Source organism: Misgurnus anguillicaudatus, chromosome 15 (genome assembly GCF_027580225.2).
Source record: "Misgurnus anguillicaudatus chromosome 15, ASM2758022v2, whole genome shotgun sequence".
Classification (NCBI taxonomy): Eukaryota; Metazoa; Chordata; class Actinopteri; order Cypriniformes; family Cobitidae; genus Misgurnus; species Misgurnus anguillicaudatus.
Genome location: NC_073351.2, coordinates 3593437 through 3715332, shown reverse-complemented (window position 1 = coordinate 3715332; position 121896 = coordinate 3593437). Strand labels below are relative to the sequence as shown.

General features: G+C 38.2%; 3 protein-coding genes across 6 annotated transcripts; 2 read left to right on the top strand and 1 right to left on the bottom strand.

Moving 5' to 3' along the window:
• The first annotated feature begins 7480 nt into the window (after window positions 1-7480).
• On the top strand, window positions 7481-20731 carry LOC141348939 (G2/M phase-specific E3 ubiquitin-protein ligase-like). Of its 2 annotated transcripts, XM_073853296.1 has the most exons (17): window positions 7481-8304; window positions 8415-8529; window positions 12852-13050; window positions 14360-14435; window positions 14559-14827; window positions 14913-14969; window positions 15463-15513; window positions 15618-15668; window positions 17475-17548; window positions 17684-17767; window positions 17880-18085; window positions 18162-18258; window positions 18588-18750; window positions 18894-18997; window positions 19082-19226; window positions 19752-19878; window positions 19954-20731. In XM_073853296.1, the coding sequence occupies exons 2-17, from the start codon at window positions 8420-8422 to the stop codon at window positions 20265-20267; spliced, it is 2127 nt and encodes a 708-aa protein (XP_073709397.1). In that variant the 5' UTR covers window positions 7481-8304; window positions 8415-8419; the 3' UTR covers window positions 20268-20731. The 2 variants fall into 2 exon arrangements, with proteins under 2 accessions (XP_073709397.1, XP_055033734.1); XM_055177759.2 differs by lacking the exon at window positions 8415-8529.
• A 79-nt stretch (window positions 20732-20810) lies between these two features.
• Window positions 20811-27219, bottom strand: LOC141349670 (uncharacterized). The gene is made up of 6 exons (XM_073853297.1): window positions 25755-27219; window positions 24713-24758; window positions 24535-24626; window positions 22055-22165; window positions 21325-21601; window positions 20811-21232 (listed from the first exon to the last, which is right to left on the bottom strand). Exons 1-6 carry the CDS (start codon window positions 26312-26314, stop codon window positions 21017-21019), a joined length of 1302 nt encoding a protein of 433 aa, XP_073709398.1. The 5' UTR covers window positions 26315-27219; the 3' UTR covers window positions 20811-21016.
• Window positions 27220-30078: 2859 nt separating this feature from the next.
• On the top strand, window positions 30079-77265 carry syt9a (synaptotagmin IXa). 3 transcript variants are annotated; one of them, XR_008636499.2, is made up of 7 exons: window positions 30079-30459; window positions 41111-41561; window positions 49720-50275; window positions 63988-64108; window positions 68958-69129; window positions 69933-70057; window positions 76358-76381. XR_008636499.2 is itself a non-coding variant. In XM_055174533.2 (7 exons), the coding sequence occupies exons 1-7, from the start codon at window positions 30312-30314 to the stop codon at window positions 76424-76426; spliced, it is 1644 nt and encodes a 547-aa protein (XP_055030508.2). In that variant the 5' UTR covers window positions 30079-30311; the 3' UTR covers window positions 76427-77265. The 3 variants fall into 3 exon arrangements, 2 of the variants coding, with proteins under 2 accessions (XP_055030508.2, XP_055030507.2); XM_055174533.2 differs by having other exon boundaries at window positions 49723-50275; window positions 69928-70057; window positions 76358-77265; XM_055174532.2 differs by having other exon boundaries at window positions 69928-70057; window positions 76358-77265.
• Window positions 77266-121896: the final 44631 nt, after the last annotated feature.

Here is a 121896-nt window from a genome sequence, read left to right as displayed (position 1 = left end):
ATCTTACCCTAAACCGAAGCGACAATGGTAAGAAAATCGGACAAAACAGTTGAGTAACAAATACGTGACATGTTCACGCAAAAAGGAGGAAAAACGTGTCAGTGTCACGAAAAACACTCACAAAATTACGTGACTATAGGTACGTAAATTTGTGATACTGGGTTGGTATGTTACATTTAAACAAGTGATGGTAAAGTCATTGGCTCTCTATGTTTGTAATTGTCAAACCGAACAGAACATAAAAGGCGATTTTAATATTTAGGAGGAGATAAGATATATTTTTCATCAGAACAAACCTTTCTCAAACTCAGAAGGGCTTTTCACACTTGAAATATAGTATTGCAACTAGCCGCTTTAAAAAACTGAATGCCTTGCATTTCCACATCAGAGAAAAACGGGTTGGCAAGCAAATCCTCTATTTTATACATTTTTAGTCCAATTTAACAATTTTCTGTCACAATTAAACATTATTTACCCTCAAACGCCAAAATGACCCACCATGCAGATTTTTGTTTAACCCTTCAAAAGTGGTGCTAACACTGCTTTATTGGAGGGTTTCATAACCCCGGGTAAAATGTGAAGATAATCCCACTTCTGTATTACAAGTGTGAAAGGTTTCTCTACCTGAGGCTAAAAGCAGAGCTTAGCTTAGAACAAAGATAACCTGGGGTTTAATTAATGTTGCTGTGTCAGTATACAGTAATACTGAGAGATGGTCAGTAAAATATATTATCCTGGGGTTCAGTAGTAACTGGGAGTCTCCGGTTAACCATTCTTCATATAGATTCTGCCAAGGCTTCTGAGGAGAGGGTCTTTTTACTGTTGAAAAGCTACATAAAGATGCCATTGCGTAAGTACAGCAGATCTCTGTTTTTGTATTGTTGTTTGTTTTTTGTTAACATAATGCTGCATTTTGTGAGTTCAAGAGCTACGTCCATATAAGGCAGCACTGCACATATTATGTGTATTGAGCAATAACTCAAGGCTAATGCTATCAGTTGGAAGTCAAGTCGTTTATCAGGGCTACAATGACTGTTGCTATGAAACAAGTTGTCAAAGCAAGTAGCACTATACAGTAGCTGCCACACACACACACACACACACACACACGCACACACACATAACATTCTGGTTTCCATGTTTTGTGGGGACATTCCATAGACGTAATGCATTTTATACTGTACAAACTGTATATTCTATTCTCCTAACCTACCCCAAACCCTATCCCCAACCATCACAAAAAACCCTTTTCCTACTTCACATTTTCAAGAAACATCATTCTGTTTGATTTATAAGCTTGTTTCCTCATGGGGACATCAAAATGTCCCCACAAGGGCACAAAAACACTGGTATTCCTATCTTTGTGGGGACAATTGGTATAATTATAATTACCAGGTACACACACACACACACACACATGCACACACACATACACATAGGCAGATGTGTGAACATTTCCCCCTGAAGAACGAGCAGCAATGTTAACAAGTGCAGTAACCTACAACACTCAGGAGGCTCCACCTTACTGATAGGAATGACAACTACACTGCTCTCAGCACCCAGCTGGGAGTCTGGTGATGAAAGGCTTTTAGAAAGAAGAATGCTATATAATGTCTTGCTAAATAGATACAAAAAATGAAAGAGATTGCCTAATATATACTTGCTTAATTTATCATTTTTCACAATTTGGCCTTTTAACAGAAAATAGTGTGTTTAAAAGTTAGCTGTATGCAGTGGCGGCTGGTGTAAAAAAATTGTGGAGGGCAGCAAACAAACTCAAATTTTTACTGTAGTAATGCGGGACGGTAAATAGCAAATTATCAGGGGATAAATATGATTACTGCTTAGCTAAAATGTTAAAAAAATTACTGTTAAAGTCAACTGTTTAGGAATTAAATATATGTTTAATGAATCTGTAAATTCGAGTATGTGGGTTTATCAGTAATGAACTAATCAAGGTAATCATTCACACACACACACACACACACACACACACACACACACACACACACACAGACACACACACACACCAGAGGTTGCATTAGACTTGTTCACTTTCTTTTATTTTTTTACGAGCAGCGTTGTAAAGTCAATTATTATCCCTCATTTCATGTTTTAAAGATAAAAATGTTTTCGTTAACCTGTTCATTTCTAATCATGAACTTACAAGACGAGCATACAAGTCAAAATGCGTTTATTTATTTGTGAAGAGTGCAGATAAACAGAGGTCACATCACTTTACATGTTTAACAAAATAAAGCAGATGAATAAATTACTTTTTCTCACAGTGACAGCGCAGGCAATAAAACATGCAAACTTTGTGTTGAACAGGCAAATATAAACAAATTATATCACAAAATACAATTGTGTTTACAATATCAACAAACGTGTAAAAATCTCAATTGATCTAAACTCATGACACTGTGTATCTAAAAACCATCTTGTGTAATAAATGGATGAAGGCAGATTAATGCAGACTCTATTGTCATTAGATTTTGTGTCTTTCCTCAGACAGACAACATCTTGTTACAGTTTTACCTTTGTTCTGGAGATCACAAAACCACATAAAAAGAATGACAAGTATTTAAAATAGGTATCTACAGCATATGGTAAATGGCTTAAAAGAACCTTGAAGGCAGTTTACTCACAGAGATCCTTCATTTTTCATCTTGAATTCTGTCTTATCATAAACCCAAAACTAAATGCTCTGACTAATTACACCCCTTCATATATTGGAATTTAATAGTGACCTTCATTATATGCAAAGGATTTAAAGAAGTTAAGTAGTTAAATTGTGGACATTGGGACAAATCATTTTAAACTTGAATTAGCCTCTCTGTCCAGTTCATTTTATCTATAAGAAACATTAACTTAGTGGTAAAGGAAATAGATTTGTCCATTAGAGATGACACACAATTTCATGTTCATTGTCTGTGGCATCTGTTACCTACACTCACACTTACTGGATCACAGTTTTACATTTACAAGAATTTCCAAACTACAGTCAATCCTTTATAGATAAGCTACCTCATGGGTCAACATCTCCCAACAACATAAACTTAATCATTTTCTTTCTGTTGAAATGTCTTTTGTTCAACTGATATATGTCAAGATGATTTCAGTATAATAGGTGGCATATTCTCCTCTGAGAATGAACCAGGTGCATGCATTTTCATTAGTGATTATTGACAAGGTCTGTGCACTTACATTGTCATTGGGTATTGTCACTCTATCACTTTGAGACAATCAATCACTGACTGAGAGCAACAAAAAGGCAAATAACTTTGACTTGTGGACTAATTACTGTTTAATTAGGTAGCCTAAATCAATGTTATGTATAGAGTTGTACTTTTTATTCTTTACATAAAACTTGAAAATACACATGAATTCATAACTGTATCAAGGCTATAAAAAGAGTTCATTTGTTTGAAAGAGCTTTTAGTAATTAAAGATAGTTAACATTTCACATTATGTGTGCGATTCACTAATAAACTAATAATTAATCCTGGTAATTAAGTGCGCATCTGCACCAGTTATCTCTCTTGTTAATTTTTACAATAAGAATATTATTAAATAAGATTATTTTAAGATTATTGTGATGATAAACTGTTTACCTTATTGAGCACATTAAGAGTAAGCTGGACAAGGGTAATGTTGTGGGAGCTGTGTTTATAGACCTAAAAAGGCCTTTGACACCGTGAACCACATGATACTCTTGAATAAACTCACCACTTTTAACTTTTCTGCACATGCTATTGGCTGGTTTGCATCATACTTGGAGCATAGAGAGCAACGTGTTAAAATAAACACAGAAATCTCAACACCACTATACTCCAAAATGGGTATTCCACAGGGATCCATTTTGGGGCCTCTGCTCTTTAGTTTATATATAAATGATTTACCAACATGCTGTCAGTCAGCAAACTGTCAAATGTATGCTGACGATACAGTCATTTATGCATCAGCCAAAACACCACTTGCAGTAGCAGAGACACTGACTAAGGAAATGGAGGGTATATCCCAGTGGCTTAAAGATAATCATTTGACGCTTAACATCAAAAAGACTGTATCTATGTTCCTATCTAGCTAAATGTACTATCAAAATAGATCAAGCAGCAATAGAGGAAGTTGAGGAATATAAATTTTTAGGTATTATTTTGGATTCACAACTTAAATTTAATAAACACATTAACAAACTCTGCAAGACTATTCTGATAAATTTGAACTGTTTTAAACAGATAAGATCTCATATTCCTGTTAAGGCATCGTTGCTTTTTTCATGCCATGATTCTCTCTCACTTATCTTACTGTGTTACTGTATGGGGCCAAGCCTCCCAGACAACAGTCAAACCCATTATATCACTACAGTATATAAACATGCACTGAAAATAATGGATCAGAAACCAATTATGTGGCACCACTGTCTGATTGTACAGAAATACAAGCTTTTAAATGTTGATAGTTTTATCAAGTTTTCTTTTCTTAAACTGATTTTTAAATGCGTTAATAATTTAGCTCCATCCGTACTCTGTCCTTTTGTGACAAAAATAAGCACAAGGAGAGTGGCCACTAGAGGAGCAGTGGATGGCAACTGAATAGCAGAGGGGCGCAAAACCACTTTCGGCCAGTCATGTTTTTCAGTGATAGGAACCCATTTTTTGGAATGATTTACCAACTGAAATAAAAACACAAACCGAGCAAAAAACATTTAAAGGAACAGTATGTAAGAAATTGATATCAATTAATCATAAAATGGCCCTGATATGTCTCTAGACATTAAGAAATCATTTTCATTTCAAATACTTATATCAATGACAACAGTGGTCCGGCCAGGATATTGTCATTTAAAAAGTGGAGTTGCAGCCCTCAACTGATGTTTATGTTGTCATTTTGTGTATTGGCCACCAGTTGTCTGATTGCAGTACCAGTTTCAGCCACAAGTTTTGTGATTGCAATACCAGTTTTGGCCACAATCCTACATACTGTTCCTTTAACAGACAGGTAAAATACTGGCTGAAAGAAAATCAAACATGTGACCATTGACTACGGCTGGGTACTTGGGGCTTGTTATGTGATGTGCTGTATTGTGTAATATGATCATGACTTTGTGAAATGTTTATGTTATAATGCATTTATTGTATGATTGTGTAATTGACTGTGTAGTTCTTTTAAAAACAAAATATCTGGATTATTTTTTAGAAAGGTCTGACCGGGGACTAGGGTTGCAAATTAGCCTGTTGGCTAGAAACCTTGCAACACATTTACCCATATTATTATAGGTCTGACTGTAATAATGTGCGCTGCATTGTCCTTGACAATGACAAATAAACTAAAATCATCTGTGTGGTCAGATGTACAGTATTAAGAGTGAATATATCAGAACATCAACAACAGCTGTAAAGTCTCAATCTATTGATGCAAAAACAATAAAATTGTTGTTAAAATCCACCTTACCTAATTCAAATATACAAGAGATATGCTTCAATGCTAATATCATGTCTTGCTTTATTTGCACGCGTGATCAATGATAAATCAACTTTAAAGTCTCTAAAGTCAAAAAATTGCTTCTAAACACATTATAGCTACATGTTAGAAATGTATTGCTAAAAGACGGCAAAATGTAAGCCCTACTACTGAATTTGCAGAGTTAGATCGTTAAACAGTTTTTCAGCATTTCTGTGTTCAGGATTTTTTGGGCAGGGTTAAAACGCACATGGCCCCGCCCCTAACTCAATCACCAGTATCCATTTTCTGTAGGTGGCAGCAGTTTTTGAAAGTTGAGAGAAATGTCAGCTTTCCTGCGAGTGTGCGTGGTTGCAGCGCCGACAGAGGACACGCCCCCGCCGCTTGAGAGCAGAGAGTGCTGCCTATTTTTCCAAGATGTTGATAACCAATTTTTTTTTAATGGCCCTTTTTCCATCATTCAAATTTGTCGGAGTGGTTACAGTAATAACACTCAGAACGTTTAATGTTTGACTTAAAGGGATTTTAATTTCTAAATGCAAACATGTAAGAGATAAAGTCAAAATGAGAAGTTGTTACCTATAGAGTAGCCTGACCCTTCAAATTCATAAGCTAATGTAGCATGTTTGCTTTTAGCAGAAATAAAAAAGCGGTTGCCAAACCAGTAAGAGATGGCTTACTTCATATTGCCTGACTTATTAGTAACCGGCAGCTAGGGTTCTCTATTGATTTAAAATATCGGATATACGATACTAGTACAGTAATTCGAGCTCAGAACAAATCAGCACCGTAAAGCAGGAGTAAATGTGTGCTAGCGTTTGAGAATAATCACAGTGCGATCAGATGGCGCGCTTGCGCGTTCCTTTCAGCACCTCGATGCGCGTGGACAGCTCCCGCCTATGACGTTAAAAAGTGGACAAAAGTCGGCAAGCGTGTGAATCCAGCGCACATGCAAATTACAGCCGCGCAGTGACAAAGCTTGCAAGTAAAATAGAAACCAGCAGAAATCGCAAATCCCACAGTCGAACACAAAAACCAAATCTGTGCGCGTAAATAAACACTTGCGAGGGAAATAACAAACCCCTCGAGTACAAGAAGTATGCTCACGCGCAGCCGATCTGCTCGCGCGCGAGCTGCGATTCTACACGCGCGAGAATATCATTCTACACACGCGCAAGTCAGTTTTAGTTTATCACTCAGGGGGCGGGGCAACACGACTTTGTGACAACAAATGCCATTGGCCCCTGCTTCTCCTGTTGTGATTGGCTGTTGCTGCCGCCTCAAGTGTTTAAAATCTTTTTTACAGTATATGCTTATGCTTAAAACGTAAAGATGGCGGAGAGTAATGAGGTAATATTTCTTTCCAAACAACTTTATAAGTTTAATACATGTTTTATAATCATAATCTAGTCAATTTAATAGTCAGGCTTGAGGATTCACATTAGTTGTTCTAAACGAGAAGATAAGGAAAAACGGCTGAGCACCACTAGACTAACAGTCCATAATAATTGATTAAACAATAATATTTGAACAGGATTACTAAGTAATTACTTTGATTAAGGGGGGGGGGGGTTAAAATTGTTAACATAAGACTGCTGGAATTGAACTAATACTGAATATTTTCCTGTGAATGATTATGTTGGTTATTTCAATTATTTGAATGCAATGTAATGAATTCAATATAATCTTAAAACAGACAAATTAGGATTTTTTTACATGATGTTCAAAAATAGTAATTATAAAACGGGCAGTTCTGGTCGTTCATTCTGATTCTGACTGGTTGAAAAATATATATCATCAATTAAAAGAAAATGCTTCCCTGAGGCGTTTCTACAACAGTATCAAAATCCATATTTCCGCTATAATCCACTAGGTGGCGTTCTTACCCAACTTAAACATGCATTCAGGATGAAACATATTTTTGTTTGTTTTATAAAACGGGCAGTTCTGGTTCTTCATTCTGATTGGTTGAAACGCGTTCTAAGCCGTTATAAAATACAATATAAGATATAAGATAATTTTTCTGCAAGGCATTAAACTAAAACTGGGTGGCAACTTAAAAAAAAAAAAAAACGCTGACGGGGAAATAGTTCAGCATGCTTCCAAGCATATTTGATCATCACTTCAACAGTTGCACAATATAAATGTTAATGTCTAAATTAGATGAATGGTGATGTATAACATAAACACCACAGTCTTAAATCATATTTTCATTGTGTCTTTGCTGCATCTCTGTTGGTTGGGAACTGCGCTCTGTTTCAGTCACACTTGATTCTGAGGAACTACTTTGTTTGGCGGAAGAGTAATATTTGTACTAATATAATAACAACTTATTTATGTTTTATTTTATAAAATCTCGCTAACGTTATGCATATGAAGTAACCGTTTTATAAACGCAATAAATCCCTCGAAGCGTTGGGTTACCAGTGCATTTTATAACAGCTAAGGGGGTTTTAACAACGCCCCTTAGCTGTTAGAAAATGCACTGGTAACCCACTGCTTCTTGGGGTTTATTGCTTTAGTATAAATTAGAGGAATGTTAATTTATGAAAATAAACACCACAGTCATTAATCATATTTTCATTGTGTCTTTGCTCCGTCTGTGTTGTTTGGGAAGAGCCATAGAGATATCTATAAACTGGTATGCTCCGAAACATTGACAGACTTCTCATGTAAAAAAAACTTCACCAACATATACTTAACATATGTTATATGTGTTGTCTTTTTTTTGATTGCTAAAATAGGTGAAAATAGAGAATGCCACAAGACATCTGGTGAACCTATTGAGGAATTCCCTGGGTTCAGGTCCTTCAAACATTAATGCTAGTGTTTCTCAAAGTGGTAAGTGTACAATCAGCTACATGCTAGCTAGTTACAAGTTAGTGTTACATAAAAACAGGTTAGTGCCGCAAGTCACTAATCAGCAGCTTGTAAATGACTTCATTATATAGATGAAATGCCGGCAGGCCCTAGGACCTTTGAGGCTGACAGAGTGCAAGCTCCAAGAGGATGCCAGGCAGGTCCTAGAACCGTTGAGGCTGGCAAAGTGCAACAGGATATGGCCAGGTTTGGAAGTATTTAGGAATCTAAAGTGAATGTTAAAAAATGATTAGTAACTGATTGTTTGTCATGATATTTATGTTGAATTAAGAAAGCCAACATACTGTTGTTTTACTTTAAAGGATAGTTTACCCAAAAATGAAAATTCTGTCATTGTTTACTCACTCTCATGTTGTTACAAGCCCATATAAATTTCTTTGTTCTGATGAACACTAAGGAAGATATTTTGATCATGAGCCCCATTCACTTCCATAGTAGAAAAAAGAATACTATGGAAGTAAATGGGGCTCGCGATTGGTTTGATTATGAACATTTCTCAAAATATCTTCCTTCATGTTCATTAGAACAAAGGAATTTATACAGGTGTTTGTAACAACGTGAGAGTGAGTAAAAATGATGACAGAATTTTCATTTTTGGGTAAATTATCTCTTTAAACTTATCCTAATGAGACTCTTAACTCCTCTAAGAACTATATCCACCAAACTTTCCACTGATCTTTTAGACTGGTCTTAGGAAGTGTGCTATAGATATTTTCTTAGACCAGGGCTGCGTTCCCCGAAACCTTCTTAGCTCTATGTCGTTCTTAAGTTGTAACTAAAGTTGTACCTTATCGTTAATACGTGTTTCCCGAAATGTTCTTAGTTACGTATCTCTTCTGTAAGTCGTTCGTTCGGAAGGTTGGTCTGGAGCACTCTTAGCTATACCTATCCCACTTGACTCCGCTAGGGGCCATGACTGTGATAAAAGCTTGTGTAGATTGCAGTCTATATAACTAAATATCTGTTTAAAAAAAAGTTGAAGTACACTCCGTGTTAAATTAGGCATTTTTTATTTATTTAAAGAATAAAACATTCACATAATTAGACATTATTACACTGATGGTTGTTAGATTTGAAATATTTTTTTTTCCAAAGGAACATCAGCTGTGAACTATTATTACAGGCTAAAGAAACTATTAAAAAAAGATTTTGGGTGGAGGAGTTGGTGAAACTATGGCAGGCAGCTATACAGCGAATCTTACTATTTTATTTGTGCATTTCATATCCGTTAAATCTTTAGTTTACCGGCTATTTTAGCTGCAAAAAAAACAAATCAAGTTAAAAAAATTGCATTCCACACGGGAGCACATTCATCACGAAATCATAATTGTTGATTTTCCTAAATATTATTATTGATGTTAATTCGACTTTGCATCGAAGTTTTTTTAATGTTTTATAACTTTGAGGCAACTGCATGCCATATTCTTTATAAACATTAAAAAGAAAATGCTCCACTTGATACTTGCTTGTATAAGGTCAACAAATTTTCCACATTAAAACTAATCAAAGCTTAAACCTAAAACAATCATACTATATATTTATCAACCCATTATATATCATATAATATATATTTTATGTTATATTTCAAGCCCGTAGGCAGGGGGGGTTCGGGTGGTTCGAACGAACCCCCCCTCACTGCCAAAGGTCCAGAATTTAAGTCGTTTTTTCGCTTGATTATTGTCATCATTGTTTTAATCAATGCTTGTAACATATATGATGGGTTCCTGTTTCAAATTAATATGATACATTATTGAAGCTGGACGCATGATTTTTGTTATTTTCTGATGCTCGTTTTATTTGACTCAACGCTCAGCGCTCGTTTGACGTCACTTCTGGCTGCGCTGCGCAGACCGATCGGCATGTGACGTCTTAGCACCGCGAGACCGATTCAATAGTAGCTGACTCAATATGCTTTTAAATAGATCTCGCGGTAGTGTGGTGTCACAAGCCAACAGGTCTGAGCTGCACCCCATTAAGTAAGATAAAGTCAAAATTATTCCGAGATGACCAATAAAATCAGACCAGGCAGGCAGAGGTGCAACACAGGGGTCAGATGCGCGATGTAAGTAATCAAACGCTGACTATTATACAGCAGTTTAATGATGTGAAACATGAAACGCAGTGATTGTCAAGGTGTTTCGAAACATTAAAGCAGCTGAGCACATATGGGTGTCCAAAATTTAATGAGCTGCTTTAACTCCCTCCAGTAATTCACTTCCCATTATTCAGCGTGTTTATTAACAAAATTCAACGTCGCTCTTTAATTCTTTAAGATATCTTTTTACTGTATGATTAGATTCACTGTGTTGTACTGAACTGCTGCGAAGCTTGAACTTGAAAACGCGACGCATCACGTGCGCGGTACAACGCTTCATCCACCGGTAATGCGCATGCATTGAGTTTAAATGAGCCAATTTTCATCTTTTGGCTTAAACATTGTATTGCATTCAGTCTTAAAGCCCAATAAACAATATCAACATTGGCTTTCAAACATCATGGACTCCGCCTTTAAATCAGATGTGAGAAGTTTAAAATTAAGGCTTGCATTATGTTTATATCTTACACAGTTAGTATAATGCATGCAGGGCAAGAATAATATTTATCTAATGTGGGGTAATGTGAAGTAATCGTAGATACATTTATGCTTTTTTTTAATAATTACAGTTTTCTTTCATGGGATAAGGACACCCTAAAGTAGTCAACGCCAACCCATTTATACAATTCTAGTTTCCTGCATTACTGATGTTGTATTTAAGCATATTAAGTGTATAATAAGTGTGTGCATATTTGGATTAATTTAATAAACTAATTATTGATGGCCTTTAGTTCACTAAAATTATCCTATATTCAGTAAGCCTATGTTTACTTTACTGATAGCCCATTGTGCCCAGGATGGTAAAATAATTATTACAATGCATTCCTATAATGACCAACACAAATCTTCTGCATACTGACATGGTTTGAAATCTATAGTTATTTGATTCTTTGGTTTTCTGATGTTTTTTGAAAGAGAGAGCAGAGAAATAATTTTTTTTCCTGGGGTGCATGCCCTAGAAAAATACATATATGGACCTCGGGATTTATAAAATCCTGCGTATGGCCCTGCTCATAATTAAAAACAAAAGGAGGAGAAAAACTGCAAAAAAGGTCCACTTTTTGAAAAAAAGAACCCCCCCTTTCAATAGGCTGGCTACGGACCTGTATTTAAGGTTAACAGACAGGCGCGGCTCCAGAAATGCGTCCATTAAGCGTTATCCGCATTGTAAACGCGCTGCTTGCGCAGTGTCCAAACACATAAACGCGTGAACTAATGAACAACAATTTGTTTTTCTACATTTTAAGTGTAATGCCAAGCCAGGTGACTTGCACGACCCACCTTATTTCCCTGTGCAACGCATTTATTGGGAACCCCTAATATAAATTATCCTTTAAGGTGAAGGAATAATGGATGCATTGAAGCAGTTTATGCATTATACTTTTGGACATAAAGTTGCGAGTTTTGCATGGGTTTGATATAAAATAAAATATACAAGGTTTATATTTAGTTGTTTGCAATTTGAAATTTTTTTACCAGATATTCCTAATAAATGTAACTTGAACTATTTCTGAAATGTTTCTTTAATAAATAACACCGCTCTCTCGTAACGCAGCGAAGTACCTATTACATAAAGTGAACAATTGATTGTCGAGCAATCGATATCAACCTATTCAGCACCATCGCCATGGACAGCACCTGGTAACGTCGTACGTAAGAAAGTATACCTTAAGAAACCCGCTAAGGTACAGTTCGGGAAACACGCCTAGAAAAGGTAAACCTGTAGTGAAGGTTTAACTTAAGAGTCTTCGTAGCGCGCTAAGGGAGAACGTTATCGGGAAACGCAGCCTAGAGCTGTTGAAAGAGAAAGTTCCCAGTGGGAACACCCATAGACCTCCATAGAAGGAATGGAATGTGGAAGGAACTCATGTAATGGACTGTTCTATAGTTTCAAACATAGTTAACATTCACAACACAACTCCTCATGTTTATGGGTCACATAACCCTATATTTTCTATCTATTTTAAAACATGAAGCCAAAGTCAAAAGCCAGAAATATCACCATAGTCAAGTTTGATTTATTTCCTTATTTAGCACATGCAAAATATACAATATAAACACACCTGATTGTTCATGCCTAAATGTAGTCTGTGTAGTAATTAAGGCATAGCCTATGTGTTGATATTTAGTGAAAATTGCTACAGATAAAGTGGCGCCTGCCATCTTTCCCACTTAAATCCATTCTATCAGACTGACAGTTTGGAACTATTGAGAGCTCCATGAACCATGTGACCACATGACGACGAGATCAAAGTCTCTCTGTCAATGTCCCTTGGTCAGACTTACGGCTTTTCTTATTGTATGTTTATAAATTCAAACTGTCAAAACACATAGCATCTCTCTCTCTCTCATATATTATAAATATATTATATATGTTTGTATGTAATATAATTGTCCTTTGCATTATCCACAGAGCATTTCCAGGCCTTTTTAAATCTAAAGCTGGAGGAAAAGTTACAAGAAAAAGGTGTAGAAAATCTACTCCTGTGCAGTTCTTTCTCCTGGATGAATATAGAGAGAGAACACCAAAAGGAAGTAAAGAAATGGTCCTTCTCCAGGCAGGATTGGGCCGAAGGACAATTAGCGTGCCTGAAGAAGCTAATCATGCAGAGGTAGTGATAGATCTAATAGATTCTTGATACGTGACTGTATAATAGATCTAACCATCCTGCAGACTTGAATGTCTACTATCAGAGATGAAGGGAAAAATTGCAGACAGGAGACAAAGTGATGAAATAATAAAATGAACACAGTTTATTCTGAAAGAAAATCATAATTGCGTTTGGATGCTTATCTTAACTCTGTCTAGAACTGTATAGATTTACATCACTCATTCTGACTCTGTCTGACTAGAACAGGGGTGGCGAACGTCAGTCCTGGAGAGCCTCAATCCTGCAGAGTTTAGCTCCAGCTTCAATCAAACACACCTGAATAGGCTAATCAAGGTCTAAAGAGTTACTAGAAACATACAGACAGATGAGGTTCAATCAGGGTTGGAGCTAAAATCTGCAGGACTGTGGCTCTCCAGGACTAACGTTCGCCACCCCTGGACTAGAAGCAAATTCATTCAGTGTTATTATACCAGCACAGACAGTGGAAAATTAGTGCTTTACAATGTTGTCTCATGACATTATTAAGAACCTTGAGAATGACACCACTGAAAACTCATATCTACTTGTTAAGGCAATACAAATGCAGCATCTAACATAGAATATAAGGTAGAAAGAAATGAATATAATCTATTAGGAATCAACTAAATATATAGAAATATAGTAATAATAAATATTACAACACAAAATGTATGTTTGTACTCTCAAGTCAGAATTTCATCATCTTAAGAAAATAAAATTTTTTGCTTTTAAGAAATTCAGATGCTACAATCTGTAGGTGTGTGGTCATTAACTGCATTTTTTATTTTATAATATGTTTTCTGAGATCCATTAATAATGCAGAGAAGAATTTGCATTATTCATGGTTAGAAGACACCCACATCGTTTGCAGAAAATGGCAACTGTTCAAAATCTGTCTGTATCAATGGCAAAAATCTGCAGACAATTTTAGAATCAGGGCAAAAGTCATGCAGTGTATTCCAGGTTTACCACAATACCATGAGGGTGATTAAATTATGACAGAACAGTGTTTCCCACAGTATTTTGTGAAACTGGCGCTGGGTAATGTCAAATGCTAATCAACATATTCATGATGTCAGCTGTTATATACAGTACTGCTTTTGAATACAAGTTAATTCCCAATGTAAAGGTTCTCATTTAAATATTTATATTTATAAAAATGAAATAGTACTTTAAATAGTAATGTATGTGAACACCATGTTATAAAGCAATGATATAATATATTACTTTACTTTATGTATCATGCAGCACCAGTGTCTGTCTGGGTAACATTCATTTAAATTGTTTACAGATTTCATCGCTCTTTTGTGAAGTCTTCCCAAAACTGAGAGAATTAGATGGGGCTTGGATGATATACAAAGCAGCTGGTAAGAAACACATTAACTTTTAATTTATACAATTTAAACAATTGAACAATTAATTTATTCATTATCCTGTAAATGTTGTCTTCAATATGAAGAAGTAAACTCAGATTTATTTTATCCGAACAGGTGGATCTGGCCAACGTTCACTGACAGTAGTGTCACCTGATGCAGAGGGCTACACTGGTCTTAATATAATCAAGGCAGCAGGAGGAAAGGCATGCCTCTACATAATGCCAATTCAGCATAAATTAGATACTTCACCATTACCATTGTCAGCCAAAGAATTTGAAAGTATGCCTAAAGCCAACTGCATTACCTGTCAGGCTTACGTGCCAATACAGCTGCTAGCTTTTCATGTGGCCGAATGTAAGCAAAATAGCATCCATAATTGTGAGGTAAGATACTACAAATGTACTTACTGCTTGTTTATTTTAATTTGTTAAATTATTTTACAGTATTTAATTGACACAATTTTTACAGATAATCTCTGATGATGATTCCAGTTTGGAATCCACCATTCATGATTTTGATAAAGATGTAAGTTTCATAATGTACCCTCTAAAGATGTTTAAGTTTTAAGTGTTGCTGAAAATAATCTAAAGTAGGTCTTTTAAGTGACTGGAGGGTGTATGATTGGTTTTAATTGGTAACACTTTACAATAAGGTTCATTAGGTAACATTAGTTAATGTATTAACTAACATGAACAAATGATGAGCAATACATTTGTTACAGCATTTATTAATATTTGTTAATGTTTATTAATAGAATTAAAGCTGTTCATTGTTTGTTCATGTTAGTTCACAGTGCATTAACTAATGTTAACAAGATTCCTATAAAGTATTAGTAATGGCTGAAATTACCATGAACAAAGATTAATAAATGCTGTACAAGTGCAGTTCATTATTAGTTCATGTTAACTAATTTAGTTAACTAATCTTAACTAATGAACCTTATTGTAAAGTGTTACCTTTTAATTTTGAAAGTTCTTTATCTAACCAGTCTTTTGTTGTGGCCCCATTAAAAACAAAGGCAGTCTCAAATGAACCACCAGCAGTCTCCACATCCATAGCTGATGTCAAGGTATAGACCAATTTTCACTACTTATTTTATTATATTTTGGGAACATTTTAGTACCCAACTAAGTTCCTAACCATGCTTTTGTAATGACTTCATCCAAAATAAAGGGATCCTTAAATGAGCTTCCAACAGTCTCCCCGTCTGTGGAGGATACAAAGGTAAATCACTATGCACTATAGCTATATTTTAAAAAGATTTAAACTATGTTCACACTGTCTGTCCAGATCCAACTGTTATTAATATCTTGTCTCATAATAAGCTAGTGTGAACGGCAAAAAAGCACATAAAATCAGATTTTTTTGTGGGGGGGGTATATATTTGTGTCTGCAAATCCATTTTAGTTTGACGGCTCTGGTCAGAAATGGCATTGCTCTTGTTCTCACATCACATTACATAAGTAGTTAGATTTTGTTGTAAAAACAGGGTAGTATTGTTTTTGATGTGGTGGTGGAGACTACAACACAGAGTAAAACTGCACATGGTAGCTAGCTACATTTTGGCTTTATTAGGTTGTGGTCACTCTACACTATTTTGTTCCATTGACTTCTATTCTGTACTACCAGTGACTTCTCTTCCAAGGGGCGCAAATTCAAAATATGTGTTCAGAGTGTTGTGTGTGTTGCTCGCCATGTCAAAATATGTGTTCGGTGCGTCATGAGAACCTATGTGCATCATGTCAAAATACGTGCCGGCTAAACATGCGTCTAAACGATTTATGATAGAGACTCTTATGTTCATAAAATACTCTCAAGACACTTACACTAAACCCTGATTGCACATGAGATTAAGCAAGTATCTGGCAAACGTGAGCGTCTCTTTTATCATAAACCTCGTTCAAGTGTCTACAGCAGGCATGTTTTGACATGATGCACATAGGTTCACATGACTTCCCAAACTCATATTTTGACATAACGAGCCACACACATGATGCTTAATACTTGATTTGATAAGCTTCACATAATGCAGCATCGATAAAGAAGTCACCGGCCACCATAGCTTCTATTCATATGCTATGATGTTATTGCGTCAGACCAGAAACGCAACCAAATATTTCACTGCATTTCAATGCTCAATGTAAAGATGTGTGAGCGGAATGGGTACATTACCCATTGAAAAGCAAAAATGGATGAACCGCTAATGTACCGTAGCTCATTAATAAAGTTATTTGTATGCATACTTGTATTGTAGTATGTTTATCTCTCTAAACAGAGTGTATTATGACAGTATATGTATATGTAGCTTTTTAAGCTTTTAATGTAATAAGTTATGTTGACAGTTCTTCCCACCCTTATTCCCAGTGGCATTTGAAAAAAATATTTGCATGCTCAAAGTCTAGTGTGCAATATTCCACTGGTATGATCCTGGGACCCATTTTACCATTTGTATCACTACGCCACTAACCAATCCCTGACCCATCAAAACTGAAATAAAAACATGCACACATTCAGCTGCACATTGACTGCAGCGCTTACACCCATGCTGATATATAGAGCCTTATCACACTCCTTTTTCTTAACACCTTTAACCTTATTATTTATTAGTCTCAGGTTAGGTTAAGTTAGTCGAGTCCAGTCTAAATTCAAATACAAAAATTGGATCTGTACAAATTAAGCTCTAAGATGTGAACATAGCCCTAGTTATTTATTATACCAGAAGTCTGTTGAATGCTGTGTTCTTGTTGAATGATTCACCAGAACAATGTTTAAGGTAACCGTGGTATAAGCAGAATAATTGACTCCGGTCCTTTGAATTATTTTAAAATAATGCACACCCACGGTGTAACAGCATTACCACCTTGGGTGTGCATTATTTTCTTATAATTCAATGGCCCGTTGTCAACCATTCCTTACATAATGCATTTGCATCAATATAATTCTCTGAGATCTAATTAGTATTCACATGTAATTCATATGTTCATACTAATTTTAAAAAAGGTGCTTAACCATTGTAATTAAATTTTATAGGTTGCCTGTCCAGTTTGCCTGGATTTGTTCTCGAGAGACTATGTGGAACTTCACGCAAGCAGTTGCGGTGTAAGGTTTGTGACGATTCCCGGAATTAATTTTACACAAAATTCATGTACTAATTACAGATTATTTGAATCGTTATACATTTGGAAAAACTGCTGCTAGTTAAAGATGCTTTCAGACCAACATTTGTGTTCTCTTTGCAGCCTTGTTGAGGAATTTGAAAAGTTGCTTGAGAGTGAGGTTGCAGATAAAGTAGTGGAAAAGATGAGAGAGAAACCATGTAAAAGGTAAATTGAAGATATCTGATGACACCTGACTGACCTTACCTTTCCTTACAAAGCTGTTTGGTGTATTTTGTTGTTATGTAGTTGTTTAATTTAGCTTGTTCTGTTTTTTCAGCTTGTCTGATATCCTCACAGAGCTTGCAGATTGTGTAGACCACACATCAACCTTTAATGTAAGTGTTACGAGAGAAGGTCTGTATGAAAGGTCCATGTTGCAGTGGAAGCGGCAAAAAAATTCCTCTCCCAAGAATATTCTCTCTATTAATTTCCTCGGAGAGTATGGAATAGACAGTGGAGCTCTCCGAAAAGAATTTCTAACAGGTGAAGTATATGTCTAGATTGCCTTAAATCACTAGTGCATTTTTTATTTTTATTTGCTGACTTTACATTTTAACAGAAATGCTGAGAGGAATAGAATCACACCTTTTTGAGGGAGGAGACACAGGGAAAGCTCCGAAGTACTCCATTACAGATTATATGAATGATAATTTCAAGTAGGTGGTATAGTAAGAAAATTGATAAAAGTACTTAATTTCAAAGAAAATATAATTAAATATTACTTTATAATAGCATATTGTTAATTTCTGTTAGGTTCTTAATGTTTTTCTATTAATTATCGAAGTTCTATATTCTATTCTTTTTTTAGTATAAAAAAATGTTAGGGATAATGTACAGCCAGCTACTAAAACAGCACTCTAGTGACATTGTGTAATAAATAAATATAGTGTTAAATAAAAAAAACATGACTGACAAGACTCCTCAACCACATAACAGTTACATTGCCACAAAACTATTAAAACAATTCACTTTTATGTTATTGCAGGACTTGTGGAGAGATTTTTGCTGTGAGTGTAGCACAAGGGGGCCCACCACCCAATTTTTTTAAGAAATGGTGCTATGACTACATCTGTTCAGGCACTATTAACAAGGAGGAGATGTCCAAAGACAATGTTACAGATCCTGAGCTCATAGAGCTTATTGAACAGGTTTTTAAAAACTAGATCCAACACTTCAAACATTTAAAAATGTACACTATATATATGACATGTTTTAAAGTACAACAATCTTATACATTTCCCTAAGCCTTTGAACTATATTAACACTAGGACATTTGTCTTTTTACTCTTAGATTGATGCTGCAGATACAAACTCTATAACCAACCTATCCGAAAGAATTTTGGCAAGCGGATATTCAGGACCTATTATCCATGAGCGGAAGGCAGCGATTATTGAGTTTGTATTCAAAATCAATGTCTTTAAGTGAAAGGTTAAAATTTAGACTTGTAAGTTTATGTGTTTTCTTTCTTGTATATTAAGTGCCATAGTTCTGCACTCCGCGGTACGGATAATTCCAGTGTTGCAGCAGATCTGTGACGGATTGAAACTGTATGGCTTCCACAACTTACTGACTCATCATAGTGATACTTGCCTGCAGCTCTTTGTACCTGGACACCTGAAAAAGGTGTTAAAATAAACAGATTCATGGGCGTCAGAAGCAAAAAAAAAAAATGTGGGTGGGTCAAAAAAGTATTTACTGGGGTAGATTTTCTTGTATTCTTGTGCCGTTTAATTAAACAATTGCTTTTACAGCCTAAAAGCTTTGTTTACCTTGTTGTATTGCAGCAGGCGAAAGTAGATGAAATGGAGTATAAATTATATGAACTCTAAATTAGCCAAGTGTAATAGATTTGAAGAAACAGCAGCGTGAAAGTTAAAGCTGTAGCTAAAACACATAACAGAATTAAATTTATTAGGGCATTCATAATTGGATTTGACTGACGACACTCTGACAAGTGAACAGACATATGCGCTAAATTAGAGAATAACTGAGTGGGTCCAATATTATTGGTCTTAAACACCCACCTACACCACATATAATGGTTCCGACGCCCATGTACAGATTGCACAAGAGAATGTCTTTTGATGTAGGTCTACCATTATTTATTTTTATTTATGAAAATGCAAATGTCTCTTTTAAACTTGTTAGGTGGATGCAGAATTCCTTGAGCTTGCCTTGGCTCCTGTCTTCAGTGTGGAAGGCTCACTCAGACGCCATACAGAGTGTCGCATTATAAACTTCTTACAGGATTTTATTCAGAAGTTAGAGGATGAAGGTAAAGAAATTGACATTTTCTCAAATTAGTTTGCTTGTTTCTATGTGTAAAATTTTGTTTTTGCATCTTGTTTAGAAGAACTTGCCACTCCAGAGAAGAAGGGCACGAGCAATACAAGTAACTGCATCACTGTAGGCAGCTTCCTCCAGTGGCTCACGGGACAAGCACATATTCCACTGATTGCATCACAAAGGGAAGGCTTTAAAATTCACATTGACTTTGACCATGATTGTAATGTACGTTATGGTAATCACAACATATGCTATCCCGTTGTCAATGCTTGTGCGACCTCCATAACTTTTCCAACAAAACACATTGCAACATATCAGGAGTTCCAAGACATAATTTCAGAAGCAATAAATGGTAGCCAAGAGTTTGGTCGGCACTAGATTCTTACAACACTAGTGTGTTATTCCCATGATATATTGTTGGGAGTTTTTCGAGTAATAAATGCTGTACGTTTTAATGTTATGACAGCAGTAACTGAGTTCTAACTGAATTGGTTTAACATCATTCACAAGCTAAACCAGGGTTCACCAATCCTGCTCCTAGGGTGCTGGTGTCTCTGCAGAGTTTAGCTCCAACCCTAATCGAACACACCCCTAATCGAACACACCTAAAGAAGGTTACTCTGCAGAGATACCGTCCCTTCAGGAGCAGGATTGGTGATCCCTGAGCTAAACAAATGATGAAAATGATTTTCATGAGACAAATGATTTCATATGAAATTGTATAATGTTCATTATATTGTTCATATTGATGAATCGCTACAATTTTGGAGGCAAAATTACTTTGCATTATTGCTTTGTAGTAAAAGTTTTTAAAATTGTTATGAGAAAATACTAATTTCTTCAACTACTTGAATTGATCAAATAAACAGTAAATACAGGTTTTTAAAATGTTGCATTTATTGGAGACATTTTCATGTATAATAAAAAATTAGCATCAGATAAGCATTTTTTCCCAATATTTTATTGTTACCTCCCACAGTATTAAAAGACTACCAAACTTTGGTGGGGGTTCTAAAATTATAAGAATGTTACAGAGTCATTTGCAAATGATTATCTGCAGTTGCGAATTATAGTAATAATTAAATAAACTTTTTACAAATTCAAAGTAAAGTTGAAACAAAACACTGCTATATGTTGCATCTGCCAGTCACATATTCATGGCAGATTGCATAAAGGTCTGTAGGTGGTGTGTTAGGATCACTTTGGCGAATAAGAGTGCCAAGTTCTGACAGTTCTTGCTCATTCAACGGACATTCGAACTCCGGGACCAATACTGCACCATCCACATCTACACCATCATGTTCTGCTGCAACTTCCCAGTCAAACTCAGGCTCTTGGATATCCTATTGTGTAAGCATAATACAATATATCAATAAGTAGATAATCCATTGCTTTTGTGTGATAAAACATTTATGCCAATGAATGGGAAAATAACCTCAAGATTCTCTGGCTGGTCAAGCTGCGTATGCATCATACCAATGTGCCATTTCTGCTCTGGGCTCAAATTTGCTTCAGTACTTAGCGGATGGTGGTTCCAGCCTGCAGCAAAAAATCTCAAGTCTTCCTGCAGTTTAGGTAGGAATATATAATGGACACAGAAAATGTCGTTGGCAGAGGATAAATCCAGTAGGTGGTCTCTTTCCAGACTTTGTAGTGTCCCGTAGTACTTAGAGGTGACGCAGACCCTTAAATCACGCCATAGACGCTCAATCCTAAAAATTAAGATTTTCCTTACATTTACCTGTTAAAGGGATAGTTCACCCAAAAATGAAAACTATGTCATCATCCACTCAGCCTCCTGCTGCCACAAACCCGTATACATTTCCCAATTCCGACGAACACGAAGGAAGATATTGTGAGGAATGTTTGTAACAAACCATTCATGAGCCCCATTCACTTCCATAGTAGGATAAACGAATACTATGTAAGTGAATGGGGCTCATGAATGGTTTGATTACAAACATTCCTCACAATATCTTCCTTCGTGTTCATCAGAATCAAGAAACGTAGGCCTGCAACAACATGAGGGTGAGCAAATGACGACAGAACTTCCACCTTGGGCTGAACCATCCCCTTAATTAAATACAGATTCTTACATTATATGCGTCTTCCTAAAGTGTTTTTGTTCATCATTACAGTAGGAAGTATTAACTGGTATGGTGCACCTTTGATTATGAACGCTTTTCCCAGCCATAAAGCTTCCACGGTCAGTTCCACGGACTGAAAACATGAACTTTGCGATTTCCACATTTTCCACCCCCTGGTCTGCTCTGACTCTGTAATATAAAAGGACATATAAAGGACACTAAATTAAACTGCTTGTAAAAGTGTATCAGAGGATTTTTGTTTGTTTGTTTTTCATACATCTGTTAATCAAGTGCTGATCAAAACTACCAAATATTTACAAAGACTCCATGATTTTAACTCTTTAATTGCCAAGTGGTGTCACTGATTTGGGGGAAAAAATACACAAAATGACTGATTTTCAATATAAAAAGTGATTGTGGACTGGATTCTTTTCACCTTTTTTTACAGTCTTGGGCATGTCAGAGTTAGATAAAAACATTGGCTTTGATGCATTTTTAGTTTTTGTGCCACAACAGATTTTATTTTTTCTCCCTCATTTATTGTTTCTGGCCATTTTTGCCCCATTGACTTCCATTATAACAACATCTTTTGATTGCAAAACCTTATTACCATGCATTCTTGATTGTTGGTGGTTTTTCCTTTTGCAAAGAGGGCAAATTTGTCCTTTTTACAGTTGATCACCATGTGGCACCTTTAACCCTTATTCGGCCTGTGCAGAGCGTAATTTCTGGCTTATACTGTACATTGAGTTATATGGAGTATAAGTAAGCAATATGGTACGAGAGGCTGTGCTGTATCGTGAATAAGTAACAGCATTTACAAAACGGTTAGTTCCAATCCTTGATTCTGATTGGTCAATAGGTGTGCTTTATTCACGATAAAACACTGCTATGACCGCTTCACCCAACGGTTCTATTTAATATCACTGCGCCCTTAGCAACACCCTTAGCAACACATAAACATATAAGGAGACAAAGTCTGAAAACAGTTTGTTGTTTTTATTTGAGCTTTCATGTTGTTGTTCGCAGTCAGGGACTATTTTTTCTAGCGGAAGGAATGCTTTTATTGATTTAACTTCATGAAAGTTGCACTAATATTTTTTTTACTTTAATATTGTGTGGTAACCGTTTTATAAAAGCAATAAGGTATTCGAGGTAAGTGCTGTATCGTGAATAAGTAACGGCTGAAGGGGTTGCAGGCACTCCGCTTCGCGTCGTGCCTAACAACGCCCTTCAGCCGTTACTTATTCACGATACAGCACAGCCTCTCGTACCTTATTGCTTACATATGTGTGTGTGTGTGTGTGTGTGTGTGTGTATGTGTGCGCGCGTGCGTTCCTGGAAAAAAATCTGAAAAAAATCTTTGCATCAGATTTATGAACATCATTTATTATGAACCAAAATGTAAAAACAATTTCAAATAAACTGAAAAATGAAGCAAGAGTTGGATGGAGAACTAAACAATCAAACTAACTTTTAGTGTGTATTTGTGCACGTGTGTATTTAGTATTTCCAGCAGAACTTGCAGCCTATGACTTGGTGCTCTCTGCAAGTGTGACCTGTTCTTTTTTGTTTTTTACACCACTTGCATGTTCCCCTTCTCACTCCTGAGCTGCTGGTGCCAACAGAACAAAATAAAATCTGATGCTGCAAACAAAAATTGCATCAAAGCCAATGTTTTTACCAATCTTTGACATGCCCAAGACTATGAAAAAGGAGGAAAAATCCAGTCCACAATCACTTTTTATATTGAAAATCAGTCACTTCAGTATTTTCCCCCCAAATCAGTTCAAATCACTTATTAACTTGGCAATTAAAGAGTTAAAATCATGGAATTTTGTAAACATTTAATAGTTTTGATCAGTACTGAGGTTGATTAACAGATGTATGCAAATAATTGGAAAAAAAATATTCATTGGATAAATGTTTACAGTCGTTTAATTTAGTGGCCCTTTTTGGCCACTAACAACATGAAAGGGTAGTGAATTTGAACAATGCACAAGGGTTGGTTTTGCCTCAAAATGCATAGAACCGATGTTTTTAGTAGGGCATGTTTGTTAAAAATAGTTATATTGTCTAATTAAACTACCCTAAAAACATGCCACTGCAGGGCCCATGCTGGCTTTTTTGGGCACAGTGGGCTAGGGGCAGCCCACACCAAACCTAAACAGGCCCAGTGTTTGTTTGTGTTAACCTGACAGAAAAATGTTTGTAAACAAACCATTCGTAAGCCCCTTTCACTTCCATAGTAGTAAAATGAATATTATGGAAGTGAATGATGCTCACAAACGGTTTGATTATAAACATTCTTCAAATTATCTTCCTTTGTCTTCATCAGAACAAAGATATTTATAGGTTTTAACAACAAGAGAGTTAATAAATGATGACAGAATTTTCATTTTTGGGGGAACTATCCCTTTAATATTTGTAAACATATATTAGTAAAACACATGATGCAGTCAGGTGTATCTCAAATTGCATATGTATGCACTGTTCTTTATTTTGTAGTATACTGAGTATTATTCACATTGACAACTGAAGTGTTTTCACCAAGTTACCTTGAGGGTACACCATATCTTTCAGTTGCCTCCTTGAAGAAGCCAAGGGCTGTTGATGCACGATTGTTTGTTGCAGCGTTTAAGCACATTACCTGTAACACATGAACTTGCTGATGCACCCACAATCATATGAAAACTATTATTAAATGAAGAAAGTTAAAACATTCACTTCTATTACCTTCCTAGAATATCCGTCCACTGCCCCAAAAATGACAATATTGTACCTATTAAAAATTTGAGCACAATATAAGAAAACAACATGAGTTCATTGTCTTACAATTAAAGGCGCTCTAAGCGAATTAATGCGTTTTAGGCCATAAACATTTTTTTGTTTCATACAGCAAACAGCAATCCTCACTATCTGCTGCCTGTCCCCTGAACACACTGTAAAAACACGGTCTCTGTAGACAGCCCAGGCTCCACAAACTGTAACGAAAACAAAGTGGCGCAGCCTACAACCACAAAACATAACAAAAGGGCTTTTCACACTGTGCTTAACGCTGAGTTATCTTCGTTGTAAACCCTGCTTTTAACCCTGGGTTAAGGATCGTTTCACATTTGTAATTTAGAAGCAGGGTTATCCCTGAAATTAACCCAGGGTTATGAAACCCTGCTTGAAAGCAGGGTTAGCTTTTGTGGGGTTAACCCCGCATTGTGGTGCCAAACGCATGCAGTGTGAAATGAAGCAGGGTTAGAATTTTATGACCCTAATTAAACACAGCTGAAGTAGCTAATCAAGGTGTTCAGGGTTGCTTGATAATTACAGACAGGTGTGTTGGAGCTGGGTTTGAGACTCCTGACCCAGGGCTTAGGAATGCAGTGTGAAACGTCAAATTATGAATACCCAGGGTTATCTCTTAACCCCTGATTAAGTTTGAACAGTGTGAAACATGAAAAAAATAACCCAGGATTCCGTTAACCCTGGTTTTAGAATAACCCAGGGATAACAATTTCAGGTGTGAAAAGCCCTAAAGTGTTCCAGCCAATAAACGACAAGAAGGATTTGGGAGTGGGGGTTGGGCGCATTCATGACTCTTTCAGAAAGCACAGAAGGGAGGGGGAGGGGAGGAGTTAGATTCGCTCCGTTTTGTTTGACAACACTTTGAACGTCATCAAGAAGTGAAGTTACACAGATTCGCTTAGAGTGCCTTTAAATTATAAAAGTGTACACTAATGTTTTAAACCAAGTTTATTTCATAATGTAAAAAATGTGAAACAACCTTATCAATTTGTGATTGGTGTCCACATGCCAAAGAGACAGGGGGCCTCTAACAGAATATGTGCGTCGTACCACACATCCCAATCCATACATTCTTGAGAGAACTCCAATCGAATCCACTTCGTGCATTGAAGCAGCAACTCTTCTCCATTGTACATGAATCCCCATGGATTGTAGCCTACCTTTGACCATTCGGTATCCAGCAGAGGGCATTTCATTTTTAATCTGAACAACCAAACTATTAAGCTCTTGATCACTTATGTTGCTGTGTGTTTTTGTGGAAAATCCAAACTCTCTTATTCGTCTACAGACAGTGCGACATGAAACACCCAGAAGCTTTGCAATATACTGCTTTGAAAAATTTAGTTGACAAAGCTCAGCCAAAGTCTCCCTGTCAATGTCATATCTTGGACGCCCTGTCCCTCCAGCCACAGTAGTTACTTCTGTCGATGGGGCAGTGAGTTCTATTTGCTGCCTCACAAGAGCAAATAGCTCCTGCAGGGCCTGGATGATCGTTGTTGGCACATCAACATGTCTTGACAGGGTCTGACACAGGTACATTTCTTGACGACATGTAAATTCAAGGAAATCAAAATCAAGTGGTGATCTTATGAGAGCTAGCTCTAATTTTGAAAGGAGTCTTGAAAGAATCTGAAATTTCAGAATGTCCTAAGAAACAAACACAAATCAGAATCAGCAAGCAGGTTTGTTAATAATTCAATCTTCCACAATCTATCATCTTCTTCAAACACAAGCATAGTGTAAGAAAACTGACATCTGATCAGTGGCGGCTGGTCAATAGGGGGCACTGGGGCACCGCCCCCTTAAAGTTGGCCAGAGAGGAAAGTGGGTGTGCCTCATACATCTTGAAAAGTGAAGCCTCTGGCGCTTTGATCAGACCCTGGTGGTTTGCTGCAGTAAAAGTCATAAACCCTGCCCTCTCCATGCAAACGAATTGGACTCAGCTCCACATAAAATTTTCTGAAATTTGGTTTTGGTCCTTTAGTTGTTATATATGTTCAGTTGTTAATTTTTGTTCTAAGTTTAATTTTAGTTTAAGTTTCATTAAGTTTTCATTCTTCTAGGGAATTTTTTCTTAACATTTATGGTTTTAATAATCATACACAAAATAGTTTAAGCTTCCCTTTATGCAAATAGATAAAAACCATGCTTAGAAGAAATTGTCTCAGTTTCCCAATCTGGCTTTATGAAAGGTAGGCATATAGCAAATAACATTTGGCTTGTTTTAGATATTTTAGATTATAATGAATTGATTAACAATGGTGCAATCATTTTATTTTTTAGACTTTTATAAGGCCTTCGACATGGTCGAGCATGAGTTTATGTTTGAGCAAATTTGGTTTTGGCTCTTCCTTTATTAGAATCAGGGCTTTGAACCAGAATTTTTTCCCAATTGGTTCATTCCGAACAGAAACAGTGGCTGTTTCTCAATATGCGTTCTTCAGCGATCTTGCGTCCTCGTGTCCTCGCTCTACGTCATCATTAACGTTCATTCCAAGTTCATTCCAATTCTCAAGAACACAAGGACAGAGGACGCATGAAAATACCCGGATGTGTTCTTGATATCGAGGATGCATCGAGTGCAGACTTGCTGAAATCACTTTACGCCCCAGAAGTCATTGCGGCAAAACTTCCGAGTTCGTTCTTCCGAGGTCGCCTGGCAAGACCGATCTCCACGAGGACGCAAGTCCATTCTTTGCGTTCTTGGAATTGAGAAACAGCCAGTATTTTAACATTTCCGGTTTTCGGTTCAACCCTAAAGTTGCCGTTCCTGAACCGGTTAGAACAAAAAAATAAAGTTCCTGAACCGGTTAATAACGTTCCATGTCAGCTGTGGGACAAACAAATAAGTAGGCTGATCATTAGGACATTAAACTTAAATTATTAGTCTACATAATTTTCTTTAAGTCTCTACACAGGAAAGAATTTTTTAAAATAACATCGCTAAATTATTAAATCTGATATTTTTATTACGTGTTGAATTTGGAAAGCTTGCGCTTGTATAATGGAGAATACATGACTGCGTCAGACTTTCCGTATCACCTAACGCTCACAACATTTCTAAACCCATGTATGGTAATGTGCAGTTAACCAAATGTGTGGTTTAAAATGTGAGAGTCTCGACGTCGACATTATATTAGTAGATTTCTAGAATCATCTTGGTACAACGCCAACGAGTGCACGGGGGTAGGAATCACACATGATCACATGTGAGGTAAAATTTAGTGCAAAAATGCGTTATATATAAACATATTTTTAAATCATTATCAGACATTAAAATCAATCATTGTTTGTTGCTTATGTCATTTTCATTGTTTATTTATGGATTTAAAATGACATTAATTTAAAAAATAACGCAGTTGTTGGGCAAATGCATTGCACAATTAAACAATTAATTACACAGAATGTAAACAAAACATGCCATTTCAGATGTGAATATGATGCAAATATGTCATTATTCTGATTATTTGATAAAAGTTAGTCAATACATTTCTATTGGTGCTTTTTACATGAAGGGGGGCTCAGATTGTTAGAAATGTTAAGTTCCATGGAAAAGACTGAAAGCTCTATAATATTTTTTAATGTCTGTGTATGCACAAATTTCTGTGAGCTGTGCCCCCTTAAAAACAATTGGTGCATGACGCCCATGTGTATATACTTATATTAATAAAAAATATGGGTTCAGTAACTTCCATTTGAAATGCATTATCTTTTATTATTAAATAAAATAAATAAAACTATTATTGGATTATCTAACTATTATTGTATGAAGTATAAAATACTTCCATACGTATTAGGCCTATATCAATTTATTTATTTATGTGCATATTAACTCATATTAATATGATTGGTTCAGTTTGAAATTCATTATCTTTTATTATTAAACAAAATAAATAAAACTATTACTGGATGATTCCCCCGTAACGTCTGCCCCCGTCCCGAATTTCAGCCAATCTCATCTGGTCCCCCTATGTGATGTTTAACATATAGTGATGCACGGTCCCTGTTTATCGGTTCTCTTCACAAACAAATAAACACATTTTGACTTGTATTATCGTCTTGTAAATTCATGATTAGAAATTATGTGAAAGAAAACAATTCATTAAAACATGAAATGACATATATTGACTATGACGGGATTTTTACAACGCTGTTCATAAAAAAAGTGTGTGTGTGTGTGTGTGTGTGTGTGTGTGTGTGTGTGTGTGTGTGTGTGTGTGTGTGTGTGTGTGTGTGTGTGTGTGTGAAAGAGAGAGAGAGAGAATTATTACCTTGATTAGGTTATTACTGATAATAAACCCACATTATACTCAGATTTTTAGATTCATATAACATTTATTTCATGCTTTAACAGTTGACTTCAACAGTAACATTTTCATCATTTTTGATAAGCAGTAATGCACCACCAGCACCAGCCGCCACTGCATTCCGATAGAGCATTTCGAGGTCATAAAGCAAGCAACAAACAATGCTTATATTACACTCATGACGTGATGTAAAACTACACAGAGAAACAATTTCCTAACCTTTATTTCCATAACAAAATACTAAATGTAGGACTGCACGATATCGCCCAAATCGCCTGCGATAAGGACCGTGATTGCCTAGCTTGTCAGTGAACTACGGCTCTGTGTAGTAAGCTCCATTAAAGCAGGTGACGATTTACTACTAATCACGGAACCGGCTTTACTGGCGAGATGCGCAATCGTATGCAATTTATCGTGCAGCCCTAAATGGTCAGATTCACTAATCATAAATTATTCAACTTTAGCAATATTTCATTTAACTACATAAAAAAATCACTTACATGCACATTTTGGTCAGCCATTGATGAAAAACACCTAAAATCATTAAAAGACAACACAGGAAAAAAATCTTTTAAAAACACCTCTTCTTCAACATGACTTGAGGCGGCAGCAACAGCCAATCACAACAGGAGTAGCAGGGGCCAATGGCATTTGTTGTCACAAAGTCGTGTTGCCCCGCCCCCTGAGTGATAAACTAAAACTGACTTGCGCGTGTGTAGAATGATATTCTCGCGCGTGTAGAATCGCAGCTCGCGCGCGAGCAGATCGGCTGCGCGTGAGCATACTTCTTGTACTCGAGGGGTTTGTTATTTCCCTCGCAAGTGTTTATTTACGCGCACAGATTTGGTTTTTGTGTTCGACTGTGGGATTTGCGATTTCTGCAGGTTTCTTTTTTACGTGCAAGCTTTGTCACTGTGCTCGCGCTGCTGTAATTTGCCTGCGCGCTGGATTCACACGCTTGCAGACTTTTGTCCACTTTTTAACGTCATACCCGCCCCTCATGTTAGTTCGCGCGCGCGTGAGGATTCAACCGGTGGCTCTTGATTTCTGACTCAACGCGAACAACGAACGGGCTTCTTATCTCATCGCAACTCTGTCGCGTCGATTAAATCCTGAGAGGCGATACGGAACAAGACTTTTACGAGAACATTACACGGCTTTTGTCTGTGAGAGTGAGATGCCGTCCGCGAGGTGAGGGGATCGCGCTGTCAGAAGGATGCTGGTGGGAAATGCCTGTCGACAGAGAGGACGAGATTTGTCAGAAAGCGCTGGAGCTCTTGTCAGATCTTTGCTCTAAGGGGGAGGTGCAGAACGAAAACTGTTTGGATTTCATTTATTATTTTCGAGATCTCGCCAGGCCGAGGTATTCAGACTCAGGTAGGCGACACTTGTGTGTCAGTCACGAAACGGTTAATCGCGCGTGCTTTTTCTTCCTCAGGATCGTGAACTGTGGTGAATATAGTCTCCACGGTCTTTTTAATATCCTAACTTCATACATAAATTTAAGTTAAAAGTCCATGGTAGCCTACTTTCACATTTGATTGAGAATTGACTTGTTGCTGAAAAATTTATTCCATTGTGTGTTCATTATCATCCTGAAAAATCTCACATTTAAACCTAATATCACCTCGTGTGTATTCCGAGTCTAGTTAACGTTAGTTTAGTTTATAAACTCAAATACCTTTTATAAAAATATCTCACTCATAGGGGATCACTCGAATTTGACATTATTATATGTTTTAGTTTTTTCCAGCTTTCCATGCGGTCTTATTACGTTTTAAAGCATCATTGATTAATCTCATTAGGATTGAGATTCATTTTAGCATTCATTTAGGAATTCTGGCTTATGAAAATCAGCATTAATGGTAATAAAACCCAATGAACAGCTTTATTAGTCATTTTTTGTTGCATGGGCACGTGACTGGAGCCATATAGCCCATGGGAGCTAAATATCTCTACTGGTAACTGAGAGGTTGTAGGTTCAAAAGCATTAAGGGTTGAGCCATGGCCAGCCATTCTGTGCCACTGACCAAGTAACCATAGTTACCATCTATAGCAACTGATTTTTGTACACCTAATAAGTACTGAAAATTAATTTGGATAAAACATTCAACACAACTGGAAATGACAAGTAGCAAATATTGGCTGTGTCTTGGGAATTTTTTAAGTCTACTGTGTACACCAACAAACTCACTCATTTTAAATTATGTCAAGTCTCTTAAGACTATCTGACCCACTTAATTGAATACCATTACTTCATAAGCATTTTTATATTTTAGATATATTTAGATTTTTAACAAAAGTCATATTTGCGGCAAGTATTCTTAAAAGAATGTCTGCACAGGCTAAAATGCAACATTACAGCAATTAAGTTAGTATAACAGTACACACACACACACACACACACACACACACACACACACACACACACACACATTCTGCTTTCCATGTTTTATAGAGACATAGGCGTAATGCATTTTATACTGTACAAACTGTAAATTCTATTCCCCTTACCTACCCCATTCCCTAACCCCAACCATCACAGAAACCCTTCTAGTACTTCACATTTTCAAGAAACATCATTCTGTTTGATTTATAAGCTTGTTTCCTCATGGGGACATCAAAATGTCCCTACAAGGTCACAAAAATACTGGTATTCCTATCTTTGTGGGGACAATTGGTCCCCACGATGTGATAATTACCAGGTACACACACACACACACACACAATATAGTGTGCTTTGACATATCTCAAAACAGTGAAATAATGTTTCTGAATGACTGTGTATCTCTGAATTATTATTATTTTTTAACTGCTGTGCAAAGAATGGTACAGTTGTGCAATATTAGACATACACCTTATAATTTTGATATGAATAATACCTTAAATTTAATTTTTTATTAATTCAGTTTTCATCCCTAATTCCTGTGCTACATTAATTTAAATAGTTGATACTATAGTTTCTTCTTGTGGTTTAGTAAAGAAACAACCAGCTTCCTGTACATGGTCGCGCTTTTTACACTGCTTTAAGTACATTTACCTCATAAGTAAGGTAAGGAACCTTAAATATATATATTTAAAATATTTAATTAACTATTTTTTAATGAATGCAGACCTTCCGCGAGGAAAACCGGTTTATTTTTGTTTTAAGATAAGACGAGACGTTGAAATGTCATGAGCACATTTGGTTTAATTATTTGTAAATATAACGTCATATATATTATTAAAAGACTTATTTATATATTTTTTGTGTAATATTAAACTGTACCTATTTTGCATCTGTGTTACAGTGGGTTATTAGTTTTAAGCGGCTGTTATCTGGGAATAATTAACCTGCAAATGTCTGGTCTGTCACCCACAAATTGGTTACTGGCCAATCAGAATCAAGCATTCCAACATTCCGTGTAATAGTTAGGGAGACAATTCAAATATTCTGGAAAGGGAACAGAAGACTGGAATTGAAGAAACACATTGTCCATTATACACAGTAAAGAAAACATGAGTTTTCGGTACCTCTTGTCCTGACCTGACTCCTTAAATTGTTGTAAGCTAATGTAGCCTACTGTATGTAGCTTATGTTTGCTTTTAGCAGAAATAAAAATATGCACTGAAGACATTGTCTTCCTTACAGCTGGATACCATTGGATTAGAAAAGGCATTTGACCAGCCTTACAGTTGGAGGGTACTTGGCTCTGTAGGAGATCAGGCCATTCAGACCAAGTGGTTGTGTAAACTATAATTAAATAATCAGCAGCAGGAAGCCAGTAAGACAAGAAAAGAGGCAAAACAATAATTATCAAACGTCTCACTGTGCTGGAAAGACAGTCTTTCTTATGGTTTCCAGAATTCTTGTTTGTTTGTTTTGAAGGTTGGAAAATGCAATATTTTTTAGACTTGATTAAAAGAGCAATATGGAATAGCAAGTGATTTTGTGTTTCATTAGTTTAGGATGTAAGCTTTTTCCTTATGGAATGATAAGCATAACAGTGGAATTATTCACTGCCATTGTTGGTTTAAAGAGATGGCCGCTGTATGATAAACCGCAGTATGAATATCCTTTAGTGCTTTATAAATGTCTTGTAAATCATAAAAAAAGGTCGGGTGCACTCTTAAAAATAATGACGCTTCACAATGCCATTTTACGGTAAATGGTTCCATAAAGAACTTAACATCTGAAGAACCTTTCTGCTTTAAAAATGGTTCTTTAGAGTAAAGGAGTTCTTTAGATTAGCTAGTTGCAATTAGCAATGTCACCCACATTACACCTTTAAATGTGATTATTACACCTTTTACAGGTCTAGAGACTTGTGCAATATGCAAATCATTATTTATAGATGAAAGCTTTTCTTTATTTCATATTTACTGGAATCTCATTGATATGCCTCTCTGGCAAATCCCATGTGAGGAAGAGGCAATCTAAGCATAAATGATTGGATAATGATGCTTATTAAAAGCTTTTAAAGCAGTTTAGACTCAAAAAGCGCATATTCGGGGATGTACTGTGGGTTTAGAAAAAAGAAACATATTTAGTCCCATTTAATAGGTTCATTTGGCTGTCTTTGAATACATGTATAACATGCATATTTTTCATCTGTATTACACTGGACTGTAAATGTACATGCAAACAGCCAATCTTCCACCGTATAGAATGGTTGCTTTATATTAAAATACTTAAAGTTATTAAGCAATCAGTTATTAACGCAATGTTAACATGAATGCTTTGAGACTGACGACGAGCAGCACAGTGGGAACTTGTGTAACATGGCTCTTTGAAGATCTTTGATGAGCTATTGTGTAGCTTTTACTTTAAAGTGTAACTGACACACTCTGTGGACTGAAATGAGTTTGGCTGCATTAGGAAAATCTGTTCAGAGACAGCATGAAACTAAGTTTGGCAGCGACTTTTTCTACTAAACTCTGGTGAGAAACTAAAACTCATAAAACTTCAAAGTAAATCGTGATTTGAGAAAACCCTAGTGAGAGTTAGGTGATCTGCATGGGAGTATTTTTCATATAGTTACTCCATGCAAAGCATGGTTTTAGCAATTATTTTTGAATCATCCACAATATGTCTATAAAGTGCACAAGTAATGTGTTAAATTTCTTACGATACATCACTGCTTCTGTAAGTGCACTTACATTACTTTAATGTCAGATGCTGAATGGCCTGCGTAGTGCAGGTTATTTCATTATGTGATCCATGAACATGATTTGTGAGTCCCATTTGATTAATCTCCATCCACAGATCTGTCTGACTACCGCTGTGCTGCATAACGTCAAACACACTTATGATTTCTACAGCAGTAAAAGCAGAAACCAAGAATAACATAACACCATAGGTGATGAAAAAGGGAGTGCTGTTTAAAATTGGAATTTTCGCTAAAATGGAAACATTTGTTATAATGTAAGTGCTTGAGTAAACAAAATATATAACACTGCTAGTGATTTTCACATATTTTAATGTCACAAAGGTCTTAGATGTTGTGCCTTTAACTAAAACTAATGCAGAGTACACACCAAAAGATAATTGGGCCGATCTTGGGCGATTTCCCCCCTTCCGACAATTCTAGCTATGTCCCGATTATCTTGATGGTTCTACAGATTATCTTATCAGATTTTCCCTTGGTGTGAGGTGTGTTAAGAGTGTTCGAACCTGGCTGTAAGAACGTGGGAGACGCCCCGATCACTAATTGGGGTTAGGCGCGTTCATGACTCGTTCAGAAAGCACGGAAGGGAGGGGGAGGAGTTAGCTCCGCTCCGTTTAGTTTGACAACCCTTGAACGTCAACAGGAAGGGACGTCACACAGATTCGCTTAGAGCACCTTTAAGTGTTAGTTTATGTTAGCTAATGCAATAACAAATGTTTTTAGGCAAGGCAAGTTTATTTGTATAGCACATTCCATACACAGAGGTAATTCAAAGTGCTTTACATAGAAATGAGGAAACAGATAAAGACGAGGAAAAAAGACGAGCCGACAATAATATGACTGTATTATGAGAATGTTGCTAGATCAGGTTTATTGTGGTAATTACTTCCATGTGAAGAACACAGAAACCAGGTCAAGTACTTTATTTAAAGTATTTTATTGAACTCCATGCATAAAGATCGTGGCTTGATCTCCTCCTCAAACCTCAACAGCACTCCTAGAAGTGAGGGTCCTAATGTAGGTCCAGGTAACAGCAACACTTTACAGTACACTCTGATACTGCTTTAAACAGTTCTTGTTGTTGTGGATCACCATATGGTGTAGGATATACCATGATTGTCCCTCTTGTACCAACACTTGTGACTTACACTTTTCAGACTTACGCAGTTTCAACCTGAGTGTTTGGCTCATTCTACGCAAGAAGCTTTTCAGTGTTTCTGAAGCTTGGCATCACCATGCGTGACCCACTATTTCTTGTGATTCACATACTTAGGCAATAGTCTGCTCTTTATTAGCCTTGTATGTGAAAATCATTTTCTAAACACCAGGGGCCTCATTTATAAGATGCTGCATAGAAACCCTCCTACATTAGCTTTTACAATAATTTCTCCAAAGCTTGTACATGTGATTTATAGAACGAACATTCGTACGGACAGAAATCGTATGTTTAAAACAATCTGAGTGGACTAGCCAAATATCTGGTTAAGAGGCACTATTTTGTCAGTGTGAGGTCTAGAAGAGATTAAATGTCTGCATGTTCTTGATCAATAATAACCAGAGGTGGAAAGTAATATACTCACGTTACTGTAATTGAGTAGTTTTTTTGTGTACTTCTACTTTTTTAAGTGGTTTTTAAAATCTGTACTTTTACTAAAGTATGTTTTGTTTAAAGTATTGTACTTCGTTACAATTTAAATAATGAGTAAATGAAGCATGCCATGGTTGATTGATTGATGGGCTGTATCATTATTGAAAAGATTTGGACAATTTCTCAATAAAAATAACACATTTATTGGCATCCTGTCCTGAGCATTTAAGAGATTGTTTATGTTTGTCTGATTTTTATGATATTGTCTTGCCTGTTGCTTCACCTGCTGAGCTATGACCGCTCCAAATTACTGGAAATTAAAGCTTCAATTACTTCTGAGGACTGGTATTTTACGAATTGTGACCAAACTTTTAACTTCCCCAATCACCTGCTGCTTATTCTGCCGGAGATCTCTTGCGGGCACTGTGGCTCCTTCTCCAAAAAGAAGCGCCACAAAAGACGTGGAAAATCCCCTTTAAAAGCCAGTTGCGCTGGCCCTATGTCTAATCCCTATTTAGATGATGGACTTTGTAAACTGAAAAACTAAGCGGAGGAAGAAGACGCCCAGATTAAAAATAATGTTAAAAAAATTGTTGTTTTAAGGATTAAAACCTTTTAAAGACGTTTTCTTTCGGTCATAGAAGTACAAATAGCAGGTTTTTAAGTGCTGCAAATGTATTGATATCCTACATAATCATTGTAATCTCATAAAATAATTTGCAAATATGCAAGAAAAGGTTTGAACTCTAAAAATACAAACAAGAGATAAAGAATTTACAAACGTGTGGAAAGCCGAAGCGTTTCAGTACTCGAACAGTGCCATGGGATTTTTACAAAGTATTACTTAAAAATGTTTCTCATCTCACCATAGGCAGGGTCCATGATCTATGAAAGCCAATGTTTATATTTGAAATCACCTAAACAAACACGCCCCTACCCCAATAGAATCTGGACTTTCTTTTAAGACCCGCCCCACACATACGCGACTCAGGCAACGATGTTGGTTAGTAGACACGCCCCTTACTGATTGACTACAAGTGTGTTTTGGTAGTCGACCCGACTCTCTTTATATATTATATAACAGTAGTGCAGTAAGGTATAGCCTTCATTTACAATGTAAAGTTTAATTTACTAAGTACAGGTATATAAAATGGTCAATTTATGTAATGTAATGAATTCACATGTTCCCCAGTTTGAATAGGATATAATTTTTATATCTTTATTTAATTATTTCTTATATTATTGTATCAATACACTAGAAATATGTAAGATGATTTTGCATTTACATAAAATAAAGAGAACTGCAAATAAAACCAGTATTTTTGCTTCTTAACATCTCACTGTTCCTTTAACCTAAGCATAGAATAATTAAAAAAACACTTTAATAGACCAAGCCATCAGAACAGAAACCGAAAACCGTGGACAAGAACCGAAAATTGTATTATACCGTGAACTAAGTGTATTGTTGCATCACTATTAAATATATACCGTTACTAAACAGGCAAAACATCTTACAGTTTTTTTTTTCATTTCAGGCAAAACATCTTACAGGTTTTTTTTTTTCATTTTGCTAATATTAAAATTGTACTATACTGTGCTATTTCTATATATTCTACACTGTAAAAAATTTGCTGTAATTTTGCAGCTAAACAAAATTAAAGGCAGGATAGGCAGGAATTATCTAAAAAAACCTTTTTTACAAATTTGTTTAAACTGTCTTTATATATCAATACATAAGTAAAATGTAAGTACTCTAAAAAAGATAGTATAAAAATCGAGTGTTCACAAGGGTTACAAACATTTTTTTTCAGACTATTGAATCTGTTGCATAAGTACAGTGGAAGTCCTTATATGGGCACTTTCAGGAGCATGGTTTGTGGGGGGATGGGGAGGAAACCCCCCAATATTCAAATCCATCAGTTACAACGTCCCCCAATATTTTAACATGAAAATTACCGTAGACTAAATGACAAATATGTAGTATTTATTTTGTAATATAATCAAATATTTTTAATAAAAACTCAATGGAACTGATTGGTAATGCCCCACTAATGCAGCCCACTTTCACCAACACAAAGAGAATAAAATAATAAAACGTATTGAGAAGGATGTATGAGACACATATGTGGCCTTGTGGCCCTGGCCTAATCACAGCCGTCAGGATATAGAGCCATATTACACGGCTATGAGAGCATATACTACTGAACTTAGCTACTGTGTAAAATGTGTACTATATAATGTATACAATGTTAGTTACAGATTGTCTGCCAAACCTCCCCTCACATAGCATTGATCCATGATTGCGGTCTCCCATCATCTTTAGGAAACCAAAACATTTGTTATTTTTCGACAAGGTATTTGTTCCAGAGTTCAACCACTAGCCAGAGCATTAAACAAACACAGACCGAAAGTTAAGTTCTGTCTAAACGCATAACCCTGACGTAAACGTGCATGCATCCGATGAAACCGTCTATACATAGTACATCCTCACTGCAGTAAAGTCTTATAGTATAGTACGTGGCTAGTTTTAGTAATAGCAGTCAAAGTAGATTTATTAAGAAACACTGAAATTTATAATAATGCAACTCATTTACAGTGATTTGAATGACTTTGTGAATACAAATACACAGTATTTTAAGTCTTACTTTTTCAAAAGATTCAAAACTGGACTTGGGCAGAAAGGCAATCCAGCAGAACTAATTATGTAAAGAAATCTAAGTTACAGTACTGGTTTTATGTTACTGCATGCAGCCGACTGTTTGAACTAATTACAGATGTGATCCATCACTGAACTTAATGTCATTATTAGGCAAAGTCTGAATAGATATGAACTGAAACCCAGCGAGTGAGATCTCTTGGGATCTAATCAGGAGAAAAGAAGGGTACCATTCATTTTGTTTAGCAGGAAAGCGAATGTAGCAATGAAATATTCAGTACATTTATTTTAGAACCGCTGTGGATATTATAATGTTGCTTTATGCAAATGTAATTGTTGTGATTAGTGAAGTGGACAGAAATATCCAGACAGGGTGAAAGATGGGGCACTGAGTTTAAACAATTAAACTTGTATTGTCTATCCCAGTGAGTCATGTGACCTGATTTGAATGAACAGAGTGAGAGTTTCTCTCTTTAATGCTCACTCCTGATTAACTAATGTTCCTGGTTTTAATTAAAGTTCAGGGATTTCATTAGAGTCACTCATCATCACAGTCAAAGAGCAGTGCCTGAGAACAGCTATTCAGTTTAATGTCTAGGGAATCAATATGGAATCTACTGTATTCATTAAAGAAGCCAGCACAGCTGATTTGTTTTGCACATCACTTGAAACCAAGAAACTGATCAAACCCTGTGTGACTACTTTACTTGCACAACTAAACTGTTCAATAATTCTTTGTTTGTGCTTGTCTAAACTAAATGGCACTGTTATGAATCGAGTACATTTACAGTTCTTGTAATCGAATGGCTGATATATTTTTTGCAATTTCTCTATATTGTTATACATAGCACTTGCCCCTCCCACAAGAAGCGAATTTTGCGCCTGACGCGCGTCTACTTTGCTCTAGACACGCGAATGCATTCAAACTGTTCAAGCAGCAAACTAGGTGTGGTAGACGCAATTTTGACGCCTCAAACGCGGTTGGTGTAAACACAGCATTACACCCTCGACAAATATATAGCACTTCCTTCTTTCAATAAAGCAAAATGAAGATTTCATCATCATTGAAAGAAGGAAGTGCAACACTGAAATCTGTATTTCTCCAGTCTCAGGGGAAACTGAGGGAATAATGCAGGACCATTCAAAAACATGACTGGGTTTCTAATGATACAAAGCTTAATGAAAATGGGTGAAATGTCCCTTTAAGCAGTGAGAAGCTATTTACAATAAATTAACAGTGTGTGAAGAGGAACCAGTTGAACAACTTTTTAAAGGAATGGTTGGTAGCACTTTACAGATATAATAATAATAACTGAGTAATGTAAGGGTAATATTATTTATAAGCTTAAGTCAGGACTAGACCTTAGTTTAATTAGGAAATATAACTAGTTTTAACAAAACTTGCCATACTAAAAACATTAATTGAAGTTTTAAGTCAAATAAAGTTTCCCTGACATTACCCATGAAATCGTGCCCAACAGCTGAAATTATAAATGATCATATATTTTGTCCCATTTTCATGTAAGCTGTAATGGCATGTCCAGTTTTGTATGATACCTGACTATCTTTTTATCCAGAGGGAATGACAGGTATTTTGGACAAGCATTCATTTCCGGAAATGGTTGAAATTGACACAGTCGCCATCAATTTGGCTGCCTGTCTATTCAGAAAGTCAGCAGGGACATGACAATATTTTGACACTTGGCATGTCTTGATATGCCCTTTTTTAGCATAAAGTCAACCAGAATTGCTTAATATGATTATAACAGCTACAATTTGACAAGCTATTATTTTTACAGTTAGTAACGCCTGTGAAATTTGTACAACATGGATTGCAGCTTTTCCACTGGGACTGACTCCCTGTGGGCATCAAAACTGGAGGGAATGCTATGTCACCAGTGACCAGAATCGCACAGGTTTATATTATTAAACTGATGCGTGTTATTTTGTATTACTCCACATTATATTATGTTGTTATGTGTTATATTACTAGGGTATAAATTGGGTAGTTCTTTTTTTAAAGTATAATTAAGACATTCTGCCTTCCTGTTCTCTGTAAAGATAAGAAGCTACTCATCAGATGTAAGAATTGAATAAAACACACATGCAAATGTGAATCTTACATTACCGTTTGTGAGACATGAGTGAAACAGTTGGTCTGTGTGTGCATAAATCTTTCCTATCAAAGTTTTAAGGTTCTGACTTATTTATCATCACAGTAACACTAATCTATGTTAAACCTGACCTCACTGGAGATATTAACAGCAACAACAGTTTAGTAATAACACCTATACCTTTATTTATTAGTATTAGAAAACATTTGTTGTTTTTCTGTAATTTTACAGCATGGTGCATTTGCACATTTGGCAGATATTTTTATCCAAAGCAAATTGTAGTGCATTCAAACTTAACATTTTTTTAACAGTATGTGCATTCCTTGAAGATCAAATTTATGACCTTTGCATTGCCTCGTACAAAGTGACCTTTGGTTGAATAAAAATAAATAAATACTGGCAATCACATTGATAATTTCTCTCTCTCTCTCTCTCTCTCTCTCTCTCTCTCTCTCTCTCTCTCTCTCTCTCTCTCTGTCTCTCTCTCTCTCTGTCTCTTTGTATGCACTCGGTCCTTTCTTAGAAATATCTGTGAGCCTGCTTTCACTGGTGGTGACTGCCTGTGGTTTGGCCCTTTTTGGCGTCTCTCTATTTGTCTCTTGGAAGTTGTGCTGGATACCATGGCGCGAACGAGGCCTTTCGCCCAACACCAAGGAGGGACATCCAGAGCCGCCGCACCCTCCTCCTCCACCCCTTCAACCCCAGCCCATCTATACAGAGGTGTACACCACTCTCGACCGCCAAAAAAATGCCAGAGGTTCAGTGGTCAAGGAGACCACGGTGCCGCCAACCCCGGTTTCTCCAGCAGTCCCGGGATGTCCTCCAGCCGTCCCTGTGCCTGAGGCAGCCCTGAAGATAAGTCACACTTCACCTGATATCCCGTTGGAGGTGGAATCCAAAACTCAAGAGAATGGTGTCCATGGCAGCACACGCATGCAGAGGCAAATCACAGACCCTTCCTCAACGTGTGTCAGGTAAGTCAATGTTTATCTGTTAATTTTCAGTGTCTAACAATAAGAATGCTTCAGAGGTCAATCTTGCATATAAACACGGATTATATAAGTCTCAGCTTTAGATAGATTGTGCCACTTGGTGACCACAACTTTGCACAAGCAAAGAATGTAGGAAGACAAATATTTTTAAAATTGTGTCCTGAAATCACAAACAAACAAAATATTACCAACTAACAATATAACCTAACATCAACTGTAACACCTTTTGTTTCTTAAAGGGATAGTTCGGCCAAAAACTATATTAAACCCATGATTTATTCACCCCCAAGCTGTCCGAGTTGCATATGTCCATCGTTTTTCAGACAAACACATTTTCGGATATTTTAGAAAATATTTTAGATCTTTCTGTTGATTAAATGTAATGTTACGGGGTCCAGCCATAGTCCACGACCTTCAAGTCCAAAAAAAGTGCGTCCATCCTTCACAAATTAAATCCAAACGGCTCCAGGATGATAAACAAGGGTCTTCTGAGGGTAATCCGTGCGGTGTTGTTGTAGAAATATCCATATTTAAAATTTTATTAACGTAATTAACTACCTTCCGGTAGCGCCGCCATCTTAGAGTCATCCGCATTCAGGATGAGCGCTTACGCAGCGTACAGAGTTTCTCTGCTGCTGCTCTGTGCCCCCGCCCTCCGAATTTGTCATACGTCACTAAGAAAAGTGCGTACACTACGCTAATACTCTCTCCTGAGTCTAAGATGGCGACGCTACCGGAAGGTAGTTAATTACGTTAATAAAATTTTAAATATGGATATTTCTACAACAACACCGCACGGATTACCCTCAGAAGACCTTTGTTTATCATCCTGGAGCCGTTTGGATTTAATTTGTGAAGGATGGACGCACTTTTTTTGGACTTGAAGGTCGTGGACTATGGCTGGACCCCGTAACATTACATTTATTCAACTGAAAGATCTAAAATATTTTCTAATATATCCGAAAATGTGTTTGTCTGAAAAACGATGGACATATGCTACTTGGACAGCTTGGGGGTGAGTAAATCATGGGTTTAATATCGTTTTTGTCCGAACTATCCCTTTAAACTCAATCTGCGCTAAATTGTGCCATTTTTGAGCACTGCAGTCATATTTATTATCGTTGAATTATCTGTAGTGGATGAAATTGATCTTAAATAGGGCTGAGGGATGGCCAGGGTTATCAAAATATAATATTATTTATAAGGTAAATAAATAATAATTACATTTTTTGTGGTCATAATATAGGGTTTTGTATAATGCATAAAATGTAACAAATATAAGATACTTCATCTCATTTTATTATTTTCATTCTACCAAAAGATAATATTAATTCTGATATGATGTGATGTAAAATGATATGATGATATGAGCAATAACATACTGTACTTGAGGATGTCAACGCAACCCCCTTTAGCCATGATATAGCGCTATTCTCAAGTATAATATTACAGCAATATATACAGCTCTGGAAAAAAATTTGAGATACCCCAGTTTTGCCTACATGTATTGTCACAATTTCAGTCCAGTATCTTTTGAATTCCAACAAATCAAACTTTAAGAGTGACAAAGTAATGTAAAAGACAGAGCATGATAGGACACATGAAAGAATTATTATTATTCCATCAAACGTTCATTTTTTAACTGTTCCTAAAATGCATGTAAAACATTTGCCTTGAACATTGTGCTGTTAAATATGAATAAAAGTACTGTAAATGAACATAACCTTGAGGTATTCAAGATCTGAAAACATTGCATATTTTTGTTAGTTTGTCAGTTTCCTGCAAATCAGTGCAAATAAAAACATTATTTTTATTAGGAATTTGGCAAAAATGTTGTTGGTACTAGATGACAGAATGAAAAAAAAAGATGTCTTACTTAAACGCATACCTCTATATAGACCTTTTGCGTGTTTGCAAACAGAGATTACGTTTTTGTGGGCGGAGCCCAACTGGTGGCAGAAAGTGAATACTTCTCAATAGCTGTGTGAAGTGTTTTAGCATTAAACTGTGATTTTTAAGGATCCGGTGTTCTGTAGAAGTCTGTTTCCCCTATATTTCTCTTAAGTGTAATGTTTCTTATGACGTTTTCACCAAGTTACGTTTATTTTTTAAATAAATTAAAAATTTAAATGGCTTGGCTACTAATTGTGTGCATGTATGTAATGTATATGTATTGTTCTTTATTGGTAAATCAATTATTTTTACAGTATGAATCGCTGAAGTACTTATAAGAGCAATACTATCATGTATTCTGTATAATATCATTTATTAAATATTTCATCATTTCCTGTTTTCAATTTCTTCCTTATATTTTTAGCCTACGTGTTTGTTCTAAAACTATTATGTTTACATACAAAAAAATATAGGCCTGTTTATATATTATTAACACTTTACATCGTGTGTGTGTGTGTGTGTGCTATGTTTATATATTTATTAGTAAACATCATAATTTAGAACAAACAGGAAGAAGACATAGGCTAAGATATAAGGTAAAAAGGAGTAATAGAAAACGAAAATTATTGATATTATGAACTCATTCAAATCTTTCTAAATAAATTATAAACGTAACGTGATGAAAACCCTATAAGAAACACATAGATTGATCAGACTTCGACAGAACACCGGATATCTTCTCTGATTATTTTCTATTCAAATTATTAAAAGATTTTCAGATGATTTCATCACTCCAGTCTGTCTGGTTGAGGGCTTTAATTGCAACCATAAACACCTACGTTTATCTTCAAATGGTGTCTTTGACGACGGTATAATATAAAAATGAAGGTCATCTATTTTGGCATTCCTATTCTGACACTCAACAGCACAACAAAACATTTTCTAGTGAGTTATATTGTTCGTTTCACCCGTGTCTCATTCATTTCCACTGTTTTTCTGCCACCACATGCGCGCGTGACGTAACTGTGATGTCGACTCGCAAAAGGTCTATAGTAAATGATAGAATTCAACTAAGAAAATTAGAATGGAAAAACTTGAATAATCCTGAAGTGGTCTCTTAATTGAGTGTGTGTGTTACGCAACTTGTAAAGTTGTTAAGTTTTGAGTAAAATCAAAACTTAGAATGTTTCACATATGTTTAAATTGCTAAGGGTGCTGTGCAGTGATGAACAGAATCATTGGATATACAGTGATCAAAGCTTTTTAATAATATTATATTTTCGCTTCCTCTTTGCAAATTCACTTCACTGTTATATTTTGTACACTGCAAATACTGTACAACACAATATTATTGTATCATACATTTTTGTGTCATACAGGTTTCTAAAGTTTTTATTCTGACAGTGTTTATTGCTGAATTCATTTACTGTAATATTTCAAACCCCAGTAGCGCCCACCACACCTGTCAGCAGAAAACAGCGGAGACATTATTAAAATAAATATGTAATCAGAAAAATATTCTGATATTCTGAGAGCTTTCTAGTCTCGCGGCTGTCATCAGCAGCGCATTGCATCGCCCAATCAGCGTTTGGCGGGCGGGTGTGGTTTTAAAAATTGGTCAAAACGCTGGTGCGGATGGATGGGGGACGGATGGATGATGAGTTTTGTTATGCTGTTACGGATTAAAAAATAGCCCATCCGCGCATCTCTAGTACAGGGCTTAACCTACTCCCAGACTAAAATGCATTTTTCAGCTGTCTTAATTTATAAATACTTTGCCCTGACATAGCTTAACATATATCAGTGCCATTATTTTGTCTCAATATGAATACCAGTATTGATTTTTGTTAGGTATGTTTTTGTTTAAATCTACTTAAACTCATTGCCTGACAGCATTTTCTTTTTAAGTTTCCCTTCAGCATTTTTTGTGATTTTTACAAAAGTTTCACAAAATGCCTTCCAGGAAAATTTTCTTCTATAAATATATAAGCATACAAATATATCAAATGAAAGAACAGACTCTCTGCTTTGAAACAAACAAACAAAGGAACAAAACAATGCTTCATTCTGGCCGGTTCTCAATGTCAAGGATACTTCCTTGGCAGGACTAGTCCTTACAAGTCACTTCCTTCAGAGGCTAGACGAGGCTCATCTTAAATAGGGATGCACCGATCCAATATTCTGGATCGGTATCGGGGCCGATCCAGCCTTTTTTGCTGGATCGGACTAACAGGACCGATCCAGTTCCGATACTGCACGTTACCCATGGTTGTTACTGACAAGCGATTAAAACGACAAAGTATTATAAAAGCACCATAAAAGTTTTTATGCATTATAATCAAAGTCATCTTACACTCAATAGCTTCATGTGAAGGAACAAATGCACATTTAAAGATATTTAAGTTCACAGAAACACTGTAACTTACTTGCAAACTGAGTTAATCCACTGGTGAAGCGGACGGAAGAAACGCGTCATTTAACACACGCACACACACACTGCATATAACTGCAGGCTTTATTAAAGATCTGATTTTATAAAGTCTCATTAAATTGTTGGATGGATGCAATTCAGTATGTGCTGAGCACACGATGCATCTAATATCTTTGTGTTTTAACAGTTATGAACTTAACTTTCCATTGTGGAGCGAGGATGCCCATGTGAGGATGCTTCTAGAGCATCAATGCTGCACCCAGGAAGCACAGGATTGCGCACTCAATATGATTTAGGCGTATCAATTATGCACCCGGAATGTGCATAAAAGGTCCGGTTAAGTGCATAATTCCCAAAATAACCATCTCCACACTAAAGCTTTTTTACTGTGACTTTTTGCGCAATTAAGGAAAATATATTTAGCATACTTATTTGATCAAACATGCCTATTTAATTTTCTCCTAAGCACTGCCATGGTTAATAATTAATAATGTTCTTGTAACTTGTAAATCATTTTAAATGATTGGTTTTTACATTTAAAATTATATTAGATTTAGCAGAAAGCACTATACACATTTAACGTGTGTGTGTGTGTGTGTGTGTGTGTGTGTGTGTGTGCGTGTGTGAATTTAAACTGTTCAAGAAAAATACAGCATCGGATTGGCAGGTATCGGTATCGGCCGATACTCAGAATTCGGGTATCGGAATCACAGAAGAGGAGTATAAAGAGGGCATTGGAAACACAGGAAGTGGAAGTTGATTGTCAGCAGATACTGCGGGTGAGACGGAGCGGTTGGGGCGATTGGAGAGAGAGAAAGACGGATGTGTTGTAGACATAGAGGATTTGTGAAGCAAAATTGAGGACGTACAGGTTTGGACATAAGGAATTACTTTGTTGAGGAGTTATATTGAACTGTGTTACCTCTTGTAAAGAGATTCGCCTGCCCTGAAGAGCTGTTGGAAATACGGTGTAAAGAGGTATGAGAAGAGGATATCTTCCTTCTGCTGTGTTTATGTGAGTAGCTGGAAGAAAGGAGAGAAGAATAGCATCAACGGAATTGTGAGTACGCTGAGTTGCCATCATGTTCAAATTTCTTTATTGAATATGGAATACCCGTATGTCTCTGTCGAGTTGTGAAACAGTGTGTAAGCGGCCCCACCGTGGGAAGGATTTGTGGATGAGCCGGAAACAGCCAAAGTGAGAAGACGTTATCTTGTCGTGGCTGCGACATTTACTCTGGGCCACTCGCTGTGTCAGTGACTTCGATCTTTCCCAGAACGAATCCCCGGGCTAAGTGTAGAGTGCTGACCTTATTTCACTGAAGTGTGTGGAGTGCAGTGGGTGAGTCTGTCTGCACTCACTCTCTAGGCCGAGAAGGAAATCCTGTCAAAGAGGATGTGCGCTGTGCTGGGGGTGACCACCTTTCCTATGCATGCCCGCTGGTAACTCCTGACCCCTTTGTCCCCACCCAGAGGTGGCGAGGCAACGACAACAAGTAAGAAACAGTGTGGATATTGTGGGGGAAAGACGTCAACGGACGGAAGTATTGGCTGCTGCATGCAACACTAGCTGTATGGCCTCAGTGTATGTTTATCTGTTGTGGAGTGATTTCAGAAGTTCGCCCCTGTCTAGATCTCTTGTCCTGCTGGTTGGAAGAGAGGAGAGGGAAGCGTTCGATTCAGTCCTGTGGTACATACTTGGTGTAAACAACCTACCTGAACCCACCCATTGTGGTGACATCGGCCGTGGCCGTGTTAGGTCCAACGAGCAGCAGCTTTCGACTCGTGCCTCCATCTGCCCTAGTACGAAGCCAAGAGGTGGTGTATTTTCCCCCATATATCCACTGAAGTCAGTTAAAGTTGTGAAGGAATGCTGTGTGTCTGTCTGCTACTAGCTCTGCAGGTCCAAGCCTAAGGCTCTGTGTTGTCTTGGGAGTATTGCCTACGGTTAGAAGTGACCGGTTGAACGTTGTTTTGGAAAGTTCGCCTGGTGAAGAAGCTACAAGTGTCGCGCCAAACACATCCTCTCCAGTCTCCCAGGCTCCAAAGAGGTCAAAGCCTGTCATCCACCTCCTTGAGGGTCTGTGAGTTGAATTCATTCAGTGGCTTTGTATACCCACCTGTATGCTCTAGCTAAAGGCTACTTACCTTTGAATACGTCCCTGTATGCCCAAAGTGAAGATCCAGTTATCCCTCTGTATATGTACCTGTATGTCCAAGCTAAAAGCTACTTACCTTTGAAAATGTACCTGTAGGCCCAAAGTGAAGACCCAGTTATCCCTTTGTATATGCACCTGTATGCCCTAGCTAAAAGCTACTTACCTTCGAATACGTACTTGTATGCCCAAAGTGAAGATCCAGTTATCTTTCTGTACACGGACTTGTATGCCCAAGTTAAGAGCCACTTACCTCTGAATTACTTACCTGTATGCCAAGGGTGAAGATCCAGTTGCCTTTCTGTGTACATACCTGTACGCCCAAGCTAGAAGGTATTTACCTGTGAGGACCCACCTGTATGCCCACAGCGGAGACCCAGTTACCCTTCTGTACATACATCGGGATGCCGAAAGCTAAATACGAACCATCTCTATGTCCTAAGTGAAGTTTCAGTTGGCCTTGGAACCTCTATCTGCCCATCGTCTAGGCGCCTCCTGAGCTGGGCCCCCGGAAGCAGATGCCTCAACACAAGGTACTCCTTCCGTCCAACGTGATACTCTCTTTGCCTTCAGGAAGGAGGAAAGGCGCCACGGGAAGTCAACCTGAAATACCAAACCGAGTGTTAGTTGGAATCAGCGGTTAAAGTCACGTGAGAGAAAGGTGCAACCTCTCTGAAGACCGACCTGAGGAATCTCTGTGACGAAGTTAGAGCATTCCAGGCTCAATACTCTCTGGCCCGAGAGTTTGGTTTTAGATTCCCCTTCCCCTCCCCTACCTACCTTTTAATTAAATTAAATAAAGTTTGTTTTAAAGTTTACTTACGCTCTTGTGTGTCTGGTCATTGGGGTGTTCTTGGGACCTCCTCGAGGTGGAAACTAGGGAGGGGCAAGACTCACGACGATCTGTGGTCCGCTCCGACCTGTGACACATCCTTTCCTGTATATGGGATATTTCTCGAACGAAGGACGCAGTCCTTGGCTGAAATTCTGAGGATCCTCGACGTTGGAACAGTCCTTCGACGGACGTCGATGGTGTAGCATCCTCGAAATTCTGGCTTCTGAGGATCCTTCCTTGGCATTGAGAAATGGCTCCTATCTTCTTTTGTTCTCCTTTTAGAACCTATTAAATATGATAGATGGGGTATTTATAAATTGTGTAAGTTCGCCATCTAGTGTATAATAGCAGAATTACAGATTACCATAAAAACTTGTCAAGAAAGCATCATTGGCAGGGAAATGTTTTCTCTTAATTGATGAGATAATTTGTCAGTGGCAGGGAAAGAGTTAATGTCCTAATATAACTAGGTCCTTGTCCTGGATTAATCTACACCATTTTCAGAAAACCGTCCCTATAAGTGTTCCACTTAAATTGTCATTTCTTATTTATTTGGTGTGTATAGGAATGCATGTTTTGTACATTGTTGAACATTCTATTCTGAACATTTGTTTGATATACTATGTCCTCAGCACTTCATGTCCATGTGCACTATATTAATGTTTAACCTTATTGATCATACATTTTCACTTTACCCTCATTATTCCTTTTGTATCTTCACACTATACATTATTATAAACGTTATTATATTTTGTTCTTCTTAATTAATGTACTCTTCCAGTCAGCCTCACTAATTTTGCTTTTAACTCATACTTTTTTTGTCAGCAGGCAAAGTTCAATTCGTCGTCAGATGAATCAGTCTAACCCTGACTTCACAGTGAGCCAGTTTCAGAGACAGGACTCTCTAACTGGTATGAGCCTTGGCCAGCTAAAACCAGAGCTCTACAAGCAGCGATCTCTTGATGGCGAGGATAACCGGAGCAATCACTTGGGAAGCTGTGGACGCCTCCATTTTATTCTCAAATATGACTGTGACCTGGAGCAGCTCATTGTCAAGATCCACCGAGCCCAAGACCTGCCTGCCAAGGACTTCTCTGGAACCTCTGACCCATATGTGAAAATTTACCTTCTACCAGATCGCAAAACCAAGCACCAAACCAAAGTGCATCGTAAGACGTTAAACCCGGTGTTTGATGAGGTCTTCCTGTTCCCTGTGGCTTACGCAGACCTGCCCACGAGAAAGCTGCACTTCAGCGTCTATGATTTTGATCGCTTTTCACGACATGATATTATTGGGCAGGTGGTCGTTGACAACTTTCTGGACCTAGCAGACTTTCCTAGGGAGACTAAGATCTGCAGGGACATTCAGTATGTGTCTTCGGTGAGTAGCTGATTTTTTTTAAAAGTATGCTTTGTTTTCTCAACACAACCTTTAGTTTGCTACAATTATGTGTTGTTGTATTTGTTGGACATGAAATGTCATATGAGTTTAAAGAAAGTATTTTTAAATATTAAAACAGTTTAAAACAGGTTTTCAAATCCTTTCCCATAGATCAGGAAATTCACTCTTATTTTAAAATTCCTCCACCTGTCCTGCTTGTGTTGATGTTTCCCATTTTTCTACATTTTGTGTCTGGTTCCATTTCCCTCCCTCATCATTTTCTCTAAATATGCCTGAGTCTGTGAAGATGAGGCTCCATGTGTAATATAGCACTGGTTGTTTAGGGAGAATGGCTTTTGAATTGGACAAGATGATTGCTTCTCCCTGTTCTTTGAGATGTGGAAAGTGCACTTTATGTTTAGAAGAGTTTGATGAGTCACCACGTCACAGATCATAAAGTATATCGGTAAGAAATTTTTTTGATAATAGGTCATGCCATCAACATGTGTCCTATCTATACATTGCTTACATTGTTGGATAATCACTAAGGTGGGAAGATGAATAGTTTCTTCTTAAAACTACTGATTAAAGTCATTACGTTTTGCGTAGCCCCTAAAAATAGGAGGGCTTACAGTGTCAGAATAGGTTTGAACCCATGATTGCTTGAACTGCTAATGCAATGCTCTACTATTGAGCTATACAGGATAATTTTGCTATAGTTATAAATAATTTTATCCCATCCACTGCTGCTCTCAAATCTCTATTGCACATTCAAATAAAGTATGTGAAGACATTTTACATCACTGTTACGTCTGTCCCTACCATTGATGAGTTAGCTAGTCAATTAAGAGAAAACAATTCCCTGCCAAAGACCCGTTTTTACATCCATTAATTTCCGCTATTATGCCCTAGGTGGTGCTCTTATCCACCTTATATAACCCTACACTATATATGGATCCAAAAGCAGTAAATTCACTGTGTTTTGATCATGGTTCTGAGTACAAAAATGCAATTATCTCAGCTTTTTGTTCAATATGTTGTATTTTTGGAAACCTACACACATTTGAGAGATTATAAACAGAAAACAAATGAAAATAGTATATCTTCTATATTCTATAGCAGGGGTGTCCAGACTTTTTTGTGTGGTGATCTACTTTTAAAATGATAAAGCCGACAAGATCTACCTGCTAAAAATCACAGTTACATTTTTTAATGTCAATTTAAAAGCGTATTAGGACTACTGCATATCTCTACATTGAATTTAAGGCTGTCCCCATTAGGATACTCCATTATTTTTGAGGAGTTAAAAAAGTCATTGAGTACATGTCAAGTACTGCTTAAAATAGCGGAGATGCAGTTTAGTGAAACAAACTAGAAAAAGACAACAGTATCAGAAGCCTCTCTTTAAAAAAAAGAGCAGTGCGACGCGGCTTTCTATTGCTAGGCAAACCACCGAGTCAGCTGTCTTGTCAATCAAATATTGAAGCGTGAGCGCTCTTTTGCTGTTAACTGTCATATTAGTAGAAACTTTAAAAAGAGGGCGCTTGTTCTGACCTTTTTTGAGGATGACAGGTGCACAAACACAGGAGAGAGTGAGTGAGTGTAGTCCGGTTCTTTAAAACAACTGTAAACTTCCCTCACCAGAACGTAAGGCCCGCCTCTCCCCTCATTCGATTCGACAATGGAAAGACACGAATGACGGCGCTTCTCCGCTCTCAGTGTTCCTTCAAAGGCGCGTGCTGCGGCCGGCGGCAAAAACCGCAAGGCGCTCAGCGCACATAAACATAGCTTTAACAGCGCACAAACGCTCCCTGTCCATAGAATATAATTCAAAAAAGGCGCCTGCAACTGCCATAAACGCTTTTGGTGTGATTGGCCCCTCTCATAATGCCTATTTCGCCCCCCTGTTTTCCGATGCTCATGGAGCATCATATACAGTTAACTTATTTGCGATCTACCGGCATTGCCTTTGCGATCGACTGGTCATCAACAGTGTATTGCTGAGAAGCTGAGCCTTGGAGACCCAGCCACTCAGCAGTGGTACAGCAGCCATGGAGATGTGATGTCTCAATTTCCTTCTTTCGGGGAATGAGGGTTATATCAGAGACGTTCCCTTTCAGTCAGTCTCTTCAATGTCACATTCATGACAGACGAATTGGGAATCCCTACTACTAAAAACATGGGTGCTGCCCCTTCCAGTGCTCTGCATTAGCTTCCTGGGCTATTTCTATTAGAGTAGCTAATTATTTCAGCAGTAGCTGGGATTGCTGTGGAAGCCACATCCTTCTCCGGAGTTTCTAGCTGGTGGTTACAATATGGATTAACCGCAGAGGATTTTACTGCATATTGAGGTCTCTGGGTTGGCTTTGATGAGACTACACTGATACAGAGACAGCAAAGATGACTCTAACAGGATTAAGCTATACCGCAGAAAATACACATATAGCATACCTTAGGGGTCACTACATGTGAACGGCAAGCCAAACATAGGCTTTCAAGAATTCAGCAAATGAAGGCTGGCGCCAGACACTATGCTACTCTGGATGCAGAGGGAGTGGCAGAGGAGGAAGTGGCAGAGTTTGCCAGAATGGAACTTTTGGCACTAATCTAGTGCCATAATGGTGCTGCAAGATGACACATGCACCAGGGCTCTCTGTACTTTTTCCTGTTAATGGGAAGAACATGGGCGAAAACAAAGGCTATAGAATCTAGCAAATGTGTTAGGTGTCGCACAGCCTGCAGCTCTACAAATGTCTGTCAGCGAGGCCTTGTATTGCAGCATCCAGGAGTATGCAACACTCCAGTGGGACATCATCTGCTTGAAGACAGCTTTTCCATTCTGCTGTTCTCTGTAACAGACAAAGAGATGTTCTAAGGTCTTAAAGATTTGTGTTCGGTCAATGTACAGAAACAAAGTGTGGACAGGACACAACAAAGTTAAGGCTGGGCCTGTCTCCTCAGGGGGCAGTTCTTACAGGTTTACCACTTGATCCTTAAATGGAGTGGTGAAAACTTTGGGAACATAGCCAGGCCGATGTCTCAGTATTACACAGGAGCCAGCCGACCTAAACACAAAGCATGAATCGTCAACCGAAAATATGTGCAGGTACCATACCCTCTTTGTCAAGGCCAATGCAGTCAGGATCTAAGTTTTCATTGAAAGAAATTTGAGGTGCACTAAAGGGGTGCCCTGGAGAGACTTCAGCACCACAGATCCCAAGAGGGATTAAAGGGAGGTTGAGTTGGATTAATTCTCCGTTCCTCCCTAAGGAACCTGATGACCAGGTTGTGCTAACTAACCAACCTATTTTCTATAGGGCCATGGTGGGTAGAGATTGCAGCAATGTACAATTTAATGGACAGCCTATTTTCCAACCTGTGCTTCAAAAAGAAGGCACGATGCTGATCAGGCATCTCTGGGGGTCTTCTCGACAGGAAGAACACCACTTGAGAACAGGTTCCACTTCAAAGTGTAAACTTGTCTTGTAGACGGTGCTTGTGTTGATGTGGTTGTGTGCACTACCTGCCGGGGTAAACCATTTAGAATCTCCCCATTGCGTCCAAGGACCACACATGGAGTTTCAACAGGTCTTGACACAGGTGCCATATGGTGCACAGTTCCTGAAAAGAAGGTGCTACTAGTAAGACCTGCAGTGTTTTTGCAAGCAAGTTCAGTGGGGAAAAAACATATTTGTAAAGACCCCGAACCCAAATATCTTGACCCTTCCTGCAGCATAGGGGAGTTTAATGGAAATGGATTTTCTCTGTATCCCATATGTGGGCAAGGCACAGCCAGAGATGGCATTCCTGGACACAAGTGTGGACATTGCCTAGTCCAGGCTTTGATTTTGTGCAGTGACTTTGGTCTATTCCTGGCAGTAAAAGGTGCCACCCAAGACCTGGTAAACTCCTCATGCACCTCGGGGAAGAAACACATCAGGGCAGGGTCCTGAGGAGAAGTGCAAGCCGGCCAGATAAACCAGTAGCTGGTGGTGGAGCCCACTCTAGCCCGACCCTTGCACGACCAGGCATGAGGGACAGCAAGCACACCGGGGAACATGCAGATGTTTTCTCTTATTTGACAAAATAACTAATCCGTGGCGGGGAATGAGTTAATGACATCTTTACCTAAAAGGCCTTACATGGGTGTATTTGCATCTTTTTAAAGCTTTATTTGTAAATTGTTGGAAGCATGCAGGGGTAGATGGTGACCACTCACAAAAGGGAGACAACTTCTGTAGCACTTTAATGCCAAAAATATGGTCAGTCTTTCTAGAGAGCTCTTCAGATACACAGTAGATTGCTTGGCTCGGCTAGGCTGGTGATGCGAAGCACCTGCTACCTATTTATACTCACCTGACGGGGCATCACTAGCAAATGCAAATACTGCATGCCGATTGTGGATTTGTTTTTTCTAGTATACTCGAAGCATATTGGTCTCTCTAAGCGAGTTCCCAATTGGTCGGTCATTGATGTGACGTCGAAGAGACTGATTGAAAGGGAATTACTGAGCAGATGACTTGAGCAGAGTTGACTATTGTTATGCTGTCTGTTGTCCTTTGGAGCTTCATATTACTACATAAAAGATTATCAAAGCTTCTTCTTTTTGTTTTTCACAGAGGACAAAATTCTTTGGAACAGCTTAAGTGTTTTTTTAGTGTGTATTTGATGAAAACACTGAAAGCTGTCATGGCATATTGATCTTTTGCTGACTTATAAAGTGATTATAAAGCACAAACTCATCAAAACCAACAGATTCAATGCAATGTTCCTATGGATCAATGGAAGTAATTTGTTTAGGTACCTGCAAAGCTATTTCAGCAAGATCTATAAACCATAAACCAATTCAACTCTGTTAACTGCATTTTTTCAGATGTGCACACTTTAGACAGTTATTACACAGCATAAATGTCAGTTGGAGATTTTAAAATGCAGTCATGATTCTAAACATATTCAACACATTTTTTTACTCATAATTTGGCCCTAAGGTCCACTTATAGACTATTTTCTGTTGTGGTTTTGGCATGGTAAGACTTAATGCCTAAATGACTAAATGCCTACTGCTATGATTGGCTAACAGTTTTGCATAAATTAAAGTGCTGTGATGTAACTCTGTAACATTTTTTTTGCTTTAACACTTCTGTGTTGCAACATTGCTGTCAAAATTCAATCACAATCTTGTCATAAACTAAAATGCACGCACGTGGTTTCTCGAGAGAGAGAGAGAGAGAGAAATTACAGATAATTAGCAAACTTCAGACGCTGTGGAAAAAACTACCAAGTGCAGGACTTTAAATATGTCATGTGTCCTTACAGGAATTTTATAGCATGTGCACTCTAAAAATGGCTGATATATTTTTAGATATAATGGGAGACATTCGGGACAGTAAACAGTATTGTCACTAGCCCGAACATCACCCTCAGTAACTAAAATATATTTTCTGCCTGTGGCCAAATGTATTCTTATGCAATGTTACCATCAAGACACATTTTAAGTGTCGTGAGTGTTAACTTTATGATGTTTCTCCTACCTTATTGGTTGTTGTGGACATTGTTTTCTGTTTTGTTAAGTCAGCTGGTAGAGCAAAGAGATGTTAAGATGGCAGCGGCGCCCTCTAATTATTAAACCAAACGAAAACATTTACTGTTTTTTACTTGGTAAAACACTACTAAAGAAACAATGCGATGTCTTGCACAGTTTGCCATCAGTTTCCAGGTAAAGCAGACAAGTTGGGAGCCTTTTTCGTTGGAACAAGCAAATACCGTGAACAAAACCTCAAGCTCATGAGAAAAGCCAATAGCACATAGCGTGCATGGTGTCTACAAGGGTTGTCGATAACCCTTCATCTGGTCCACTGAAATTAATGGCGAGACGTATGAATGAAGACAATTTTAAATGCATTGAGAGCACTGATCTATATAAATGACTGGATTGCGCATAGAACGCTTAATGTAACAGCGTGAGGTGAAGCCAGCGCAGAGTTCGAGCGGCCATCTTGGTTTACCCAACCGGCAGAGGGCATCATTGACTTCCATTCAAAATCATGATCTAAATTGACCTGCTTTACAGCGTATCAGTCACAGAATATTAATTTTTAGGACATGTATACGTAAATAAATTGTTAATTCTGGTGTTATTTGCAATGTTTATGTTTTAATCGGGCAGGATAATGGATTTATTAAAAAAACGTTAAGGTAAGTGTGTCTGCTGCCTTCTGTTAATGACACAGGTAGAAAATAAAGTTTTTTTGTTACTTTCAGCTATATTCAGCAATAAATATTGGACAGAACAATATGCAACCATGGGTTATAATAACCCAGCAGTTGGGTTAATAATAACCAGCAGTTGGGTTAAAACAACTCAGCGGTGTGTTCTGTCCAATATTTACCCAACATGGCTTAAAACAGCCATTTTTAAAGTGTGTAAAAATGCATCCACAGATTCCAGAAAATCATTGGCAGTGTGAATGAACCAAAAATCAGACAGGGTGCATTCCAAACGGGAATTACTTTGGGAAGGGGATGCCACATAAACAGTTGATCTGGAAAAAAAGTAAATGATCTTGTTTGTCATTAATCTGTTTGCAAATTGTATTTTAATTGGTCACAGTATGAGATACAATTGCACAACTCTCTCTAGAGTATATTCATTACGAGTTTTGATCTTCGAAGGGAGTAGGGCATAGGGATGATCAAATAATTGCACTTTTGTAAAGAAATTTTATTAGAAATCAGATTCAGAATGATTATCAAAACATACGCAGAGTTTAAAATGAATTAAATTAGTTTTTGCTTCAGTTTTTTTGGGAAAGATGATAATAGCGGAATTACAGATTACCGTAAAAAACTTTATTGGCAGGGAAATGTTTTCTCTTAATTGACAAGATAGCTCATCAAATGTGGGGAAACAGTGAAAAGGAAAAAAATATTACATCGCAAATTATGTTGCTTTGATTATGCTTTTATGTTTAAAAGGAAACAACATCTTATTTGTTCACAACTACTCCATTCCACATGGTATCGCAGCAAAAGCAATCTGATGTCAGTCAGTAGACAGGTTTCACAAAGTAATACATTGACTGTGAGTGAAGAATCTGAGATTAACAGAACCATTGAGATGTTTTGATCTCCAGAGCCCTGTGTTTTTTTCTAAATCATAAAGAATAAGTGGAGCTCATCAGTTAAAAGTTTAAACTCAAGCAAAGAGACAGATGGACCATGATCTGTAATAACAATTGTGCAAGATAATGAGAGGTTTGTCCCAAAGGGTCTCATTCGCACAAACAGCAGCTCAATGCACAGTAAAACTAGACTAAATTAACATGGTTTCTTGTCCACTGAGCCAGAGGAAACATACATTATGTTTATCAGCTCATCTGTCTCTGTTGTCCTGAAACTGTGAATGCTTGTAAACACTTCTGCAATCAATTACTCTACAGCCTGTGTCTTAATCTACTGTAATTACTTGACATGAATAGTGTTATTCATCAAATACCATCATTAAAGCATTAACAACTACAGTATACTGTAAAGCTCACCACAAAGGAACCACATCAATGTGTAATGCAAAACTGTAATGCATGGAACTGCAGTTTTAGATTTTCAGTGTACAATTGAATCTGTTTTTTAAAAGGGCTTCATTTTCCTTGTGTTTATTATTTACATGGACCTATTAAGATAGACGAGCATAGATAGCTTCTCCCTTAATACTGATAGGTATAGGATATAGCATGTGTGTTCTTAATTTCAACAATTTCATATTTTTTGGCAATTCTTCTTTATCTATAAAAGTAAATGAATGGAGTTGCTTCTTGGGTGAACAATAATGCATTATCTGACGTGATGGTATAGCAGGCAGTTGAATGTCCACTCTCCAAATGAAGTAAACTGATTCTATGTGCAAAAAAAAAAAAGGGGTGGTGGTCTTGCAATAAGTGGATGGTCAAATACTGTGTAGCATTAATGTTTCTGTGTATAGGGCTGTCGGTGTGAAGGAATTACACTTGTGGTAATTTTGTGTGGCTCACTAACATGGTATGTGGGTTTACCGTCATTATTTATCCTGATTGTAGTGCCAAGTAAATAAGCTATATTGCATGTATTATGTACCCTTTTGTGTATATTTCACACTTTTCAATAAAAATGTAAAACATATATATTGTTGATTATATCAGAGGAGTACTAATGGCACATTATTTGATATTTTTAATTAAACGGGTTAATAGCTACCCAGCAAACAATTTTGGCTAAAACAAGGCAAAATTTGTGCTGTCAGTGAAAGTCTAATACACATCTACCATATAGCCCAAGAATAGACGTTGCGTATACTTTTAGAACATGTGAAAGACATGAAAGCAAACACATTGAAAGCAGCTTTAAGAACATATACAACACACAACATCTCTGAAGTGGTTTGGTTAACACTGCAAGACACAATGCTGTAATGTTACTCTACTTTGGTCAAACCAGCTAATGTTAAACACGCAAGATCTCTAAATGTTGCTATGGTTACCTATGTGTAGCTATCACAATTTATGAGCGAGTCTTGTTTCGTACAGACAAACAATTGAGATTCACTTCTGCATTTTAAATCTGATTGTCTCTCCCAAATCTTTGCAGTGTGTATACGTGGCTATGTTCTGTACACGTTAAAAGCTTTAGCTGAACATATAAAGAGACCAGCTGTTTCCCTTGGGCATTTGTTTTTTCTTTTTGAATGGCAGGGACACTCAGATCCTGTACAAAATGTATCACAAAACTAGAATGACCTTTTCATGACAAGCAGAAAATCCTAGTTATCGTTTTCCTGAGGCTTCAGGCGTACAGTAATCCCACTGTTACCCCATGGTTTCTGTAGTAGGTAAATGTCAGAAAAGGCATTTAGACTTTTGTGAGGGGCCCCCTGTCAGTGCATTCATAAAACCAATTCAAAACCAATTCTTAATCAGCCAAAGTCCGCATATTTATGTGGGGAACGCATTTTTTCAAATACGCTGCACCTTTGCAGCATAAATTGCAGATTTCCGTGTGCAAAATATGTGGGGCTTGCATGATTTCATAATGTTGCATTTACCTCACACAAGCGCAGCCATGTCCCCTGTTGCCATGGGAACATTTTTATGTGACGTTATTAAGTTCCCGCAGTTTTTGCAAGTTCCCGCAGTTTTTGCAAGTTCCCGCAATTTCATCGCATAAAATGTGCGCTCATTTACAGCAGAAAGAAGAAAAATAAGATTATAAAGGAGGAAATGATTGGGGAGACTCCTCCCCGAACTTCCAGCTGTCCTCTCTCATTGGCTGTAGGTCATCGCCGATGTTATTCTCAGTCAAAACACATTTCACACGGCATGATTTTGAATCAAACCGACAGGTTCAGATATCCAGCATGCCAGATATCTCACGGGTGTCGGGGACTCGTCTGCGATTCTCTCAGATTGTGTCTTTTATAATTCACACTGTGTGATTGTCAATCGCGTGCACAAGCATCAATTTGCCTGTGATTTCGGGCATTTGTCTGCGTTTCCCAAAACCTGACAGCGAGTTAAAATCAGGGCTAAAATCGTGCAGTCTGAATAATCCATTTACCAAACCTTAACATCACTCTCCTGCGTCATGCACTGCGACCTTTTCCCAATCTAAAGGTTGCAGCCTCTGGAGGTCGCATATGCACACTGCATACATCATCAAGCTTGGTTTATTTAAGTTAACCAAGCATTTCATTCACAAGTCATAAGCATATTATAGAATAATAGTCAGCTTTATAATTGTTAACACTCTGGGGTCGAGTGCGGCGCCGGCGCCGCAAACTCTTTATTTTTCAATCACTCCGCAAAGAGACTTAGATTACTCTGCTGATTTTGGACATACAGATATGATTTATACATCATTTAAAGAGCCAGTAAGATGACAATTTTAAGCATCCTATCACTATTTATAAGTCCCGGACAACAGGTTTAAATGCATGCAAGGTCAAAAAACACTGTAATTTTCTCAAAATATAAATTTAAAATTACCCCATTTCTCAGAGATCCCCAAACGATTCGTGTGAAGCCATTCAACGACTCAGCCTGCCTAAACCCCACCTTTCAGTAGCCTACTCTGCTCTGATTGGTCAACTGACAGAGTATCTTTGCACACAATGCACAGATCACAGATCAGTCTCACAGACCACAGATCGGTGGCACAGACCAACAACAGTGCAACATGTATTGACCTCGTGCTAACATGATTTACTGAGAAGACATTGTCAACATCAATACACATCATTCATCATTAATCCAAGCAATAAAAACGACGATTGAAACTAACATTTTACACTCATTTAAGCATTTATCTAAACTAACCGGGTCATAGCAAAACCGTAAATAAGCATGCATTAGCCGTTTGCTAACGTGACTCTCTGACAGTAAATTAACAGTTTAAACACACAACATCATTCATCATTAATCCAAACAATACAAACGACGATTGAAACTAACAATTTTACACTCATTTAAGCATTTATCTAACCGGGTCATGGCAAAACCGTAAATAAGCATGCGTTAGCCGTTTGCTAACGTGACTCTCTGACAGTAAATGAACAGTTTAAACACACAACATCATTCATCATTAACCCAAACAATACAAACGACGATTGAAACTAACAATTTTACACTCATTTAAGCATTTATCTAAGCTAACTGGGTCATAGCAAAACTGCTTGCTATCGTGGCTCTGACAGTATATAAGTTAGAGTTTAAACAACGATATCATTCATCATTAATCCAAGCAATAAAACGACTATAGACATTTTACACTCATTTAAGCAAGTATGTAGCTATAATCATACTTACAGGTTGTGGTTAGGAGACACATGTTGTTCCAAATAAAGTGGGTACTGAACCATCTTGCATTGCCAAACGTCTAAATCCCTCCGTTAAAAAATAATTTTAACCACTGATTCTTCACAGCCAGACACGTTTAGAATATCCCTCCTTGAAAAAGTCTCCTTTGGTAGTGAAAACAACAAAAGCTGAAAACAGTGTGAGCTGATGTTTACACTCACACACACTAGCTAGCTGTGGGCGGGTCATAGTTTTCGTTTCTCCCGCAGACAAGGCTGTAGGCGGAGATTAGTATCTCATGTGACGTGGATAAGTTCGTGTGACGTGGATAATATCAGGAAGAAGACTCATTCCCTATAACGACTCGTTTCAGCGATTCAGAGTCGACTCCCTGCTTTAGAAGCCAATAACTTTATTAATCGTGCACTTTTTGGTTCAACTACTCTACACGTTGTTTACATTGATGGACAGCTACACGACACACTGCAAGAAAGGTTAGTTTCGATTTTGGATCTGTGTGGCTCTTTAAAACGTTAAAGTGTCTATTTTTTTTCTATCCACTCCCAATAAAAACAGAATGTTGTTCTTTTCACATTAAGAAAATAAACATGATGCGCGTTTTGTTCTCTCTCCCTCAGTGAAGTCCTTTCAGAAACACGTCAGAAAAATTAACTGTAACTTAACGAATACTTGTCATAGAAACAAAAGGTAAATGTTTACATAATGCTTGGAATGTCAGCTTTTAAATGTTGTAAGTGAGATCGAAAACATATATTGTCATTCGGTGTAAACTGTATTAGAAAAGGGAGATGTACCGTCTCTCTCCTGTTACCTGTTTATCTGTAATGAGATGAGATCGCCACACCCCCGCGCCATTGAAGTGAACGAGCAGAAACACCCATATGCATAACTCGTGCCTCCTGCAGTCAATGGATACGCAATCCAGTCTCTCCATTCCTTGTTGTTTCATCCGAATGCACCAAACATGACATCTAAATCCGTATTTACTTGCATATATGTGTAAGTATCTCCAGACGCGAGTGTTTTCTTTGTTCTTCCTCCAAACATTTCACGTGAGGGGAACACATACACAAACACACGAGTCAGGAAACTCGACGCGCTTTTTGGTATTCTTATAAAATACGCGATTGCAAACAGTACAATCCTTATTTAGTTGCGTCTAAGCGCATATCTCCGCACAGCAAGTTTATTAAACACAGGATCACTCGCGTGTGCACACATACTGCTTTCATGATCAACACGTGAGGGAGTAACTTAATGGCGGTGGCTGTAAACAAACATTGATAAGTTTATCACGCTTGTCCCTTGTTTTGTTTCTAATATAATGATTACAAAATCACAAATAAGAGTCCAGACAACGATAGGCAGTTGTTCTTTTGAGCTTTTTACTGCACCAAAGTAAATCTCTCGCTGGCCAACCAAACACTAACCCTGTGTTCGTTTTACAATGGCCAAACAGTACCTTTACCATGATTAGGCTACTATGGTTTTTAAAAGGTAACTTATACTTGTGAAATTAATAGAAAAAATAAATATATATGTGTGTGTGTGTATTTTCATTATATTGAAAAGTAAACCTTATCATGGTTTTACTACAGAGAAAGTTGCATTCCTGTTGAACATCCCCACAAGGCTCATTATGTGGCTCATTATGCAACTCTTTTGTTCTTCAGCTTGAGCTTTCCCACTTCCACGCATACAGCCTTTCCCAGGAAAAAGTGTCTTAGAAATTGTAAATCAATCAAATACCACGCATAAATATTTTTCTCTTAAAAATACAAACATGTACATACATGTTGATTATATAATATTGTAGCCAAGTTTGTGCTGAACGCAGTGTTATGAGACTTTTGCCATTTAATATGTTTCTAAGCAACTGAAAAAAGCACAAATGTCAGTGCATGTCAAAACTTCCCCAGGGCCCTAAACCCCCTTAGACCCCAGAGGGTTAATATTCTGAAATACGTCTGTATAACGTATGCCGCCTACAGATGCGACCTCTAAAGGCAGCAGCCTTTGGATTGGAAAACGGCCTGCATGTTGTTCGAGTACATATCAGTGATTAAAAAAATCATTAAGTATTTTTACAAATCCGCATAAATCTGTATTTTTGCAAATTATTAAATTATAGTCTTGTTTACATTAAAAATAATAATCATTTTGATTTGGTATAATGGTATTTAAATGATTTTGAGTTGGGCCCTATGCAAATTGCGTAGTTTGCATAGGAAGAACCGGCATTGCTTGTAAGTCATTGATTAGTTATAATCCTTCCATAACAGCTTTGCTGTTATAGTGTCATTAAAAAGGTACTGTTGGAGCACATTTTATTTGCACTTTTTAAAAAAAACTTTACTAAAAACTTTTTTGTGCAGTCAATATTGTAGGCCAGTTTCATATTTATCACTTTTATAAACCCCTCAAGAAATTAAATAACTATTTTAAGCAGTCAATTTAAGTTACTTTAAGACGCCTCATAATCTCTGCTTACTGCTATCCCTTCACCATCCTGGTAAAATTCACCTGACCTGAAGATTATGGTAGTGGGTTTTCTGTTATCTTCCTTCTCCAGCAGATTGGATGGATGCCATCGTGTATTTTGGATAAATAGGTGTAAGAAAAGCTCATCTCACATTCTAGGCTGGGTTATTTCAAGAGCAAGTGTTAAAATGGCTGTTACTTTTTAATGCTGCTGACGTGCTGTCGTAAAGTTATGCAAACCAGCATGAGCAAATCGTTTCCTCCTCAATGATTACATGATTATCAATGAAAGAGTTAATTAATACATCAGGCAATCAGTAATAAATTTGCTGTTTGCAATTGCTGTTAGGTAGAATCTCATTAAATTCTGCCTGGTTCTGTTTGTAGGATAATGTGGATCTGGGCGATTTGATGTTTTCTCTCTGTTACTTGCCTACTGCTGGACGTCTGACCATCACCATGATCAAAGCAAGAAATTTAAAGGCCATGGACATCACTGGAGCTTCAGGTGCGCATTGGAAATATTGAGATCTTCGATAGACAGATTGCAAAGCATTACTTTTGTTCTGTTGTTGAGTTCATAGCTTTATTATTGTGATGTAATGTTAATACAATATCATCAACTACAGTCAACAGGTATTCATTATATTTTAAGCAGAGAAACAAGCTCACCCTGACATCACACAACAAATTACCAAATGTGACACTGAAATCAACCGTACAACTATATATATTATTTAGGGCATGCTGGGGACTGAACTACAAAATCATTTTAAACTGCATAAATCTACATACAATACATGTTAGAATTAGAAAAGCATCATTTACATTAATTGCATTTCTGTAGTAAACCAAAGGAAGTACAATAGTTTGAGAGCACTTTTCAGAATCATGATTTTACATTTACTTTGATGTGTAAGTGTGTGTTAGTACATGTTAAAGATATGCAAAGTTTCAAATCCCATAGTATATGATGATGCTAGTTATCATCTACAACTGAAATCTCTTTTCTTGGACTACAACAAACACAAGGATTGTAGGCAACAGTTTACTTCCTTGGCCTGTTGACATGGACATGATGGTCATTATCTTAACTCCACACTGACTTACAGCCTGTAAGTAGCCTACAGTATGTTTTCATATTTAACCCTCCGGGCCTTGACACTTTTGACCTGCACTTACATTTGTGCTTTTTTCAGTTGCTTAAAAACATAATAATGGGAAAAGTCTCATAAAACTTTGTTTAGGGCCGACGCTACCTATAGGCAAAGAAGGCAATGTCTAGCACCTCAGGCTAAATTGCTAAAACCGCTAAATCCATGTGCACTAGTCCACCAATCACTACTGACATCAATAGATAAAGTTATAAGTTAAGTTCGACTTTATGCAGTGCTGCAGGAAGTGCGGGTGGTGGCATTAAAGTACTATGAGAACGATTGATAAGCAGACTCCTCCTGTATGATTTCTTGAATCGTTCTCGCAGTACTTTGATGTCATCCGTCTGTCGGTTCTTGTAGCGCCACGTGAAGTGAAAAATCCTAGCCTATATGATGAACAACATTCAAAACTGCAGCTGACTGACTTTAAATGACGCTGAAAGCGGCTATCAAGTCCTTTGTTTCCTGCTTAGCAAAACCTGCATGCAAAGACAGTGCAGCACATGATGCAGATATTTTGAAATGATTGCAATGCATTGTAAAAAAATAAACTTGGCTTTTTATCAACGTCATTTCAGGACAGATCAAACTTGAGTGCTGCTGACTCTGCTTGGACACTTTAAACGCTGTCACTGCAACGCCCAGTGAGCAATTGAGGTTAAGGTGCCTTGCTCAAGGGCACCACAGCTGGAACCCGCCAATCGTGAGCCTTGGATCAGCAACTCTTGGATTATAAGACCACACTCTAACCACTAGGCTACAACTGCCCCCAACTGAGGTTGATTTGCCTGGTGATGGGGAAAGGGACCAATGAACCTGAGACTAAGCTTTTTGCAGGGAAAACGCATCCTTGTGTCCTGGGTTGAGAGACAGACCTTGTGTCCAGGTCGGTGGGAGAAGTGGCTCTCTGGGCATCTGCGTTGGTCTGATGATGCTGAACTGCACGCTGGAGGTGTTGTTGTGCTGACTCTCAAACCTTCTCACTCTCCTGGAACAAGTGAGACAGAAGAGACATCGGAGGGTTCACCAGGCCAGAAAAGGGGTGAGACATGTAAATAGTTGAAGGAGGGAATTTTGTGCGTAACTGGTTCCAGGAGTTCTGGTGGCTATGGCAGAAGGTACAGAGGTAGCGGCCAATGTCCTAAATCATCCTCTCCATTTGGCCATTGCTCTGGTAATGGTATCACACCTAGGAGAGAAGGCTTTCCATACACAGAAGATAAATTGTGGCCCTTCGACAGAGACAACATCTTCGGGTAAGAAAAACTTACAAAAGACATGATTAAAGAGTACCTCAACTGTTTCGATACCAGTTGGTCAGTCTTTCAGGAATACAAGAAGACAAGCCTTGGAAAATCTGTCTACTGGGAAATTTTGGTTGGCGGAAAGGAGTAGTGTAATTTTAGCTCTGAAGGTGTTCCGTACAGCCCTTGATGTGGTAAGTCACATGGATGGAGGCTCTCCAGTGCTATGGTGTCATCGTAAGCAGAGAGATTTCACCATAGAGAGGGGTCCGATAGGTGGTCAGTAGGAAGCTCATTCCACTCACTAGCAGTGGCTAATGTATGAAAACAGAGAACACAATCCTGAATGGAGCTAATCTGGAACAATAGTCTACTGTGACCAGGATAGAGGTATTGTCTCTAGAGACAGGTAGGTTGGTGACAAAGTTGACTCCTAGGTATGACCAGGGGTGTTGAGGGATTGGGAGAGGAAGTAACGTCTCAGATGGTAAGTGGCGTGGAGTTTTTGCAACCTCTCATGTACCTTCTGATGTCCTCAGCCAGATTAGGCCACCAGAAACATATTTCAATTGCAAAAGGGATCCATTGGCCCCAGGATGTCCAGTGCCCAGGGAAGTGGGTGCTGACTGAATGAGAGTAGTTTGTTGTCATGGTGGAACATATGTCTTGTCAACAGGGCATGTCAGTGGAAAGGGGTCATAAGACACTAGCAGCTACTATCCACTTGTCCAGAGACCATTGGATGTGACTGACAATGAGTTTTGATGGGGTAACAGGTTCAGGTTTTTCAGGAGTTTCATCAGGAGAGTGGAGTTTGTCTGCTTTAGTATCGTGGATCTCTGGATAGTAAGAAATTGTGAACTTTAACCTGGTGAAGAGAAGAGCCCATCTTTCTTGTCTGGGTCTCTTTGTGAAGATACTCAAAGTTAAGGTGATCAATGAGTACTGTAAAGAGATAGGGAGCTCTTTCAAGCCAGTGACTACACTCCTCTATAGCCATCTTATTGGCGAAAAACTCAGGAAAAACAGCCTTAAACAAATGCATCTTAATCCACTTTTGAAGTGTCCCAACGTTGGTGCATTTCTGATTGTAGGAGGAAGCACATTCCATAGCTTGAGGGCTTTGTATGAAAAGGCTCTTTCCCCCATGGTATTGAGAACTGGATGGAGGACTGCCTGATAGGTGTCACAAATGATTTCACTCATTATATATATATAATAATCCTGGCTTGGCGAAGTTGTTCCAGGGCAGCTAGGATGAGGGGAAGTGGATAATGATAGTGAACTGTGATCTTATGTAATGCCTGAAAATCTTAGCAAGGCCTCAAATTTCTTGGTCCTTCTTGGCCAGAAAGAAGAAACTGGAAGCAGTAGGGGAAGTGGATGGATGTAGCCTTAATTAAGAGCCTCCTCTGTAGATCATTGAAATGCCCACAGGCTGATTTTTAATGGGGCTTTCTATGGAGGTTATTCTTAACTTAATCTATTCTTACTGCTAGCACTTGAACAGGGTAGATCGGTCATTCCGGAGTGGAAAACATCGGGTGAAGCACTTCTTCCCCATTTCAGGATGTCACTGTTAGCCCAGGAGATAAAATGATTATGGGTTAGGATATCTTAGTGTCCCTGGCTGACCCATAATCAATAAGGGCTTTAACTGAAACAGAAGTAGTGAGTGGATAAACGTTAATATGGAAGGAGTAACCACTCTCATCACAGGACATGGAGGTTGAATGGGACACATATGAAGAACTTGTCCAGATCAACCGATGTTGATGTTCGGTCAGGGGACATTCGAGTGGAGTCAATCTGCATGGGCTCATTGGATGGTTCTGTAAAGCTGGGAAACTCTGGTTGGCAGAGAGGAGTAGTGTAATTTAGCCCTGAAAGTGTTCCATACAGCCCTTATGTGGTAAGCCACATGGATGGAAGCTCTCAAGTGCTATGGTGTCATCATAAGCAGAGAGATATCACCGTAGAGTGGTCCAATCCCCGACAATAGGTGCTCAGCAGGAAGCTCATTCTACTTGCTAGCAGGGGCTTAGGTACAAAAACAGAGAACATAATCCTGAATGGAGCTTTTGCCTTGATAAAGATTTTATAGTTGCTTTCCAGATGAAGTATCTCTGTCTGGGACTTCCAAATACTTCCTGCAGTCTGTTACGATGGCATCTATTAATTGAAACTCTTCCATTCTGCCACCATAACATTTCGGCCGAATGGAGCACTCAACCTTTCAGGAGAGAGATAATAGAGGATATTTTAGATTTTTCAGTGGGAAAGCAATAATGCTGCATCTCTAGAGTGAATGAGCATTGTAGAAGGAATCCATTTCATGCATACGCTAAACCAGAGTAGGGCACCGGAGTGACCATGGGACTGCCACAGTGAGTGAGTAAGAGAGAGGTTGGTGTGGAGCCAGTGCTGAAGTGTTTGCTCTTGGAAAGGATATATGTCTGATGGGTTCATTTTGGATGGTGTGGTCTTCTTTATCTGTAATCCAAATCTGGACACACAGAGAACATTTAACCCACAGGTGTATTTAGTGAAGCATAGCATGGGTAAGTGGAAACGTATACTATAACATAAATTACTTAACAATATGGTGGCAAGTTATATATTGTTTTCCTTTTAGATACTGAAAGGTATTCGGAGAGTAAGTGAGAGAAACATAAAATGATGGTTCCAAGAACATTAAGCAGTTTGAAAGCTGGGAGTAGATTTGACAATATGGCATAAGGCATTTCTTGAAAAAAATCATTGTACGCAATGCATTACATTCAATACATAAGCTAAAATATTTTGCATAAATCCTTTAATATAATCTAACAAAGAGGCCGGGTTATTGCTTTTCCTTGATATTGCACAACAACCTCCCTCATATTATTTTATATTCATAGAATACTACTGTAACATTAAATATGTTTTCCCTTTCTACTTAAACTCTTTATCCTAGATCCTTATGTGAAGGTTTCTTTGATGTGTGATAGTCGGAGACTGAAAAAAAGGAAAACTTCTACCAAAAGAAACACATTGAACCCAGTGTACAATGAGGCTATAGTGTTTGATGTCCCTCCAGAGAGCATTGACCAAATCAGCCTTCTAGTAGCTGTTATGGACTATGACCGGTGAGAATTGTCTGTTTTTTGTCCTGCACAGATATCTGCACCATCACAGAAGTAAATAATGAAAATGAAAATAATGAGATATAATTACTTTAGCTGTACGTATTAGTGATTGGAGAACAAGCAGTAATGTCAAAAAATTCCCTAGCTGTCACTGGGGCGTTACGTTTTCAAAAAGTACACCTTTGCACCTAACAAGAGTTCACATTAGTACCACAGAGGTACATACTGGTACAAAATGTATAAATATATGCACCTAAATGGTACATATTAGGACATTTTTAAGAATACTGCCCCAGTGACAGCTCGGGACCATTTATAGACCATTTGTCTGGCAGTGTATGATGGGAACATATACAGTTATCGGGGACAGCGTGTGTTAGGTGCAAAATGACAGTGCATCATTTTTATTCTTTTTAATGGATGTTTGCTAATAGTGCACTTACTGCCACCCACTATTACTATAAGATTTTTGACACTATGCCAAATTTATCTAACGCAAATAGTGTTATTTTGCGCTTAGGATTCAGCACTTTCACTCACACTACAGGTCAGCCAGGGAATACAAATTATGGATAAAAAGTGCGACAGAAGTCCAAATATCTTAAAAACACAATCAACCCATTTGGGTAAAATTGCCTGTCAACATTCTGTAAGAGATGTTTTCTTGAATAGAATATTTTGAATGTTTTGACTTTAGAATATTTTGTTCACCTGCTTCTTTCGTCTTTCACTGTTGTTTACAAGATTAGTAGGAGAATATTCCCATAAAGTAATATGAGTCTTTGGCTTTTTTCACAGTGTAGGTCACAATGAGGTCATAGGAGTGTGTCGAGTAGGTAATGATGCTGAGGGTTTGGGCAGAGAACACTGGAATGAGATGCTGACTTACCCACGCAAACCCATTGCACACTGGCACCCTCTTGTTGAGGTAGGAGTGATGCTGATTTTCTCCATTGTTAAAACATACTTAGGCGCAATCCCATGTCTACCCCTTACCCCTACATCGCATCCCGGTTTCCCCGGTCTGATCACATTCCTGAGGCGACACACCGGGGAAAACTCCTGGTGCTTCAGATTGCCAGTCCACAACAGAGGGTTGTGCTGCTTTTGGCAAAAAAGTCCAGAGACATTGTTTAGGTTTTAGCCCACTAAACTTATTACTATGGTTGACGGCAACATGATAAACATTGCATCATCTACCTTGACGCATTGTCCAGTACCTATGTTAAAAAATACAGTACCTATTGTTAAAAGTAAAGCCCTAAATAAAAAAGAACTGGTAAGACTGTATATGAGAAAAATAATTTGTCCAAATATTGTGTCTAGGAAATTACTTGGAATGGGCTTCATTTATAAAATGCTGTGTAGAAATGTTTTTAATTTGATCTTACGATCATTTCTCAAAAGCGCATATGTTTAGTTCAAAAAAATGAACATATTCACAGAAAACGCGCGTACACCTCACTTTCAGATGTGAAATCTGTAAATCACATGTTAATAAAAAATCGTACACAGCTTAACAGTTTCAGATCTCCGCCTTTAAGCATTACCTAATTAATGTCATTGACAATAAAAGAGCACCTGTCCATGTTTAAATCCATTTTGAGCAGCAAGAAAACACCTGTAGCAATCGGACAAGCTCAGACCCTGACATGGCGCTTAGTACTTCAAAGTTTATCAAAGTTGTCCAAAGACGAGAATGGGTATTGGTTTCAAGACCACTTTTATATGAGGTTTTGATTAGAGCCCGACCGATATATCGGCCGGCCGATATTAGCGATATTCCAAACTATCGGTATCGGCATTCATAATGGACGATAAATTAATATTTTTAAAAAACGGAAAAAACAGCCTTCAAAATCCTTTATCGGTCGGGCTCTAGTTTTGATCCACTTCAAATGTTTACTAGTATAATTTATTATTAAGCAACATGTCTCTCTCGTCATGTGAACTAAATTCAGAACACTCCATTTTGGGGGCCCTATGCAAAGTCCAAGAACCAAGGCCCCCCATGCCTCAGCATTGCCCAAGGTTTTTCAAATGAATTGCACAACAATAATATTCAGTATATAGAATTAAGTGAGATATATATAAACTGGGTTTATTTTGTTTTACACTGCTTAAAATAACACTAAATTGTTACAGTTTGGTATGACAAAAATTCTTGGTTTAAAAAAATTTTTTCGCACCCCTCTCAGATATATCTTTTGCTTGCAAATGTCTTATAGGATGTATTTAAAACAATGCCATTAATACTGCAACTACAGTTTCTGACATCTTACTAAAAAACTAAATGAGGAAAAATAGGAAGCAGATTATTATTCAGACTGATATAACAAACTGAACTAACAAACACCAGCAAACAATATTGTAAGTTGGTTATTGCTTGAATTTATGGATGGGAATCACATAACTCTCATGTTCATATTGCAAAAACAAACTTACTGTGAGATACAACAAGCATATAGACTAGACATACACTAAAGATGAGATTTTAATGACAATGATGAGATACAGAATATGACTTATGTATTTTATACATGATTTAAACCCCTGCGTGGTGTCTTTATCATGTTTATACCTGTATGAGTGTGGAACAAAAGATGCGTGTCACTGATCAAACCAAACCACCAATCACAAGTGTGAAGCCCAAAGTCTTTAAAGTAAACTTGATCATCGAGTGAATGTTGTGCAGTTACGAGAGCACAGAGAGAGTCGAGCAAGCGCTCATTCCAGCACTTGTGTGGCTGCTTTTGTGAGCACTGTGCAGAGGTGCACTGTCCCGTAGAGTTCGCTCATGAAGTAGCCTATATGTGCCCTCGCGAGGATGCGCCCATATATTATTCTGCGTGCATACTTGCACATCTCTTGCTCACACGTGCTTTATCCGTACCTTAGATTTGGGTCTGAATAAACGTACATACTTTCGCACACCTTGTGGCCAGTAGGGGGCCCCCCTAGCCCGCGAGGCCCCACGCAATTGCGTGGTTTGCGTGGTGGGTAAACACGCCACTGCTCATGCACAAACACAACCCATCCCCACCCCATAAATCAACAACAACAATAGTTTCTTTCTTGTGTCTGTTGTCTTGGTATTTGTGTCTTAAAAACATAATTCACATGGGGAAATTTAAAGACATAGTCAGACAGTAACAGCTGTTAGGGAAAGGTTAAAATTCTTACTATCTGTAAAAGCATTGTCTAGAGATTTAAAATGTATAGTGTGCTGTCATATGTGACACTGCAGGGAGCAAACAAATCATTTCTCTCTCACAGCAGATGGTTTTTAAAGGCTGAGGTGTAGAGAACTGTGACAATGACCATGTTTACATGTACCCTCATAATGCCATTATAATGGGATTTTGGCGATATTGCGATTATACCTCATGTAAACACAATACTCCGATAAAAATAATGTGATTAAGTACATAATCTCAGTAAGTATAATCGTATTAAAACAGCTGGTGTATGCCGTTTTTAATCGCAGTATGCGGCCATGTAAACACTTCAATCGCATGTATATCGCACAAACTGAAGTGCAATTGTGTTTTTGTCACGCGTCTTAAGCACAAATTCATTTTAAACTGGATATAAGGGAATTTTTTCCTGAACTCTGTCAACACGACTCGCTATCAGCAGTCTGCCTTCATCCAGAAACAGCTCAAATAATACGACAGCAGCATATAAAAACAATACAGGCACGTCATAATATTTCTGTCTTCATCACGACACAGAATAACAAATTATGTCCATAAGAACGTGTCTGTCATTTAATGTAAGTAAATTAAAACAGTGGACAGTACATGTGGGTTCATCATTTCTGCGCTGCATTAGGTAAGAAAAAAAAACTAAAGGTAAGACCTACACATTATTTGCAGACTATATGAAGTGAAAATGTGCAAACGAGCACTGCGTTAGCAGCACTAATGGCCATGGGTTTGATCACAGGAAACACACATACTGATACAATGTGTGGTGTAATGAATGTCACTTTAGACAAATGCGTGAACAGCATAGACACATAGCAGGGCATAGTAACAGGGGGTATCCAGTGAGGAATTTAAAAGAATTCAAGCAACCAAAAAAAAACATTAAATAAACATAATGCTCTGTAAACGTACAATATGGTTTGATTTGAAGTAAAGTAGTTTACTCACTACTCTAGTATTTATACTTTATACTTTAGTATTTTTGTACATGTACAATTGATTGCTGTCAAAGCAATAAGTACATATGACTGAGAGGCTGTTTGTGCCTGGTATTAAGATAGGTTTTTGTCAGTCGGATCACAAGTGGACGATGCTATACAGATGTAAATGGGGTGTAAAACGTTTTAAGCTTGTCCACTTTCAATCACATTGAGGTAGTCGGAAGCTGATTGTGGTGTAGACGCGCATGTGGTCGAATGCGTTCAAACAACCACAAAACACTGCATACTCTCTGCCTATTGATCTAATTTGATGTACCAAGCAGAATTTTTTAACATAGGACATGACCTTTACTGTGCGTTCACACCAGACGCGGAGGAGAAGGCAAAAACACGATATTTGTGCATAGTTGGACACTTGAACTCTTCAATCGCGCGTGAAATAGTCATTCAAGACATTCACGCATAAATTTGCGTCATGGTAGGGTCTTTCATAGCTCAAATTGAGTAAACTTACCAGATTGTTCAACCTCCTCACTCACTTTCTTCCAAACAAGATCCTTTTAATTCCTGTAAAATTATGAAGATGTCTCGTGTAGCGATGATGATTGTCCTGCATTGTTGTTTTGTTTTTCTGCCTCCGCTCACTTCCTGTAATCACGTCACTGTTAGAGCAAGCTCCTTCGATTTTTGAACTTGCACGGATCACGCGTCAATACGCAATCTGCATGGAACGCGCCATCTGCATGGAACGCGCCATTCGCGCATACTGCGCCTATTCGCATTTTTTTTCATTGACTTAACATGTAAATCACTCGCGCTTGCCGCCTCTTTCGCGTCTGGTGTTTGAAAGTTGTGCAAGCTTATTTTATCATTCACTCTGTAATATCAGAGAAAGCTCTTACATAGAGACAGAGCGCAGTTGTGCTAATTTGAAAGCGGCACCCACCAGGGGAACGCGATCCAACCATCTCCATTCACTTTGTGTTCCTTGAGGCCGCCTCCTTGTCATTTCTGGCTTGTAACAAAAAACAGAATAGTGCCTAGGAGCTGCTGTGTGACAATGTGTACAGCTAACAAGCCAAAAAACAGAAATACGTTTTTATAAGCTGTCGAGCTATAAAACTCAGGCCCTGTTTATATTAGAGCATTTGCGTTTTAAAACGGCATTTTAAAATGAAAACAATCCTCGTTTATATTGGCATTTTTAAAAGAATCTTCATCCACACTATACACCACCATAAACGTATGAAACATGACCAATCACATAACTGGGTATGCGCATAAAAGTGTAAAATAACTTATTACTCTAATAATTGCTTACCTTTGTGCATTTAGGCAGCCTAGGGGTGTGCGATATTGACAAAAATTTATACCTGGGTTTTTTGCTGGCAACTACAACAGACACTATTTTTGAACCTATAAAAATGTGTTTGGGAAAGTCTTATACTGTTCTAGCTCCCCCCTACAACATATTAATATGATTAATAGGTTAATGTTGATGTTATAAACCAAACAGAAAGGTCTTTATGATTTAAAAAGAAAGCATTCGAGTGAACAGTACTAAACAAACTTGAAGCAAAAATAAATTTCAGCAAATGCAAACTTCAATCAAACATAGTAAGAGGTGAAGTATAGCTTCAGCCTACAGAAATGCTTATTGCATTAATTTTTAAAATTGTGCGAGGTCCGTGCACGTCCTCTGCTAGCAGCGCAACACAGAAATAGCTAAAAGCGCAAGCGGCTAAACGAGCTTAAATATTAATGACGTTGAGTTTATTGTTTTTATGAATTTATATTCACAAAACTTATCAACAAAACATCGATTAAAATTAAGAGACAAATTATATTAAAACGAAATTCATTTTAAAGTAGCAAACAAAACTTAAACTAAACTCGAAAATAATGTCTGGCCCATTACAATTCTCCCTTTATATTGGCCTTTACAACACCCTATATGGTGTTTAAAATTACAGTCTATCTTTCGTAATAAGCTAAGTAAATTTAAACAAAACATAAACAACATTAACAATATTCAAACCCAACAATACTCAAACATAAATATAAAACAGACATTATCTATAAGGATACATGTTAAAACAATCCGATTTAGCGTTTATAATAGCTGGTTGGTAGATGTTTAGTATTTAAGGCAAAACCTCCGTTGCAAACCTCCATTTACCTGAATAAAATAATTTTTATTTTTTAAATGATGCGCTGTCACGTTAACATCAGCTGTTCATTTACAGAAGACTCCGTCTACGTTCATTTACACTGCAGCGCAACGTCTGAGTTCTCAAACTAAAACAGGGTCTTCAGCGTTTGCGAACGACTACGTTTATGAGGGTCGAAAACGGTGGTGTAGTGTAGATGAAAGGCGTAAACGTAGCAAAAGTAACGCGTTTTAAAGGATAAACGCATTAATGTAAACATAGGCTCAGCCTTTAAGGAGAAAAAAGTGGATTGCCGACTACGTTTCCCTCTAGTGGGCGCAGTTCTACTAATAGTGGTACTATGAAAAGTTGCCTGTTTCCACTTTTGTGTCTTTAAACGCTCGTTTTTTTGGGGTTGACAGCTTATAAATTTTGGCTTGTTAGCTGTACACCCTGTCACACATCAGCTATAAGGCATTATTCTGTTTTTTGTTACAAGCCAGAAATGACAAGGAGGCGGCCTCTTGCAATGCAGTCAATGTAGACATATGTATTGCTTTCCCCCCGGTGGGCGTGGTTTTCAGGTTATGTCTCTATATACCTCTGCAAAACTCTGGGCAGCATGTTTAATAACAAAACAAACAGCGGACTCTGATAATATTAGTTCACATGAATTTAAACCCCAGCACACGTTTAAATCAAATCAGACAGACTCGCCCACAGACCACCCCCTCAGTAATAAGAACAGAAGTGCAAAGTGAACAGAAGAGACGGATGAAAATAGCAGGTGTAAATGTGAGTGTGTCTCTCTCGCCCACTTGTGATCCGATCAACCAAAACGTATTTTAATAGCAGGTATAAACAGCTTCTGAGAGATTTCGGAAAGGAAGGAGGGGGACTAGGACTTGTTCTCTTTTGATCTTTGCAGTATCACAGTACTGGAGGTGGAAGTCAGGGGGGCTCCTGTAATTCCCTGAAGGCCCCTCCATCTCCATAGCCTGAAGACACCTATGACCTTCAGACCTACAACAGGAGGAGATGATTCATGTGCAAGATGTTTTACTCTGGGATCCAGAGGTCCAAGAACAGAAACCTCCAGATGGCCGTTGCTCACAACAAAGAGAACGCCACGTCATTTTCTACCTGTGCATCTGGAAGTTCTGCATGGGGGATACTGAATGTTTCAGATGCATGTTGGGTGGTCACATACTGTATGGTTATTTTGTGCTACTCATGGTGAAATGGAAAAGAAAATATAAAAGTGGAAAAGAGTATTTTCATGTTCTCCAAGGTGCAAGTGTTTTCTAAATCAGTCCTGGTACATGTTTTTAAATGGAGTGTCGATGTATCACTCAACAATCTCTTGGTCAGAATGTGATTTTCCCTCTTTGTGTTTATTTACTCCTTTCCTCATCACAGCGCATGGGTGTGTGTTTCGATGTGGTACAGTTCAAGATGTTCTCCGTTTCTGTTTGAAATGCTCTGTGAATTTTGTCATAAAGAGTCTTGGTGGTGAACTGTTTGAAGACTTTGCAAGTAAAATGTTATTTCTCATGTTATGAAAAATGTATTTCTTAAAAAAAAACAGGATTCTTTAAATAAGTTTCTCCATTACTTATATAAAATCTGATTTCTACAGTATTTACAGGTACAATGTGGTTCCAGCAATGTACTTTGTTTTATGTTTGGATCGATACTGTTAGGTTTATTTACAATGTAAACTTTTTTACATATGAACAGCTGAAACATACAACATTTCAGTTCTGGTGTGTTATCAGATGGGATTTATAAAGATTTGTTACATTTACATGAGTAAATAGTATTATTTATGATGTACATGCTGTCAGTATCTTAATTTCAATTAATATTGAAACATACAGACGTGTAAAACTTCTTGTTCTGTGCAAGCAGTTACAAATGAGATGTCCTGTTATAACAGTGTATGGGTTTCGATATCTTTATAGCAGGGAAGGATGATTTATTTAAACACAAACGGTATTGCCGTTTGTACCACGCTCACCCCAATTATTTCAACATGGTATTACGCCAAAGCATGTATTAGACAAGCTGGTCCAAAGCACTGAACAAAGCACTGTCACTTTAATTGCGCGTGAGCAGCGCAGCAAAAATAGAACCGACGCAGAAACAATCGCAGCACTGCTGCTACAGCGTCGCGAGTTTGCGCTGCTCATGCGGCGGGGTGCATGCTTGTCAACTTGCAAACATGCGCCGCTCACGCACTACTCACACTTGCTGTGTGAAACTGGCGTGGACTGGAGCCACTCACATTGCTACTACTCTACGGCGCCTCCAATTTGGGTCTGACGAATCGACACACATATTTTGCGTCAATGTATTTTTTGCATCGACGTCATCGATGACGTCAACGCATTGTCCCAGCCCTAGTAGATGCACTTACTGCTGATTGGCTACAAGTGTGTTTTGGTATTCGGCCCAACTACCTTTTCCAAAGTGTTTTTCAAAAATCATGCACCCCGCCTTTAACAACACCATAAATTGGTAAATTTCAAACTATTGTAGTACATGTTGTCTATACAAAAAATGCTAGATTACTACAATTAGTAGCATTTATTACTGACACATCCAAGCAAAAGACATAAACTAAGGATGGTAAGTGATTAAAATTTGTGGGAAGTGAATCTAATTATTTACATAATGTGCTGGTTAATTATCTAATTTATACCATTTAATCTCACAAACTTATTGGCATGTAAATGTAGAAATTATCAATTTTTCAGGTTGACCTGTAGTTTTCAGGTACAGAAATTGAATAATGTGGTAGCAATTTACAACAAGACTGTATTAGTTAACAATTAATTAATGCATTAGCTAACATGAACTAACAATAAAGGGTCACACTTTATTTTACAGTATCACTGTTACAGTGTAATTATACATTTAAGTACTAAGTAATAATAACTAACAACATGTACTTACTCTAGGGGGTTAGGATTAGGGTTTGGTTTAGGGTTAGTTACATGTAATTATGCATAATTAACTGTTATTACTATAATAATTACATGTAGCATGTGTAACAAAGACACCGTAAAATAAAGTGTTACCCAACAAAATGTCTAGCATTTATTAATCTTAGTTCATGTTATTTTAAGCATTTACTAATTTGTTATTAGATGTCTCCACTAATAAGCTGGTGTGTGGTGGGCGTTCTGGCGCAATATGGCTGCCGTCGCATCATCCAGGTGGATGCTGAACATTGGTGGTGGTTGAGGAGATTTTCCCATTCATATGTAAAGCGCTTTGAGTACAGAGAAAAGCGCTATATAAATGCAAGGAATTATTATTATTATAAAATGAAAGTTGTGATTGTAAATGCCCCATGAATACCCGTGTTGCCATTATTTAAACATTAACAAAGATTAGTAAATGTTGAACAACTTAGTCTTAAATCATAGTTCATGTAAGCTAAGGCATTTATTAATGTTAACAGAAAATATTTTAGGAAATATTAAAGAAAATAGTTTTTAGGCATCTAAAAACATCTGAAATGAATCCGTCTTATAGGCGACAAGAGATGAGCAGAAAAAAGTGATACGAGCACTACAAGCACAAGGAGTTATAGCAATGAGCCGCAGCATTTCCTTCCTATTTCAGGGAAATGAAAGCCATAGTGTAAGTTCTACTAGGAATACTAAATGCCACATCATTCATTACATTCTGATCAACCAATCATCACTTGACTTGATAGGCTTGAAGGTAGCCATAATAGCCCTTCACACTTGTAATTTAGAAGCAGGGTTATTCTTGAAGGCCTTCTCCAAACAACTGAATTTTAGCAGTGGATGTCAGAGCTATCATCTGTTTTTTTGGAAACCTCTCACTCATTTGACAGGGGTCTATCACACTTAGTACAAGGGAGCAAACATGCTAAAACAATGCTTCTGACAAAAATGTATTGTCAAAAATGAAGCCCTCCATTTTATCACCAAATCAGTGTAAATCTTGTCACTATGGCTGCATTTACATTGTCACAAAAATAAAAACAGATTTAGTGCTCACATCTGAAACAGATCGGATATCGATGCATGTGTGTAAACACAAAAAACTTGCAGAGATCCCATTTTTTCTTATGCAATCTGAGCCACTTCCAAATGTGAATTTTTACAGTTTTTTCAGAAGAAGACGTGATGACAGAGAGACAGTGTGGATGATAATCATGCTGAAGGTAATCATTAACAATGGCCTTTACTTTAAATAAGTGATGATATTAGCGTTAGATAGCTAACACTATGCCCAGTTAAGCTTACATTCTGTCTGGGCGGGAGTTTAATGTAAACATCGGATATGAGGCATGTCAAAAGTATGTGTAAACAGGCAGGACAAAAAAATGGATATGGTCAAAAGATCTGATCTATGCATTAAGATTTGAAGTGTAAATGCAGCCTATATGAACATAAGTACCACCCAAATATAGACAATTAATTGAATTTAAATGAAGAACATGAGAATAAACACTTATTTTTTTCCATGTAGGGCTGGAATTATTGATATATTAATTGATAGTAGTCAATAATGAAAATAGTATTTAATTAATGTCATTATGGTTGGTTTGGTCTATGACATCACTTGCCAACAGCACAAGATTCACAGTTATAAAGTCAGGCACATCTGCTTCAAACAAGACAACAAAGAAATAAAACTTTTAACAAACAATGCGCTTTTGGCTCCAGCATCATCCTGTCAATAATCACGCTGTCTCACGATCTTCATGTAACTCTTAATAAATGCTTTGGTAGGTCGTGCTGCATGGTGCAGATGAGGCTGACTTAATAACTGGGCAGCACATTTTATCATCCAACAAGCTTAGATTAAAGATTTTAAAGAGCACCAATTATCCAATTCATAATTTTACATTTCCTTTGGGGTGTATGTGTGTATTAGTGCATGTTAACAGTATGTAAAAGGTACAAATCTCAAAGTAAACAATGACACGTAAATCCCTTTTCTTGGACTACAACAAACACACTGATTTTAGGCAATAGTTTACTTCTTGGGCCTGTTGACGTGGACACGACCATCATTATCATAATCCCGCCTGCTTCTGACTCACAGCCTGTAAGTTGTTTATGTTTTCTTATTTAAAGAATTTACTACTGACTAAACCAGGATACAAACACAAGTTTTGAGCAGTGCAGAGTAGTGCTTGTTGTTTGTCGTTTCAACCATCACAAATGTAGACATGGTTTTAATGTTTTAGTATCCTTACCTTATCTGTTTTGACGACAGGGATTTATGGAGCAGCAATGTACGGTATGGAGAAAATGTGTTCTTTAAACCATAAACCATGCGAACACATTGTATTATACAAATTCACAAATAAAAAAGTTTTTTAGCAATGTAATAGGGGCTCTTTAAGTGAAGGCACTGTGAAGCAACATTTGCAGAACATGATTGACACCCAGTTAACATTTATTACAATAATATCATAATACAATAAACAATGTTCGTGCCCTTAATGATACTATTTTTTGTGACCTTTCACAAAAGTGCTGCTGCGTGACTAAAGGGCACCCTCAGCCTGCAATACTTGAACAACCCGCTGTCTGTACTTCACCTGTAATGGATGCTAGCACCCAGGACTTATGATGTGATATGTGTAGGCTCTGACTTGGCTCAGTGTCCACTTTTAGATACATAAGGTACTTGCTGACATCCTTGAATAACACCCAATTGACTTTATCATTGTAAAGATACTGATAGTCATTTGAGCTTTTGATATTGCACAGTGCCTTACCATCACAGGCTATTAATCTATACAAAATAGCTAAAAATGCTACCGTGCATGACACGAGGCCACTTTACATCATCCTCCCAAGCATACATTGTGGAGGGTAAAGGTATTGTTATTTCTCCTTTTTAAAGTTCGTTAAAGTTGTGTCCTCATTTCGTTTTGGATCGCTAAGTCTTAAATGAATGAGTGTCACATCCTGCTTGTTTACTTTGAACCGGAAGACACACCCACTTTTTATGCAACGCCTTATGGGAAACTTGTGGATAGCTATCGAAGCAATTGCACTGCCATCTTACAATACCAAAGTGGCTTTTTCTCAATGTCAAGGAAGGATCCTCGGAAGCCAGAATTTCGAGCATGCTACGTCATCGACATCCGTCGAAGGACTGTTCCAATGTCGAGGATCCTTAAATATATTGCCAATCTAGACAATTACAATAATATAAAGTTTGTCTAATATAATGAATATGATCTGATTCATTAAATTGATTTGAATAAATTCAGTGACTTGATAAGCAGTGTAGATAGGTATGTATTGTTCCTGTCTGGCCTATTTTTGTCACAGTCTTGTCTTGTGTTTCCCCAGTCCAAGTCTCTTATTTTGAAGTTGTCTATTGTCATCCATGTCTGTAGTTGTTTGTAGTTCTTTTGTTCATTGGTTCTTTGTAATTGTCTGCTCAGGTGTGTCTTGTTATCTTGTTTACCCATGTGTGTATATATGCAGTAGCCCTAGTGTTTCCTTTGTTTTTTGTCAGTCGGTGCACGTGGCTGTTTCTGGTGTAGTGAATTTAAATGAGGAACTTATAACAATGTTGTTTTAAACATTGTAGTCTCATTATGATAATTCATATATTAATTAGTAATACTTTAAACATTCTCCATAATCCCTGTTTGAGGACAACAAACATTAGCTCAAAACTAAAGTACTTATAATAGTGATCAAATACAAGTATGTGGATCAAATAAATCAGAAAATCTTGAATCTCAAATCTGTCAAGTGTCTGACCTATATTTGTTCAGCGAATGTTTAGTAAAACACTGACTAGACTATAATAGGATACAACTCTCTTGATGTAGGACATGAATATCCTACAATTGATCCAACAGCTTTAAGAACAGGTAGGGATAATTTTCAATGATTAGTGACTCCAGGTTATGTGCATAAACTACTACAACAACATCACATGTGATACAAATCAGACTGTAGGTGTGTTCGACTTCATGCGGCGCTACGCAGACCTATCGGCAGCTGACTTGAAGCAGTGCATTCCGGTTAGTATTTTTGGCGCTGCAGGCACGTGACTGTGTCATATGGTTTTTAAGTATCGCGAGAGCGGTTCGAGATCAGCCGCCTGAGTTAGCCAGCGCAGTTTGCGAAGAGGAGCTGCACGGGCTGTAATGACGACACAGCTGTTTCACGATTGGTCGGATTCACCACATGACAACAATCACGTGTATTTCGTGTTTATTTTCACGCCCTCAGTTCCACAAATGCTCACAAATCTGTATTTTTATAACAGTTAAAGCTATTTTCATGTAGTCGCGATGTTATATTGTGTCATCTTCATCAAAACAAAATGGATAAAAAACGTAGACCCCATACATTGGTATTTAAATAATATATGCTTATGTTAAACTTTATTCTTGTAAAAACAGATGATGTAAGCCTCTTCAGTTCCACTCATGCTCATACACGGACATTCAAAGCAGTATAATTCACTTTTTATGTAGTTTACATGTTACAAATCATGTTTAATGCGATTAAGCAAGCAAACGGCACGTGATCAGCCATGCCTGACGTAAATGCAGCAAACTACGGGAACCACAGCGCGTCCGACTTCACGTCCCCGTTTTCAGCTCCTCCCCGCCTGCACACGGCTAATCTCGCCGATCGGTTACATCCAGCCGCAGCCGATGTCGAACACACCTTTTGACAAACCAAATATATGCTACTCTAGACATAAGCACGCATACATACTGTACAGTTCAGCATTTGGATAGGGTTGAGTAGAGAAAATAATAAAGCATGAAGTTATGGCAGGATTTATAATTCAGCAGATCAAAGCCTAAAACGAACCATCAGTTACTTCATTTGAATGCACCTTAATTAAAAGGGGTTAAGCGTCCCTCTACTCCAGATGCTGAGGAGTACAGGAGTGGAAAAACTGGTTTTCCATAAATGTCCAAGGTGTATGCACTCCCCAGTTAGAGTTTTCAAACATTGTTGCACAGTGGAAATGATTCCCAAATTTTCCTCAACTCATCTCTGTATACTCAATTTGAAAGAAGAGATCATATTGGAATATTGCTTGGTGAGAGTGGGTAAGCTCAGAAGGATTTCTTGTTTACGCCATACTTGGACCCAACAACAGCTGAACAACTGCGCTACAACCAGGCTCATATGCACACAAGGGGTTTAGTTGAGCACATGTTTGGTGTTTGGAAGAGTCGTTTTCAGTGCCTTAGGAAAACACTCAGATTCAAACCAAGTAGATGCTGTACTGTCATCATTGCAACAGGTGTTTTTCACAACTACCTAAAAAAGCAGGGATGCCCAGATCCCCCAATAGAAGAGGATGACAATCCAGATGTGCTGCCATTTACAACAAACCACAGAGAATGACTTGCATAGAGGGATGCTTTTGCATTGTGCCACTTTAAATAGATCTTTATTACATTATTTAACTTTCAACGCTCGGCTCAGATCTGATACGTGTAATAATAAAACCAAATATTTGTACTTATTGGTCTGGTATGTTACTAAAACCACCACAACATCCATCTTTTCTTAATAAAACAATGTTCATCCTCTGGTATGTTCTTCACAGGTTGCTGATTCTCCAGTATTCCTGTCAGTAACTCATCCAACACATCACAGTCTTTATTTGTAGTTCCTCCACCAGTCTTAAACCTCTCTCTTCGAGCTTCAGCAACAGTTTTTTAAGGTTTATTTTGATATTTTTTCCACAACACCTGTATTAAACAACTATTATAATGACAACAGTGATTTTAAAAAGCCACAATAAAACTAATGATTCTTACCTGAAGTTGTTGTATTTATTGTTCTTGTAAATGTGTGTTCATTTGCATTAAATTCATTACAAATAGATGTCCAGGAATTCCTTTTCTTTGATTGATTCAACAGCTGATGTGTGCAGTTTATCTTCGATAACAGGATGTCTCGAAACAATTTGCTTTAAAAGACTTTTCTCATGTTCAGAAAAGTTCTTTGATCGCACTCTCTTTTCAACTTCCATTGCAATTTGCTTCTCAGTTGCATACAATTATAACCTTTTCTTGGTTCATTCCATGTTTTATAGGCAACCTCAATCCAGCTAATCCTGATTTGCACTGGTGGTATTAAATTAATCAAGTGTATTTTAGTTGAGGACTCCATAGGGGCATACCTGTCAAGTTTTGGATTTGAAAATAAGGGAAATTTTCCGGCGCCCACCGCGAACAGTCCCACCACCAACCCAAACAAGCTCCAGGATTCCTTACATTGTAAGACTGGTGAGGGCCGGATAATATTTTTTAAAACTTAGTGCTGATAATTGTGTTAAAATTAACTAAACAAACGAATTCATTAGCAAGAAAACTAGTGAAACACACAGCTCTGTGAAAACTACATTTCATAAGTCACACTCATACTGTACATACTATACACACAAATTTGCATCTGTACAAAACCCAATGGCCTTAGGCTGAAAAGCCTTATTTTAACTTATTTTGCATTATACCTTAATGCCAAAATTATTTATAAACCATTCACTTTTCTTTGTAATGAGAACAGTCATTTAGAAAATGAAATTGCTAGATGGATGGGGCAGTGGCCCATACCAGCCTCCCTTTCTGTTCTCTGTCTTTATTTTGTGAAGGCATTGGTGTTTTTTGTATTTTTTGTCTACAAAGTGTGCCAACAACAGCAAATTTAGTGTTTATGTTAACTTAGATCTGACCGGGAACATTTAATTCATTAGACAAGCATTGAAACGATAATAATGTGGATATTTTGTTGCTGTTTGCTTGCTAACTTGTTAGCACTTTTAGAACACCGACAGCAAATGATTAACCAAAGAAATACATAAACAAACTTCCAAATTAGTAATTCTGCGGTTTAACAACTGATATAATGTAATAAATCTACCTGTTAATGCAACAAACTTCAGACAGAAACTGTCATCTTCGCTCTCCAGGCAGAGAGTGCACACAGAGATGCTGCGGAGCGGGTGGGAAAACACGAAGTGGATTAGCGGAATCAGTGAATCTTTAGCGATCTGGGATTGGGAATGTTTTTTATTAATCTGCATTATTATTTTGTAATAACGCAGGTTAAAATACGGGAGATTTACGGGAAAATACTAATACGGGAGGACGGCGGGAAAGAAGGGTAAAATACGGGATTTTCCCGGCCAAAACGGGATACTTGAAAGGTATGCATAGGGGCCCGTTTCAGAAAGGAGGTTAAGTGCAAACTCTGAGTTTGTTAACCCTGAAATGAGGGAAACTCTGAGTTTTCTGTTTCAAAATGGGAGGTAGGTTGAGCCCGAGACACCGGGGTAAGTCAAGCCTGTTTCAGAAGGAGAGGTAACTTATACTCAGAGTCTGTTTCCGGAGTAACTTGCTCTGTGAACCTAACCTGGTCGGGAGCAGGTTTTATCCTGTAAACTCAGTTTCTTGTGGTCTCCTCCCCATTTTTAAAGGAGTAGCCGTGTTTAATCTTGTTAGTTGCTTTAGTACATTCATTCATTGTGCACATTTTTATTACGTACACTGTAAAATATGTTTTTAGCTGTCTTTAAATTATATTTAAATTGCCAGTGCAAATCGTTTTACCTTAGTGCTTTTATATATTTTATAAATTACACTTAAATTTAAACAAAAAATAAACAGTATATTGAAATGACTAGTAAAGCCAATTTGATATACTTAGGTGCAGAGACATCTAAGTGACTAAAATTTTAAGTGCTTTTATAGAGGATCCTGTAGATGATGATGCTGCATTTATTTGTAGTAATTTACATTTATGTTGCAAGAGGATTTTGAGACCCCGAGTGGATTATTGTCATATCCTCTTGCATTTATGTGAGCTGAATTATTATTTTTTTGCAGTCATTTTAGAAAAATAAATATCCTTATGTCACTAATATCAGTCTTTATGGTGCTCTTACTCTTACATCTTAAAAGTTACCGTGACATTTCTTATGGTTGCACTTATCTTTATCGCTGGTCTAGTGGTTACGCCCCATTCAGACAGCCAACGACAAGCAGTAGCAGAGCGATGCGATCTCATTCATTTCAATTGAAACCTGGCGACTTCCGGCGACACGAGCGAAAGTGACCGTTGGCGACCGTATGGGCGTGTTCAGCGACGCGAGAAAGTTAAGAAAAGTTTAACTTTATGCAAATGTCGAGCGACTTTCGGGAGCGACTACCAATGAGAACAAAGCAGTGGAGTTTACGTCATCCTTCTCTCGTCAGTTACTGGCTTGGATGGTACTCGTTTATGACAAGCAGATTTAGAAACGCATCATTGAAAGAGACAAGCGACACACAACGATAACGTCGCTGGCTGTCTGAACAAGGGGTTAGTGCTGTGTGCAGTGGTTTGGGCAGCCGTACTGTTGGCGATCTGAGGTCGAATCCCGGCTCGGCGTATTTCTGTTTTATTCATGACAAACATTTGTAAAGTTCGTAGCCTTATATGCCACAGTATTATGCTTAATTTAATTTTTAGCTGAGCTGCTGTCATATTTTTGTCCATGGGATTGCATCTGCATGGAAATTAATATAATAACGTACAGTCCTCAGTTTATTTACTCCTGAAATTTTAACTGTGATGAAAAATTAAATGTACGCATTTACTAGAGTAGCAATTTTCAAAAACAACTATTTTCTTTCAAATATATCCTCGTAGTTGCTGTACACTTGCAGTAACACTTTCAGTTTTAGTAGTAAAAATGATTAAGACCTCTTTGTCACGTGCTGTTGCCATGGTAAATCATAATATCTGAGCTCCACTGATGATGGCTTTTCATTGTGGCTGTGCAAGCGCTTAACGCAGAGTCAACCTACTCAGAGTCGATTGAACTAACTCAGATCAGCTGTTCTGTAACCGAAAACTCAGAGTTTCCCATCTCTGAGTAAGTCTACTCAGAGTTCAAGTTTAAACTCGGAGTTGGTTGAACCTCCTTATTGAAACGGCCCCCAGGTGTTCGTAATCTATACTTAATCTGTGTTTCAGAAAGCCATTATTAAAGGAACAGTATGTAGGATTGTGGCCAAAACTGGCATTGCAATCACCCAACTGGTGGTCAATACACAACATGACAACATAAACATCAGTTGAGGGCTGCAACTCCACTTTTTAAATGACAATATCCTGTCCAGATCACTGTTGTCAGTGATATAAGTATTTGAAATGAAAATGATTTCTTAATGTCTAGTGACACATCAGGGCCATTTTATGATTAATTGATATAAATTTCTTACATACTTTTCCTTTAAGCCATGATTAACTATTCTAGACTAAGGCCTACTCCTGTTTTAATTTAATCTTGGTCCGGGAAACCGCCCCAAACTATTTTAATACATTTGAACTGATTTAGGTTGTTTAAAATGCAATTTACCAAAGAGTGTCCCACTTTACCTGACTTTACTATAAGTAGTTTTTGTGTGTCTGATCTGTCTCAGTCGCTACACTGGTTTGGATTTGTGTTTGTTTTATTTTAAATTTATGCTTTTACTTGCTTTGTTTTATGTTAAATAAAGTCACCACTATGTATGGATCCGTTGCCTTTGCTTGCCTAAATCCACGTTACAATTCTAAAAACAATATTTGTTGGTTTTCACAATGCCCTCCCCATCCCTGAAATGGGGAGTATGGGCACTTTTATCAATTTCAAGCACTGATATGAATATGTGCATGTTGCATTGGAAATAACCTTTTATTTACAGGTACGGCAGACCTGTAAGGGGAGCGTGGCATTAGTGTGTGCCATTGGGAAAGTTGTGGCCAATATTTGGTGAGGCCATCAAGAGTCTTTAAATGTGGACTTGGGTAAACTATAAAAAATACCTGTAAATGTTCAGGTTCTTCTCTGTGGAAGATGTGACAACAGTGCAACCGTCTATAGACAAGATGTAATCTGACATATTAAACCGAATTGCTCAGAACAAAATAAGTTTATCTGTCTTATTGGAGTTTAGCTTAAGGAAGTTATTTGCCATCTAGTTAATGATATTGCTAATACAGTTTATAAGCTTAAAGGAATACTTCACCAATTTAGCATTTAGCTTTGTATCAGTAGAATCCTGGCAGTATTTCTGAATGACCGTGTTCCCCTACCTCATGTCCCTGTGAGAGGAGAGATATCTGTATTCTGCTTGTGCAAAAAAGTCCTTCGATGACGCAAAATGACGATTTTTGCGTCATCGGAGGAGATTTTGGCCAGATCGAGGCAAAGACTACAGCTAGTATTAGGAGCTACTTCCGTATGTTTTCTCCCCGCCCATAGGGGTTGGACTGCGAGTCCATTTGGAAAAGCCCGAATCAAAACAAGAGTCAGACATCTTTAATCTTCTCTAAGCTAAGCTATCCTGGATCTTGCTTTGTGGAGAAAGCAGAGAAAAACAAACCACGACGGCAGAGTGTAGTTTTGAAAACGGATGGCAGAAGGGGATTTTGTTGCTCAGGATGACCTGTTGCTCGAATCTGATGGTCGTGGTACCTGTACGAGCCGCAATACAACGAGGAACAGTTACGGATGATTGAGGAACAAGAGGCTGCCACCGCGGCTGCTGTAGTTGAGGTGGTGCCGGTCTGGTGGTGTGAGCGCTCTCGCTGTGCGCCTATGGACACCGAAAGAGAATCATATTGCTGTCGCGAATTTCAGCGATGGTATTTTCTTCTTGAAGCCCGCAAGGAGAAACGGAGGCATGGATATAAAGTGAGTATTTTGTTTTTCACGTCCGTCAGCTGAGCTATGGTTGTTATATTTACATCTATGTTAGCCTTTTGTATGTGAAAATAGCTTGCATTGCTAACGTTGTGCTTCCTGTTTTTAGACAATATCGATTTACATCCTATCGTCATTTCTTGGAACGAGTTTTGCAAGGCGAAAGACTGGAAAAAGGACATCGACTTGTTGTACCTGCCTGTGTTTGTTTTTCAGGACATCAGACGTAGATATTCAGCTCCTAACGGACATTATAGCGGCAATAAAGAAACGGATGAAGCTCTGGATGAGCTATGAGTGTGAATTGTTTGTTTTTTAATAAAAAGTTAAAACTCACATTGATTGTGGTTCGTGTTATAGTCCTTATTGTTGCTTCATTAGAGTGACTGCAATTTGAGGAAAGCATTCTTGCATTTTTAAAATAAGTTTAAGTCTAAATTTTGTAACAAACATAATATTTGGCTTTATTTTTAACCCAAATGATTTTGTAAAGTAAGTAATGACAGCTAAATCACAGTAACAGTAATCATTGTGCCTCCACAAGTCTATAATATATACATTTGGTGTACAAAAGACAGGGTTAGAGGAAGAAATTTATTTTTTATTATTCACAAAGGAAAAAAGGCACACATTAAAATAAACAATGACATAATTTACATCTAAAAATGTCCTGCACAAAATAAAAACAAAGCAAAAAATATATACAAAAACATTATGTGTATATATACACACAGTATATTATAATATAAAGAGTGGTGGCAGAATCTGATTAGACACAGCAATAGGACTCAGGGAAGAGGTGATTATTATTATTATTATTATTATTATTATTATTATTATTATTATTATTATTATTATTAGAAAGTGTCAGTCTCAGAAGTGACTTTTGAAAGAAGTCGTGGCAGCCTCCTTTGATGGTTTAGGCACTGGTGCAATGTTGGGTGGCACCGCAGGCTGTGGCAGGGCAAGTGAGGAGGTTGGCACTTTGAACACAATGTTTGGATTGAGTCTTGTCAATGGCCTTCTGGATGAGTTTGTCTACAAACTGTGTGGTATGAAGATTTTCTTCAAGACCTACTGCTTGGATTTCTTGCAGAACATTTGGTTGAACCGTGCTTCTCCTGTAAAGGGTAGGAAATTAGATTAGATTCAACGTTACTGTCATTATGCAGAGTACAAGTACAAAAAAAAAAACAAAGTGTAATTTGTGTCCAACCAGAACTGCAAAAAATATAGTGCAGTATAGACAGTAGTGCTGTTTGTTTACAGAAGGTGGTTTAGAGTAATATAAACAAAATATAAATGTGTGCAGTTTATTAGCTGTTACCTTGTAAGGTCAGAATAAATATGGATATGTAATATGAAGCATGTATGTATGTGCGATGTAGTAGCAGTAACCTAATAGTAGTACAAATAATATTGATTTAGTCAGTGTATAAACAGAATATATTATAAGAAAAACACAATAAATATTCATATTCAGCAAGAACCATATAGATAAGATATGTACAGCTATGGGCAGTGTGGTACCATTGTAGTGCAGGAACCTTCATTGGGGAGGTATTACAAAAGTGCGCTGTGAAGGACTTCCAGCGGCCCTGTGTGCAATTATATAAAGAGAAAGAAAAAGGGATATAAAAAATTAAAACATGATTATTAGGATTTGGAAAAACAATCAAGTGTACAAGCGCAACTTCTCACCAATTTGTTTGAACAGGGCCATCTTTTCCATGTCTCTCAGAAGCCTTTTGTCAAGGACCAGCGATGACAGGTCTTGAAATGCCACAGAATCCTTCTTCATGTCCCCCTTAGTGGTTGCACAGGAAAACCACATATGATTTATGACAGACCTATGAAAGATAATACAATTAGTAACTTTGAACCTTGCAAACCAATGTAAAGTCTCCCACATTACAAACCAACACTGACCTGGTCCATGCATGGAGGATTTCATTGTTCTTTTAACCCCTTCTTCTGCATCTTCTTCCGGAAACCTGTGAGTAAATGCAGAATAATACTTTTGCATTACTTTCACCAAAATAACAGCGGAAGTTTGACTTTGCATGTAGTTTTTGAATTTCACCACCGGATCAATAACGTCTGAATATGAATATGCAAAGTAACTAAAGCTATAAAAATGATATGCAATACAGTAGATACAATGGTAGATACAATGATAGATTGCATATTACTATATTTTACAGAGAAAATGCAATGGTATTTACGTGTAGCAAGCATAAAAATTATTTAATTAATAATCTACATCTCGCAAATGTATCTGCAGTAATCTCAACCATCGAATAACTTTACAGTAACAGGCTTTCGTGCTTACGCAACTCTAGAAGTAGCTCGGTAGCTAACAGTTGTTTTATTTTGAGAACAGCCAACTTATATGTCATTGTCTCTCTAACGTTACTTTGCTAACTTTACTGCTAACAACTGTATCACTATGTAAAGGCTGTGTGATCAGAAACGAGTATTTGCAAGAGTCTTACCTCTAACATAGACGAATGCGTTTGATACTAGATGGCCCCGGCTGTTCGTCGTGTCTGTGAAGGTAAACATGAACGGAATTGCAGTGTCCTTTAGCGTGTTTCGCTTCATTCCAAATACATTGGGTTCTATGTCTTCATGCTTGAAATGAAGACTGCAAACGCTCAGGTTTTTCAATTTTACCGCATCGGTGTCTTCTTGAAACTTTCGGGTGGTTGATAGCCCGCAGCCATTGTTTACACTGCGGCAAATGATGAAAACGTAATGCTTGTCCTTTCCCGGTTTTGGTCGAACATCCCGGTACAACGCAACTTATCACCATTTTGATGTGGAAAAGGTACTATTTATAATAACATATCAACTATATCGTCGCAGAGATGTTTACTGGTGTCTGTATTTAGCCTAGTTGAATCTCCCTCCCTCCTGCCGTCTCGAATCGGTAGGCGTGAATAGGGAGTGGCCTCGTAGAGCAGCGAAACAATGCATTCTGGGATTTGGTGTTTTTCATCCACATTTTCTGGCTTTTCTCGGCCTAGAAGGCACCAATTTCTAAAATAACTTCACACTTTTACTACATAGGTGACCCAATTTAATAATATATTCAAAATTAAATTGTATGAAGAATTCCTTTAAAAAGTAGGTTTTGCTAGGATAGGAGGAGATGTGGGTATCATCTACATGGCAATGAAAATTGATGTTATGTTTCCTGATAATATCTCCTAGAGGTAACATATATAATGAGAAAATGTTAGGGCCTATAACTGATACCTGTGGTATGCCATATGTAACCTGAGAGTAACATGGCTTTTCCTCATTTACATAAACAAAGTAATAATGGTTGGTTAAATACAATCTAAACCCGGCTAACACCTGACCATTAATGCCAACATAGTTTTCTAGTCTTGAGTAAGATTGTGTGATCTATTGTGTCAAAGGCTGCACTAAGGTTCTATGGTGGGGCCTGAATCCTAATCGGAATAATTCATACACATTGATTTTCACTAAGAATATGCATAGTAGGCATGCTATTTTTTTGTAATATTTTAGAAAGAAAAGGAAGATTTGAAATTGGTTTAAAGTTATTAAGCTCTCCCTGGTCGAGGTGTGACTTTTTAATGAGGGTCTTAAACCTGCCAGAGTTAAAGCTGTTGGAATGTATTCTAGTTCTAGCAATAAGTTAATGATATTTAGTACTGAATCTGATCCTACAGGTAATACCTCTTTTTAGTAATTTTGTGGGAACCAGATCTAATATATAAAATGACGATTTGGATTATTTTAATCATTTTAAAAAGCTCTTCTAGAGGAGTAGCTGTATATTACTCAAGTTGTTCATGTGGTGTTATGTGATACAAGGCTATCACCATTTTACATTATATACATATTACTTATTTATACACACTCTCTTACTCGTTCAAATAACAGTCATATACACTCACTCTCTCTTTATCTCTTGCACACTCTCTGTCAAAACAGTCACAGACTTTTTTCTTTTCCTCACACAAATACACACACACAAACGCAAATGTACACTAGCCTTGTCCATTTATTGAGCTCCGCTGCTACCATTGTAGTTGATGTGTTGTCGTAAATGCCGTAAATGCAAGGCTTGTTCGTAGAGATCTGCTTTTTGACATGCCACTGTCATACATGGTTTTGTGGTGTTTTTGTAAGTGAGTTGCCCCATGACGTAGCAGCGCTAGCAAGACAGGTTTAGCGCAATACCTGACGCTGCGCAACATCTTTTTAATAGATTAGTTAATATTTAACTAATAAATATGCCTTTCTGGACGAATTTCAAAGTGAAAGTGTAATACCGCTTTTATCCACTGGATGGCGCCAAACCGAATTTATCAAAAACGGAAGTTAAAAAGATTTAATGATTTATTTTAACTGCCTTTATATTTGATAGTCATTCTGAGTCTGATCTCTAACATAAATTCCTTTACAAAAACGCAATTTTTTAAGCTTTTTGCTAAAAATGTTGTATTTTTGAAGAGAAATATCCATATTTCAGTGGTCAAATTAAGTGGAAAAAATTAATATATAATGAAACGTTTTTTCCCCCATTTTGTTTGTTTGTTTATTTGTTTATTGTTTGTTTGAAAGCAGAGGGTGTGTTCTTTAATTTGATATAATTTGTATGTTTATATATTTATAGAAGATACTTTTTCTGCAAGGAATTTTGTGAAACTTTTGTTAAAATCACAAAAATGCCGGTGGGCAACTTTTCTCAAAAAGGCTGGCGGTGAATGAGTTAAAAGACAAAATAGTCCAACACAATTGACCTTACGTTACTGTTCCTCTTTGGTTTGGCACGGAAGTTTTGACAGTGTCCGGTTCTGTCGAGCCATTTTACAACATGTTAAGCTACACCGTATAGAGTTGCGCACGCCGTCTGCAGAGGAAGCAGCATGTCACGTAACCAGAGTGTTATAATCGCAGTCCTTGCAATTAGAAAACTGCATTTTACCAGACTGCAATTTAATTGCAAATGCAATTAATCGTTCAGCCCTACTTTACAAGGGGAATTCTGTTAAAGAAAATATATCACCTGGCAGTAAACTTTGAGCTTTATCATTTTGCATGTATTATTTATGCTCTAACAGCAACATTACATACTAACTAAAGTTTGAAAAATAGGATCAGGAAGAACGTGAGCTTCAAGAAAGTCTGTGGTGACCCCGTGGTCTGTAGATAGTAGCTAGGACAAAAGGAAGCTGTTTGTTTTTATGATCTGTTATTGCCATATATAGCAACCATTATTTCTAATGAATAAAACTGCAGTCCAGATATTTGAAAATTTTGTTATAGATTGACCCTGTCCCAAATGGCGCACTTTATGTGGACTTTCGGTGTCGTAGCCTTAAATTGCGCGTGCTCGCCAAGTCTACAAGTCCGTAGGGTGTCCCATTTGTCATTTTTACGCTCCGAAGTGTGCTCATCAGCGCCCCCTTTGCAGCCTTGATGCATTCTTCGGCGAAGCCCACACTGCTGCAGGCTTCATGCACTTTCCCAACCCAGAAGTCCTTGCGAAAGAGCAATCCAACGACGAATGGGAAGAGATCACACTAATGGACTCCACCAGTTCAGAGTGTGCCATTTGGGACAGGGCCATTGTAGCAACACCACCCCCTCTACCCTTCAAGCAAGGTTCATGCTTTTAATAAGTGTCTTGTGGGCTGGATTCATAGTAATGAAATTGTACATTTGAAAGCAGAGGATCTGTTCTTTCATTTGATATATTTGTATGTTTATATATTTTTAGAAGAATATTTTCCTGGAAGCCATTTTCTTAAACTTTTGTGAAAATCACAAAAAAATGCTGGCGGACAACTTTTCAAAAAAAGGCTGGCGGGGAATGAGTTAATAAGATTTGTACGAGATGATGTAAATGTTGCCCTATATTTGTTTGTTCAGGGTACAGACACGGTCACAATGTGTTAATACTCTGGTACCAAACACTGTGCTTTGATATGTGTTCGGTTAAACCGATCTGTCTGTTTCCTGAGCTGGGCCTTGGATAGTCAGACATAAAGAATCTGACCAATAGTTGTAATAGTGATAGAGTACAGCATTTCCTTCCAAGTAGGTATGGAGGCCATCTCTCTTCAACAGGTCTGGGGCCTCATTTATAAACGTTGCGTACGCACAAAAGAAGGCGTACGCCACTCTCTACGCAATAGTTGTTATTTATAAAAAGCATACTTGACGGGAAAATGTGCTGTCCGTCACGCAAGCTCTGACCCAGGCGTACGCACAAAAACGGGTGAAATGAGAAATGGCGACACCGACGGCAGATGGAAGAAACACGTGAAAGTGAAAGTAAAAATGACAACACTACCTCTCATAAATAACATGAAGACTTCTGTTGTGTCGAAGTCTGTTGCCACTATGTTCCCCCTATTTTTCCCTTCAGTGTAGCGCTTCCACGGCGCCCCCATCACGTTATAGGTTTTATTATTTATATATTTAAAGTTTTAATGGCTACTGAGATGTATATGTGTGCATTTCTGTAATGTATCTGTATTGTTCTTAATGGTAAGTCAATTATTTTTACAGTATGAATCATATTATATGTATAATATTTATTTAATTATGTATGCAAACATTACATTTTTAAAACGACCAGTAAAGGGAAAAAAAAGAAAAAGATAGGCTATATTTTAAAAGAAATACCCTAATAGAAAACTGTCAAATGTATGAAATATTTAATAAATTGTATTATAAAATACATGATATTATGCCTTTTTAGTATAACCAATTCAAATCTTTAATCTTTCTAAATGTAACGTGATGAAAACGCTATAAAAGCACTACACTAAAGGGAAACATAGGGGGAACGGAGTTCGACACAACACTTCACAAAGCAAGTCTTACAATTAACAGCCTACACGAACACCCGTTTGATCGATCAGCAGTGAAACAAAAAAATAAAGAAATCGAAAATTACAACAGAAATTCAAATGAACACATATTTGCTAAAAGAAAAGTGAAATATGTTCTGCAATAATATTGGCATGTTGTGCAATTCATCCTCATAAAGAATATAGTTAACAGAACGAAATAATGATATTCTCGTCAATGTGTCCGTCTGGCGGAGCAGATATAGATGCAATTACATAGACAGATAGATAGATAATTAAGGAGATATATAGTTAGATAGATAGATAAATTAATAGATAGATGTATTAATTGTCCACTGGGGAAAGTTGTTTTCATAGTAAACCATATCTTCATAATCTACGGAATTATGGTATTCATGCATATGCCTTTACTGTGTTTTATTTTTGATAAAACAATGTATGGCGTATGTCTCAAACATTCAGGAAGCAACAAGAAATTACATTTGCGGTGAACAATGTCCCATTTCCACGTCGATTATTACCGACATCTGTAGCTTGTCAGATGCAATTAAATGAATGGAAATAAAATGCCCCATCACAATGCGTAATGTCCACACTGTGCCCTCCAAACAACGTTTTTCTCCTCTTTTCCCCCTCGCCAACGATAACTTCTACTTCACATTGAGTGAATTTACGTTTTTTTTTATTTCCTCTATGTGTTTGCCATGATTTCGCAATCAATGCATATTAACTTGTGGGCGTTTCACGGACTATTTATGGGCAACTATGGGCGTGTCATGAAGCCGCAAAAGCTGCGCTACATTTAGAATTGATTGTGATTTATTACGGGAAAAATGCGTAGGATGTGCGTGCGCACGGTTTTATAAATCCGAATATTTCTGTGCGTACGCCCGTCCTATGTTTCATCCGTACGCCACTTCTGCCGCAAATCCTACGCAAAGTTTTATAAATGAGGCCCCAGGGGCCTCATTTATAAACGTTGCGTACGCACAAAAGAAGGCGTACGCCACTCTCTACGCAATAGTTGTTATTTATAAAAAGCAAACTTGACGGGAAAATGTGCTGTCCGTCACGCAAGCTCTGACCCAGGCGTACGCACAAAAACGGGTGAAATGAGAAATGGCGACACCGACGGCAGATGGAAGAAACACGTGAAAGTGAAAGTAAAAATGACAACAGTACCTCTCATAAATAACATGAAGACTTCTGTTGTGTCGAAGTCTGTTCCCCCTATGTTCCCCCTATTTTTCCCTTCAGTGCAGTGTCCCTATGGCGCTTTCATCACGTTATAGGTTTTATTATTTATATATTTAAAGTTTTAATGGCTACTGAGATGTATATGTGTGCATTTCTGTAATGTATCTGTATTGTTCTTAATGGTAAGTCAATTATTTTTACAGTATGAATCATATTATATGTATAATATTTATTTAATTATGTATGCAAACATTACATTTTTAAAACGACCAGTAAAGGAAAAAAAAGAAAAAGACAGGCTATATTTTAAAAGAAATACCCTAATAGAAAACTGTCAAATGTATGAAATATTTAATAAATTGTATTATAAAATACATGATATTATGCCTTTTTACTAACCAATTCAAATCTTTAATCTTTCTAAATGTAACGTGATGAAAACGCCATAAAAGCACCACACTAAAGGGAAACATAGGGGGAACTGAGTTCGACACAACACTTGACAAAGCAAGTCTTACAATTAACAGCCTACACGAACACCCGTTTGATCGATCAGCAGTGAAACAAAAAAATAAAGAAATCGAAAATTACAACAGAAATTCAAATGAACACATATTTGCTAAAAGAAAAGTGAAATATGTTCTGCAATAATATTGGCATGTTGTGCAATTCATCCTCATAAAGAATATAGTTAACAGAACGAAATAATGTACAAAACTGATATTCTCGTCAATGTGTCCGTCTGGCGGAGCAGATATAGATGCAATTACATAGACAGATAGATAGATAATTAAGGAGATATATAGATAGATAGATAAATAAATAGATAGATGTATTAATTGTCCACTGGGGAAAGTTGTTTTCATAGTAAACCATATCTTCATAATCTACGGAATTATGGTATTCATGCATATGCCTTTAGTGTGTTTTATTTTTGATAAAACAATGTATGGCGTATGTCTCAACCATTCAGGAAGCAACAAGAAATTACATTTGCGCTGAACAATGTCCCATTTCCACGTCGATTATTACCGACATCTGTAGCTTGTCAGATGCAATTAAATGAATGGAAATAAAATGCCCCATCACAATGCGTAATGCCCACACTGTGCCCTCCAAACAACAATTTTCTTCTCTTTTCCCCCTCGCCAACGATAACTTCTACTTCACATTGAGTGAATTTACGTTTTTTTTTATTTCCTCTATGTGTTTGCCATGATTTCGCAATCAATGCATATTAACTTGTGGGCGTTTCACGGACTATTTATGGGCAACTATGGGCGTGTCATGAAGCCGCAAAAGCTGCGCTACATTTAGAATTGATTGTGATTTATTAAGGGAAAAATGCGTAGGATGTGCGTGCGCACGGTTTTATAAATTCGAATATTTCTGTGCGTACGCCCGTCCTATGTTTCATCCGTACGCCACTTCTGACGCAAATCCTACGCAAAGTTTTATAAATGAGGCCCCTGGTCTCCTCTAAAAATGCTTCCAGTTGTTTATAAAACCTATGTTATTCTGTGGACACCACCTTGACATCCAGCCGTGAGGTAACACTGATCTAATATAAGTCTCATCACCCGGTAGGCGGGGAGCGGACCAAAGCATATTACATTGTCTGACATTGTTTTTGCAGTTTCACACACCTTTTTAACATTGTCTTTGGTGATCCCCGACTGGCGGATTCTGATGTTATCCACATCGGCACTAATGACAATCTTAGAAGCTTAGGTGTAGCATTAGCCAGCAACTTATGTTTGTTTAAATAATATACATTGTGGGTGTTTTATGTGTGTGGAGGCACAGAATGTGCTCTGGGTGTGTTTGGGACAGCTTTTGGGCCAAAAATCATTCAATACATCACTGTTTAGCAACACATTTTTCGCCGCCTGTGTTAACAGATGACTGACTGTGCAAATTTGATTTGGTTCATAGCTGCTATAGCACAGGGGGATGTGTGAAAAACTACCATGACCACGCTGCTGAAACCCTGTGCATGTCTTATTCATGTCCCACGATTGATGGAGTTCCTGTGAATCCTAACTTTAGTCCCTGAAGCATGTAATTCTTAACATAGGAACATAGTTTTTGTCCATAGCTGCTATAGCAAAGGAGAATGTGTGAAATACTACCGCAACCTTGCTGCTCAAACCCTGTGCAAGTCTCAAATGTATACCTTCATATACTACTACACTTCCCAAATATTTAAAACAATATACCCAAGTAGCATCTGAAACCACCTACTTACCTTCTATATAGTAGGAGAAAACAGTATGTGAACAGTGTAGTATGTCTGAATCCTCAGTAGTCCTAAAAAGAATAGGCGGGAAATCCCTGGAAGGTGTTTTCAAATGTAAGTAGCTATTACAAACAAATAATGTTGTTCCTTCTGTTAACATTTGTTGAACTACTGAATAGAGTATACTGTAAATTGTTGAAGGTGTAAAGATGGTATACTGTAGTATATTTCTTATTTTGCTGTATAACATGTATTTATAGCTAACGAGAGCTCCTTTAAGTTCACATACTTAACGCACACATTCTAAACCATATACATGTTAGACATCTGTATACTGTACTAGAAAATTGGTGGCCTCACAACTACACACTTTTCTAACCCATCACAACCTGTATGAGCCTTTTCAATCTGGTTTCCGTCCGTGTCATAGTACAGAGACTGCCCTACTACGCATAGTTAATGACCTTCTTCTGTCTATTGACTCTGGCTCACTTAACATTCTCATCCTTCTCGATCTTAGTGCTGCTTTTGATACAATAAATCAAAATGTCTTAATCTCCTGTTTTCTGCTATTGGTGTTTCTGGCACAGCCCAAAATTGGTTTCAGTCTTACCTCACCAACAGAAAGCAATTTGTCGCACTTGGTCCACATAAATCTTCCAAGTCCACAGTCACTCGTGGTGTCCCTCAGGGTTCGGTTCTCAGGCCACTCCTCTTTCTCATATACATCTTCCCTCTTGGTCAGATTATTCACAGCCACGGTCTAAATTTCCACTGCTATGCAGATGACATTCAACTCTATCTTACCACTACTTCACCCTCTGACCCCCCCCCCCCCTCGCACTTGCTCACTGACTGCCTTTCTGACTTAAAAACATGGATGCAAAACAATTTTCTCAAACTCAACAGGGATAAAACTGAAATTCTGCTGATTGGTCCTAAAAGCATGCTCTCCAAACCGTACACTTTCACTCTTAAAATTGATGATTCACCTGTTCACTCCACTCTTAGTTTTGATCATCATATCAAATCAAATCACTAAAACTGCCTTCTTTCACCTCCATAACATTGCCCGCCTTCGACACTGGGTGGTAGGTCTTTCAGTGCCCTGGCCCCAAAACTCTGGAACTAGGCCTGGCAAACTCGAATCCTTTTAAGGATCCGGGTTATTGTGAGTCACTCACTAAAGTGATCCGGGTTGTGTGAGTCACTTGAATCACTTGAGTCAGTATTGCTAAATCGCCAAGGAAACTCAGTACAGACCCACTTGTAACCGGCTGATCCACGCCACTCGAGATTCTTAGAGCCGGAGACATTGCAGACTCGCAGACCATGGGACTCGCTCAAACTTTTGCAATGTTTCCGGCTCTGAGTGAGAATCTCGGGTCAGTTCGCGGATCCGCGGGTCTCTCGAGTTTGCAATGTTTCCGGCTCTGAGTGAGAATCTCGGGTCAGTTCTCGCGCAGATCAGCCGGTTACGAGTGGATCTGTAGTGCGAACGAAGTCTCATCAATAACGATGAAAGAGGTTTGTGTGTGTGGTGGCGCTGTTTATGGTTTTACATTGAATTGTAGTAGGACTCAACTGATCCGGGTAAATTACACTATAGACTCGCAACTCATGAGTTAATTTAAAGATCCGGGTTAAAGATCTGAGTGAGTCGCGACTCAAACAGGTCTATCTGGAACTCCCTCCCACAACCTCTTCATGACTGTTCCTCTCTTCCTTTCTTTAAAACGCACCACTTTCTGTTTAATGATCACTTCTCATCATACAATTCATAATCTATTTATTGTATGTTTTTGTTGTATTGCTATTGATTGCAATTTCTTATGTTGCTTATGTATTGTTTATCTGACTGTGTGATGTTATTTCTATGTAAAGCGACCTTGGGTTTGAGAAAGGTGCTTAATAAATAATTAGCTTTGTTTAAAACAGTCATGAGAGGTCTACAGACACTTGAGTTTTATACTCTCTTTTTCAGAGTACTTACATTTTAATTATGTATTTGTATATAAAGACAGTTTAAACAAATTTGTAAAAAAGTTTTTTAGATAATTCCTGCCTACCCTGCCTTAAGAACTTTGTCAAGTATTGAGAACGGTGGGGTTACTTGAGTGTAACCTTGTTCCCTGAAAAGCGGAACGAGATGCTGCTCTGCGCTGCTAAGCGCTATGGGGAAACATCTTTATTGTTGACCAGCTTAATATAGTGTGCAAACACGTCAATGGAATTGACCCGGAGGTATATAGCCTCGGTTGATGATGACATCAAAGCACACCCGATGTGAGGCTATAAAATAGATGAGCACCAGCTATGTTGAAGACCACCCCTTACTAATAGTAGCAGTGGGGGACACCCCTTTTGGAACAAATAGTTTAGACACCAGCTTGTGATGTTGACTCGAGGACATGAGAACCTGGTGTGACATGATAATCCAAGCTATAAAATCTTATGAATGTATGCGGAGAGGACCAGCTCACCACATCACAAATGCTCTGTAAGGAGGCCCCTTTTACTAAAGCAGTAGAGGAGGCTGCTTCCCTGGTGGTCTCAGACCTGCTGGGGAGACTTAACCACGCGCCTCATAGGCAAGAGCAATAGCATCCCTAACCCAATGTGATATGGACTGCCTGCTGGTTGCAGCACCTCTGTTGTGGCTCCCAAAACAGACAAACAATTGCTCTGACTTACACCACTGGCTAGGGTGGTGGACATAGGCCTGAAGAGCACGGACTGGATCTGCATTATGTGTCGTCCACCATGCTTCAAAGACACCCCATTTAAAGGCATAATTCTTTTTAGTGGAGGAGCCCTGGCACTCAAAATATTCTCAGGCGACAAGCCTGTGTCCCTCAGTTTGAACCTTTCAGGGGCCAAACATGGAGATTCCACAGGTCAGGCCTGGGATGAAATTTCTTACCCCCCGCCTGAGACAGAAGGTCTCTCCTCTCCGGAATCGCCCATGGCAAGCCGTTGAAAAGAGATATTATTTCTGAGAGCCATACTCTGTTCGCCCAATGCGGTGATATCAGTAAGAGGCAAGAGCCTTGCTGGCGAACTCTGGCTAGAACCTGTGGGAGCAGCGCAACTGGAGGAAACGCATAGAGCCGCTTGTCCGGCCATGTGTGCACCATTGCGTCCAGACCCAGGAGGGCTGGGAGACTCAGAGAGCAGTAAAGAGGACATTGCACTGTCTGAAAAGAGGCAAAGAGGTCCACTTCCGCTCTGTAAAATTTGGTCCATATCTGAGACACTATGTCTGGGTGGAGTTTCCATTCCCCAGTTGATAATGTCTGCCTGGACAGTAAATCCGCTCCTACATACAGATTCCCCGGGATGTGCACTGCTCTGAGAGACAGGAACTTGTCCTGAGCCCAAAGAAAAATCTGCCTCGTTATCCTGTTCAAATTGCGCAGACCTCCCTGGTAACTTATGTATGAGACTGTCGCTCTGTTGTCCACCCGCACTAGGACATGACAGCTTCTCAGTTGGGGGAGAAAGTATTTCAGGGCCATAAATACAGCTGTCAGCTTTAGGCAATTGATGTGCCAGCTGAGCTGATGACCCTCCCATTCCCTTTGAGCTGGACGACCATCTAAGATCGCACCCCAGCTCGTCAGGGAGGCGTCTGTCATTAGCAGTCTGCGACGACAAGTTGCCCCTAGCGTGGGACCCAAGGCAAGAAACCAGGGTCTTTTCCACATAGTTAGTGTACGAAGCCCGAGGCGCGTCACTCTTATTAGCCTTTGAGGGTTGGCCCTTGGATGAAACCCTCTAGATCTGAGTCACAACTGAAATGGCCTCATATGCAACAGCCCCAAAAGAATCACAGTGGATGCTGATGCCATGAGCCCTAACATTCTTTGATATTGTTTTACAGTGAGATCCTGGCCTAGCCTGACTCTGCTCAGGGTATGCTGAATGGTCGCAATTCGTGCAGGAGACAGATGTGCCCGCATCGTAATCGAATCCCAGACTACCCCCAAATAAGTCATTCTCTGGGCAGGAGAAGGAATGCTTTTCTTGGCGTTAAGTCTCAACCCTAGAGAAAGTAGATGTGCTAACACAATGTCCCTGTGTTGGAGCGCCACCTCTCGCTATTTCGCTAGTATTAGCCAATCGTCTTTGTAATTTAAAATGCGGATCCCCTGGAGTCTCAATGGAGCCAGTGCTGCATCCATGGATTTTGTATATGTGCGGGGTGATGAGGCTAGGCCGAATGGAAGAACCTGAAACTGATATGTTTCGCACACAAAAATGAACCTCAGGAACTTCCTATGTTGTGGTAAAATTTCTATATGAAAATATGCATCCTTTAGATCAGGGGTGTCAAACTCAATTTCATCCCGGGCCACATCAGCATTACGGTTAATCTCAAAGGGCCGGTTGTATTTGAACGATTGTATGAATGTATCAACTCTTTTATTACTGTACATTGCATAATTTTCTCTGCATTTGCTTACTATTGGTTATGTTAATAACTCAATTAATACCTAGCTTTGAAAGTAGAAGCCCAGGCAAATAATAACAAAGTGTATAGAGTACAACTATTCTACAGATTATTTTAAAAAAAATTATTGTGGTAACAAAAACACATGTTGTATGTGAGTACACTCAAAATGTTCTGTTATCCTTCATTGTGCAGGTCAGAAAATGAGAGGCATTTTAAGATACTAATAAAGAGTTTTACAATCTCCACCACAACAATTTGCATTTATTAGACACAGATATTCTCTCGCTTGTCATTTCTTGCCCTCTTTACAAAAAGCTGTGATTTTTTTACCTGGCTTTGAGTGTCTTACTGATTGACGTCTCATGAGTTCAGTGTTGTAGGCAACAGATCAATAGTTTCAATCGTTTATTAAAAGTAATCGGTTCAGATGAGTCATTAGTTCACGTATTTAGCGGGAACAGCCGCGTTGTAAACTAATGCCAGCTGGACATCGCAAAACATTTCTGTACACGAGACGGAAAAATTTTCTCGCTGGATTCGCGTGAGCGTGCGCGAGAGAGGGAGAGAAAGCACGAGCAGATACTGGCCGTTTCCATATGCGAGGTCGCATAGGCAGCGTCATCAAGCCTGATTTATTTAAGTTAACTGACCATTACATTCGCAAGTCATACGCATATTACAACTATTTACTATAAACAAAGAATAATATTTAACTTTATAATTGTTAATATTCTGAAACAAGACAGTCTTGATGAAGTATGCAGCCTGGAAATGCGACCTCCAGAGGCTGCAGCGTTCGCATTCAGACACGCCCACTCCAGTAGTGCGCGCGTGCGGGGCACTGCTCATTCTTTCTCATGCAATCATCAACATTATCACTATAATTCCATTACAAAAAGACTTTGGCGGGACAAAAAATGAGTTTTGGTGGCTGCTAAAAAAAATCAATGTAGGAAATAACCTGCAAAAAAATAAAACTTATAATAACAATAATCTGTAAACTCTCGCGGGCCACATAATTAACATAATTTGTAAACTCTCGCGGGCCAGATGAAATGAGGGGGCGGGCCGGATTTGGCCCGCGGGCCTTGAGTTTGACACCCCTGCTTTAGATCAATCGTGACAAACCGATCGTAATGTTGAATTTGCGACACGACCGTCTTGACTGTTAACATATTGAACTTGAGAGCTTTTACTGCTTTGTTTAACCCTCGAAGATCTAAGATTGGACCCAACCCCCCATCCTTCTTGGGATCCAGGAAGTATTTGCGGTAATAGCCTGACCTTCTCTCTGGAAAGGGAACATGTTCTATGGCCACTTTCATCAGTAGAGTTTGTATCTCTTGCAACAGTACGTGCATTTGTTCCGGTCTGACGGAAGTGAATATAACGCCACTGAAGCGCGGAGGACGACAAATAAATTGAATTCTGTATCCTTTGTGTACTGTGCTTATTACCCAAGCAGAAATGCCTGGCAGACGTTTCCATGCTGCTGGACTCTGTTAATGGTATTAATTGTATTATTTCCTCTTGGGGGATGCCAAAAATGCTGCTTCCTGAATGACAGCAGGAAGACAGGGGGCCTTTAATACTTTGCTGGAAACCGCTTCGCCACACTCTCCTTTTTCATATCCCATGGCTTCAATGGACCAGGAAGGGTTCGGCTGACCGAGACCGATAGCCCCTCCCCTTGTGTGTGTCGAGGCAAAAACTGAGTGAATGCCTCATGATTTTTTAATTCAGTAAATTTAGTGACAACGAAGTCAACCGCATCGCCAAACACACCTTAAGGGGAAACATGGGCAAGGTCCTATCTTTGTCTTTAATGCGTGAAAAATTCAACTACAAATGCCTCTCTGTGCACAATAGCGCAGACATTGAACGGCCGATAGCGAGAGTCGTTTGCTTATTGGCCCGATGGACAGATCTGTAGCCCTACGTGGCACGTCAAAAGTCTCCTTATCAATTGTCTTGCCTGCACTTAAATATTAGTAGATCAGCCTGGTGCGCCTGTAATAACGCCATGGTATGCAGTGCAGTACCAGCCTGATAAGCTTTACCCATGAGAGCTGATGTCACTCTACAAAGCTTCGTGGGTAGGGTAGGTTTCTTTAACGATTTAGCCGAACCAGGCGAGAGATAACTCGCGAGCATCTCTTCCACCAGTAACATCTCTGTATATCCGTGTGTTTTTGCACCCACGATAGTCGAAAAAATTGACGTCGTTGGAACGAAAACACGCAATGAGTACGGTCTATTCCATGATTTATTTAGTTCACCATGGAGATCCTCAAAGAAGGGGAGAGGCTCATGTTTCGTCACTAGATAGAAACCTATCCCGTAATTTATTTTGTTTGGGGGTTTCTGGCTCGCGTGGCCAGTCGATCTGCAACCTAGCCACCGCGCGGGTTACCACCTCGAGAAGCTCCTCAACCGACTTTTGGTCGTGCAAGGAACGCTCGGAGGTTGGCTTATCAAACTCTGCAGAGTTGAGAGAAAAATCATCATCCCCCACATGAACCGAAAAAGCACAGAGATGTGCTTCGGGATCACGTGAAGAAACACATGGATTCGGTGACAGAGCAGGCGAAAGAGACTTGCCTGTCTTACCTGGAAATAGAACTCTAGGAGCAGTAAGGAGCTTCCTTTTTTTAACTTCACCGTCTGTATCAGATGTTCTGCTGTAGACAGGATTAGGTTTAATAGGAAAAGAAAACTTCAGAAACATCTAAGAATCTTTATTTTATTTTTGTTGTTATTCCTTCCCCCTGTCTTTTATAAACTTTTGTTCCTTCTAAAATGAATGCAAAGACATTTCATGTGTTACCTTGATTTTTTTCAAACTTCTCTTTATCAGACTGCTGTCATGGTTCTGCCATCTTGTCCTTTGTTTAATCTAGTCTTGTGGCAGAATCATGACGGACTCATGTTTTGTGTGGGTTCACGTGGTCTTAGTATTGGTTTACTGGACCACGTGTTCCCTGTGTCTTGTCTCTTTTACCCCGCTCCCTTGTCATCTTCCTCATCTTCATTGTTTAATTTCTGTCACTTGTTGCCCTCATTAGTTGTCCTCTATTTAAGATCCTTGTGTTTGTTGTCCTGTGCTTGTGCATTGTTCCTATATCCTGTAAGTACTCTGTCTCAAGTCCAGTCTAGTCATAGTCAAGTGTGAGTAATATTTAGTGTTTTGTCAAGTTTAGTGTTTAGTGTTATCTTGTCTAGTGTTTAGTGTAGTTTAGGTCTAGTCCTGTTAGTGTTCTCACCCTCTGTTTTTGTATCCTGTTTATATTGTTTTGCCCCCTCGTGGGTTTTATTTTCTGTTTTGTGTTATAATAAAAGTATTTTGTTAGTACCTCCTGTCTACTCTTGGGTTCCTCCAAACATCCACATAACAACTGCATGTCAGTTGTGTCGCAGTTATCCTGTAGATATCTTTTTTATACTCTTTGCTGCTTCTTCATATGTGGCTGCAAGTTAAATTTTGCTAGTGTAACAGCTTTAAAGTACACAACGATTTTAATTAGATATTATATCTAATTAATGCTTAATTTTGAATTTATACACTTACCACGACTTAAAAGGTGTCTGACAGATTCTGATGTCAACCATCCCTCAGTGGGCAGCTCATATTTTTAACTGCAGCCAGTACCTTGAATGTGTGTTTGGGTGGATATGGTGGCCAAAGAAGCGCCTCTCCCATCAGACAACAGTGTGGCAGAGTTTCTGTGCCACTATTTTGAAATTGAACAATGCACCACTGTTTCATTTTCTTTTTTTAAATACCAATTTAAACTTTGCATTCACTCTTAAAAAAAGTGCTGCACAATGCCATAAAGAACCTTTTCTATCTAAATGATTCTTTTAAGTACCTTTAACATCTGAAGATCTTTTCTGTATCACAAAAGGTTCTTTAAGGTAAAAATGTTCTTCAGATTATACAAATTTATGAAGGAAATGGTTCTCTAAAGAACATTTGACTAAATTGTTCTTTGAGGAACCAAAAAGGTTCTTCTATGGCATTGCTCAGAAAAACCTTTTAAAAACAATTATTTTCAAGAGTGTTCAAGATCCCTTCCCTATCTACCATAATGCTATTTCGTAAAATAGCAATGTGGCCATCTATTCACACACAATTATCTCCTTGCACTACAGAAAGAGTGTACTTTTCAGTGACCGCTTTTGAATCAGTGAACTGATTGTCATGACTGAGGCTATGGAGCACTGGGCCATCAAAATGTGGTTGAGATAAGTTGCACTTGTGAGGCTTTGGTGATTCTGGATTTGGCATTTCAGATAACCTTTTCACAACTTGCTGTAAGGGTAAGTGAGGCGTGCGCAAAAAGGTATTTTTTTGTCGTAAATAATTCTCAAACGGAAATGCTGACACGTTCAAAAGGTCCAAAGAGCCGATACTCCTTAGCCGGATGAGTCAACTGGTGTATTTTGTAGACTATTTCATGTCTACCATACAATTGTCCAAAGTGGCATACAAAAGAGACAAGCAATTCATGAGCACAACCAATCATTGTCTCGGTGGTTCAAGAGGATAATAGCAAATACATAGCAACAGAAAACAACATGAAGTTCTCATAAATCTCTACTGCTATTTTGAAGCACAACAGGGCCTGTGTATAACATAAATAATCACAGCTCTGTCGCTTTTCCAGCGTTCAATTTCTGATAAACTCAACAGGCGTCAGCAGCTTTATTTGCTTTATTTATCTGATCCATAAGTTAACAAGTTTCTTAGTGTCGCCTAGACAAGACAAGTGCATATAATCTACTGGAAATCTATATGGTAATCATTTTAACCAAACCAGCTAAAGGAGAAAGTTTTTGGTTCAAGTGGTGGTCTTCATCAATCATTTAATCAAAATCAGAATCATTCCTCAAACTTTGCACCAGTTTCTGGGTATGTCATTTTATTTTGCCACTTGAACACATTTGTCACAGCCTGAATAACCATTGTGACACTTTGTATTTTTAAGAAAGGCTCTGGCAGGGGCATCACACACAAAAGCGTATACTTGCACCAATAAGTTTTGGCCATTGCTAATAATACCATGCTTCAGAACATTGGATAAATCATCAATAAATTGCCTTAAGAACTCAAATACACACTTGGGCTTTTTTTATACCACAGTAAAGGCCAACAAGGAACGGTTGTTTGGTAAAATCACAATTGACAATAGAAAGAATTGAAATGAAGCCTACTCCTAAACAGTGGAAGTCCGTCTACATTGAAGTGTAATTTAACTGTTTGCAATTGTTCAGGCAGGAATTGTTAAGTTTTTCACACGTGACACTATGCCTTTTGTCAAGCCGAAATGATAATACCTCCCACCTTAGGTTTGGGTGCCAAGAGCTGTCCTGGCATATCTTGGCAAGTTTGCAAAATTTTCACAAGTGCACTGAATGCAACAAGTAAGAGAGAAAGTAGAGGCCCAATTGTCATAATTTCTTCAATGGAGAGAGAGCTAGACCCAGATGCAGGCTTAAGTGTACACAACAAGGTTTATTTGGGGGGGGGGGGGGTAAAGGGATACAAAACAAAGACCCAACAAGGTAAAACTAGGTAACAAGCGTGACAGACAAGATTAACCAAACCACTAAACTTGACGCAAGACTTCTTTGGATTTACTCAAAACTCACATAGACAGGGGACATGAACAAACCAGCACAGGACAGCAAACACAAGGGCATTAAATAAGGGATCAAATAAAAAGGGGAATTGGTGACATGAATCAAACAATAATAGGATAATTAAAAAGAGGACATAAGGGGTGGGGTCAGGAGACGAGAATACACAAAGCCAGTGCATTCACACAAAACACATGGGCCTGTCATGATCGTGTCACAAAGAGCTAAAAAACTGTGACATGAAGACAGGATCATGACACCCAATATTGCAAACACCTTAAAAGAAACTCTCACTCGTTGGAGCTTCTGATTTAGTATCAGAGGGTGCTTCTCAATTCTTATTTGTGCATCCTCATTTTCTTTCCTTGCTTCCTTTCCTCTCCTCTCGTCTTAGCTCCACCCTCATAGGATGCAAGCGAGGAAAGAAGTGAGGATGGAGAAGACCAAGTATTAAGTGAAATAATATCCTTTTTCCTTACTCTCTTTATAACGTTTATTATCTGTTATAAAATTATCAAGTGCATTAAAACCCCAAAATATTTATAAAAAAAAGTTAAATACATACTTGAGTTATAGTTCATATCCTTACTACATTAAAATAAAACATTCTTAAAAGTGCTGTAAAATGAATATTAGGGGTGAGACAAAAAAATCGATTCTTAGATGAATCGCCATTCGGACGTGGGGCGATTCTGAATCGATTCACAAATGTCAAGAATCGATTCTTAAATGTTAGTTTACAAAATACGTTATCAGAACCAAAAGGCGGAACTCAACTGGGGGAGCGGTGCTGCACATGGACAACTTAACCCTCAAGAGATCCTTAAAAAAACTTACGTATGTGTTCCTAAGGACAGAAAATGTCACCTTCCCAAAAACTGCTCTAAAATATCACACATTTTGTTTATATTAACCCCTGTTTTTTTAACAGGAAAAAACAAAAAAACTAAATATTTTCCAAAAAAAAACTTTTGAACTACCATTTGATTATAATTATTATTATACCCTGAGATGGGTCAAAGATTGGTAGCAACATTGATTTTAATGCATTGTTATTTTTTGAACAGAGTCAGATTTTATAAAAAAACTCACACTTGTGATCCTAAGGCCACAAAATGTCACCTTCCCAAAACTGCTCTAAAAATATCATATATCAATATTTTTTTCAACTTTAAACGATTCAGTCTTTTAAAACTACTTCTGCCTGAAACATACATATCAAATATTAATATAATTTGTGAAAATTTTAACCCTTTATATGCCTGTTTGTTTACATTAGCCCATGTTTTTTTTAACAGAAAAAACAAAAATCTAAATATTTTCCAAAAAACACATTTGAACCACCATGTGATTATTATTATTATTATACCCTGAGATGGGTCAAAGATTGGTAGCAACATTAATTTTCATGCATTGTTATTTTTTGAACAAGGTCAGATTTTATAAAAAACTTCCTTAAGTGTTCCTAAGGCCACAAAATGACACCTTCCTAAAAATTGCTCTAAAAATATCATATGTCAACATTTTTTTACACTTTAAATGATTCAGTCTTTTAGAACTACTTCTGCCTGAAATATACATATGAAATATTAATTAAATTTGTGGAAATTTTAACCCTTTACATGCCAGTTTGTTTACATTAACCCATGTTTTTTTAACAGAAAAAAACAAAAATCTAAATATTTTCCCCCAAAAAAACATTTGAACTACCATTTGATTATAATTATTATTAGACCCTAGGATGGGTAAAAGATTGGTAGTAACATTGATTTTGATGCATTGTTATTTTTTGAACAGGGTCAGATTTTATACAAAACTCACACTTCCTAAGGCCAAAATGATCCTAAGGCCAAAATGACACCTTCCCAAAAACTGCTCTAAAAATATCATACATCAATCATTTTTTCCACTTTAAACTATTAAATCTTTTAACACTACTTCTTCCTGAAACATACATGTCAAATTTTAATTAAATTTGTGGAAATTTTAACCCTTTAAATGCCAATATGTTAACATTAATTGAACCACAGTGTTCGGCTGATGTCGTGAAAACTTTTGTGGGACATCGTAGCCCAGATAGTGACCTGTCCTCATTTCTCACTCCAGAGACTGAGGGCTGATTCATTTTTTATCTGTAAACACCGGTCAGAATGAGCAGCCCCACATAAGCCTGCAGTTTCTCTGTCTCAAGATCTCTCCAGTCTGTGACTGTCTCCCATGTAGGTTTGTCATGGCCCCAATATGCTGCAGGATTTCATATATCAATGAAAAGCTTGAAGTCAGGGCACTGATTTGGGCAGTGGCATAGTGTGTGAGCCCTGGGATCAAATCTCTGGCTGCTGGGAAGTAGCGGAGCGTCTCCATGTTTGTGGGAGACCAAAAGATTTTTCAATTTTTGATGTCCATCCTGCCGCCACTTCATCAATCTCCTCTCCGCTCTCACCTTCTGACAAGTCTTCTGAAGATCCTTCTTATGAATTAGACTCCAGCTGGTCTACTTCTACCTCTGAGGCCTCCGTGTCGACCTCAGAATCCTCGGAGGAAGATGAGGAGCCATCCTCGCTCTTGAAATGCATGATTATTTCAGGAGCCTTGTGCGTGCTGTAATGCCTTGCCATTTTTACTACTTCTGCTATACTGTTCATACTTATAGCAGTGTACTTGCATAAACAACATGAGCGAGAACCAAAATGAACATTGATTTTGTTTCGGTTCTGGCCTCTCATCGTTTTTATTACTGAATTAGTTTATAACGCAGAATGTGCCCTTCAAAGACAGAAGAATTTGGATATGTTGAATATGCCCCCCTGCCCCACTCAACATCGACTCCACCCCGACATCACCACCACCCCCTTACCACTCAGACACACTTTTTTTTACACACACACCAATTTTCAACATTAAAGGTTTATCTTTTCAGCAGCTATGCGGTCCGCAGAAAACAGCAAAAATTGTGACATTTTGATGAATGCATGAAATGGTAAAAAGTAGCGCCACCTGGTGGACAAGTATAAAAATTGAAACTTCAAGGCCAGTAGTTCAAAATGATATATTGACATAAAGGTATGTATTAGTTTATGTTAAGATAAATGGGGGGTCAAAAATGGTAGTTATAATGGTTTTCAATGGGGCATTTTTTGTCCCTAGGATCACATGTGTCGGTTTTTGCGTAGCTTAGCCATTTTAAGCTAATTTAAAAAAATGAAACCAAAATTCTAAAATGTATCAAAAATGATTAACCTTTGGCAAGTTTGGGCTATATTCAATCATCACAGTCAAGATGGTTTAAAAATCAAAATCAAAATGGCAGAAAATGTCCCTAGGATCTCTTAAGGGTTAAGAGAGTGCGCACTGCACGAGTGCACAGCGGAGCTTACAAGAGGAGAAGAGAAAGAAATAAGACCTAGAACAGCCCTGTTTGACTCATTCTAAACTGCAAGAAAACAAGATACACTTTGGGATAGTCTTGCTCTGCCTTTTCTCTGTTCATTGAGCGGCAGGGAGAAACAGCGCATTTAATTTAATGACTCTTCTGACTGTGCTTTAGCGTTTCCCTAAATCATCCGCTGACTGTTTAGATATAACATTAATATGCTTCTGTAAAAATATGCACATAGTTTGTTATTCAGTCGCTGGATGCGCTGCATTATATAAATGAAGAGTTTCGTTGCAAAACGAGATAACCACCGTTTTTTTAATTGTTCAGAAATCTCGTTTTTTGGTTGTGCATTCCAATTCATTTCAATTCAACTGCAGTTGGTTTGTTCTGATTTAAACCTTGATAACTTAAAAAATACAGCTAAGTAGCACCATAAAACAAAATAATAACATGATAACATAATAATAAACATGTTTTGACAAAATGTTAAAAAATGGATTTATCTCGTTTTGCAACGAAACTCTTTAAATACAGTAATACTGCCGATCACTGTGTATAATGATGATAGTAGACGCACGTCAGTTTAGTGAAGTTAATGACGGTTAACATATAGAACTAATATGTCACGTTTAATTACTATTTTTACTGGTTTTAATGTCTAACAACAGAAACAGGACATATATATATATACATTATTTATCCCTTAGTTGCATTAAAGTACAGTATATGACAGTTCAGAGACTAGTAGCAAAAGCACAAACATTAACCTGGCTTGGAGAGCAAATGTGACGTAATAAAGTCACAGATATGCAAATTAGTACGTCAAGAATCGATTCTGAATCGAATCGGGACCCTAAGAATCGATTCTGGATTGATTCACGAGGGTCCAAGCGATTCCCACCCCTAATGAATATGTGTGTCTAAACCACTAATAGGGATGAGACGGTTAGCAAATTTCATATCATGATTATAGTGACCAAAGTTATCACGGTTATCAATATTATCATGATTTTCTTAAATTGAGATGGAAATGTTCAAAAAGAACTGATACACACACTGAAAACATTTTAACAAGTTGTATTTTTGAAAAGCAGCAAACAACAAATACAAATATAGCTGCAAGCAGCGATGGCGGGCCCTCGCACGTATTTTTACCGCTACACGGTGCCTCCGAGAAAACAATGCACGGTGGGCAAGTGCATCAAGTGGGTAAATATCGGTGGACTATTTATGTTGTTACTGACCCATTTAGGTACTGTACGTAAAAGAAACCCCACATTTTAGACAAACGCGGGCGCTAGTGAGCCACTAAATAGACACGCCTTTATCTGACGTTTTTGTCAACACTTAACAGCCGACAACTCTGATGTGTGTGCCAAATTTAAAGTTAATCTACCCACGCCAAGAGCCTTATGCCAGAAATAAAAGTAAAGTTTGAGGCGTTGCCATGGGAATAGCGTTCGAGATGTCAAAAATTCCTTCGCAATTTAGCGTCCACAATGTCTCAGCATCATGTTGACCACTTCTGGTGTCAATCGCATGGATCCTATACGAGGAGTATTTAAAGGTTCACAGCATATAACTGTCAGTCTTAAATATGTGTAAAAATGAGAGTAAAGTTTGACCCGTTGCCATGGGAACAGCGTTCGAGATATCAAAAATCCCTTCACAATTTATCATCTACAATGTCTTGGCATTACGTTGACCACTTTTGGTGTCAATCGCATCAATTTCCTGGAAGGAGTATTTAAAAGATCACTGCATGCAACTGAAAGGCTTAAATATGCCTTTAAAATGAAAGTAAAGTTTGACCCGTTGCCATGGGAGCACCATTCGAGATATCAAATATCCCTTCGCAATTTATCATCTACAATGTCTCGGCATCATGTTGACCACTTTTGGTAACAATCGCATTAAAATCCTAGAAGGAGTATTTAAAAGAACATCGAATGGAACTGTGAAAAAAAATTACCTTTGTGACTGACACACTTCCTGGCGCCTGGTGGTGGCGCTATACCTGGGAGTCACAATAGGCACATCGATGCGATCGGAATCTTCAGACGAACAAACACCCCGCATGGCATCACAATAAGACATTTTTTGCCTTAGATATTACACACTTCCTGTTTCTCTGATTTTGCCATAAATTTGTCGGCTCGCCATGGCAGAACCGTTCGAGATATCAAAAATCCCTTCGCAATTTAGCAAGTCCAATGTCTCAACATCATGATCACCTCGTTTGGTGTCAATTGCATGCATCCTCTAGGAGGAGTATTTAAAAGTTCAACGCATGCATTTTTTAAACAATTCAAAATAGCTGACTTCCTGTTGGGAGGAGCTTAAATGTTAGAGGGCGAAAGTTGTTCGGGTCGATGAGATCTATATGCGTACCAACTCTCATACATGTGCGAACATTTTTGCCCGATCTGTGCCCCAATGTTTGTTTTTGCATTACAGGGGGCGCTACAGAGCTCCCTTGCCACGCCCGTGGTCCAGCCTTTGCCCGGACCTGATGGCCGACGACTCTGACGTCTGTGCCAAATTTCAAGACTTTTCGAGTATGTTTAGGCACCCAAAGTGCCCAAAAGTGTTAAAAAAAATAATAATAATAATAAATATAGCTGCAAGCAGCAATGGCGGGCCCTCGCACGTTATTTTACCGCTACACGGTGCCTTCGAGAAAACGATGCACGGTGGGCATGTGCATCAAGTGGGTAAATATCAGTGGACTATTTCATGTTGCTGCTGATCCATTTAGGTACTGTAGGTAAAAGAAACCCCACATTTTAGACAAACAGGGCGCTAGTGAGCCACGAAATAGACACGCCTTTATCTGACGTTTTTGTCAACACTTAACAGCTGACAACTCTGATGTGTGTGCCAAATATAAAGTTCAACTAAGCACGCCAAGAGCCTTAAACATGCCCGAAATAAAATTAAAGTTTGCGGCATTGCCATGGGAACAGCGTTCGAGATATCAAAAATCCCTTCCCAATTTAGCGTCTACAATGTCTCAGCATCATGTTGACCACTTCTCGTGTCAATCGCATGAATCCCATACGAGGAGTATTTAAAGGTTCACAGCATGTAAGAGTCAGCCTTAAATATGCTGGAAAGTGAAAGCAAAGTTTGACGCGTTGCCATGGGAACAGCGTTTGAGATATCAAAAATCCCTTCGCAATTTATCATCTACAATGTCTCACCATTATGTTGACCACTTCTGGAGTCAATCACATTATTTCCTCAGGAGGAGTATTTAAAAGTTTACCGCATGCAGATGTAAGGTTTAAATATGCCTTAAAAACGAAAGTAAAGTTTGACAGGTTGCCATGGGAACAGCGTTTGAGATATCAAAAATCCCTTCGCAATTTATCATCTACAATGTCTCGGCATCATGTTGACCACTTTTGGTAACAATCGCATGAAAATCCTAGAAGGAGTATTTAAAAGAACATCGCATGGAACTGTGAAAAAAAATCACCTTTGTGACTGACACACTTCCTGGCGCCTGGTGGTGGCGCTATACCCGGGAGTCACAATAGGCACATCGATGCGATCGGAATCTTTAGACGAACAAACTTCCCGCATGGCATCACAATAAGATATTTTTTGCATCAGATATTAGACACTTCCTGTTTCTCTGATTTCGCCACAACTTTGTCGCCTCGCCATGGCAGAACCGTTCGAGATATCAAAAATCCCTTCGCAATTTAGCAAGTCCAATGTCTCGACATCATGTTCACCACTTTTGGTGTCAATCGCATTCATCCTCTAGGAGGAGTATTCAAAAGTTCACCGCATGCATTTTTTAAACAATCCAAAATGGCGGACTTCCTGTTGGGCGGAGCTAAAATGTTAGAGGGCGAAAGTTGTTCGGGTCGATGAGATCTATATGTGTACCAACTTTCGTAAATGTGCGTACATGTTTGCACGATCTGCGCACTACTGTTTGTTTTTGCATTACAGGGGGCGCTACAGAGCCCCCGTGCCACGCCCGTGTTCCAGCCTTTGTCTGTTCGCAATGACGGACGACTCTAACGTCTGTGCCAAATTTCAAGAGTTTTCGAGTATGTTAAGGCACCCAAAATGCCCAAAAGTGTTAAAAAAAATAAAAATAATAAAAAAAAAAAAAAAAAAAAAAAAAAAAAAAAAAATAATAAATTCGAGCAAAAACAATAGGGCTTCGCACCTTTCGGTGCAGGCCATTCTGGCCTGCTCCTCGGTGCTCGGGCCCTAAATATAGCTGCAAGCAGCAATGGCGGGCCCTCGCACGTTTTTTTACCGCTACAAGGTGCGTCCGAGAAAACGATGCACGGTGGGCAAGGGCATCAAGTGGGTAAATATCAGTGGGCTATTTAATGTTGTTACTGAGCCAGTTGGGGACTGTAGGTAAAAGAAACCCCACATTTTAGACAAACGGGGGCACTAGTGAGCCACTCAAGAGACACGCCTATATCTGACCTTTTTGTGCACACTTAACAGTCGACAACTCTGATGTGTGTGCCAACATTTAGGTTAATCTAAGCACGCCAAGAGGCCTTAATATGCCTGAAATAAAAGTAAAGTTTGCGGCATTGCCATGGGAACAGCGTTTGAGATATCAAAAATCCCTTTGCAATTTATCATCTACAATGTCTCAGCATCATGTTGACCACTTCTGGAGTCAATCGCATGAATATTCTAGAAGGAGTATTTAAAAGTTCACTGCATGCAACTGTAAGGCTTAAATATGCCTTTAAAATGAAAGTAAAGTTTGACGCGTTGCCATGGGAACAGCGTTCGAGATATAAAAAATCCCTTCGCAATTTATCATCTACTATGCCTCTGCATCATGTTGACCACTTCTCGTGTCAATCGCATGAAAATCCTAGAAGGAGTATTTAAAAGAACATTGCATGGAACTGTCAAAAAAATCCAGCTTCGTGACTGACACACTTCCTGGCGCCTGGTGGTGGCGCTATACCCGAGACTCACAATAGGCACATCGATGCGATCGGAATCTTCAGACGAACAAACACCCCGCATGTCATCACAATAAGAAATGTTTTGCCTTAGATATTAGACACTTCCTGTTTCTCTGATTTCGCCATGACTTTGTCGCTTCGCCATGGCAGAACCGTTCGAGATATCAAAAATCCCTTCGCAATTTAGCAAGTACAATGTCTCGAAATCATGATCACCACGTTTGGTGTCAATCCCATGAATCCCCTAGAAGGAGTATTCAAAAGTTCACCGCAAGCATTTTTTAAACAATCCAAAATAGCCGACTTCCTGTTGGGCGGAGCTTAAATGTTAGAGGGCGAAAGTTGTTCTGGTCGATGAGATCTATATGTGTACCAACTCTCGTACATGTGCGTAAATTTTTGCCCGATCTGTGCCCCAATGTTTGTTTTTAAATTACAGGGGGCGCTACAGAGCCCCCGTGCCACGCCCGTGTTCCAGCCTTTGGATTTCTGCGATGACGGACGACTCTGACGTCTGTGACAAATTTCAAGCGTTTTCCAGTATGTTAAGGCACTCAAAAAGTCCAAAAGTGTTGAAAAAAAAAAAAAAAAAAAATAATAATAATAAAAAATATAGCTGCAAGCAGCGATGGCGGGCCCTCGCACGTATTTTTACCGCTACACGGTGCCTCCGAGAAAACGATGCACGGTGGGCAAGTGCATCAAGTGGGTAAATATCGGTGGACTATTTATGTTGTTACTGACCCAATTGGGGACTGTAGGTAAAAGAAACCCCACATTTTGGACAAACGGGGGCGCTAGTGAGCGACTTACGAGGCACACCTATGTCTGACCTGTTTGTCAACACTTAACAGTTGACAACTCTGATGTGTGTGCCAAATTTGAAGTTAATCTAAGCATGCCAAGAGGCTTAAATATTCCTGAAATAATAGTAAACTTTGATGCGTTGCCATGGCAACAGCGTTCGAGATATCAAAAATCCATTCGCAATTTATCATCTACTATGTCTTGGCATCATGTTGACCACTTTTGGTGTCAATCGCATAAACATTCTAGGAGGAGTATTTAAAAGAACATCACATGGAACTGTCAAAAAAATCAACCTTTGTGACTGCAACACTTCCTGGCGCCTGGTGGTGGCGCTATACCCGAGACTCACAATAGGCACATCGATGCGATCGGAATCTTCAGACGAACAAACACCCCGCGAGTCATCACTATAAGACATTTTTTGCCTTAGATATTAGACACTTTCTGTTTCTCTGATTTCGCCATGACTTTGCCGCTTCGCCATTGCAACACCGTTCGAGATATCAAAAATCCCTTCGCAATTTAGCAAGTCCAATGTCTTGACATCATGATCACCACGTTTGGTGTCATTTGCTTGAATCCCCTAGGAGGAGTATTCAAAAGTTCACCGCATGCATTTTTTAAACAATCCAAAATGGCGGACTTCCTGTTGGGCGGAGCTAAAATGTTAGAGGGCGAAAGTTGTTCGGGTCGATGAGATCTATATGTGTACCAACTTTCGTAAATGTGCGTACATGTTTGCCCGATCTGCGCACTACTGTTTGTTTTTGCATTACAGGGGGCGCTACAGAGCCCCCGTGCCACGCCCGTGTTCCAGCCTTTGTCTGTTCGCAATGACGGACGACTCTAACGTCTGTGCCAAATTTCAAGAGTTTTCGAGTATGTTAAGGCACCCAAAATGCCCAAAAGTGTTAAAAAAAATAAAAATAAAAAAAAAAATAAAAAAAAAATAATAAATTCGAGCAAAAACAATAGGGCTTCGCACCTTTCGGTGCAGGCCATTCTGGCCTGCTCCTCGGTGCTCGGGCCCTAATAATAATCCGAGCAAAAACAATAGGGCTTCGCACCTTTCGGTGCAGGCCATTCTGGCCTGCTCCTCGGTGCTCGGGCCCTAATAATATAGCTGCAAGCAGCGATGGCGGGCCCTCGCACGTTTTTTTACCGCTACACGGTGCCTCCGAGAAAACGATGCACGGTGGGCATGTGCATCAAGTGGGTAAATATCAGTGGACTATTTCATGTTGCTACTGATCCATTTAGGTACTGTAGGTAAAAGAAACCCCACATTTTAGACAAACGGGGGCGCTAGTGAGACACTAAATAGACACACCTTTATCTGACCTTTTTGTCAACACTTAACAGCCGACAACTCTGATGTGTGTGCCAAATTTAAATTTAATCTAAGCACGCCAAGAGCCTTAAATATGCCTGAAATAAAAGTAAAGTTTGACGTGTTGCCATGGGAACAGCGTTCGAGATGTCAAAAATTCCTTCGCAATTTAGCATCTACAATGTCTCAGCATCATGTTGACCCCTTCTGGTGTCAATAACATTATTTACCTAGAAAGAGTATTTAAAAGAACATCGCATGCAACTGTAATGCTTAAATAAGCCTTTAAAATTAAAGTAAAATTTGTCGCGTTGCCATAGGAACAACATTCGAGATATCAAAAATCCCTTCGCAATTTATCATCTACAATGTCTCAGCATCATGTTGACCACTTTTGGTGTCAATTGCATGAATATCCTAGAAGGAGTATTTAAAAGTTCACTGCATGAAACTGTAAGGCTTAAATATGCCTTTAAAATGAAAGTAAAGTTTGACACGTTGCCATGGGAACAGCGTTCGAGATATCAAAAATCCCTTCGCAATTTATCATCTACTATGCCTCAGCATCATGTTGACCACTTTTGGTGTCAATTGCATGATTTTTCTAGAAGGAGTATTTAAAAGAACATTCCCTTGAACTGTCAAAAAAATCCAGCTTTGTAAATGACACACTTCCTGCCGCCTGGTGGTGGCGCTATACCCAGGAGTCACGATAGGCGCATCGATGCGATCGGAATCTTCAGACGAACAAACACCCCGTGTGTCATCACAATAAGATATTTTTTGCCATAGATATTAGACACTTCCTGTTTCTCTGATTTCACCATGACTTTGCCGCTTCGCCATGGCAACACCGTTCGAGATATCAAAAATCCCTTCGCAATTTAGCAAGTCCAATGTCTTGACATCATGATCACCACGTTTGGTGTCATTTGCATGAATCCCCTAGGAGGAGTATTCAAAAGTTCACCGCATGCATTTTTTAAACAATCCAAAATGGCCGACTTCCTGTTGGGCGGAGCTAAAATGTTAGAGGGCGAAAGTTGTTCGGGTCGATGAGATCTATATGTGTACCAACTTTCGTAAATGTGCGTACATGTTTGCCCGATCTGCGCACTCCTGTTTGTTTTTGCATTACAGGGGGCGCTACAGAGCCCCCGTGCCACGCCCGTGTTCCAGCCTTTGCCCGTTCGCAATGACGGACGACTCTGACGTCTGTGCCAAATTTCAAGAGTTTTCGAGTATGTTAAGGCACCCAAAATGCTCAAAAGTGTTAAAAAAAATAAAAATAAATATAGCTGCAAGCAGCAATGGCGGGCCCTCGCACGTTTTTTTACCGCTACATGGTGCGTCCGGGAAAACGATGCACGGTGGGCAAGGGCATCAAGTGGGTAAAATATCAGTTGGCTATTTAATGTTGTTTCTGAGCCATTTGGGGACTGTAGGTAAAAGAAACCCCACATTTTAGACAAACGGGGGCGCTAGTGAGCCACTTAAGAGACACGCCTTTATCTGACCTTTTTGTGCACACTTAACAGTCGACAACTCTGATGTGTGTGCCAACTTTTAGGTTAATCTAAGCACGCCAAGAGCCTTAAATATGCCTGAAATAAAAGTAAAGTTTGCGGCATTGCCATGGGAACAGCGTTCAAGATATCAAAAATCCCTTCGCAATTTATCATCTACAATGTCTCAGCATCATGTTGACCACTTCTCGTGTCAATCGCATGAAAATCCTAGAAGGAGTATTTGAAAGTTCACTGCATGCAACTGTAAGGCTTAAATATGCCTTTAAAATGAAAGTAAAGTTTGACGCGTTGCCATGGGAAAAGCGTTCGAGATATCAAAAATCCCTTTGCAATTT

What these genes read in the sequence shown, in the direction of transcription:
- LOC141348939 (XM_073853296.1), top strand. Translation starts at nt 8,420, where the DNA reads ATGCCGGCAGGCCCTAGGACCTTTGAGGCTGACAGAGTGCAAGCTCCA. An exon ending in GTGCAACAGGATATGGCCAG is followed by an intron (nt 8,530 to 12,851) that starts GTTTGGAAGTAT and finishes CATTATCCACAG; the next exon opens with AGCATTTCCAGGCCTTTTTA. An exon ending in TTCATGATTTTGATAAAGAT is followed by an intron (nt 14,970 to 15,462) that starts GTAAGTTTCATA and finishes TTAAAAACAAAG; the next exon opens with GCAGTCTCAAATGAACCACC.
- syt9a (XM_055174532.2), top strand. Translation starts at nt 30,312, where the DNA reads ATGCCTGTCGACAGAGAGGACGAGATTTGTCAGAAAGCGCTGGAGCTC. An exon ending in CCTTCCTCAACGTGTGTCAG is followed by an intron (nt 41,562 to 49,719) that starts GTAAGTCAATGT and finishes TTTTTTTGTCAG; the next exon opens with CAGGCAAAGTTCAATTCGTC. An exon ending in ACATTCAGTATGTGTCTTCG is followed by an intron (nt 50,276 to 63,987) that starts GTGAGTAGCTGA and finishes TTCTGTTTGTAG; the next exon opens with GATAATGTGGATCTGGGCGA.
- LOC141349670 (XM_073853297.1), bottom strand. Translation starts at nt 26,314, where the DNA reads ATGTACCTGTGTCAGACCCTGTCAAGACATGTTGATGTGCCAACAACG. An exon ending in ACCAATCACAAATTGATAAG is followed by an intron (nt 24,759 to 25,754) that starts GTTGTTTCACAT and finishes AATTTTTAATAG; the next exon opens with GTACAATATTGTCATTTTTG. An exon ending in AGATATGGTGTACCCTCAAG is followed by an intron (nt 22,166 to 24,534) that starts GTAACTTGGTGA and finishes TTTATATTACAG; the next exon opens with AGTCAGAGCAGACCAGGGGG.